Below are 122988 nucleotides of genomic sequence, written 5' to 3' on the forward strand. Positions count from 1 at the left end.
AGGCTTAAACATAAGTTGTGCCTCTTATAAGAGTGAAAACAAAGTCAGTGTAGCCAGTGATGCTGAGCTCATTAGGTGAAGCCAAGATGTAGGCGGAGGACTGTGCATCTTTACAAAGAGGTCAATAAAGGACAAAGATCTGAATATCATTAATCACCTCTTTGCCTCCACAAAGAACATCCATGCTGTGATGTAGCTCTTAAGTTCTATGGAAGGTGCTCTTGTTTTAATATAATATGAGAGAAGTGCTACTTATATTTACTGTGTTACATCCTAGAAAAGACTAACACAAAACACTATATTTAGTGTACAAGCAGCACTGATAAATGACCTGAAGGTTGTTGTGATGTGTCACCGTTCATTGGGACTCTCCTCTGAGGCTGCACATGTGGAGTGTCCCTCAGCTCCCAGACGCAATACCCATGCCAGACTGAAATGAGGGAGAGGTGAACTGAGGAGATCGTAGGGAACGAAAAAAAAAAAAGAAAAGGTAGAAAGTGAAGAAGAGGAGGGGGTGAAGGGAACAAGGGGACTGTCCTGCTGCTAAAGAGTCAGCTGGCTCAGTTGTAGAGCTCTTCATCATCCTTTCCCTAGTGGCAGCGACCTGTGAACCCTTCCATGGGAAGGCTAGAGAGAAGAGAGGAGAGAGGGTGGGAGTTACAAACAGAGACAGAGATAGATGGAATGAGATAGACAGAGAGGCAGTAAGATTAAAAAAAAAAAAATCAGGGAATGGTCCCTCCCTCCTGTGTAGTCCAGATGTCAGACTGTGTGCAGGCCTCCCAGTACAGGCCTTTGGGACAGGCTCAGCCTGGTGAAGCCCACTGACAGCATGGGGAGAACAGCTGTGCACAGGTCCTCAGCGTTGCCGCTCACAGCTCAGATGTGGGACAAACAGCTACCGCTCTTTGTTTACACATGGTCGTTGTGTACGTATTGTGCCTGTTTACTTGCTTTTTGTATACGTGTTGTTTTTTGATGGTCTCCCATGACAGCCATTGTTCTGCATGGTCATCATTTTTTTTAAAAGTTTAAGCGTCTGGCAGCTGATGGCTCTCCCGAGGTGTTGTGGGTACACGCCACAATGAGCATTTTTAAGAGACTGTTACATTCAGGCCTCTTATTGGGCAAGACTGCACCTGATGTCTGGGGCCTGTAATTCTTGTAACTGAGATGGACTATCATTTTACAATTTGCCATATATTCTCTTCTATTTCCTTTTCTTAGTTGCATTCAGTGTTACACTCAAACATGTAAACCATGGTTAAAAAGTAACCTGGCTTTCATAACCTTAGTTTCCTCATTTGTCATCTCTTATTCATGAACATAAGGCCAACAACAGGAATCGCCATTTCTTCTTCTTGACGAAACAAAAAGTTTGAGTTTTAAACTTAATCTGTCCTCATAATGAGCACGACAGCAATTTGATTTGATGTCTGTAAGTGACTACAGCTGTCTTTGAAATCCATCACTGGATTTTCAGCCATTGATAGACTCTTGGTGATAGTAACCCAAAAAGCTATCCATTATGAATGAAGCAGTGAGAAAGAAGACTGAATTGAGTGAAACTGAAGAAGGCCAGGCAGAGTGCCTGACATCACTGCACACTTGACTGAGACCAGAGACAGGATTGCTTCAGTAATGTCGTACAAAGAACAATGAATGTCTACACCTTCCCCTTATGTAGTGGATGGCGATGGGGTCAAACGTAACTGGTTCCTGTTGCTCCGCTGACTCCTGGGATTCCCTTTCATGTTTTAAATGAAACGGTGTTATATGAGTATTAAAACCAGAATGCTGTTTATGTAATTTTTGTTTTATTGGATAGTTTACAGTGAAGTGGGGATAGGTTGACCTGCAACTAATGCCCTAGTCTGAACGTGAACGGATGTCAAAGATATATAGTGTATGTACCAAAACAAAAGAGGACATTTTTTTGCATTACCATTATATTTTTACTCAGTGAATGGCTGTTTTCCAGTTTTTTAATTGATTTGATTTGTGCATGCATGTGTGTGTGTGTGTGTGTGTGTTTGTGTATGTTTTTGTGCGTTTGCGTGCATGTGTATATTTTAGCACACACATTACACAGTGTCCATGTACATACAGTATGCAGCCACATAACAGTATGCTTGAAGAGAGAGAAAGACCAAGAAGTGCATTGTTGCAGCTAAATACCCTCACTAACTATATTATCAGTATGTGTGCAGGAAACTAGCAGTTCCTGGCTTTCTCCTCTTCAAATGGTGATGACCTGTCCCAATCCCCCTCCCGTGATAACTCCAAGTTCCAAGGGGGTCTGCCAGCACTGCATCCCCGCAAGAGGAGGGGGAGCTGGGCCACAGGCATTCTGAAGACTTTATGGAGGGAAAAACACAAGCGAACAAACAAAGGGGTCTGCAGCCAGGAAGCCTTAATCACTGCCACTACCATTAGAGTAATGAGGCCTGATGGACGCACAGTCTAGTAAGAGACGAGGGAAGGGGGGGAGCTTTCCTCACAGATGAGGGCTGATAACCCCCCTCTTATTCTTCTGCTACTGCCACCGTACTCTCAGGGGCATATTAATGAAACAACAGTGCCCCTGTCTCTTTCTTTAAAGGGTTTCTTTTCTTCCTGAGATTAGCAGGGTATTGTTGAAGGAGCGCTGTGTTGTTTTAAAGGAGACCCTGGTTGGACGAGTTTGAGGGAGATGTACATGAGAGAAAAGGTAGCACCTGTAACTTCCATCAGAAACGTCGAGATCAGATGATTGTAGCCGTTAAAGATGTCACTATTAAAGAGTCAGACTTGGGTAAAAAAAATGGAAACCGATCCCTTTATAAAATTACATTAGATAGAATGCCATCACATAACTGTCAAACGTCTACAGATATGTTAAAGACACTATTGATTTTAACAGTAAGCTTCAGAAATGATGCTTGGCTGTGGTTAAATATGATCGCAGTGCTTTGTGAGCTGTGTTGTGACCATCACTATCCAGGGATTGCCTGTTGTGTACTCTCCTGTTTATGGATCTCATAGCTCTTTACAACACACTTCAAAAATTAATCACCCCAGAGGCCCATACAAGTCTCTCGCATGCATGTGGTGAACTGCTCTGGCCAAGCTCGCTCACACTGGAAGCAGCCACCAGCGAACAAACATTTCATTATATAAAAAGGGAAACAAACATAGATGTGGCTCTTTTATATGAAGATTGCAATTAAATCACCCTAGAGAAGAATTAATAACTCACTCCTGTGTGTCTGGTGTAACGTCACAAAGCAGAGTTGACACTGATGGCTTGTCACATCACAGTTTGCTAATGCTGCGTGTTGCTGGACCTCCTGTCTGCCTGTGTTGGCTAATATTTCTAGCAGGTTTTAGTTTTAAAGCTCTCAGGTGGGCCTTTAAACAGTTGCTCAGACGACGGCAGAGGCCTCCCTCCAATTTTCCATCTCTCTCTCCTCCTGTCCACTATCCTTTTCAATGGCTGATTTATGGCCCACATAAGTGTGCAAGAGACGCCGAGATTTCAGAGGAAGTCATAAATAGAACAAAACCAAGGAAGAGAGGAGGGAAGAGGAAACCAACTGAAGAGGTGACAGGGACATGCAGAGTGAAAGCGAGAGCGTGAGAGAGAGACAGAGAGGGACTGATTATTTCAGTCAGTTTGACAGTAGAGAGAAGGCTTTCTCTGCCGCGGTATTTACTGTACTTGATGTCTGTCTTGCTGCCTTTTTTCTTTCCTTCCCGTCAGCTGACCTTTGAACTCTGATCATGAGTATGCCTCCCTGTGGTTTGTTCTCCTAATTGGAGTCAGGATGCAGATGCTCTGGGAGCTCGAGAGCAGTTTATATACACACCTTCTTTTTGAGATTAAACCAACACAGAGGAGGGAGGATGAACTGAGGGAAGTCTGTGTAGGAGGGAAGGTAAAAGAAGATGTGAGGAGTGGGGGGTCTGTTGTTGTTTACATGAGCTGGGATTTTCCCCAGCATACAACGCAGGTAAACTCAACTTTTAGTAATTTTTTTTTTTAATGCTGGTGGCTTTCCAAGAAATTGTGCTAAAGATTTTTTTATCATAAAAAGATATAATAGGCACTGGCACAAATAAATCAGATGCAAATCAGTTAAATAAATGTGAGTTCCGATTTTTCATGTGGGTTCAAGAGGAAACCAGTTCACCTTGAACAACTCTTCAAAATGTGCTAAGCCCAGTAATCATCCTTTGTCTCCTTAACACCACACTTAAAAAGGGTTTCCCTATCAGATAACCTCTTCATCATACTAATGATGAGGAGGCTACTGTGTCCAGTAAAGCAATAACTAGCCTACCTATCATCTGTCAGCCACTCAGGCCCTAAACCAGAGTGGTGTTTACCAGAATAGCTAGGTAATCACTCTCTCTCACACACACACACACACACACACACACACACACACACACACACACACACACACACACACACACACACACACACACACACACACACACACACACACACACACACATTAGCCATTATTAAAGAAATAAACATAGTATTTCATTTCTAGATTATTCTAATTGTATACACTGCAAGTGCTGCATGTGCAGAATTAACTAGTATTAATCGGAAACAAGTATGTATGGCGTGCAAAACATGTTTTAAGTGTGCTCCTGTGATTTTCAGTGCAGTAACATTTTCACCACTTTTTAATACTGACTTATTTGTGCTTTGAAAGCAATACCACCTTGTGCAAATCAAGACAGAGAGAAATCTCTGCAACAACAACACATTGCTTATGAATGTGGGAGCCGGTAGGTCACAGTGACCTTTTTATTGACCTTTTTGTAATACTCAGCTCTATTCTACACTACAGGAAACTGCTCTTGTCTTCTTGTCTTGTTCATTTGCAGCTGTTAAGCCTTTGGCTTGGTCATAACTTTTACAGAGATCTGCTCCCTGTTTCTCTCATGCAGAGATTCTCACACTGAACTGCGTGCTGGAAGTGTGTATGGATTTGTGTGTGCATTGTGTGACTGTCTCTCTAGCATCTTGATTTATTGTTTTACACTCCAATCAACTGCTTTCCCCACAGAGAACTTTTCAAAGAGAAATATGAGTTACATGAGCAATGGTGTTTGTCACAGTGATTATTGTGAGATTAAGCAAAATGCATGGACAGCACCAATCTAATATATTTTACAGTATCAAACATCAGGTAATGTATTTCATTTATATTGGTAATTATAGGGGAACAAAGAAAAAAGCAGACTATTTCTGTAGGTTGTTCTTTTTTGTTTGTGTGTGTGTGTGTGTGTGTGTGTGTGTGTGTGTGTGTGTGTGTGTGTGTGTGTTTGTGGTGCACAGACGGCCCATACATCACATCCTCTTTACAGTGTTTCCCTGTGAGTCATTTGCATGTCATTACAGCTTTGTTTTATAAGTGAGTGGCTATTAAGGAAGCTGCTCCATAAAATGCCTGTTAAAATTGAGGAAGGCAGCAATACGGATCTTAAAAAGCCAAGAGCATTCTCCATTTTCTCACCTTACGTTGTTGATGAAAAGTGTGTGCGCGTGTGTGAGAGAGAGAGAGACAAAGAGGGAGAGAGAGAACCCAGATGTCTTTCCTTTGGGACTCACACATCTGTTGGGTATTTTAATGACAGCAAATTCATGCAATCCCATTTCTCTTCCCACTCTTCTCTACCCTCCCTTCTGCTGCAGCATCTCTGTTCTTCCTCTTTTCACACATCTGGATTTAGCTGTGTGAGCCCTGGTGTTTTCCCCATCTGTGAAGGACAACACAACTGTTGGCAGGATTATTATGTGCTGGGCCCAGGATTGTACAGGGCATCCAGGGAGTCTGTGCATTCAAACTGTTCCTCCTTGACTATTTAATTGTGTCTACATTAATCTGATTGTCTGTTCTACCGGTATCGAATATTCCTATAATTGTTGTGATTGAAACTGAAAAAATAAAAAAAATATATATATATATAAATGTATATGTATGTATATACACATATTCTAGTTCTTCTCTTTGTTAGGAGAAGAACAAGAATATGTGTGGGGTTTTCCATAAAAATACAGTGTATGTGTACAGACTGTTGTACATGTCAATTTAGAACTTAAGCGCACAATCAGTTACAGAACCGGTTCTTGGTCTTACATGATTTTAAATGTCAGGACCAAAATGAGTCCGGTCACAAAACTCAGTACAAGATGAGTACATACAATATTTGTATGTTTATTTTCTTGTAAAAAGTGAAACCATTTTGCCAATGAAACTCCACAGACTGAGTATGAGACCTGACTCCCAATTGTTAAGGGTTAGGTGGTTTGGGGTGTAGTAGGCAAGCCTCAATTTGGGATTGGAAGCACGTGGCTCACATCTGGATCTGCTTACGGTGTCAAGGAGGGCGCTTTCGTGACAGCCAGGCACGTGGCAACAAAGTAAACCCTTCACAGAGAAAATGTCCCTGTAACTCATTCGTGAAAGAAATGTTAGTGTGGCAAGCAATTTTGACAAGCTTAGCATTGTATTTATAAGAGACAAAGGAGGAGAGGTTGTGCAAAGTTTAACAACTTTTGGCATTCGGAGGAGGCTCTCCACTGCCAATACAGAGATTTGAGGTGTCACTTTTAATTTCCATAACAGATTCTACTTCCATCACTCTTCCATCCAGCCCACTAATTAAAATGGTCTTACTCCACATCTCCATATAAAACTTTGGGTATATATTTTGAAATGAATTGCAACAGCGTTGACAAATACATTGGAAGTCTATATATCTATGTGCAATTAGTTGTCTGCTGCCCTATTTATACGTGTTGTAAATACATAATCTTGTGGACTTAAAACTATACCTTCCATGTTAATGTGAAAGTCAAGTATAAATTGGTGTCATGTGAATGTTGTGAATGTTGTTTTTGCTTCAACAGGCCAGTAGACTTGCTAATTCCTGTCTTGTCAAGCAGTTAGTAGGAGAGCTGTGGTCAGAACAACTGGTTCTCATTTGTAGCACAAAGACTGGTCTGTTTGCGAGGGGTGTATTTGTGAGATTACATTCCTTTCCATCGTTACATGCATATGGTGTATTAAAAAGGTGAGAGTGCTTTTTTCCTTCCTCACTCGTGTGCAGAAAGTCTTATTTGGTACACTGCTGTATGTACTACATACTGTTCATACAGTATGTCTAGTTTACACTTTGTCCTTTCATGACTGTTCTTCACGAGCACTTTCTCCTTCCTCTCCTTCTAACTCCTCTGTCCTCTCAGTCCACTCTCTGAACACTGTTTCTCACAGCTATTTCTCTCCCTCCCCCTCTGCCCCACTCGCTCTCATGGACATGACAGTGCGGGGGGATAAGGGAAGAGTAATTATGGTTCAGTGAGGCTGCCAGGTGTGATAAATGACTAATAAGGGGAGCGGAGCCCTGGGTCCTCTAAGGAGGACTATTACAGTCTTATCAGCACAGGGCTGCAGCTCTCTGCCTGGCCTGGGACAGAGGCCCTTGTAGCTGTGCTCGCTCCTCTTCTAACCCCTTCACCTCAGTCATCTTCCACAGCCAGCATCAGACCAGCCCACCCCAGAGACAAGCTCCAGCTTTAACACCTTAGCTGCTGGTTCTGAAAGTGCTCATTCATTTCTTTTCAGTGAGTTTTCTTTCCATACACATTTTAGTACAAGCAAATTTAAAATGAGGAGACACTATCATTGTGGTTTTTATGCTGTTGATATACAAAATGTAATGCTGCAATGAGAATTAAGCTCATTGCATAGTATTAGTAGTACTTCTGATAAATAGTGAGACCACTTTTTGTGGCATAAACACCTCCAACGGAGCATCACTGACATTTTTATTGGCTGTTAAAAAGCTCAGTTTCCTTGCAAATATATAAAGGGTCATCTATAGTACTGACTGTTGCTTATAAGTGACCTATTGTTACCACTGGGTGGTTATCATGCATCTCTTGCAATTACTACATGGAATAGCATTCATTTACACTTACTTTGGTATATTATATTATGTGTCTATTTATAGCTTTTGAGAGCTTTGCAACTTCTCATAACGCTTAACCCTTGTGTTGTCTTCCCGTTGACCTTGAAAAAAACTTATTTGTTTTACGTTTTTCACGCCTTTTTTTCACAGTTTGTTTTTGCTTTTTCCAACGTTTTAAATTGTTAAATTTTTCTTCTACATATTTTCAGCGCTTATTTCTACGTCCCATATTTTCTGATATAAAACAAAAATTGAAAACGGGTCAATTTGACCCAAAGTCAACACAAGGGCTAAAAAGGATTCATAGGACTGCATTGAATAACAATTGAGTAGACAACACAACCAACTGAGGCGATGGAAAATGTCCTTACAATGACCATGCAGCCAACGCATGGAAGACCTTCACATTTGGCCTAATTGTATAAGCTGATACATGTAAATCACACGTTTCCTGTTCATGCCAGTCAAATTTTATGGTAAACAGCAGGAAGAAATTTTGTTTTCTCTATGTATTACAACAGAAAGATGGTGTTAAAACATGATAAGGCTTCAAAAAATTAAAATAAAACTTCAACCAGTATGCTTGTTTACCAACCGAAAACAGCAGTAGCATTCCTTAATTATGTTATTTGCTCCGTCATGTTATTATACTGTAAGCTGAGGCTCCGCTATATACATCTACATACGGCCTACATTTCCTGGCAGCAAGAAACCATAAACTCTTTTGAGTTCCTCCAGTTGAGCTTCTGTAGGAAGGAGCCCAGATGTAGGAACAAACATTTTGGCCACTCATATCTGCAGTCTGAGTTGTTCTGTCACGATGCAAAGCCTACACTCAAGACCCCAAGATCCTGCTCTCCACTTTAGGCAGCAACTCCCTCCCGAACCAGATAGGGAAGTCCACTGTTTTTCAGCAGTGGAAGAGTGCACTGTGCGAGAGTGCAAGAGTATCAGATTAGAAGTGTTGACACTCATCCTGACAGCTTCACACATGGCTACAAACTGTAGAGTTAAAAGCAAGCTTGAGGCTATCAGCCTGTACATTCCCTTGGTTAAACCTGGCATCCTTATATACAACAATTTGAACAAAGCACAACCTTTCCAATATCCAACACACACTAAGAACACGTTTGAATATTTTTTGAGGATGTAGATTCATGTCTTACTGCCATACCTCACAGGACACACCAAGGTAAACAGTAAGTCTTCCACCAAATCCACAAACACAGGTCGATTGGATGGGCAAAATTGTATGACCCCTCCAGTATTAAAAGAGTAACCGTGAAGAGCTGGTCCACCAACATTTGCTTTTTTTGACTCTGAGATTTCACAATCAGTCCGTGTCTTAAGCTTTCTAAAGAGGATGAGCAGTGTTTCATTACAACACACCTTCGCATTCTCATCTTTTAAAATGGGAGCCGCCACATTGCATGTACTGGTACTTGTCAAGCCAGGACACAAGGCATTCACCTATTTAGCTCTCGAGGCTGGCTCCAGGAGTAAGCCTTGTGTCCGCTGTTCTAGGCAAGGTAGCTCTGTTCTCATTCTGCTTCTTTTAAAATGGTGTTCAAATTGCTTATTTTCTAAACCCCTGCCTAGAATCAATTTACCATATAAGATCCTACCAGGAGCAGTTGCACTTGACAACACAAGAGAGAAAAAGATGTATTAGGAAATAAAGTCAGTAATATTGACTCTGGAAGACAGCATGCAAGGAATTTCCGAAAGCTGTGTAGTCTCTTCAAGCTACTGACCAAAGGAAAGGCACGGAGAAGCTGAACGTGTTCACACACACAGAAGGATGTTTAAAAACCTAGGCTGTGACAGAGGATCTCTAAAGAACCTACACTGAACCTTAGTAGTAATATAAATAATACATTTATATTACTCAATTTAATTATAGCCTTAGAAATCCCAAATATTGCAATGGTCTCTCTCACTCTCTGTTGTCTCTCTCTTCTTCATAACTTTGTTGTCTATAAGTGACCGCATTACCCTCAGCAGTTTACATGTTCTGCCTTAGTGCCTTGGCCTTGTTTATGTGACAGCGTGACATCGAACCACTGACAGTTTTACCTTTTGATTTTGAAAAGAAAAACAGAAGTAAAGCACATGCACACGATAATATCATTATTTACGTCTGTGGTGTCGAGGCATAAATGATCTTCTCACGTTTTATGTTAATGAGTCACACATGGCAGTGGTTATGGTTGTACAAAGAGGATTACTTGATTTTGGGTTGGTGTAAAGGTTGGTTACAAGCATGGCTGTAGTGGTAAGTAAAGGGCTTGATAGTCTATATCCACTACGTTCCAATTCCGGGATTGCGCCGTTGCCACCGGAAATTCCGCCAGATTTCACTCTTTTCGGCCAGATGTCAGTTACCTTACGCTTTCTTTGTGTTGTAATTTAACATCCCGGAATGCTGTGTGGACAAGCCTGACCCTCCTCCACAGTGCTGTGGAGGAAGGTCTTGCAAAGCGAGACTAAGGGCTTGATAAATCTGGTGCTGTGGCCCAGCCAGGATGAGACTGTTATGAATGTAAACTGTATGCATACACAACACATTATATCTATCTATAAAAGAGATCTAACACAGATGGGGGGAGTTTAGCTGCACATAAGGGTTGATAAGAACTTATCAAGTGTTTTTTTATTCAGTAGATCATTTGCATGTTTCAAATACTGTTGGCCGTTGGTCCTGCCTGACCATCTCAGGTTTGTCTGCCCCAAGAAAGGGAAACCAGTCACTGCTGACTTTAGCACAGGCAAAGGTAAATTTGTTTTACCCCAGCCTCAGGCTAGTAGATGGTGGGTTGATGGTTGCTCCATCATTCCATGGAAGCCATCATCCTGTGAACCATGATCCACAGGAGCAAACCAAATGACCCCAATATTTACCAAAAGGAAGAGTGAGCATGATAACATGTGCATTACACCCAGGGGAAGTGTAAAAAGGATTTTAGAAGAGAGTGAATGGCGTTTTTTAAGTGTCATCAAGTGCCAATGCCTTCTCCTTTAACCATGGGTTGGAGAGCATAAAGTTGCTTATAGCATCCTCTCTGGACTGATGTTTTCAGAAGGAATGAACAACAAATGAGTTAAACATGCAACCGACCCTGTAACCCCCCCATCTAAAACTCTTGGCTAATTCATAGCCCTGTTGATTACCCAGGGGAATTGTTTTATCTCCCCCATTTCATTCCTGAAGCCCTTGGCGGACATTTTAATGGCTGCACTTTCATCGTCTGTCAGATATTTAAATGGAGAAGTGCATGTGTGTGGTGAGGAGTGAGGCAGTGTGGGGGCCTTCTCAGATTCTGCATGTCAATCTTTAATGCCTAGAGATATGGGCGAGCTCTGACCTCTCACTTTGTCATTCTGCCTCTCCCTTGCATAAATTGACCTCCTGATAATCATTTCCTACTCCTGTATGCTGTAACGAGTGTTCCAGAGCACTTCGCAGTCACATGACCCAAAGAGAGCCATTAGGGTTGAGAGATTGACCCCATCTGCAATGGCTAGGCTATAGAGCCTTCCACTCACATATGCACTACAGTAAGACTGTTATGGCAAGTGAATTGCACTCCGCCTGTTTGGCCATGAACATCACAGAATCACATGTAATAAAAGCGGGAACCATTGGTATAATGGAACTGCCAGAGCGATTTATTCGCCATTGCTGCTATCTGTTGGTAGTTAGAGCTAAAGGAATGGCTAAAGTGAGAGGGAGAGTGAAGAGTCCGCCTGAAGAACGATAAATGTGAAGTTCATAAATATTAAGGGCACTTTCATGTTGTTTGTACTGCATTGCTAGGGCTGGGTACCGAACTTCGATACTTTTAGGCACCGACCGAATTGCCGCCATATTATCGAGTATCGGAAAATGCCTTGTCATTCACGTGTGTGTTGTATTTTGAGAGGCTTGACAGTGTGTGTTGAAAAGGTCAACAAATTGTACTTACTGTATGTTTAATGTTTTAATTTATTTTTGTTAAAAGGGATTTTATAAAATTGTTATTGAAAAAAAGTATCGTTCAGGAACTGGTATTGAAAACACTGCATCGGTATACATTTTTTTGAATGATGCAGCCCTATGTATTGCTCAGGCATTTTCCAATATTTTGGCTTGAAATTGTCCCCTGATGGTGCTGCCTTTTGAGCACTGCTGCTTACCTGGTTTAGCACCAGTTTAATGAGGCCCCAGTTTCCTGTCTTTCTCCATCCCAGGCCACACTGCATATGGCTACACACCTGCTCCACAGCAGTGGCTGTTTACAGATGACCAAACACTTCCAACAGGGGCTAAGGCCAATAGGGCCAGTATTAGCATAGTATATTATTTTCTTTCGTACCAACTAATAAGTCTTGTTATTTCCTCCATAATGCCCACTACAAATCGCACCACCTCATCCATAAGGTTTTTTTTCCATCCATAAAGACATTTTTATGTTTCAGCCATACTTCCTTTAATTTCATTTGATTTGTCACCATCTTTCTCATTACATAGGACCACAATTTAAAAGCACAGAATTTTAATCCATTTGAATGGTAAAAAAAGAAGGATAAAACAAAACCCTGACCTTCTGGATCTCTCCAATTCTCTAAATGTATACACCTAATTAGCTCCAGATGTAAATTCTTCTTAATTAGTTTACTTAATCCTTTCAAGAGTTATGGCCACACGCCAGTGGTCCTCGAATGAACATTTAATCCTTTTGGGGACACCTCTAATCTTTTCATATTAAAAGCTAAATAGTTAAATGTGAGTATTGATCTAATTACACATGGATTGCTCTGGAGAGTGTTACAAAATAAATAAATGTGTAGTATGTGATGATGTGTAGTACTGAGCCAGACCCCATGGTTAGTATTCATTTAGAATTTGGTGCTATTGGTTGCCTGTAAAAATACCTAAAAGAAAACCTACAGTATGAATTATTTTTAAGTTCCCAGATTGTTACCCCCTTATTCCCTAGCTTTACATATTGTACCTACATTTATATAGGTACTAACTAGTTAGCTGCTACTCAGTTTTTTTGTTTGTTTTATTCTTATATGTAGAAACCTTTTAGTTGGTACAGTCCCTGCTCTACTTTTTTTTTTTTTTTTTATTGATTAAATTTGATAAGACTTGAGACAATATTCTAAGGTGGTGTTGTATGTATATATTATACTGAGATATTTATAAAGGTTTTATTTACATATGTGAAAGAGCACAATATTAACATGAAAATCACAAAATGCATTCAAAAAATGAAACACTACAATAGTGTTTATTACACGACTGTTGATTTCATAACAATGTAAACAGGTTTTTGATTTTTCAATTACTTTGTGTGAATTAAGAGGTGGTCAGTTTTGTGTTCATTGTCATTGGAACAATGGTGAAACTTCTGCCAAATATTTGTCTTTTTGTGAAATGTGTGCATATACTGGTAAGCAAACCTGGATTCAAATGTCCTAGGACTTACTAATAACATAAGGGATTTCTTTCCCCCTGTAAAACATTTTGTGCATTGCTAAAGGACACGTATTGTGCCCTTGGTAGTAGGCGGTGCACTGGACTGGAAATGTAATTGGTTTTGTTTATTTAGAAATGCAGTTTTGTGCTTATGTAAGTGAATAATTTTTAGACAAATATGTACCTCAACTTGGCTGGCTCACAGGAATACCACAGCTGTGGTGTTGAAAAATAGATGGTTGGTATAATCACTGAGCAAGAATAATGCGTAGAGGTTTGTTCTGTGCAAGAGGACCAGAGACATCTATAGATCTCGTAAACGATAGCAGTATTTTGAAAAACTTTGAATTTAGTTTCAGATGATGTTTCCTTTCATGTGATCATGTATAGATATATTTTATATGGAGAACAGCTGTCCACAGAGGTATAAGAAGACTAAAAATGTCCCAAGTACAAAATCATAAGTAAAGTTTAGGTTTTTAGTGAAAAGGTAAATGACATTCTTACCACTTGAATCAACCCAACTGAAAGTAAAGAAACTAACATTAACTAACATCAGGTAATTAGTAACACAATCAAGATATTTTAACATATTGTTTTCCGGAAATACTTCTGTGTGTTTGACTATTCCTAGTACTATCAAAATATAGGGGGCAGTGTATTCAGTACGGAGAAGGTCAGTAGTTTCACCATCATAGGTTTTCCAATGCGTTATAAACAGTTTTAGATTTTGGGATGCTTTTATCCTTCTTTTCCAGGCAGCCATTGGCTTATTTTCATTTCTCTTTGGTGTAACGATCGATTAGCAAAGTCAAGCAAAGTAAAACTTGCTTTGGTTGTGTAATCGATCACAATAATCCTCAAGTCTAATTTTTCCCGTTGTTCATTTTTTTTTGGGTAGTAAATGCTAAAAAAGTACAAGTTTATTTGAAAAATCTGCAATGTGTAACCTAATAACAATATGACAACTTTGACAAAAACAAAAGCAGACCAGATTTTTCCTGTGACGGAACACACAACTCGAGAGACTGCTGATTCATTTTCATACAGTATAGAAATGAATGACAAGTAGAAAACAACATTCACATTTTAAAACACAGCAGAGTTGTTTTAAAAATATATATTTTTGTGATGTACAGCATATGTGAAATGTGGTGAATGGGCTAAGACATGCACAAGCACTGGTATGGTCCTTTTAAAGAGACCAACCGTGAGATGCTGATGAGGTCTGATGGGAGTTCTGAGAAGTCTGGAGCACTAAACTGTTGATTCCTCCAGTCTATGAGAGCTCCCGGCCTGTCGGTGTTATATCCTTCTCCCTGGTGGGAGGCTACATGCTCCAAGGGAAGGGCTATCACCATGGTCTGGTGTGGAATCAGATTCTCCTATCAAATCCCCTGACCTCACTGTTATATGATAGAAAGTGAAAGTTAACCTGTATCAGTGCCTGGGGACAGTGTCTGCCTTTGTCGAGGGAATATGATGTTTCACCGCGTTCTGAGACTTCTCTCTCCTCGCTCTCGCTATCGGACTTGCATGTGTGTGGCTGTACACATGCAGACACATACACACACACTATACCTTTCTAGCTTTCTAAAGCTAGACCAGCCTAGAGAGTAGGTTTCTGAGTCAGTGCAGGCCACATATGCTTTTTTGTGGACATTTGTTTATTTTTCAAGTCATATTTGCTATTTCGTCATCCCCCTGTTTACTCGCTAAAGGACATACCTCTTTTACAAAAAAAACTGTTATATGCAAGATAAAGAGTAAGGTATAGTAGAGGACAGTGTCCACAACCATTTTACTATTGACTATTATTACTTACTATAATAATAATAATAATAAATAATGTAATAAACTTCAGCTTTAAAAAATGAAACATTAGGTTCTCTAAACAACTACAGTACAAGTGGCACTTCTTAATGAGGAACACATCCTCTACAAATGAGGACCACAAAGAGTGATTGCAGCTCATTCTATAGTACTGTTGGGTTCGGCTGTTGTTTAGCAGTTGCAGTCTTCACGGAGTATCATTATTTATGTTGGGCAAGTGCCAACACTGAGTGCAAACCATGAAAGCAATGACGGGTATCACAAAAGCTGCACCTAAAATCTAGGAAAACAAGAATTTTCTAGATTATCCCCTTAAACATTTACACAGTGCAGCTGTAACTTTCAGTAGATCTGCTTATAATCCGCTGGGAAGGATCTGTACATGCACTGTTCTGTATAAAGGTTAATGAAATAACGCAGAGGGCTGGTACCATAGCTGCAGGTGTGCTCTCTCACACACAGGCACACTTAACAGAGACAGTGGAAAACAGGACAAGCTGAGTTCCTTTGTTGCAAAATGAACTCTGTACAATTGCATTTGCAGATTGCTAAATCTGCACAGCTGATGGTTTATACTCGCAGCACAAATGACCAGATTGAGAGATGTTAATACACATACGTAGTCTCATTATGACAGCATTGGTCATTTTCTCCTTTAACTTTCGTCTTCCCTTCCTATGTACCTCTTTTGTTCAGACCTTTTAAAGGAGAGTATGTGTTTCTATGTGTGTGTAGTTGTATACAGTGACATTGCTAAACATAGTTGTCTGATATGGCCACTTTACGTCATAAAGTTCCACTCACATTACGTTAGTGACTAACCTAATTAAGAATATATTTAAACCGCAAGCCGGACATGGTATTGAAAACGCAGCAAAGTATCTTTTCTTTTTACGATTGCAGGCCTTTTGTTTTGTGACGTTTTTCTTAATGTCTTGGTTTGCTGCAGCGGGTCACAGGGCACATAGTGATGACTACGTCTGTGCCCTAGTGAGCTAGAGTGAACCAAGGATTAGAAGGAGCAAAAATACGAAAATGACAGCAGGACAAAGATATTAAGTTTCACTGTCTTCAGTCTGTTCTCTATTCTTAAAGCTGTTTACAGCTATGTCTGATCCCAGGGAACAGATGGTAGGCTCCCCCTCACTGTTTTTTATTTCTCCATGTGTATCGCCCTTTGCTCATGCATGTTCAAACGCTCATATGTCTGTTTTTTTGTATGGGTTATATTTGTAATCTATATCTTATTCACTGTACAGCTTTTTTTTTTTTAGCTTTTACTTTTCTAAAACTAAAAACTTTGTAACTTTCTAATGTTATTCATATTGTCAGCCACTTTGCAACAAATGTGTTTTGTTGTTGTTTTTAGAGTTAATCCCATGTATAGTTTATTAGCAGATTTGGTTGTTTAGATTGTTTACTGTGTACAAAAAAATAAATAAAAAGGTTAGATGACAAGATTCTGACAGCATACAATGGCATGGCCAATGATGACATGATAGACAAAACTGATTGTCATGGCACAAAAAAAGAAAGGAGACTGCAATAAAAAGGAATAGATGGAAAGGGAGTGTGTTGATACTGAAAACAGATGAGATAGAGTTGCATAGAGAGATGGAGTTAGAGACAGGGAGGGCTAGAGGGATACAGGCAGTGTTCTAATGACTTCACACCCCATTAGCCACTTAGTCTGATGCGTCACACCTCATTATGCTGCTGGAGCAGCAGTGCATGAACGCGTGAAACCGTCCACTCAGCCAGACCTGTCCACCCGCTCCAAACGCTCACTCACTTACAGCAATTAGCGTGTGTGTGTGTGTGTGTTTGTGTTTGTGTTGCTTGCATGCGTGCGTGTGTGTGTGCGTAAAGGTAAAATCCAACTGGTCTGCCTGTTTCTGAAAACAAATGTTTAAAATTGATTGTTTAAAGTCCAATATAGAAGCTCCCACTATGTGGCATTTCAACACAAGTTCACCATGGCTACCCCGCAGCTCAAGGTGGAAATGCTGTGAGCAGGCCAGGGCAGCGCTTTCTTTGTCAGCCTACATAGGGGAGGAGGACCGAGTAGCGTGCTCCAGAAGCCTCTCCTTAATCACTCTCCCTTAAACACGCGAGTGCACATGCACACACTCTCGCACCACAATAAACACACACACACACACACACACACACACACACACACACACACACACACACACACACACACACACACACACAAGGATAAGTAGATGGGAGAAAAGAGAAGTCTCCCAATGCCATTCCCTGCACGGGCAGCCCCACTTGGCAGAGTGTGAAGTGTTCCTCTCCAGGACAAGGCCTGCTAACTCAAATCCCTGGCCAGCGGCCACACTCCTCTCCATTACAAACACTAGGCCCATTTATCCCAGTGCGGCGCCCCCACCCAGTCACACTGCCACCCTAGGGGGAATGCTACATAATGGCTCTGTAGCCACTGTAACTGACATCTCTATTCAGCTAATGTTTATTGTTTTGCTCTGCTTGGTTTGTTGATATTCAACAAAAAATGAACGGCACACAAGAAAAACCAAAATGAGTAGATAATTGTTTCATTGCGCCAAGCTTTGTATAATTCATGTATCCCAGACAAATATTTCATATTTAATCTGAGCAGTCTTCCGTTTCCAGCCAAGTTAGACTGTGTTAATACCAAGGAGAGGAAGGAGCTACTTTATTATGCAGTTTACCTCTGACTGGCATTTCACTATGAGGTTGAACACTTGAGCTGCTGACCTTAAATTATCTTATCTTTCCCCTTTTCATTGTCCACCCTGGATATATTTTGTCCCATGCCAAATCTGATCTGCACTCTTTGGACTTTACTTTTTGGACTTCATTCATGTGCCAATTTGATAACATTTAAGCATTGTTTGACTCATCTCAGCAGCATTTGCTTGCTTATAACATGCTGGGAACAGGATCTTTCTCTGCGAGGCTCCTCCCAAGGTCAGTTTCAGTTTACTTTTGCAAATGAGGTTGTTGTGTGAGTCTTTTCCACATGCATTCCTTTGTTCTAATTGAGGGTTAAGATTTGAGATGTCCTGGGGCGGCCTCTAGCTCACTTGGTAGAGCGCACGCCCCATGTAGGCTCAGTCCTTGCCAACGGCCCAGGTTCGAATCGGACCTGAGGCCCTTTGCTGCATGTCATCCCCCTTCTCTTTCGCCCATTTCCTGTCTCTCTTCAGCTGTTCTAAATAAAGGAAAAAGCCCTAAAATTAAAAGATTTGAGGTGCCCTATGCCTTTGTTTCCTAATGTACAGACACACTTAACTTGGTGTATCCTTTCATCAATTGCCCTAAAGAGCAGGTTGGAACACAGTGCAGGAATGCAATAGGGCACATGAACACATGCACATACAGTATATACCAACTCCAACTATCATGTTAGCTGTGACTGCATGCCTGCCATTACTGTGAAATGCATGCTAGTCTAGGAAAGATAAAAGCTGGCTAACTTTGGTAAATGTAATGAGATTAATGTTGTGTCCAGAGTGACACCACATTATGTCAGTTTTCTTTATAAAGTGTGGGTTAGGTTAACGTTTATTAGCATTACCATCTGCAGTGCATCACCATCATTACAGTACATAGTTAACATGTTAGCAGACTAGATGATTTGTGCATGCAAATTTCACATATTGATCATCATTCTTAAAAGTTCCTGTCTGTATCCACTAAAGGTAACATTTCTAAATAAGATACTCATGTAATGTAAGATAAATCAAAACTCCGAGCACTTTTAAAAAAACATTTAATTCAGTCTTTTGGCACCACTGTCTCACAAGTGTTTGATTTAGCTCGCTAGCTGGGGCTCTCCCCTGACCTTCAGCAGCACTCCGAGAGATAATGTAATCATGGTCAGGGAGTCGCTGCTGTCAAACACGTCTCCTCCCTGTGATGAACGCATGCTGTGTGAGCATGTCAACCATCACACACCTGAACACCTGTCTGTTTCTGTCTCCAGCTCCAGCTTGCCCCCCATCATACAGGACGAGTGAAGGAAAGGACAAAAAACTGTGGAGGGGTTGTTCAAAATTGCAACGAAAGAGAGGCAGTCCTCCGCTTAGAGCCAAAAGCATCTCGGCACATGTTAGATTACAACTCGCAATAATTGCATTGTTAATTTGCTAAAATGGAGGTTTAATTACAGAGCCCTTATCAGTGTGAAGTTCACATGGTGGGGTACATAAATAACATAATTTGTCAGTTATCAAACCGGGCTGACTGGCAGCTGTGACAGTGGGCACAGCTTGCAATGTGTTGGCCCCTGCAGTGTCCTGTTACTGGGTCACTGAGGCCTTGCTGTGACGCTGTGCACTGCAGACAGGGGGTGGCCTTTAGTGTCACATTCTTCTGTGACCTCCCTCTTGCATCCTGCCCTCTCTTCACCCTCCTCATCTTTGCCTTCTGTCCTCTGGGATAAAAATGGGGTAACCCGTATCAGCTGGGGGACCTGGCATGCAAAACATGGCTCGCATTTCATGCTGGGCTAAGAGTTTAGAGGGAGTGGATTGATTGCATAGCACACACATGGATGTGTCTATTGTTGTGTGTGTGTGTGTGTGTGTGTGTGTGTGTGTGTGTTTGTATTGAATTGTGAGTGTAAAAGGTGTGTGTTGAACTGTGAGTGTAAAAGGATAACAGGGTGAATAAGTGGTATCGCGCTCTGTCATCTTCAGAAATCCTTTACACAAGCAGGCTGTGGCTGCTCAGCCTTTGAACTTAACCCTTGCTGCTGGGAGGAACCAGCGTCAACAGACATGTGATGAACATGCCCTTGCCCCGTCCAGATGTACAAAGAATAAATATTACACTTTATTTTGAAGACACAGGCATGTGGGGGAGGGGTGATAAAACGTTCTATGGTCAAATATTCTCATTATCCCTCTCAGTTCATTATTCCCTCCACTGCTTCCATTCGCCGACCCCAAGCCCACTGTTTCTCTCTCCACCTCCCCTCCTCTCTCTCATTCACCCTCTCTTACTCTTTCTCTCTCACACTCCTTCTATTCTTTTGGACAGAGGTATGGGTGAGATCATAATTATGTTTTGACACATGGCGTTAGCCTCTAGAGCGCTTGGATTTTAACTCAAAGTGGGAGTTGTCAGTGCGACAGCCCTTACTGCTCTTAATTGGAGAGGAGGACCAGGAGGCCCGCCCACAGACCAGGGTGGCAGTTTTAATGAGGTTATGTTTGTACAGGAAGTCAGAGTTGTGACAGGAGGAAACTGTCATTGGCCTGTTAAAGAGTGCGGCTGACATCTCAAAGCCTACTGTGTTCGTCAGTGAGAGGGGAAAACCTCTCCACTCCTCTCTCTACAGGTGGAAGCAGGCAATTAAAACAGAAATAAGTAACTAAAAAACCACCCAGGGCAGCCACACCAACTTGAGTACATCGCCCATAAACACCAATCAGAAGAGGAAAAGCTGCTGATAGAATAATAATTGCTTAATGAAATACTTATTAACCCCCTTGGCCTCACTTCAACAGGACTCAGTTAAAACGTAGCAATGATTACCACAACTAAATGGCAATTAACACAAATCAGCAAGAGTGTGTGTGTTTCATTTTGTACCTGCTCGTGAACACATACATATGCAGTGTCCATTGTTGCACGTGCATGCATTCTGTATTTTATTACATTTCTATTGGTTTATGCATGTTGTGTGCAGTTTAGTGACTTTGCGCTAATGTTCTTTAGCCTTTGCTTCACTCTGAGAAAAGGGGGAGCAAGGTGTTGAAAGCAAAGCTGCAGACTTCTTTAGCCAAAACACTGCCCTTAGTGTTCTCCAGGTGCACCCTGTTGGGAAAGGGTGCTGTTGCCAGAGTTATGTGGCTGTTGGTAGTCTGCCCTGACAAACAGGCAGTGCATAACCTTTGATCTGCACCACCCTCCAAGTGAGATTCCCCTGAGCCCCCACTTCTACGAAAAGTCCATTTACAAAATGTTTTCCATTCTTTCTCCAGGTTATAACCAAAGCCAAAATATTGCTCCAACATTTCATTTCAAACAGACATTTATTTGGAATGGGAGCTGCGTTTATTTTCCTAAGTAGTTTTTGAACAGGTTTGAGTTTCACCGATGCTTTTAAGCACACACACGATGTGTGCCGGTGTCCAACCAAAATCATCACAGAGATGATAGCCATTTCCTCTCTGCGTGTCTCTCTACAGGGCTCTGCATGTTTTAGACAAACCAGTTTGTTTTGAAGACGAGACTAACTTTGCAGGCCAGGAATTTTGTGGGATGTTGAAAAGGCTTTTTACAAGAAAGAACAAGAAAAAAGAGGAGATGGTCCAAGTTTCACACTGTTGGTGCTTTGTTTGGCTTAGCTCAAGTCTTATAAGAGAGAGATGGTTTCCTTTGTGTTTCTTTCTTAGCTATATAAGAAAACAATAGTGTGTGTATCAGTGGAGAAATTTGAAGACACTGTTTATGTTACATTCATTTCTGTGGCACATGTGTCTGAGGCACACACACACACACACACACACACACACACAGCTGATGGCAGCCGGCTTGGTTTTGACACATGGCACAGTCTTTGGTTTGCTTCAGCTGAACCTTATATCATGAACGTAATAGACTCTCTTTGTCCACCATGACAATATGGGGCTTCACACAATTAGGGAGGACTCCTTCCTGCCATACCAGAGATAAGCATCACCTGCTGGCTCTATAGATTGAAACAGGCCCTCCAAGGTTGTCTGGAGGTCTTTCTGTGTTTAGCTCTGGCTTCACGTAAACACCACTGAGCTTGCTTCTCAGAGGAGATGGACAGGAACATGGGAGGATCTGTCATGACCTTGTGTGGCACTGGTCAGGAGGAGTACGATGGGGATGAGGTAGAGATCATGGTCCTAAGCAGAACGGGACAAGGTCACTGTGTATTTTGATGGGCAGGAGGAGGCTGTTTAGTTAGTGGACATGGACCACAGCAAATGAGCTTATCGGGAGATGTAGACACCGAGGTGAGAAGGGGCAAAGTCCCATTTAAATCCAATCTGAATTTAATGCTATGGTGAACATGGTTCTTTCCCATGTTGCACATCAAAGCATTCTGTGAGTGTTTTCCTGTGATCCAATCTGGAAAAAAAAAAGAAGTAAGAGATCAAGGTGCCTTTTAATAGCTACTCTGTCAGGACGCAGGATATGTAAGATCTAACAAGTATATTGAGTGGCTGCTACCCTCAGGCGTGCAGGCTCCAGTGATATTGTTTGGTTTCAGCTTGTGACCATTGTTCTGCTGTCGGACGAATCTGTGAGAACTGAGAAATGCGTAGATTTGACTTTTGAGGTGAAACTGCAACAGGAGCGGGATGTGTGCTATTCTTGAGCTGGATTGTGTGTGTGTGTGTGTGTGTCTGTAAAGTCAATGTATGTGTGTGCGTGCATTTGGCTCAGAGCTGAAGGCCTTCCACCTACACGGTATCTGTCAATGCGCTGTGATCAGGTTTGACTGTAATCTTACCACAACTCGTAGCTCAATCTGCTCACATTCATTTCCAAAACATTGTCATGAGTTTCGGTGGAGAGCACTATTACCTATCTGAGAGAAAATACTAATTCTCCTTGTGAGAGCGGTTGGATTGTGAGAACTGACATGCTAATGTCATCACACAGTACTTCTGTGGTGTCAACGACGGAAAAGTATGTGCTAGAAAAATGAACACGCTCAAATAGCTACAATATGCAATATTGTAATCACTTCTATTTTAAAATTGGATTTTTACGTATGTATTTCAATGTTGTTTGACATGATCAGGAAACATTTGAAAAGGTCATAACTCAGAAAGAAATAAGACAAATTGGACTAAATGTCAAGGTTTTTCTTTTTTTCACCTTAAGGTTGAATAACTGCAGATTCATTAGTCTGAAGGTTCCAGTAAATCCATCTGTCACACTGTTGTAGAATCATGTTGTACAGTATATACTTTGTGAGTCTACAGTGATCACCTCTGGTTAAACCAAGAATCCTTAATGCTCTAAGGTCCATGGCTTCACTAACATTAATAATGCAGAACATTTTCCTAATGAAGGAACATATTTTTTCTTTTCCATTTTTCTTTCAACATGTTGGATAACTGTGTTAATCAAGGCTTTACTTTTAGATTTCCTCTCTAATGGCATATCCAGTGGAGGGAAAAGGTCATGGTGGTAATAGACTGATGTGTAGTCCTCAGGGAGATTCTCTCTCTCTCTCTCTCTCTCTCTCTCTCTCTCTCTCTCTCTCTTTCTCTCTCTCTATCTCTCTCTTCTGCTCCGTCCCAGACAGACAGTCTCAGTCCCAGACATCCTCATCTGCCTCCCACTGCGTTCAGCCCAGCTCGCCAGGATTTCAATCACAGGGCCCAATGAAATTATTAAGAGGTGTTAAACTTATTAATCATTAAATTAGCTAAATGATCCTCCAAGTACGGCCCAGATGAATGACATGCCATTCTCTAATGCAATTTGCCTCTCCGGCAGGTGAAGATCAGGAGAGGGCCCACAGCATGGCAGTTGATGGCTTCTTCTTTTTTTTTTATTCTTTTTTTTATTATTCTCATTTAATCTCTTTCTTTCTTCATTTTCTTTCTTCATGTCCACTCCAAAGCTTTCTCTGAACATTAAAGGAAGAATATTTCCACTACACACTATGCTTTGAGAATACAATACATGCAGAATACTTGCGAAAACCGCAAAAGAAAACTAATTTGATGAAGAAAGAAATGAATTTGATGTATACCTGACACTTCCTGTCATCATTTCCCATTTGATAACAGACACATATACCAAACCAGCTCAAAGTTCCTTCTTATCTGGATTTGATCGGTAGGAAAGTAGGCGAGCGTATGTGAAACACACCTCCTACACAACACCTACAGTGTACGTTCTCTGTGTTTAGTATGCGGTGACATTCTCTTGATATCATTTATATAAACATCGCATGAGAACTAGAATACAGATACTACTAAGTTGATGTCAGCTACTCTCCTGATGGCTGATTCAACTTTCGTGTACGCCAAGTGTCATAGTGCACTGACGTAGGTTTAAAGGTCCCATGACATGGTGCTCTTTGGAAGCTTTTATATAGACCTTAGTGGTCCCCTAATACTGTATCTGAAGTCTTATTCCTGAAATTCAGCCTTGGTGCAGAATTACAGCCACTAGAGCCAGTCCCACAATGAGCTTTCCTTAGTAAAGTGAATTTTTCATGCCATGGGACCTTTAAGTGGTTTTGTTTTATGCAAAATGTTAAGACTCACCTGCCAAAACTTATTTTTACTCGTAGTTTGAGAACAACAGATTCAGCACTTATTTAATATAATTTCATTTAGTCATTTACGTAGTGATATTATAAGCCTTTTTTCTCCTCTTCCCTTTCTAATTCATCAACATCAGCAGAGCCATTGAAAATACGACATTGCCAGGCAATCAGTGGAGTTATTTAAGAATTAACAGAAGGCTAACAAAGCATTCCTCTGGTCCACCAATCACAACTGCAGTTAAGGTCAGTGCTGTGCATGAGCCGGCTGAGTGGATGGTGGGTTTGAGGAGGGACACACACGGTCAAATCAGCTCAACAATAAACAAAAGGCTTTGCACTGAAAACCTCTTCACAGTTAAACATTTTAATTCCAGCTTCAATTTCACTTCAACGTGTGATTCTCTCACTTTGTCTCTCACAATAGTATGGAAACGTGATCTCAGGTATCATAGATGTCCTTGCTTGTGCATACAGGTCACAAAAATGTTTCTGCTTACCTGCAAATTACACATCTTGTCCCCACCACCCATTCCTATGCAATGTTTGCTGCCATACCTGTGTGTGTGTGTGAGAGTGTGTGAGAGACATACACACCAGTAGTGCAGATTACAGTCCTGAGGGATTTAAATATCATTTTAATTAATCTGCTCACCCGAATTTAATGAGACATGTCCAAGGGGCTGTATGCATGTGTGAATATGTGCATGTGTGTGTCCATATATGAGAAGGAATGTGTGTGTGTGTGTGTGTGTGTGTGCTGCATGTGCATGTATATGTTCAAGTGTGCATGCCTGTGACTAATGAAGTTCATTGCTGGACTTCAAATCGCCTCCTTCATTTGGTCCTTTCAAAAATTTGGTATATATGACCTGTACAGTACTTTAGCCAGAGAGAGATGAGATGAAAGCAGGATCAATGACAGGACTTCCTGTGTGTTTACCTTTGCACTACTACACTACTTTTATATAACAAATGAGTATCTAGAAATCAATTCCATCTGTATTAATACTAGTATGATGATATAATTAGTCTGTGATCAATATGACATTGATTCCAATGAAAAAAAAGGGATTAGAGCTTTCTGTGTTCTCTGGACAGTTCAGCAGACATGATCTGGACATGTTCGACAGGCTGACCAGCTGGTCTGTACAACCTTGACCAAGTTTACATCAATACGTGATTGAACAGAACACAGAGGTTATGGGAAAATATAGAGTTAGAAGTTACCGAAAAGAAAACGTCTTTCAACATCATGTCAATACACATTCAGAGTTCGGCATAATCCAGTGATTTATTTTTACTGATTGGATGGTTCATGATAGTACAAACTTTGCTGAAATAGTCAAGGTAAGAGTAGAAAGTTGCAATGCCTGCATTGGCACATGCTTCCAGCTAACATTTAAAACCGTATTTTTGCAGATCAACAAACCAGCAATATTCTAGTGAAACCTGTATCTGGTATTACCACAATAAAGGTGATTTTAGCATCACTTTTTAGATAATTATTTTGGTTCTTCATTATTCTTGAATGTTGCAAAAGGAAGGAAGGAAGGAAGGGAGGAAAGGAGAAAAGAAAGATGTAGATAAACTTGTAAAAGACCTGAGATATCGTTCAAAATCAATCAATCATTCAAAAGCTGTATCTGGTATAAAATATAATGGTTATGTAAATATATACATTTTACCAATGTATATATTTGTAACATATTTATCCATGTATGTATATATTGTGTTTCTGTTTCATTTCCAGGCCTGTAACATTATTGTGTGTGCCTGTTTGTGTTGAGAGTGACTGTTGTCAGAACGTGGTTGTCAGTGTGAAAGACGACAACAAACATGCAAAAACGTTGCCAGACATTACACAATAGGCGCGCATAAAACCCTCCCTCCCTCTATCACAATTGCCTGTTTCCCTCTGTTGTGCTTTTGTTTTGTCCAGCCTCATTTGTGATGGTATTTATCTTGGTAAAGGATACAAAAACCTCGCTCTTGTCTGAAAGAAGAGTCATTTACAATCATTTACATTAACAAAAACTGTATTTTACCATTACAATAACCTCAGACAATAGCATATATCTGCCTTGTTCATTCTGAGCAACAAATGAACAGAGGTGCACACACGCTCCCATTGTTCTGGGTAAAATGTGCCACAGACGTAATCATCTCCCCCTGCACTTTGTGTATTAGATAATGAGAAGATGCGGATAAGTTCCTCAATACAATCTGCTCACCATTGGCTAATCCACATCATTCAGTATTGTGAGGATCACAATGATGGTTTATTATTGCTTATTCTGGGCTCAACAATGATTTAAACATTTGCAATATAGGAACAAACACACAGTCTCAGATCACTCATCCATTTAAGAGGATGCCAGTTCTGCTTAGTAGCAGCTGTGTGTCGCTTGGAGGGTGTAAATCATTGTTAGTCTCAAAGCTCTACAGTAGATACCTTCCTTTGAAAAAGCTGCATGATGGAGAGAATGTTTTGTATAAAAATAAAAAATAAATACACCGAGGATCCATGTGCCTGTGAGATGAGATGCAAGTGTGCTTAATTATACACTTGAATACATATAGGTTTACAGTGAAACGCAGAAAATGAATCGAGAGTGGAACTTTGACATGACGTGGCTGCAGTAAATGTTTCCATTTCCCCAGGATCTTATAAAGAGAGACGATCTTAGCTCATCCATCCCTCCTCTGTCAGGCACCTGGGGTATTGAATTTCACTGACACTCAGGCCCTTAATGAGAAGCAGAACGACACCTTCGTATTATAGCTTGTGCCCTACCTCTCTCCATTTCTATGACTTGCTTTAATAAATTACTGTCCAATAAGAACTTTTATGATCTTGGCATATGTTGCCTTTTATAGGTGAAAATAATTGCGTTCCCAGATCACCCTGCCCATTCTGAACATGAGAATGAGACTAGCAGAGCCTACAAAATGAGATAGTTTCACAGTGTCTGCACAAGTCCTTCTCATTTGGGTCGTTACGCTTCCCCCTCCTTCTTTCTCAGTTTCCTGGTATACCTTTACAAGCACCATCCCCCCTCTTTGCCACTCTCGACTCCACTCATGCCTAAAGAGGCCTGCGCTTGCATGCCAACCGGCACTCTGTAACCCACAACACCATCCCCCAATCGACTTCACACACACACACACACACACACACACACAGAGCCTTGTTTTTGAGTTCCCTCTGAAGTATGACAGAAGCCACTTGACAGGTGACACACACACTTGATGTTATCGGGTCAGGGCCAGAGATTCAGCCTCTTGAGTGATGAGAGACTGTCACTCGCATTGTTTATCTATGCTACAGGAGGGAAGAGAGGCGAATGACAGAGAGAAAGTGAATGCTTCTTTCCTTCTATATATCACTCAAGGGGAAAAGGAGGGGGGTGAGGGCGGGAGAGTCAAGAGAGAAGACTGAGTCTACCTGTGAAATTTCTGGGCCAAGACCAGTGACTAAATCAACTTTTGAACACTTAAAGGGATACTTCACTGATTTAGCATTAAGCTTTGTATCAGCAGAAACACAGTAGTATTTTTGAATGACCGTGCTTCCCTCCCTCATGTCCCCCTGAGACGAGAGATCTCTGTATTGTGGGTCTGGAAAAAATCTTCCGATGACGTAAAATGAAGATTTTTGCGTCATCGGAAGATTTTTTTTGCCCAGAGGCAATGGACTACAGCCATAAGTAGGAGCTACTTCCGCAAGTTTTCAACCCGCCCATAGGGGGTTGGACTGTCGTCTTTACCCGAAGGTTGCCGAAGCAAAACGAGTGTCAGCCATCTTGAAGCTTCGCTAAACTGGCTCCGTCTTTTCCTATGGTCTTTTCAGCAGAAAACTTTTACAACAATTATTTGCATTCAACCTACCGCACATGTGTACCACCGGGATACATTGGTACAGATTGGAGAATATGCCGGAAACTTTATTACAGACGGAATACTTGACACACTACGCGAGCTTCGCCATCTACTGAGACCAGCACCTCAGCCTCCGGTGTCGCCTGATGCCGGGGGAAAGGGATCTCCACAGCGGTGTGCAGAAGTTAGAGCTGGTGGCCACCTGTTCCATCAATCCTGCTTGCAAGTGTCCGCTCATTAGACAACAAACTGGACTACATCCAACGTCAACGAAACTCCCAACGCGAGTTTAGAGACTGCTGTGTTTTTGTTGTTGTGGAAACATGGCTGAACAACAGTGTACCGGACTATCCAGCTACCAGGCCGGCTAGCCCTGCTGTGTCGCCGGATAAAACTTGTGGAGATGTGTGATTTGTGTTAACACGGACTGGTGCTTGTATCCAACTAACTGCTCACCGCTGGTGGAGTTTGTGACTGTTAGATGCCGAACCATTCTAGCTACATTCCACGCAAATTTACGGCTGTGTTTATATTCGATGTTTACAGCCCACCAAGCGCTAATGCTAGTATGCGTTAGCAGAACTTTACAGAGCCTATGTGTGTGCACTAAATGTAGCCTGTTTTTCGTATGTTGTTTTTATATAATGTCGTTTTTATATATTTTAAATGTGTAACACCACTTGAGCCACGGTGAAACGTTGTTTCGTGTATATGGTTGAAATGACAATAAAACACACTTTTGACTTGACTCAGTTGACTGCCTCTCTGTAAGCGGTAGGCGTGGCTTGGGGGTGGGCTCGTAGTGAAGCGAAGCAAGTGCATTCTGGGATTTGGTGTCTTTCATCCACATGAGCCAAAAACACATTTTCTGGCTTTTCTTGGCCTAGAAGGCCCCAATAAAAAAAAAAAAAATTCACATTTCTACTACATAAGTGACCCAATTTAAAGATATATTCATCTTTCCAGTGGTGAAATATCCCTTTAAAGACAGAAAAGATTATCATGATGACACAGTTCATTGTATGGTTTGTTTTGCTTAAATGCCAGCAGGCAAAACTCATGAAGGCCTGAAATAGAAGTGCTCTTCAATCATTTAGAGAAATGTGCTGGAGTCAGCTCACAAATTGATGTGGCTTTGTTATTGGCATTGTCAATTGATTACACCTAGGGCGATAATGAAATAACTAATTGAATGTGTCCTCTTGTAAACAATTTGTTGAAACGTACAAAACACAAACGACCGCATCTTGTCTCGCTCTGTGCGAGTGCGAGCAGCGTCTAATTAATTAAAGACTGATTCTGATAACCTTCACAAAACTATTAGCCATGCCTTTTGTTGCATACAAGGAGTGATCTCATTGATGACACAGAAAATGCTTCTACTTATAATAATCGACAGCTTGGTGTGATATCTGGTGTTCGCCCAAGGCCAAGGTAAAGTGAAACTTAACCTCCCTGCTCCATCTTTCACAGCTGGGAGCCAGGGGTCAAAGGTCATTGTTTCTGAGACTGTTGTTTCTTTGTATTTCATCATTGATATGAGTAAAAAGAAGAGGGAGCACTTTACCACAACATAAATGTCCCTAAAGGCCCTTTATAACTAAACTCTTTCTCTTCAGTTTCTCTTTCTCTCACTTGTCTTCTTGTCTTTATTAATTGTATCCATCACATCTATACAATACCATCATGGGGAATATGCACAAGTTAAGAGGATAGTTCAGAACACGACACATGTTTTCTTGTTACAATAATTATTTATTAAATTTAAAATATCTTTAGCACAGGTTAAAAATTAGACACTTCCATCTACCATGAGCGCCTAGGAATTTAACATGGTTCTAACATGGTTGAAAATAAACACTCTTAGAAACCAAAAAGATTTCTCCCTACTTTCTCCATCACTATCTTCATAAAATGCCACATTAGAGTTGCTAGGGCAGAGGCAAATTTGGCATTAAGATAATCATCATTTTCACTTCACATAGTATTAGAAATGAGAAAACAAAACTGTCAAAGTTTTCAAAATGTCTTTCCCTTGCAAATCATCATTTGGGGATTTAGGAATGAGTCAAAATTGCTTGTTTTACCAGCTTCATAGTTTGTGTAATGGTTTTGAGTTCATTTATCAGAAAGAAATGTATGCCATTTCAAAATAACAGCACACTTTAAAGCTGGTGATACATATATTTGGTGAGATAACTCAAATGGAAGCCCATTTTCTACTGCTTTTAAGCAACGATTTTGCCATGGCATTATATTGGTTGTGTTAGACACTAAGGCTATGTAATTAATTATTAACTGTATGCATGTGAACGTGCAGTGGCAATGAAAAAACTACAAAGAGTATGGTCAGACATCCATCCTTCCCCTCACCTTCTTATCCCCCGACCCGACTAATCCACAAACCAGTGATTTATGGTCCTTTTTGCCTCAGCCCTACCTTTATGAAGCATAAAAAAGATAACAAGTAACATGAGCAGAGCACTGTAGTAAATGGCAGGCCAATGCATTAGTTATCAGTAAGAAAACATTAAGAGCAAAGACATATATTTTCCACTTTTGAAGTTGTTTACAAACCATATCCGTGTTCACAATTTATTATGTTTTCATGTTCAATTTTTTTCATCATTACATGCCATATGAGAAGTCTGGATTACAAAAGTACCTGAACAAATTGCTTGTATATTAGCATGCATAGCTGTTTGGTATTTACATCCTATTTACAGACTTGAACTAGAGAAGGTTCTACAATACATTTTCTTTCATGTGTTTCATTTACATTTCTAGGATGGAGAACAAAAAGCAGCCTCATACCGATTTGCCGAGTACACAGGACATGCACATGAAATAGAATGTCTGCTTGACTGAACAAAGTGTTTTGTTTTATTCCCTATCACTGAAAAAGGAATTGCTCAATTCTGTAACAGGCCATGTCTCTGACCAGTGCTACTGCATTGCATAACACATCTATTTTTTCCTTTGTCTGTATTGCACACCAGTCTCTGAGCACAGTGGGCTTGGAAAGGTTAATTTACGATGTTAACCATGCCGTGAAGGGAAAAGCAAATAGGAAAGAGCATGCACAGCACCAGAGAAGGACATTAAGCTGCGGCTACATCTCTCTCTTTCGTGCTCCCTCTATCTGTCCAGTGACAACAGTAGGGCCCCCTGATGTGTACAAAGACACAGGGCTATCACCATCCATCATTGCAGACATACTGAAAGGATCTTTCACCAGTGATCAGCCTGTAAGCAGGCACACACTACTGACACCTCAGTATATTTTTTTTAATCCTATAGCGTCGTTCATAGCCACAGGAAAATACCCATATTAACTTAACACAAAAAACCAAAACAAAAATACATCCATCGGACAACTTAGTTAACAGGATCAGTGTAACACAAAGAGGAAGACAGTAAAGGGAATTTGTGTAACCTACTGTATACAGTAAAGCTAACAGAATAAATTATTCCAAAATACAATGCTACATAATGTCTATATGGCCATTTTACATCTCTTACATTATAGTAGTGTCCGGTTTTGTAGAAAGAATGGAAGACATGGATATATTTAGACTGCAAACAGTATTTGTAATCCAGCTCATGGTGGGTTGCAGTCATTAAAGATATTGCTCATTTAGTGAAAATAAAATCAGTATTACATCCTTAATTCTCCCCACTACTACAGGTTCTTTGTCCACCTCCAGCTCATTGACACAACCTCTAAAATAGGCAATCAGCAGCACTGTACCCTCACTGGGGATCCATGAACACTTGATTCCACAGAACTGTCTTTGATAAAGAAGGGAGGTGACTGCAGGAGCATGTTAATATGATTTCCCATAAAGCTTATCTCTGACTGGGGTCACGGAGGCAAAGTGTCAAGGGGCTGATCGCCATAGCAATAAGACCCTAGAAGCCGTTACTGCAGCTTACGACCCCTTTGACAATAACGGAGTGAACCAAGGCCTACCTTTGGATAATCAAACCCCTCCACCAGGCCCATGTGGGAAATAATGTGAACATTTAATGCAGTACAATTGAAATGAGGGGTTAGCACAAATTAACCTCTGGTAACAGAGAAGGGGTTCATTGTGATAGGAATCGTATATGTTTAATTGTCCATTTTAAAAACCATGTAAATACAAAATCATGAGTGGATCACCACTGTTAGGACATGGCTAGTGTTTCAACGAAGTTTAAACAAAGTCATTCCAGGAAAAATGCCCCTTCGCAGTTCAAAGGCAACACATTTCACATATTTCAAAGGAATGTATTGTTTTTTTTCTGTTAGTGTGTTGAGCTGCATGATTATTTTTCTTCTATTTTGGTGGGTGAATTTTATGATAATGGTTTTATTTTGGTTAAAAAAAAAAAAGGGGAGGAAAAAAGAAAAAAAAAAGGGGGTGTGTTTGGGGGGGTTTTTTTTGTTTTGTGGGGGGGGGCCCCCCCCCCCCAAGGGATGTATGCGTAACTTTCTGGACTCTGCAAACTTTTCACTTCTCTGAAACTGAAGGATTACACCCTGTTCACAGCAGGGGGAACAGCATGCAGCCTAGCATCTCCCCTCGAGCCCCTTTAATCTCTATTTTACACCCTAAAGACAAACCCTAATGTCCCCCCAAAGCATTAACAGGCTCAGATGGCAGAGAGTAAGGGTAAATCAAATCAATGCAGTTGCCTTCCTTACTTCCCAGTGTACCTGACCCTGAATGAGTGCACATCGTCTTTGCACGATCACAATAAGCCTGGTACGGCTACCAGAAAGTCCATTCTGTGTTTTCCATATACATTAGCTTCATCAATAGTGTTTCAAAGCAGGCAGATCAGGAATCTAGTTAAGCTGTTATTCCTGCCGTTAATTTTCTCTCTTTTTTGGCGCAGGTGCAAGAGACTAAATCAAGCTGTCAGAAAGCAGACTGCACAGCTAAATGGTGCAGGCTGAAATGCCACCTGTCCACAGCTTCTGGCAATTTATTATTTCCCTATTTATTTATTTCTATAGTGGCATTGGGTATTTGTAAAAGTCCCTGCTGCTTATGGCAAACCCATTCTGTTTGTGTTTTGATACATTCTCGTACAACCCTTATGTGAAGGAATGGGCTATTTCACCACAGCTAATGGTTGCTTAAAGGATGTCTTTTCCTCCATTACCTAATCAGATGCTAAAGATTTGGTTTACAGCATTAATCAATGGTATAAAACTGAGGCCAAACTAAAGCATGTACTCCAATTGAGGCATTTTGGTTAATCCGATTTCTTCACTTCCAAAAAAAATCTTCTTGGGAGCCCATCTCATCTCAGTGAGGGGCTTGATGGCTAACTGCTCACCCAGAGAACAAGCTTATGCGCAGGCCAGAGTGAGGTGGGAGTAAAGGCTTTAAAGGCTGTATTATATATCCATTAGCTATGTGACATAAGGAGGTCTGCTCTGTCTTTGCTGCTGTCTGGCTATTAGAACAACCCTCATCCACTCTATCTCTAAATCCAAATCCATGCTGCTTTAAATGCTACAATTCAAGCGTTTTACAAATTATTTTTAAGTCAAAATAAGTCAGTGATTCTTTTAGTAATGTCAGGGTGTACACACATTATGTTGAGCTCATACATTTTTCACGAGTCTTGGGTCGGCTTGGAGGTCAGGATTAAAGCAGAGCAGTTGACATGGGTTGCCTCACTGTAATCCTTTCCCCTTTGACCCCACTCCCACTACCCCAACCATGTGTGTTTTGAGGTCACTGTTAATCATGGCACCCTATCAGACAGACACACACGTGTCACACGCACGCATGCGTGCACACGTGTATTTGTGTGTGTGCATTAAATAGAGAGAAGAAAAGAGCATGGATGTGTAGCCCTGCATGTTTCTATACTCTAGAGTTGGTAAGTGTGAGGAGCCACTGGTTGCTTTTTCCCCCCCCGTGATATATTCCCATTTAAAAATTTCCTTTTAACAATATCCTCAATAGAAACACAGGTTTGTGTTATGGCTGCCAGGTTTATTTATTTAAACTTCGTAAGTCACGTAACATTGTCCGTGGGACACAAATATTAAGACTTTCAAATGGCTCCTTCCACTAACCAACTCAATTACGTAATGTGAAGTGAATCTATTGTAGCTTTTTGACTATCCGAAAATGTTATGTTCTATACATATGCCATCGTACTTTTACATTCTTAATAGTCAAAATGAAATTGTTACTGGTAGGCCTGGTTGAAATAACTAAAATATTTAGACATTGTATCTCTATAGTCACCTTGATTCATCTCCATTACTGTATTGTATTTTATATTGGTTGTCCATACAAAAGCCTTAAAGGGGACGTATTATGCTTTTCCGTGTCATATCAACAATGTTATAATGTTGGATTTTCATTTTAAACATGGATTTCTACTCTCAGCTGTATGCAACTCTAAGCTGGCCTGCTATGATTGGCCATCTGCTCCAAGTTGGCAGGACTGGAGTTTTTTTTATTTAATTTTTTTTTTAAGCCACTGCGGTGTTAACATTGTCGCATGTAACTACATGCTAACGGCAGTTATCATCATGGCTGCCAGTGTCGTTAAATTCTCCCGAATTCCGGGTCACGTTACTCCTGAAACATTTTCTGTTTATGTAGTATTTGGTTTAAAAGCCTTTATTTTGACCGTAGAAATTGCTGCTATATTCTATTACGTGTCCACTGCTAACTATAGTAGCTACATGGCTAACAGCAGTAAACAGTGTCATCTTTCTCCCCAATTCCGGGTCACATTACTGCTGAAAAATGTCAGATTGGGTCATGTTTGGCTCAGAAGCCTTTATCTGTGATTTTTGACGGTAGAAAGTGCTTCGTTCCACTACAATCTAACGTAAGAATACTGCTAACTATTAAGCAGCTACATGCTAACACAACATAACTGTAATCTTGGCTAATGCTGGTCATTTCTCCCCAAATTCCGGTCACTTTACTGCTGGGACATGTCCGGTTGTGTAACATTTGGTTTAGAAGCCTTTATTGGAGATTTTTCACGGTACAAACTCCTGCTATACACTCCGTTGCAGTAGCTCCAGCTTCAACTAGTGAAACACAGAGTCAGAGAATTTCTAATAAGTGGAAAAGTTCCACTCTCGGGATACTTCTGAACTGGTTGCAGTTCCACTCTGGTTCCATATGAGGGTGCTCACAGGCGAGTGCAGAATGAATGGTGGTCTATGCTGGTCGAGCTATACCCCTCAAAATCCACTTTTCTCAGGATATACTTTTTTGTCTAGTAATTTGAATGTTGCATTCGAAAGGGGAGGCTAAGAAAATACACACTGCTGGGTGTTAGATTTTTTTTAAGTCGCTTTTTTGTTCTAAAAAGCCTTTTAAAATGTCAATGACGTCATATACATCATACAGCCAGAGATACTGCTTTACAGCAAGCTCTGAGTCACTTCCTTTTTTCTCTCGAGGCATCGACAACACATCTGACAGGTTAGGCTCTCCCTGTCAATACACGTGCTAGAAAGAGTTTTGCTAATGTTTTAAAGACCACGGTGAAATATTCACTCTAACATTCTGGTTCCGCTTCGGATGCCATCAAGCGGGATCTCTGGTCGTAATCAGTCCTTTACTGACCAATCAGCATTCATTAGCAGAATGCTACCGCGTTATGGGCAACAACGACTCAACCTGTAATAAATCGAAAGGACATAAGTACTCATTCATTCAACTTTCGACCTATAATCAATGTTTAACTTGCAAAAACTACAATCAAATCTGAGATTTCTCAACGGCAATCAGGCGAAAGAGACAAATTTAGCCGTCTAGCTCCATAGAGTCCCATTCATTTTGCACTCGCCTGCAATCACCCCCAGTGGAACTCTGGTGGAACTGCAACCAAATTCGGTACAATGGGGCTAAAACGGGCTCTCCGTAGACGGGCTCTGACGGAGTGGAGGCTCCAGAGTTTCCAGGAAGCATGCTGGCCAATCAGAGCAGACTAGGCTTTTTCGGGAGAAGGGCTTAAAGAGACAGGCACTCCTACAGAGCATCTCATACAGAGGGTGAATACAGGTGCAGCAGCCATGGGCAATGTGAGAAAATTGAAGTAAAGTTTTTTTTAACATTAAAGCATGTAAACATGTTCTAGTACAAACACAAAATGCAAGTATAATCCTGAAAATGTTGTATAATAGTTGCCCTTTAAACCACATTTTAACCAAATGTCAATGGGGCCAAGGGTCTTGACTGTTACTGTCATCATCAGACTGGCAACCTTTGCACCTATTGTCTGTCTTACAGGTTGTTTTTCTCCCCAGTGTTCTGCCTCTATGTTTACTCTGTCACTTCGCCCCAATGTGTATCTGCCCCAGTGGCCCACACACACACAAGGTAGCCAGTGATGACACTAATGGAGTGTTTAGTCAGGAGGACTTATACTTATTAACCAGTTGAGAGAATGGGCTAGATGGTAATCAAATAAAGCAGAGATAAGTTAATAAGCTGTATGTACAATGGAGTAAGCTACACAAGATTTAGCTTTACTGACATGGCACTAGTGTGCTGCTACTCATTGAGACACACAAGCATGGTGCTTTCAACATGGTTAAGTAGAGATAATAGGGCATGCGTGTGTATCTCCATCTCTAACTTGGTGCTACAAAAATGCTGTCTTTCTGTCTCATCCTTGCTCTTTTGCTCACCCACACCCTCTTTTGCTTAATCCAAAAACAAGATTGTGGAGCTGCTTTATCCGGCTCCCACACTGACCTCAGAGATGGATGGATCGCTTTAGTGAAACAGAGTATATCCATCCCGAAAAAGAGAGAAATGGTAGGAGGGAATGAAGATAGAAAAGGAAAGGGTTGAGATTTTAGAACAGAGAAATGGTAAAGAAAGATAGGGACCTAGTGTCTAAAAAGGAGGTGGGTGAATAGGGGAAGGAGCAAGAAGAGAATATGGAAGGCTGATTAAGTGGGGCCCATACGAGGGAGATGGAGGAGAGAGAAAGGCTGCGGACGGGGCCCAATAGGGGGTATATCTGAGTCGGTAGCGCTCTATATCTTTCGTATCCCTGCCCCCCTCCTCTCTCCCACATATCCATCATGTTAATATACCTCCAGCGTGGCCTTTTGGGTAATATATCTTTGACCTGTGATTACGCTAACAGCTTATTGTTTGCACACTGAACAATCCCATTATGTCGACGATCTGTTTACATACAGCCTTGCTGTTTATATTAGCATGGTTTGTGTGTGTGTGTGTGTGTGTGGGAGAAAAAGAGCAAGGATGTGCCTCTATGCATTTGTGTGCACTTTTACACATTCTGTCTATGAACATGTATATGCCTGCATGTTTACGTACATGTGCTGCTGACCCCGGTCAGGGTCATTGCCAGATAAAACAGACATGCTGCCTGACTATCAGGGCAGAACAACGCAGTACTTGCATTCAAAAGCAGAGAAAAACAAATCAACCTGTCACACACTGCCTGCAGCTGCGCAGGAATTGAGCTTTGTTTGACTTCTAAAAAAGTGGAAAGCCTTGAGGCTCAGAGAAGATCAGCACTTGCTCAATGTCTTGTTTCCTACCACATACAACGTCTCATGTTTGAGTGACGTCTTCATCCTTCCTGCATTATAAATCTTCTTTAACTCATCACTGCTAAGTCATAAGTCCTAATTTCAAGTTTGTTTACATGTTGACTGTAAATACCCTCATCTGATTCAGTGTGCCCTGACAGTATTTGAATTAAGAAGATTTCTTCATATAAATTGCCCGCACAAGGGGGCATACAAATTAAGTAATCTACAGCACCTGTATTCTGCTAAAATTAAAAATGCTCTTCATATATGGTGCATAGACTAGATTTTGATCAGTTCGATTATTTTCTGTAAAACAGGAAACACACCTGTTATACACAGTTTTAATCTAATTTCTCCCTACTTAACATGATCTTTCACATGTAAAGTTGTTAGTGGAGCTGCATCTGTGAAAGAGTACAGCTGTTGTGGGCAGGCATTGAAGGACCATTGGTATAGAAGGGTAACAGGTATTTAACCACAGGGCTGAACATCTGGTAGAGCTGAAGGCCATGCTCATTAACACAAAGTTAACCTCAGACAGGACGTGAGGTCACGACGGCCCAGAGAGCTGCATAACATTCTAACAGTTTGAGGTTATGGGGTTATTGGACTCTCCAAGGTGGCTGCCGGTCAGAAAAGAATATTATATAGGCCAGGTCTGTTCGTAGACAGACCAGGAGAATACTTGAATATAAGCTCAGTACAAGCTTAAATTTTGGTCAAAATAATCTCTTTTCCTTTCCTATCCTTTCTCCCGAGCCTTGCTGCCTTTCTCAGCTTTGCTCTCGGACTTCTCTGGCAGTGCGTAGACTCATTGAGATGTGCAAATCCCTTTGACATAGGATGAATAGACAGTTGCTGGCAGGATGCCCCATGCCACTTTGTGTGCTGCCACTTAATTGGAGCGCCCCAGTTTGCCTTCCCTCCTCTCTCTCCTACCCACGCTCACTGTGGCCAGGTTCTGTCTGACATCAAAGGCGAGGTTATGTGTCCCTTCAAAGAGTTTAAAATCTATCAGTGCTGCTGTTTGGCTGAAGAGGACCTTTCGCAATAGCAACAGGGGCTATGAAACAGTTTATGTCGTGTTACGATACATTTATTCAAATCAAAAATAAGGAGATGCAAAGCTGACAAAGAGCTTGCATTGGCTTAGAGAGTCAATCCAGTGACTAGGCCTACCTGCATAACCTCTTTTAAGAGTAATGGTCACGTGCCATCTACAAGTCAACATGCAAAGTACAGCATCTGAGACTATTCATAGGGGATACACTGTACATATATACAGCAACATATTTGAGCGCTGTTTAATGATTGTGCATCTATATGCATGCGCTCCTATGTGAGAGTTTGTTGGTGTCAAAGTGAACCAGTGTTTGTTTTGTTTTTCCCCATCACCATGTGCATCCATCAGAATGGACACTTTTCTCATGAGGCTCTGGGAACATGCAGTGTTGACGTGGGCTGTGGAGATAGTAGAGGGGGTCACAGATAAGTTATGGTTTCCTACTGTAGATGCACAGCACACACTGAGAGGTAGAGGATGCACGATAGTGGAGATGAGGTGTTCAACAAACTAGTGTTTTCCCTGTTGTCCATGCCAAGGTTTTCTGTCTTCACCAGTGACGGGGTAACCTGTGAGGTTGTCTCTTCATTGGCTTGGCATATTATCTGTCAGTCCATTTGGTTATCTTCGTAGTCCTTAGAAGACGGAGGTCAGAGTCCTCGTGTCTACATTGCAATCAATGAGGTGTTCTTTTCCCCCATGTGTAGGCTCAGGATCAGAGCACCGTATCAAACAATGCAAAGAAAAAAATGGCCCTCTCAGGCTGACAGCGGCTTCGCCACAGCAGTTACAACCCACACATGTGGATGGAGAGGGCTATTATTGCCATGGGAAAGATTAAATAGGTAGATACTGGGGGGGAAGTGTAAATAACAATATAAAACAATATAAAAAGTTAAAAAATAATATTTAGTAGTACCAAGGTAGACTGGCACTGGCTTTAGTGAATTGTCTTTTCCTCTTCATTTTGACCGTTTGTTTACAGATGGAACTGATTGATGATACCAAATGGTTTGCTTCCCTATAAGGTAGTCAAATAATATCATTACATATAGCTAATGCCTTTATGCATCTATTTAAATACATAGGAAAATTGTCCAGATACCTAGGACTATGTCTTTAACTATCAGAAAACAAGTTCAAGTATTTTAAACTTTTAAAATGGTTAACTGAAATATCCACATATTGAGATGTGTGATCTACTAGGGGAGTGGTAAATATACACTATAGTCTGTTCCATGCTGTTGTCCTCATTCGTCTCTATTTACATGTTCTAGTGTGGATATTGGAGAGGAAGACTAGGCTGTTATGTAAAGAGAATAAGAAGAATAGGAAGTACACTTTTTACAGTCCAAATAACTCCAAAGAGTAGAGAAATTATAATGGAAATGATAATTACATGGTCTCTGAGGAGGTAAGAAGAATACTGACTACATATGGAAAATATTGAACCATGAGTACTCAATCCACAGTCATGAAGATTTATGAAGTTGGTGAGAATGACTTTGTATGTTTCCTATATTAGGAATAAGAATAGGGTTTTATTATGATCTATTTACAGAGGCATGCATCAATGATCTTCCCACCGAAGAGAAAATAGTCCTTCCAATGTATCTATCTGACATTGTCAACCATCTCATGAGTATGAGTCTGTATGTTTTTTCTTTTTTTTTTTTTTTCTTTCGTGTTTTGTAGAAAAAAGCTGGAGGTAAAATATTAGGGAGGGAATCGGGAGTAGTAAGAGGCTTTCAAGAATTTCACTGTAGGGATTTCAGCGGGTCTTGTCTTTTGTTCTTCAGTGAAGTCATTTTTGAACGTTGTGCTTTGTAGGTGTCTTCGTGCAATTGGTCAGCCGCTCTGATGTCATCACTGCTCAGTCATTGGGTTATCTGTTAACAGAAAGAGAAAGTTGGAGGGAAGAGAAGAGAGGAGGGGTTGGACAAGAAAAGAAAAAGAAGGCATCAAAGTATGACCTAGACCACAGTTCTCTCACACATTTTATTGTAGTGATTCCACTCCTACACACACGCACACACACACACACACACACACACACACATACATAAAGTGCACCATGGGGCAATGAGTGAAGTCCACTTCTGAGCTATACAGAACCCTCTAAACTCCATCCCCCAGTCCAGGGTTTATGGTGACACAGTGAATCACAGTCACTGTATTTGCGGGGTGGAGTGGGCTCTGCTGTCACTGGTGCCAGTGTAAAAACAAAGGCAGAGTGACCACCCTGTGAGTGTACATGGCAAGCCCACTTGGCTGAGATTCAGAGTGACAGTGGCGTCAGCATAGGGGGTGACTCTTTAATCAGCTTCAATTAGGGCCAAGGAGAGATGAGCAAGTTCAGTGTGGTTGAATCTACTCCATGTCTAAATCCTTCTATTATTCAGTTTGTTTCACTCACAAAAACACTGCTTATTATTCTGTTTTTGTGTCTTGGAATGCACAAAGTTTGGTGGGACCCCTCAGCAGCTTGTGCACTGTGTAAGGATGATTCATGTAGCCAGAAGGAGCACTTTGTGGGTGGGCCATTAGACACAGAGACTATAGTGGAATTCAGCTACTATCTGCTGGAGATCCAATTACATGACCCTGCTGTAAAGGTGCCTAGCCTGGACCCATTATAAATCACCATAAACAAAGCATGTATTGACATTGCAGTGCATAGTGTTACAGCTCCACTCAGACCTGTAGAATCTGAAATTATTATCTTAGTAGTATACACTGATTTCTTTCAAAGACAGTGTTATTTATTAGCCATAAGATGTTTAACTTTTATATTCACTAATACAATGTTAGTATTCCAAAAGAGCTAGAGACAACTTGTGCAACTTACGTTGATAAAGGATAGAGTCAAGACTATAATTTAATTCCTACCAGTATTACAGTAGTATCAACAGTTATTTCCAATATTGCTATCATTTGTGGTATCATCACACACTCACTTTCTCAATGGCCTCTCTCCATGTGACATTATCCCAGAGGGCCTTTCACCACCACAGAACAAATAACTGCAAGTTATATGTCTCTGTTTTGTCCACCTTTTGCGCAGCAGTAAGCCATGTTCTATGAGCTAATATCCTCACAACTGAGATCACAGCCATTGCCCCCGGGGCATGCTACATCCACTCCCAGAGAACAGCAACAGTCAAGACTCCAACCCTTCAAGACTGAATGTGGTCCCAGGGTGTGTGATAACTGAGTATGTGATGGGAATGCAGGGCTATTTGGACCTCCAAAGCCAGGTGTTAGCACTTCAGCTCACTGCCTCATCAATAATTGACAGAGGCAAACCAATCAGAACAATTTGCTCCCCACAGCGAAGTGCTAGAGCCGCCTAACACCGGTGAATCATTAATGAGGCAATTAGCTGAAATGGTTAGACAGTTAGCCCTCACTGGCAGCGCTCCTGTGACGCTACTGCGACGGTTAATCTTATACAGGAGCTGCACTTGATGGAGTGATGTGCTGGCTAACACAGGCTGAGGGAGAGAGAGTGGAATCACACAACAGCGCTTGGAGACAGAGCTGAGGCTCTTTAAGGTTGGAGTGTAACTTGTATCAGTGATGGTAGCTCTCCATCTGTTGACCACGGATCAGAGGGCCAATAATGGGAACAAACCCAATTGGCCATTACCATGGGAGATTGACCTTTATTGGTTGTTGTTACCATTGCGCAGACCAACAGAAGCCGTCTCCCGGGTGATTCAAGTGTGGGAGAGCCTTTATGGACATGGATAAAATCGACCTCAGTGACATCACTCAAACATGGGGGAAGGAACAACAACAATAACAGCAAAGATGGAGTTTGCCTTTGAAGAGCAGAGATCCTGGATTGTTGTTTGAGAGGAAAATCAAAGCCCCAAGAGAGCTGCTCACAAAGCCTCATCGATTGGCCATATTGGAACCATTTCATAGTTTATCGATGCTCCTCTGCCTGCTCTCTCAGCCCTGGGTCCAGTACATGCTCAATTAAACCAGCAACCTTGATGTCAGGAACCAACCATACAAACACTACAAGCTGAATGGATTATTCTCAAACACACACTCCTGAACAATCCTATCTAAAGTAAATATTTCACACACGCCAGATGAGATTAAAATTGTGTTGTTTACTGTACCACATTTACAGCTTTTCCCTGCAAAAAATGCAGTATTTCCTTTTTCATTTTTCAGCTTCCCAATCATCCTAATGCATTCTCAGTTTCAATATATCTTTGTGATGGAAGGATTTGGAATGAGAGTGAAAAAGCTGGAGCAATAGAAAGGGTGGGAGCAAGGCTCAAGGAGAGGAGGGGGAGAAATGCCTACTAAACTCATAGGGTTCATTGCTGGAGTATAACCTTATAGCAGGCAACTGTGTGCAATGACGTTCCAAGTATCTGCAGGTTTTCATTCTAAACAAAGACTAGATTTAGATTCTAACAAAGTATACTGTATATTATGCTTTCACTGATAGTATACAAACATTCACAATACTTAGTTTCAATTTCAATCATGTTTGCTTATTTGTTGTATTTATTCCAAGCTATCATAATGTGAGCATATTAAAGGTGCCCTGCCACACAAAACCGTTTGTACTTGCATTTTTTGAAATATATTAGGTCCATATGTGTTTGTGTTATGTCGTGAATGTGAAAATGAACTGCTACCTCCTTCGTAAGCTCTAGCCACTGAAAAGAAATAAGCGGAGAAATCAGGCCAATTACAAAAGCTGGTCAGTCTGACATCATGTTGCCTGAGCTCATTACTATTCATGAGCTCGCCCAGTTGCGCTGGTGCAGTATGCTGATAGCCAGGCTCTCATTGGCTAGCTGTTAGCCAATCAGAGTCAAGCAGCATAGCTTGTTGAATATTAATGAGAACTGGCACAGATTCAACTGAGTCTTCCTGCTGGCTTCATATACCACGCTAGAATGGCTTAAAACAAGGTAACCAAGGCATTTTTTACTCAAACAATGTTACACAGTCCATGGTAGAACTTCAGACACCACAAATAATGAAATACGTGTGGCAGGGCACCTTTAAACACAGTTTGCATTAGTGTAAATTGAAGTATGCAATTGGGGAAAATGGTGATGTAGACAACTTCAAGCAAAGTGAAGGAAAATAAGTTGTTTCAATCTCCTCATGTAGTCCGCAAAATTTCCGGCCTCCATGATGGCCTGCTATGAAGAGATCACCTTAGTATCTGTTTACATCTGTACAACGGCTCAGGGATACGTCACATGATGTTTTGTTGCTCTGATTGATTGTAGGTCTATCCAATTGCGTCCAGAGGCATTTTGGTCTACGGATGTTGATAATGCTCCTTAAAAATCGGAAATAAACTGAGAGGTTCCAGACTAACTTGCATTTGCGATTTGGTCTGGCCATGTGTGACTAACGTAAATCCCCATGTGTGCTGAACAGAAAAGAAAAAATTCTCTCTCAGACAGTCAAAACAGTCACCTACTGTAGTTAATAACCACATTCAACAGTAAGTCCACGATCCTTCATTAATACACTGCTGTCAAATTACTTACTGTATGATGACATATTTTAATGCCAGTGGGAGATAAAGCAATTTGCAGAAGGAAGAAAATAGCTCCAGTTATCTGCTCCATTATTTGCCCCCATTTTAACAATCTTGGGTTCCCTCTGGTGTATTGGTAAGTTACGCTTCACAAAGCAATCAGTTTGGGAAATAATTAAGTATGGTCATAGCAAGCACTTCACAAGAGCTATAGAACATAGATAATGGTGGTTATCTAAATGTGTTTGATAATCATAAATTTAGATGTCTTTTATCCCAAAACCCATTGTGTCAATTGAGACTCCAATGGCGTTTTTCCATTACATGGTACCTGCTCGACTCGCCTTGACTCTACTTGCCTTTTTTGGTTTTCCATTACGAAAAAAAGTCCCTGGTACTTGCTAACAGGAACATTTTTAGTATCACCTCCATCGAGGTTCCAAGCGAGCTGAGGCAATGCCAAAAGGTGACGTGAAAACCTGCAGACTACTGATTGGTCAGAGAGAATCGTCACTAATCACTGCATCATCATTGCTAGCGACAGACGGTGGTGTCCTGAACAAACAAGCCATTTTTAAATAGTTTAGCCAGCAGTGTTTTTTTTTTTTTTTTTTTTTCTGACTCCAGCTTCTTTTGAAACACAATTTTTCTTGCCGAGAGTAAAAAACAACACACCTACGACGTTCTGTGTGTGTGTGTCACGTTAGGTCACGGCAGTTTCCTGCGGCATCGTTATGACAACCAGCCACGCTCCACTCAGGCATGAGGTGGTACTAAATCTGCAATGGAAAATGGAGAACACCTTATGTGTTCACCTCAACCTGAGATTGCAGTTTATGGAAGGCAGTCCTAACACTTTCACATAACCTGTTGGCCCCAACCGTCTGGAGAACAATTAAGGCTGCATTGAGACTCCAATTCTTAAAGCTCCAGAGTGAAAGAGTTGTAGATTAATAACCACTGTAACAGGTCTTTAGCCTGGTTATCTAACCTGTCAAAAATAACAAAGTATTAAAACACTATTTAAATAAAAACAGACCTGGTAAGTCTGCAGTATATATCAAACATTCTGTCAGGCTTTTCCCATTTAATCTTCTATTTAATAATTATTTGAGTCAAGAGTTGTACTACTAACTGTATAATTGTAGCTCTTTAACTATGTCTCTCTTTTAACCACCATTTTTCTCAAAACAAACTACATTCCTTAGTTTCTAAATGGTTAAATGGATTGGGATAAACCAGTCCATCTGGAAAGTGAAACATTGTGTCAAAACATTTTCAAATTTGATTTAGCTTTTTCAGGCAGTGAAACAGACATAAAGAATGGATGGAATGGATCCCCTTTTTCAATAAAACCTTTTATTGTTGATGCAAATGAAAGATTACAAGTAATTGATTAGTAGCTGGGCTGACCTGTGTTGCTGATATTGACACTTGTGCAGATATTGTAGACAGCTAGTCTCTGTTTAATGATTGCTATTCACTTTTATAGCCCTCTCAGGATGCCATCCTCAATAAATATTTGCAAACAGGAAATTTGCAGTATGACTTGAGAGAGTCATAACCCTGGCACCTATGTGTTTTGAGATTAACGTGTAATTACAATAGTAAATCAATATTTATAAAACAGTAGTGCAAAGCAATTGAGAAATGTAATTACTTCATATAATGAGTCAGTGGATGGGGCAGGGTCCTTTAAAGCAGCATTCTGCAATGCAAGGATATTTACGTACAGGGAACTTAGTATCTACAAAATGATTTAATAAAAATCAATCAGACATACTGTACACACATACAAACATTGTTAACACATATGCACATTCACAAATGCACATACAGAAACCTCACCCGGAGACCCCCTTCCTTTCCAAACCGCACTTTTTAAATGTGGAGTGTAGACTTTTTCACTTACTCACCACAGCTTTCCCACAGTTATCGTTTTAAGACTTTCATGCTTACAGCAGCTACAAGTGCAGAAAGAAAACACCTAGAAGCACCCCCCAAACATTACTGAGCACAAAGAGAGTGAAACTGGCCCCACGCACTGTCCATATTTTCCAGCCTTCTATTGGAGTATAGAAAAGAGATGTTAAAAGCTTAATGGGCCGCTCCTCTTATTGTTTAAAAATTGCTTGACATATAAATGGCTGAAGAAAACATTGGTTGACCTCAATTATGCATTGAAAATAAAGTTATGAGCTAGTGGCTGAATTATTGATGCTGGCACCGGGAACAAGAGCATGTTGGCAATGTGTCACTCCTTTTTTTTTTGCTGATGCTTCATCTTGTATTGATAATATTTTCATCTAAAAAGCCCATGAAGTCTTGATCTGTGAAAGATGGAAAAACATTCCATGAGTATTGGAAATCTAATGCGATATTACTGGAAGAGGAAAATGGATAACATAACATCGAGTAACATAATGGAAAAATAAAAAAATAAATATGTAGCTTTGAGACAGGACTTAGATACCGTCTGTTGTTTGAGCAACATACTGTGACATCCCTAAAACGTTAATATACTCTCCATTTAAAGAATTGAGACCACATTGATACATTTTCTAACCACTATGTTCCATGCCTTATAGAGGCGTTGCATTAATGTCAACATTTCATAACAGCATGTCCGTATCCCGCGTATGTGTATATAAAATAGGGCATAAAAGCATTAAGACTCTTAGTGTTGGGACTGTCCCATGTGGCTGACGCACTTCCTGAGATGCAAATGCTTGTGGTTCATCTGCCGATAGCCTCTCTCCTATTTGTCTTACTGACTCTATCTCAGAGAGTCACTATACTCACACACACACACACACACACACCATACACATGTGTACACAAGCATTGGCATGTGCAGAGCAAGACAGAAATGTTAATGCAAATGCTTGTTGTAATATTAACGATATTTGCGGAGTTGAAGGCATGATTTAGAAATAATTGTTAGTTACTGTGATTCCTATGATTGTTTTATTACAGTATTTTGGGACATTTTTGCATACATAAATTAGACAGCTGACACAGCTGATGAAGTAAAACATAGATAGAAAGCAGAGAAACAAAGTTATATATCAAAAGTAGTGTCTGAACTCTTTCGTTTTTGAACAAAACGCTGGTCTCCAGCAAGGTTAGTTGAGTGGATAATTTGATGTGTGGAAAATTCCAAATTACCTTCCACTGATCTTTTCACTGAATAAAAGACTGTTGAAGTTCAATATCTCATGCCAAATATATGGATCATATTAGTCCACATGGTTGTACGGTTTTCTTTTTCCATTTTTAAATTGCCATTTTTATAAACTTATAGTCTTTTATTGACAAACTAGATTCTTCTTTCTAGATCACCACTATTACTGTAGTTCAGAGTGCACACATATATAGCCATACGTTCACATACTGTTATGCAATTCATGTCCTCGGTGACTAAGAGAGGTGAAAAGTATCCTTATTTAGAGTCACATTGCAAATTGTTTAGTCCGTGGGGTCAGGTGAGACTGTAACACTGCAGGGAGTAGTGTACTGTACTGTAGCTCGCCTGACTGACTCTGTTAGTTATCATTCCTCTTTTCACCTCAATGTGAAGCGCATTGTGGCAGAAACTCAATCACACTCATACTCTATGCACGCATGACGCAAAAATGATCACCAATCAGTAGAGTTAATATTACTTATCATGATGGACTTTAGCGCTGCAGCTATACGACTGCTGTGGAAATTCTCTATTACTATTAGCAGTGAGTCAAGGAGTACTCATCCCTTATCTCTGTGGATGTTTTGAGAATTATTCTGGAAAGCTCTCTCCAGTTCACCGGGGTGCATTTACTGTTGAAGAGACCATAGTGGAGACGCCGATTACCCAATCAGGTCCTGTGTTTATAGACTAAGCCACAATGAGAGCGGCACCGCACTCATTTAGTGTTTCACAATCTGCGGCCGTTTAGCAGTCTCTGCAGAGCCAAACACACTGTGAAGTGAACGTCTTTCAGCAATTGTTGAAGAGCTCAAATGAGAGTTTTTCTCTCTTTGTCCTTTTTTTTTGGTTGTGCTTTATTTTTTTAGTTGAGTGCAAACTGAGCTCCTTTCTCTACTGACATTTGTTATGGAGCACCATAAAAGCGTGTTTAGTTAATTTTCACACATATAAATACTTACCAAGTTATCTCCTTCCTTTAGTTCCTTTAAAGTATTCAGCATGGTTATGGAGATGATTTGCTGTTAAAACATGTACATACAAAAAAAAGTTGAATCTAAAGGACATAGAATTGAATTTCCTTTTAAATTATAGTATGTACATTTTTTAGTTATTATTTATTTCAAAATGGCGATTCATTTTTCATGGTTTCCTAGTTACATTTTCTGAGTTGATGCTTTTTTTATTTAAAAGAAAATTAAATGCTATCTTTTTTATTAAAAATGGAAATAGTTTCTAATTAGTTTGTTCATTGTTTCATATATAATATAAACAATTCTAAATGTAGATGTATTTTCCAAAAACACTTTTCTGAAGATGCATAAATACATATAAATGGTTATCGTGAACAGAAGATTCAAATGTGTTTGTACATTGTAATATAAAGTACTCCAGCTATAAAGGAAAAGAGGCTGCTGTCTGTAGTCTTCGGCTTTTAGCATGCATTAAAAAAGCTCAATGAATCATCCGTCAACTCTTGAACACAGGAGAGGTTGAGAGAGGTTGACAAAGACATGGAGCTCAAGAGAAAAACAGAGAAGTAAAACTGAAGCTGAAAAACGAGTGGCTGTGATATTTCTCACGAAGCAGTATGACTGGCCTCAGCCCACGGCCGAGTTTAGGTCACTCACAATCAAACATCCAGAATACCTCGTTGCATGATTCACTGAGCAGCACTCACGGCTGATGCGTTGCTACAGGGAAGAGGATGTTGTAGTGGTTGTTTGAGTCAAACAGCCACAGGTTACGTCTACACCTCAGTTTTACATGCCCATGCCTCTCCAGCCTACTCATGTGTGCCTTTGGATGTGCAACACAGCCTTAAAAAAACAAAACGGCATGTGGATATATTTTCTGCTCTGTGTCGGTTTCGTGCCGCCCGTGACTCAACACCTGTCATGCTCCGGTCTTTCATCTCCGTGACGGTGACTGCTGAGATGCTCTTACTTTTATTTCCGATAAATGACTGATTTTATGTTCAACTGGCAGTCAGACACCACTGTTAACCTTTCCACACCTCCACAGCAGTGTGTTTTTCACCTCATTTGTGAGGTGTGAGATGTGTGCTATTAGAAAGCCGCCCACTCTCTTCCCTTCCAGGGTCCCATAAGTTAGCCTGTGGAGGAGCCGCTGAGGAGATCAATATCCATCAGACTGCTAAAATAAATACATTTATCACACCCTGATACTTGCTACACCACACCACTACAGCATGTTACATCTGATTGGAGGCTGAGATACTCAGGCTCACCCACCAGCTAAAGAAGCTGCTGCCAAACTCTCCTCTACCGTTTCTGTAAAAAAATAAAAATAAAGGTCGCATAATACAAGGATTGTCATTTTCAATGGTGTTGAGAAGGAAGATGACAAACCTATGGCTCTCTCCGGCTAAAAAAGAACAATACTTTTGACTGCGTGCTTCATCGTTTGCAAGCTCTCTGTGTTTTAAAATCTCATCTGAGGAAAATGTTCCGTCTGTCCTCCCTCTGCTGCAGATAAAGAACAGGCGTTTGAGTAATTATGGTGCATTATCGGCAAGGAACGTTTCATTGCTACATTTTAAGCTGTGTAGTGAGCGGTGACAAACGAACGACCATTTTAATTTCTGTCAGGAGGAAAAACACATGGCTGGAGCCAATGAAGTCAGCTCTCTCATTCTGCCACTGACTGAGACCATCTGGACCAAATAAAGTTTTTCCCTTTGAATCAACAGCTGTTGGAAATTACACGGGAACACTCCTTCTCTATATAGCAATCTTTTTTCTTTTTTTTTTCTTTTGCACTCCTTTCAAATCAACCATGTTTGTTTTATGGTTTTAGTTTAGTGCCAGATTTGATCAGTGCTCAAAGAACAAAAACAAAATAAAACATGACTTTCTAAATGCACCTGTTTTCCCTCATGTCTTTCACTCTGTATCGTTCTCCCTCTAACCCTCCCCTCGCTGTGGTGGTGATCGAAGGGTTGACCATGTCAGTCAATCTGTCAGCGGCTGACAGTTTTACAACACATGCACTACACTGATGGGTGCCATCGCTCATGTAACGATTTCCCTCCACACTGAAATCTAAAGACAAGACGGAGTGAGAGGATTGAAGAAACGGAAGTAAAGGCAGTTGAGTAAAAATAACGGTTGTGTGTCTAACAGCGACTTACAGTGAGAGGAAAAAAACCAATTTGAGCTTAGTTTCATCTATGAAACTGCAGTCTTTTTTTTTGTAAGATTTTCACAAGGTTTTGAACTTAGAGGTAGGTTTTCCTCTCTGTGCTTCAGAGATGGAATCACAGTGGTTTTCATTTTCCACTGGCCAGAGAAGAACTTGTTCCACTCTGCTGGCAGATAGGATTGTTAACACTTCATTTTGTCCTGAATTATTATTATAAGACATTTAAACACTTTTGACAATGATTATTTATTTTTTTTAAACCCTAAATGATGATGATGTGTTTAAAGTAGTATTATCTATGTTAAAAAACACAGAAATGAAGAAAAGGAAATGTAATGGACAATGAGCATGCAAACATGAACTGAGAAGCTTGACACTTCCTACGTGCAGCTCTTTTAGTTGTATGTGCCACTAAAATTGCACCTACTACTGAATTTCATTTCCATGGAATTTTTTTCCAGCTGCTAGTTGACAGCAGACACAGACAGTGACAGGAAACTGTCGGACCTGACGGCACATGTCCTAGACGGCTGGGTCAGCAGGAAGCCACAAGTATGCACATTTGACCCTGGAGTTTTACTTTATATTTTAGCCAGTTTGAGGATATAAATGACTTGATGGTTTTTGGAAAATGTAGTTTGAATTGCCAAAACCTTTTTTTTTTTCTTCTTAATTAATTTTATTATTTTTTTTTTTAATCAACATTTAGTGTATGCTCCACGGAGAGATAGACCAACGTTTTTCCCTTGCAAAACAGGAAAATGTCTAATATGTAGTTCATGCTCACTTAATGACATTTAAGAAACAGTTTGGCAGTTGACTCAACTGTTAAATGTTTTTTGCACACGGACACTGACTTATCTATCTCACAGGCTACACAAAGTGCTGCATAGCTTGCTCCTTTGAGGGAAGTGAGGGAAAGGAGAGCAGACTGTTTAGGAAGCAATCCGGTTCGTTGACTAAAACATCTTTTAATTATTTAGAACATTTTGATCTGTGAATGTTTTAATTAAACCAGTAACATTTTGAATCACAGCTACTTATAGACTAAATGGGTTGAGATCTGCTTTCAAAATTAGTTTGACACTTGACAGTGCTCTAGATTAATTAAAAGGAGCCATGCTACAAATTGAAATTACAGCACAAGCAGTAGTCTCTTCGGAGACCCACGGGGGGAAAGTCCTAAGTGTTCCTCAGAAAGCTGCCCAGAGGAGAGAGGCAAACGAGCCAATCTGTTTGTCTGTTTACGGGGAAACGGCAGCAGAAGCATCCTGCCACCCCGCACCGTCATATGGGAGCCAGGCTCCCACAAACGCATGCTTAATGACTCGATTTATTCACCCCGTCACTATAACTTCATCTTTGCCTCTCTGTTTTCTCTAATGGTTTTGCCCATATGCACTTCCAGTTTTCCATCCCCATTGGTATGTTCAAGTTATGGGCACAATGTTTAATAGCTTACCTACTCTAGCTTCTGTGAAGTGCGGAGGAGCATGCATGTGGATGGCGATATATAAGATGGAACTGTGTCCTTTGAAAATTGTTGCGTGTCCCATTACAAACTCAGGGCAGGGGTCGCTGGTAGTTCCCAGTCATGCGGTCATGGTGGGGTTTTGTTTTCAGTAGCCGTGTGATGCACGTCAGTGACATCTGGGCCAACGTTGCCAGAGCATCGATCAGAATGTAGCTCTGGAAGGTCTCTCAGAGGCTTTATTCTTAAATCTATGCTGACAGGTGATGACATGATGGAGACGGGCCTGCCGAATTGATTGTGTCCTCTCTCTCCTTTCACTTTCCTACTCACACTCCCACTTCCCTCGCCCTCTCTCTTCTCCTTCGCTTCTTTGTCCCATCACTCTCTTCCTTTCTACCCCCATCCCGCCTCCTTCTCTACTCATCGTCTGGATGTGTCGAGCACAAGATGTCAGATTATTTCCCAGCAGACACTGCGCTGTGTGACAGAGGACTGGAGCTGTATATCACTGGATGACACTTCCTCTGCCTCCCCCCATCTCTCCTCAGACAACATCAAATATCGCCAGGCCTTTTTGATCACTTAAAAGGCTTGTATTAGGAGAAGAGCCGGTGCTTAAACAAAAGCAAACAAAGTGTTTCATCTGTCATGTTTGTCAGTGGGCCATATGTGCGGCGTAACAGCTTTTCTATCGGAGAGGTGGTAGACCACACAATATCACACGTTATGGGACTCCAAAAACAACTCAGACTCTGTGAGAGTCGAAAGAGGCAACATGACCATTCTTAACTTATATTTTTATGTGTTAATCTCTATGTTTTTTTTTTTTTTTTTAAACATATACATGTTATATAAAAAACTAAATTAAAACTTCACTCGTAATGATGAAACATAAAATCCCTTCAGCTTTCAGAATTTTTATGTTCTCTAATACTGGGCTTCAGTCCATTCCGTCTAATTGTAATTGAATGCACTAAGGGGTTTGGCACGGGTGGGGTCGGCCCAGTATCCAGGCCGACCGCTCAGCATATTGTTTCTATGGCACCTGTCCCCCCCCAGATTAATAACTCTGTAGTCTGCGCTGGCAAAGCATGCATGGATACCAGAAATTACAATACTAATTGGTATAACAGGACTAGGGATTTATACACAGCCTCTCCCAGGATTTATGACGAAGTGAGCAAGGGAGCAAGAAAAGAGAGAGAGAGAGAGAGAGAGAGGAAGAGAGACTAATAATACTAGCAAAAGTGATTAGCTCAATGGGAGAAATTGTGCGTTTGTAGTCCTGCGATTATTATTGTGTTTCTCATCACATAATGAGTTTGAACAATGCAGTTAATGGTATTATTGGCGGGCCACCAGAAACGGGGTGTATATAAGCTTGATAGCACTTTTTCATCAATAAATCACTCCAGTGCACATGGCAATATTTAAATCTATGTTATTAAAATTGTTGGAACAACACTATCAGATTTATGTTGTGTTATTTTATTATGGATTGATTATCATCATCACAGGCATATCTGATTTGCGTGGAGGCAGCTGGAGCGTGATTGGTTTAATCCATTTTGATTGCTCTGCAGAGGAATGCCACTGCTCTGGTTGAATGGACAGCCGTGTACCTCTGATGATTGGCTTAGAGAGAAAATAAACCAGTGTTTTTCTTTTGTTCCCCCGTATTTGTTAGTATTTGTTTCTACCAGTATTTGTATCTTTTAATTATCGATGTCCTCCTTCCTTGTCTCAAAAGAAAATGCATTACAATAAAAAAATCACGAAAAACAAAATTCTATCATTACTTCTTTTACTATACTGTAGGTAATTTATCTTGGTAAGAGATAAGGCATGATTAACATTATCAGTTTGATGAAAGCATTATGAAAGAAAGAAGAAGAAGAAGACAATGAAAAGAGTTCCATAACAGGCATACTGGATTATCTAAGTAATTTCAGTTGCATTAAAACAGTGGGAAGAAAATGTGTTAAACCAGAGAAACACAACAATGAAATAGGAGCAGGAGTGGGACCACCATGTCGACACATAGTCGGCTCTCTGTTTACAAAGTAGTCTGATGTGAATCTAATTATAATCAGTTTGTTTATTCTGTTTTGTGATGAATGTATACATTTTATCTAGTCTGGACAATGAGGGAAGAGATCAGTCTCGGCACGGAGAGGCATCCAAGTACGTCCGTTCACCGATACGGCAGCAGAATTACCGGCTCTCAGAACTGTGACAGCCCTGAAATTACAATTGAGTTTCACTCTTTCCCTCTTTCAACCCTAACTCCTTCTCCCTTCCGTGTTCTCCCTCCCTCTCCAGCACTCTCTTTCTTATTTTCTCTCTCTGTCTCTCTCTCTCTCTCTCGGTCTCTCTCTCTTTCTTTCTCTCTCTCTCTCTCTCTCTCTCTCTGTCTCTGTCTCTCTCTCTGATGGCTCAATAACAGGTGCCATGCTAAGAGAGCTGTTACAGCCGTCCCTGAGTGGTTGTGTCAGCAGCAATGTTAGGGTTGAGCTTTCCAACCTGCTCACCATGCAGGAAAAAGGAAAGAGAGAAGTAAGAAAAAAATCACTCTGGTCCCCAAATGATGCCCGCTGGGAGCCATCGTGCGCTAAATTTCGGGTTGGTTCTCCCCTGTTTTCTGTCTTGTGGCCCCTGGACTCCGATTTACAGACAGAGCCATATTGGGCCTTTCTGCATGGTGGGGCCTAAGCAGCTGTGTTCAGCAGAAAAAAAATGACAACAACAAAATAAATAAACAAATCAACAAACACATAAGAAAGGCTTATTTATTTGCAAATGCTTGAATAAGGACTTTTTGTGTGCCATCTGCAGAAAATGAACCGTGTAGTCGGACCTTGATTGCAGTTACACAGGTTTGGCCTGACTATTCAAAAAAGCCCTAACTCAAAAAACCACTCAAGGGTTAGAAATCCTCCCATCTGCATCAAAACAAATTGATAAAAGTTTTTGTGTGCCGTCGTTGACTTGAAGAGCCAATTTACTGCTGATACTGATATTGCCCGCCTTTAACACAAACGAGGCGATCTGTTGTCATGATTGCTCATCTTTATCTCGTCTTTAAGCACACTCCTTAAGATTTGAGAGGTTCTTGGCAAAATCTATGCAAATGAAGCTGCTTTGTGAAAAGACGCATCACTGTGCATGAAGCCTGGAGCGGGCAATAATCACAGACGGATTGTGTGCAAACAAGAGATGCTAAGCACCTCAAACCTCTGCAAGCGACAGAAACACACAGAGAGAAACACACCACATGGTGAAGGAGATAAGTCAAACAGTCAGGTGATTGCTACATTTTTTTGTTTGCTGATCAGCAACAAAACAACATTATGTTTACCTTTTAAAACTTTCTGCTTCTGTGTGCTGACTCTTGTAGAAATGTGCATACATTTAAAGGACAAAATTTACACTGCTACAAACACCATGACTGGGGACAAATAAAGAAGACAAAGTCAAATGACCAAGATCAGGCTTTTGATTTTACATGTCACAAGCACCCTAGCATATGGACTCGGCGTCTCAGCATAATTCATAAACCTTTTTTTTTTCCTTGTCTTTTGAGGGGAGGAGGGGTAGAGATATGTTAGCATATAGGTAATCTAAATTTAGCCTCCATACCATCATGGGGCGTTTCATTTTACGCGCACAAAAAAAATGATAAATTTCAAAGGTGACCTGATGGGTTTCATTACAGCTGATTGATCGGCTTATATGAGGGTGTCACGAAATGGACACAGCAGACATAGTACACCTTCAGGATCCAACATAGGACATATAGGCCATCTAACCACGGCGCCTGTATACAGTAGGTCAGTGACGTATATCTGAATATGTCTGCAGGTTTCTGAAATATTTAATATTGAAGAGTTAGAATTCATTAAAATGCTTGTGCTTTGCTGCCTACAAAATCTGAATGATAGTTCAGTCAGAATTAGAAAAACTTAATTGCTAATCACAAGGCAATGGTGGTTTGTCATTAAGATGGCCCACAAGTAAAAACACACAGTACACACAGAGTAAAAACATTCATACAACTATTAAAAAAACATGACTCAATTGCTAGTATGCTTTACTTTCATGCTCACAATTATTATTCTTTCAGTCTTTAAAAAAACAGACAACTCGCCAAACTATTTTAACAAAACCATGATGTACCAGCTTTAGACATCATTATTTCCAAATGTTATATACAGTGTATAATTTAGAAAAGTGGGATACACTTATGAATTCCAAAAATTATAAAACAAATTATTTATACTGTAATGTATTGGGTAGTTAAACAATCTGAGGTTATTTAGAGTAGATGTAGCATTTGGGACTATCCCAGTTGATGGAATAAATTAACAAAAAGAAAATCCTACTTTTACAATTAGGAATGATGGTAAAAGTTCTAGAGCAGTTATTTTTTTTACTATGAATGTATTCTGCATTATTTGCGAGTGTTTGGGAACAAAATAGGGATCTGTGAATCCCTCTATGAACTAGTAAATAACCCCTGCAATTCATCATAAAAACAAGAAGGAAATGTCAAGGGCACAGGAGTCCCTTTTTTGTCGAGGTCACACACAATACATAAACAGTAACACACATGCAAAAACACACACACACACACACACACACACATACACATTTACATGCTGCATTGTGACCACACTGCGCTACATAGAAGTTGAGGCATTGACAAATCACTGAGACCTGAAAGTGGGGCTGAGGTGGGACTAATTGAAATGAACTTTAGAAAAGGGGGGACACCTAATTAAACATGAACTTTCTATCCTGTTTGTGTTGACATCATGGGGCCTAAATTTAAGCTCATCTTTGTTTGGCCAAACCTGGCGATGCAGCTAAAAGAATACTATGTATGAACACGGAGAAGGAATAAGGTCATTGCTTTTCCTCAGTGAAAACATATTTTTCCTTGTCTCAAGTCACTCGCGACACTTTTCTGGAGTGTGTGAGGGGCCCATTCATTATCTACCACTTTCCCTTAGAGAGACCGTAGCGCATATGGTTTCTTGTGTTGTGTGTGTTTCCGTGTTTATCTGTTCTGGTTTGAGACCGCTATCATGAGCGGTGCGCTTATTGGCATACGTACAGCATGTCCTTATGCACCCGTGTACGTGTGACTGAGTGTGGGTGGAGGATACATGGGTGTGCACATACGTGCATTTGTTTGTTGCTGTTTATTGCCTGTTCTATTTTCTGTATTACTTAGTCGGGGACACAGCCCTGTGCAGGAGCTGTGAAGTTTCCCAGTAACAGGCTAATTCCTCAGTGGCTTTTTAGAGTGTCTCCAGCAGTGCTAAGTGTTCTCCTCCCTGTGCCTGATCAGAAAACAGGACCACTTTAGTCAGTTTGTTTAAGGTCCCCCGAGAAGGCTCTCATATCCTCCCTCTACTCACCCATTCCTTTTCTCTACTCTGTCTCTCTCTCACACTCTCACACACACTCACAGTGCCACCTTCACACTGCATATCCTACATGGCATTTTAAATAGATGAACTTGACGTGTGGATGACTCAATTTCATTCTTAGATCATTTTCTAAAGTTTGTGCATATTTTATCATCGTTATTTGTTTTAATTATTTTTATATTGTGTTAAGCTTTTATTTTAAATAGATAGGGTAGTGATGAAGATGAGTCCATGATTTTTCTATTTGGAATTAATGGTTCAATGACTAAAGCTTGCTTTCCTTCAATAGGAAGCATACAGTACAGTGTATATAAGGAGCTTTACAGATTGTGCTGCACCAACAGAGGAAGATTCAGATGTGTAATGTGCCTCCTCAAAAACGACTCTTTGACACTTCATTCGATGCAAAGCTTTGAGTAAGCACTATGCGTTGGTGAATATAAGACATGTAAGGCTGAGGTTAGCTTTTGAACAGACTGCAGCTAAATATTTATGCTGTGGATAAATGTTTATGTGGGGTATATTAAACAATACAACAATACATAAAATGATGCATACACTATTTTTAATCACTGCATCATACTCCACAGGTGTTCTTTTCCATAAATGCACAATTAATTGTCTTTTTTCCTGCATTTGCTACAAATTGTAGCTGCAAAACTTCATAAAGAAACCGTGACATTTAGCTGGAGGAAACCAGATGTATTCTCCTGGCAGCTGTAGTATCATTCATTTATGACACTTTTAATGCATACTGTATATGAATCAAAGTATCTTTAAGGATTGGCAACTAAAACTGCACTCAATTTCACACTCTTTTAGTAGAATAGAGAATAGGATATATTTGCAAGGGAAATTCTTTGCATAGAGAATTTATCCCACAACATCAAGACATATTCACTCTGTTTTCTATAGCCTGTTCTGCTATCCTTGTGTAAAGGTGAAGTTTCCTCACAAGAGCTGACAAGTGTGAAATTACGATAGGAAGTGCTTCATACCCTGCCATTTACCTTCATTCATTACCAAGCCCTACACACACACACACACACACACACACACACTCTCTCTCTCTCTCTCTCTCTCTCTCTCTCTCTCTCTCTCTCTCTCTCTCTCTCTCTCTCTCTCTCTCTCTCTCTACAGGCTAAAGATATGGCACTCATTTCTTTAACCAGGAGTCTAGGGAAATATTACACATAATATGCATGACAGTTTTGCCTTCCGAATCTCTCAGACTTCTCTCTCAAAGGCATCAGCTTGCCTTTGGAATGGTATTGAATATAGAGGTACAAAGGTATTAGAAAAGTAGAGATAGACCTACATGGATTATAGCTCATCTATACCACTAGTCTCCAGCACAGGAACTAGATCCATATGATGTTCAAAGGAGCGCTGGACCACAGAGATTTTCTAGCAAGAGGTGAGGCAGGTCACAGGACACCGAGGGAACTCTCTCTCTGTTGTTCTCTCTCTTTCAATTCAAATTATTTCTATTGCGAAAGAAAGAAAATGAGGTACACAAAGCATTACTACGGAGTATAATATGAAACTGAATCAAAAAATAAATCACACATTGCATACGGTATAATTAGTGCTCACAAGTCTTGAATTGTGATATATCTAGACAGAGAGTACAGAGGAAAAAATACAAAATTGTCATTCTGTGTCTTCCTCCTCTCTAGTTAGTGTGTGTTGTCTGAAGGTTATCCAGCTGACTCTGTGGCCAAAGGAACTGAGGAGACGCTGGGCGGTCATAAGTCTTTGTCTTTGAAGACTGCACGCTGTGTTCGTATCGCTGTTGCAGCGTAATTGATACAGGCTCACGCTGTTGAGCTTAACGGAGCCCCATCATGGCCTTACACTCAGATCTCTCACAGCTGTAGGGCTCAGAGCACTGAGCTCTCACAAAATCACACAAACATGTGCAGGCATATATATACACACACACACACACACACACACACACACACACACACACACACACACACACACACACAACACCCAGCTGGCTTCTGGCGAGATCACAGCTAAAGAGATCCAGAGCGGAGCTGGTTAGACTAACACTAATGGAGATGAGCTGCCTGGTTAGCTCAATGGAAAATTGAGCAGAGTTGATGCTTATTTCATCACAGCAGTAGTCCTTACCTTCGGAAATAAAGAGTCAACTTACACTGATTTTAAATCTTTCTGAAACGAAGAAATAAGTATATTGTGGCATTTTGTGAAGGAGCTTGTTGACTCACTACAGAGAATGCTTTATAATCTGAAGTGTTATAGTGTATGAAACCGAATGTGATGGATGATTTTTCTTTAAGTAGCATGCAGAAAGGATACATTTGTAAGGGCATGCTGTGCTCAATCTGAGCTCTTTCACTGACAACAAGCTCTTCTCACTTGGCTCCTTAGAGGCAAGTGCATTAAATCATGTCACCACTCGGTCCGGTGAAATCTGGGCCACACCTGAGTGCATATGTCCTGCCCGGCAGCACTGTAGCGTAGTAAAAACTACAGAGGATCACTGGCAAGCAGGAGGAGGTCCTATGCTTTTATTCCTGCGCCTGACATTCTGTGACATTTAAGAAGTCGTTAAAGGTGTGAGCATGTGAAGTGGGAGAGCGTAGCTCCTCAGGCAGAGAAAGACCCTCAGCGCTGTCACAAAATAAAACCTTGTTGGATGAACTGATTATGTTGTCAGAAAAACCATAGCATTACATTACACTTTCCTGGAAAGATGTATTTACTGTGTTTACAAATCATGTACGGTGGTGTGCGCTATAAAGACGCCTGTGGCATTGTAGTATTATAATTCATCCTTGTGGCCCATGTAGATGGGAGAATGCACTGCAACTGGAGTGCAGTCCATGTCTGGCCTGGACTGGTCATGTTTCCTTGTGGTCAGTGTTGGCTGTGACACAAACACACAGGGTCCACAGAAGATAAGAGACTCCTCTTTTATGAGCCTCTTCCTCTCCACCAACAAACTATTAAGTGTGGCCAGATCTGGCTCCTGATGGTGCTGCTGACAGTTAATGTCCTGCTATTTGTCCATCTCTGGCATCCGTCTCCATAAAGGCCTTGCTGTGAAATACCCCGCTGACCTACATCGTTAGGGGCCGACCCTGTCTTTAAAGCTGTAAATGTTTGTTTAGGGGCAGTCCCCTGTTCTGAAGTAGCTATTAGCCTTTGGTACAGAGAGAGGAGCCCTCAGGTTCAAAGCCCTTCCTCCACTGACAGGATGTCAGCTCTAATACTAACAGAAAACACAGACTGAGAAATGCAGAGGCAGGACAGTGATTACAAAGCCTCTCTGCTCTGGGCCCTGTACTGCTTCTCTGGAAGGGGGAAAAAAAAACACTATACCCTTCTCAACCCAATGACTTGACGACTAGATGTGTACCTGTAGTGGGGAAGTGGAAAGTATTCCTACACTAGTAAATGTAGGTTTACATAGTTTACCCAGGCAGTACACCAGAAGACACAAACCCTTAGCAGGTCTTGTGTGTGTGATGGGTGAGCTGTTACATATTTATAATAATCTCTACAGTCCACACATGTGACATGTGTTCTCCCAACAATACCACAATTGTTGTGTCCCTGTGTGAATCCATGGCCAACTCTTAACATTGTGTTAAATAAAAGCAAACTATAATGCTGATAAATTGTTGTGGATGTCAATTATGTGAGCATGCCATCAAACAAGGTTTACTTTTTGTCGTTAGTTATAAAAGGTTAACTACTACCAATTTAAGGGTAATTAGTTGAGTAGTAGGCAACTAAAAGCTGGGGGAATTTGGACAATGTAGAATCAACCACAATAAAACCATGTTGAATATATTGTTTATATTGATCTAGTGGTGTTTTTGCACTTACTGCACGCTGTAACCACATTTCAAAAGTGGATACTGAGTTGAAACTTTAGATTAGAAGTCATCAGTGCAACAATGCAGTTCTGCCGTAAAAGATTGAGGCTCAATCATGTTGAGGCATGTGTATACAATCACCTACAACCCTTTAACTTTCCATCGCACTATTTTATGTCAAAATACACAGTTTTGCATCTTTTGTTCTTTACGTATCACAAGTATCTAATGGTGAGACATTTCCTTTTTTTCTCATCTTTTGAGCGCCGATGTGAGTTTTAAGACATGACATTTTTGGTGCCCAGGCTCGTAAATCAGTCATCTAAGCCTTCCCCTTTTTACAACTTGTATCCAGGGACATCACAATCCTCTCCCATGATGCACAAAAGCCTAATGCCTGTACAATGTAAATCTGTCTGTAAGAGTAAGAGTGGAAGTCAGCCAGGTCACAGTTAGACCTCTGCCCATCAATCTGAGGCACACGCGCTCCACACATGGAGGTCCTGACATTCCCACAATACACGCAGGTGTAATGGAGTCCCAAGGATGCCTGAGGGGACATGAGTCACAGAGAAAAGAGATGGTGACAGGGTGACACAAGTTTGCCACAGTTGGGTGCCTCCAGCCTCAGGTACAGGCCTCGAAGAAGTAGTTCCAGTCCCCAATCCTTTGTGGTAACCAGCTCAGGTCTGTCCTCAGCCACATCCTTCATCACATGGAGAGGACAGGAGGGCTTTATGATGGATGTTACAAAGTTGACGACTGGGGGTTTGGGGGTTTAAATAGCAAGCACATCTGTAATATCCTGTGTGACCTCTCATCTGCTACAGTCTACATTTAAAATTTCTCTCTCTGTCTCCCCCGAGTATGACAGCCACAGGCCTACATGCTGATCTGTGAGCAGGTACAGATCAATCTTAGCTGCTCCTCCCCACAAGACACATGCGTAAGAGGAAACCCGAGGAGGTTCTTCATCTGCACACAAACATCCTCCACCAGCCGTACCCATAACTGATCACGTACAGATTCTACATAATAGCATTTTTCTACATCATGGGCAGCTTTACACTACTGTACACTATGCAGTCACAGCATGTAGACACAGTGGCAACACTATGAGCCCTTATTATACATTCACATTATGTATTTAGGCAGGCATCAACAAACCAAAGCAGTGATGTCTTTTACAATAAATACATTTAGTCACTACAATAAAGAACATCAAAAGATGGAATATGGCCATATTGAGAGCTCCCTTGGCTTTATAGCCACTTTTGATGAATAATTCAAGTAGCACTTTAAATTATTTACATAAAGGTTATGGTGTAATGTTATGCAAAAAAAAGAAAACTAGCTTTCCTGTTAGTGTAGCACTCTCTTAAAGTTATGGGGTGATTTTTCTAACCCTGTTGTTATGATATAGTTTTCATTATTGGAACTATCAGCACCTGGGAACACTGCAGCTTCTAATAGAACGGATGGAACATTTACAGGAACATAAATGCTGTTTGTGTTGTTTTATCTAACTCGTCCCGGCCGGTCTGACCTGAACCTGTCTGGGCTAAAGCCAAAACTAAACACACAGACATCTGGTCCCTGTAATCCTTTTACAACACCCTGTGGTATCTGTGACATTGTGACATGGCAATTAACTTTAACTTACGTCCATTGATTATCCAAAAGCAGCTTAGCCTAGCAAGGGTCAAGGAACAGACTTAAACTCTAAGCATTGAACAAGACAAGCGAAGACAGGTCAAGGGGCCGTCAAACCCATTTGACAATGAGTGTGTGAGTCTGTGTTGTGTTTACAGTAGATACATGACTCCACACATGCACTGACAGAATGTGTGTGTTTTCCACTCAAATGACTGTCCTAAAATAATGTTCCAGGGTGAAGAGCATGAGTGTGTCAGAGTGACATGATAGAATATATACGGTATGAATATAATATTTTCATATTTGTATGAATTCTAAACAAAGAAATAAGCTTTACATGTGTAACTCCCAGTGATGAAAAAACATAAGCATTTAATCTATGTTTGGTCTGATGGACAAAAAGTTAAAGGTCTTGGCTAATCATCCAATCTTATTGATCTAAATCTAATCTGTTGATATAATTGATTTAATGGAACATTTTATGGGTATTTGGGAGCTTCTCTGTAATAGTTATTATACTGATTTGTTGGTTTACACTTTTTTAAAGGTTTATCTTTTTTGATAAAAATCTCGATTGGACTTAATGGCCCAATTTTAAAGAATATATTTGTTTAAATGTGTTTGATGATCATGTACATTTTCTTCATTGTTTTATAGCAGGCTCTTTTTATAGTAGTAGTGTATGGCAAATAGTCTTACTGGGCTGTGGGACACTATGCCAAATAATTTCTGGGGTTTTGGCAAGTTATTTGTAGCACTAAGTCAAGTCAATGAATTTATTTAATATTTTGTTCAGAGATGATGTTACTGGGAGATAATGTTCAGAGATGAACACCCCCCTGTATCTATAAAGTAAAAGCACAGATGTTTCCAAGAGAAGAAAAGAGAAGGGAGAAGTTTGAGAGCAACAGGAAAGCCCGAGTGAGGGCCCTGAGATAACAAAGAGGAAACTGCAGTGTCCCTGCTACGGTACACGACCCTGCTGTCATCACTCACAGGAACATCCTTCATCATCCAAGTTTGCATCTTGTTGTTCTTAATTTATTACATGTTCCACATGTTAAGTGTGCGAACCTCCAGGGTGCAATTTTAGCAGCGCAAACTATCAACAAATCTTTGCTTCTCCCCTGGCAGAGCGCTTAGTAGAAGCGATAAAAGCATTTTGAGAGAAACAGACTGGAACAATGGTGGGGACTATACTCTAAACGGCTTCCTGTTGCGCTGCAGCGCAAGATTGAGCACTGCTTCAGAAGAGCAGAGAGAGAGAGAGAAAGGCGTTTCATATCATGGGTACAGAGAGCTAAGCAAGGGATACACAGTGAATGAAAGTGAGAGAGACACTTAAAAGAAACAGTTTATTGACTCTGCCGGGGTAGAGCTTGTGTGTGAAGTAAGAGCAGTGCAAAGATGCATGCGTGTTTACAGAGGCATGTCTTTAGTCTTCTACACGAGTCTCTCCCAGTCCTTTCAGCCACTTAGCACTCTGCTCGAGGGAGCTCAAATGGCTGTTGTGGCAACGTCTCAGGGGTTAAAATACTAAAGAGCCAGACACTTTAAAAAAATAAAGAACAGAACTGTGTTTTAGATGTATCTGTATCCTTAAATTGTAAAGGACAATAGATATGTTTTTGCAATAGTTCTTCATCTATGAAACACTAATCAGTGCAGAGTCATTTTACATATTCATAGAGGCTAACACTTGCTGAGACCCTGTTCTAAGATGAAAAGAAGAGAGGCAGAATCAGCTGTAAAGAATGACTTTGAAGATTTGCAAACACTGCTTAACACTGTTAAGACCAAGCAACTTTCTGCTCTTTGCATCTTTTTCAGTCAGGCTTTAGAGTTTTGAAATCATAAAAGTAACTTAGGATTCACATTAGACCACAGAGATTACACATCCATGCGCTTTATATGCAGATTCAACACATTTTCACTCCCATTGCGTAAAATACGGACGCTTGGCTATGTGCCTTTGTCTCCTTTAGCTTCATATCTAAACACACTTTATCTAAACACGCTTGGTCGGGACTATTCGCATCACTTTCGATGCTCTGGGTCAGGACGTTTAACTGACACGCGGGACAAGAACGGGACAGTTGGGTTTAGGAAAAGAAGACAACCATACTGTACAGTTACAATCCTTTGTAATAACTCCCACGCCAAGAATAAGGTTACTTACAAGGTCATCTCGATGGTCTCACATCACCCCTGTACTCAAGTCACTGCACTGGCTACCAGTCAAATATAGGATTCAGTTTAAAATTCTCACGTTAATATACAGATCATTGCACGGTCAGTTACCTGCGAGTCTATATCCACAATGTTCCACTTCCAGGATTGGTCCGATGCCGCCGAAAATTCCGCCGGATGTCACTCTATTCGCCCGGATGTCCGTTACCTTCTGTACCTTCCAGACAGCTAGCTAGACGATCTGTCCATTACTTTATGATTTTAAATTGTGCACTTTGTTTTAATATATATCATATTGTATGTTTATGTTAAGAACTTTGTGATTTTTATCTTTATAAAGCGCTAAAAAAATACATTTTACTTACTTACTTTTATTCCAATAAGTTAATATACAGCTTATTATGATATAAATAACAACAATATCAACACATAATGCTGTAAATAAAAATGTGAAAAGAAAGAAGCTTTTAATACATCTTTTTAAAGCTGGAGTGCATAACTTTTTGATATTAACAAACGTCCGTTACATTCAAGCCATTGCCAAGTGAGTTGATACAAAGCTAATTAAGACTATCGCCTCCACAAAACTCTCTCTGTATTTGTCGGTATGTTCAGAAACTATTGTCGTCCGGCGACTTTCTCGCGAAGAAAATTGTGCTAAAATAATTACCTCTTCTGAAGAGTCCATCATGTTTTTTTAATCTACCGTGTCCTCCTTGGTTACTAGCAACTGTGTGGAGGAGGGGTGGGGGTGTGTGCGATCACGGAAGGCTTGTATCGTGTGGATACTTAGAATTCCTCGTGGGGGAGACAGAAACCACACACTATAGCTTTACAGTGCGCAAATAGATCCAATTGCCCCATGCCAGATTTAAGTTTCACTTTCCATGATCAGTGAACGAGCGGCAGGGATTTCAATCTTTAACCAGTGCTGGAACTCACCGGTACTGATTATCGGCACTTCTGATTTTTGTCCACATGAGTACCCTCACTTTTTACTGCGTGCCGCCACCTCCTACGGTGAGTAGGTACGCACCGTTGAACACCTGTGTAACTGTGTCTCTCACATAGCAGCTTAATGCTGAGAAAACAGAGCTGAAAATGTGCTTGTTAAAGGAACACACCACTGTTTTTTGAAATAGGGTTATCACTGTCTCCCCTAGATTTAGATAGGTGGGCAAACGCATTTTTGCGCCCAAGTAGCAGTGCTTCGCCTTTGCTTTGCCCCAGTATAGTCCCAAGTCAATATCTGCCTAGGAAATTGCCTAGTCTTAATCTGCATTGCTATTTGTACTCGTTGTAAATATGCAGGCCACAAGAAGTAATTTGTTTTTGTTTTTTGTTTTTTTTGGCTCACTTTTACTCACAACGTGCTATCCGGCAACAAAGGATTCCATTCACTACGCTAAGCTAAACTAGTGCAGGCGCTGCCAGACTAAGACAATGCATGCACTGAGACAAAAATGAGTTTGCCCACCTATCTAAATCTAGGGGAGACGGTGAATAACCCCTATTTAAAAAAACGGTGGCGTGTTCCTTTAACATGGATAATTGTAGTGGATAAACATATAATTGCAACCCTGATCGCTGGAGTAGACTACTGTGTCACTGTGCCACCACCCGATACAGGAGTACAGCCGTGATCCAGTGCACAGCCCACGGCATTATCCGTTCGCCCCTGTGATCATCCTGCACACCAGACCAGCTAGCCGAGGCAACGGTTGCGTTTGTGCCAGACAAACATTATGACAAGAGGATTGTAAAAGAAGTAGAGAGCGCGCGCAGCAGGACAACAGACTTTTGGTCTGTGCGCTCCGCTTCTCGTCACTGGGGGCCAGCTGCTGACTGCTTGAGTGACACGCGAGCGTGCAGTCAAAACCACTTTTAATTAATCTTCTACACCCCTGCACCACTTATGCAATAAGAAGCTACTCTTTTAATGTCTGTGTCTCAATCGTTTGCATGTTTTCATACAAAAGGAGCTTTACACACAACCTTATCACAGCTGAATATTTCATCACTGTAGCCACAGTGGCTGGTGAGCAAAAAAGTTAATGTCAAGCCCTGAATGTATGTAATGAAATGCATACAAAAACACATTTTAAGGGATATATTACCAAGACATGCGTAGAACTATAAATATATCCAAGACACATGATCATCTCATGCAACTGCTGAATTAGAGTACCGGCACCTTTTTTGGTCCAATTCAAAGTTATATATTAGTCCCCCCCTCCCCACATGATAGGCATGACATAGGCAAGACTTAACAATTCTGATTGGACTATGTCAATTCTTAGTCGGGGACACCCCTAGTCTAAATTTCGCAGAAGTTGTTGTATCGATAAAAACACAGTTCCTGAATAGGAAACAAAATGCCAGTGAAACAAGCAGAAATAATGTTTTTTTTCCTGAATGCATTTGGTAAAGCAAATAACAGTATACAAATACAGTAGGAGACTGGGTTGAGATTTTACATGTATAGTATGAAGATATTCCACTAAGCTCTGACTGCCCTAGCAATCTAAACCCATGTATAGAACTCTACCTAATTATAGGTACCTACAGTTCGACTGAAAGAGTGATATATTCTAACCCCCATCTCTCATCGCAAACTGGCAGAGTGTCCCCATGTAGGCACCCATAGCCTTGAACCAGAATGCTTGACAGGGCCTCACCCAGCTTAAATACAGGGTGTTCCTTATTAGCACAGTGCCCAATATAGGACCGTGAAGGCTGGATAGGTGAGAACTCCCTCAGGGGAAATAGGAAGGATAGATGACATTTTGGCTTTGACTCAGACCTATTTGGATTTAGTAGCACTTTGTCACTGTCTTGACTTGCAGACATAAAAATGGAGCTGCTACGAAGGCTCTGCAGCACACATCTGGTTAAGGAGAAAAGAGCATGAATACACAGAATCAAAAAGAGAAGAAAAGAAAATATCAATGTAACTTTAATCACATCCAGACCTATAAATGTAACTCTGAGCTGTAGTAATGGTGATCAGAAACAGAGTGGTCCCGTCAGGAGCCAATCCGCTCTCTGTTTTTCATTAAAATGCTGGCCACTACTTCTCACATCTCTGTGTGCATTTAAATAGTTAATGGACTGCCCATCCGCTTGGCTACTGTAAGCTGGGGGGGGGGCTCTTCAAAAGTTTCTTTTTCAGATTAGAAAGAGTGACTTTACGTTTTTGCAATATTCATGATGTGTTTAGGAACTCTATACCCTTTCCTGACTTTGAAGTTAAAGCAGTAACAGATTTCATCCATCTTGACTGGTCAGTAATTTGGCACCAACATAAATACATACAGTAGATATGTATATATTCTTTCATTACTTCTTGTTGGACCTTCATTTGCTAATGCCAGTCTGAGGAGCTATGAGTTGTAAAAAAAACCTGCTTGTCGGTAGACTCATAATTCCAATTTAACTAAAAATGTTCAATATGCTGACAAATCCTTTATTTCGTTTGCCTTCATCTTACGCAGCTAAAAACATGTCTGGTCATACGTCCACTGACTGTGTTTAGAAGTAATACTGTTCATGGGTTCAGGTGAAGTGTGTAGTCACTGTTCTGTGGCGATAACACGTGCGAGGAAGGAGATCAGTAAAAGAGAGAAGGGTAACTCTAGACTACTCTACTCTCTACTCTAGAGGTCCAGGATACCAGGTAGGAAGTCTGAATTCTTGCACTATATCCATACAGCAGCTTTTGTACGAGCAGCGGGACCTCTTTGAAGGAAACTATAAAATATTAAGGGGAAGCGGATACCTCACTTGGCTTAATGCAGACACGAGTCAGGCCACACATAGATACATTCTCATTTTCTCTCTTTTTCCTCTCTCTTTATCTTGCTCACTCCTCCTCCTCTCTCTTTCTCTTTTTCTGGGTCTCGCACTCAGTCTGTGCGGTAAGAAAAGGGTTATGGGGCTCTGAGCTACACAGACTTCAAGTGTGTCTGTCTGCTGTTGGCAGTCTTCCCACAGGCAGGGGGTCAAGTTCCTCAGCTACTCCACCCTACAAACAGCTCCACCTCTAGTTTTTTCTTTTCATCTTATTCTTCATTTTAGAGTACCCAAATTAAGCTTTGTTCTGTTTACTTAAGTACAGTTACTGATTGAGTAGCCACAAAAAAGCCAACAAAAATTTTCAATGCTAGGAAAACTGTTTATTATTCAAAAGATATTGCTAATGCTACACTATTAATTGAAAACCTAAATGCTTAGACCTCAAACATTTATTAATCAATCAATACAAAATGAATCTAATTTTTTTTCATCTTCAATTTTTTTTAACTGGCAATGGTCAAAACAATATGAAGATGTCTTTCACTGTTTTCTGACATTTAATAGATCAAGGATTAATCAAGAAAGTAATCAGAAGATTAATTGATAATAAAAAAAATCCTGAGTTGCAGCCCTATTAACGTATACAGCACCCATAGAGATTTATTTCATTTGCGGAAACGGGACTGGGTTTACTTTCTCAACATAGAGAGCAAAAGATAAAGATGAGAGAGAGAGAGAGAGAGAGCGCTACATGAATACATCAATCAAATTGGTGCCACTAAACTCTGGCTGCTTTTAACCCTACAGCTATCTACCCCTCTGTCTCCATCCATCCATCTCCCCTCCTCCTCTCTCTTACAGGACTGCTCAAAGTTACTGGTACACAGTATGCCAAGCCAGATGGTCAGCCACACGGTCGAAGCATGTACCACTCGGTTTCAACACCCCTCTAACAAACCCTCCTCCCAACTCCAGATGGCATGCTGTGCCCGGTTCTAGTGCCACAGGGGGACTGCGATGGTATCAGTATGACTCAAGCCCTTTGGGGCATGGTCCATGTGCATGTGGGTGCTTGCACGTGTGTTTGGGTATGCGTGTGTGTGCAATGTGAGCGTATGTGCTTGTCCCTTAAGTGCTCTTGTTTGATTGTGTGTTTTAGAGAGTCCCCCAACAATCAAATGTCCGTTTCTCGTGGTCTGCTGATTTCTCCCCTTTGGCCACATTTGGCTGCTGTGGTTCAATATGGAGATCCTTCACTAATAATCATCCCCACTGAGCCTTCCTCTTTAAGTATGTGATTTCAAAGGGGAAAAGACAGCCTGTGAAAACTTCACTGCTGGAGGTACCGTATACAGAACAGAATTTAAAGAACGTTTTGCTTTACTCTCTCATATTAGTCTGTCTAACAAAGCAATAAGCAGACTGGCAACTTTTGAAATTGCATTGATGACTGAAGAGGTTTGTTTTCATTGTTATGGCTCTGGAACTGCTGTAAACTTAAAAGAATCGGCTTCTATCAACAACGCTACAGGAAACTACATTGCAAGAAGAAGCATAACTAAACTAGTTATCACACCGTATTACAATAGTATGCTTTAAAGAACTGGTCTGTCTACAACTATGGCTGTAGTACATTTTTATACTGTACAAGCATGGATGGATATGGCAGAATTACTGCCCAAACTCCCCAGAGGGTCTGAGACCCTAAAGGGCCCCTATAGTCATGTGTTCACTGTGCATCAGTGGTGTATTGTGTTTATCCAGGCAGAACACTGTTCACACCAGTTTCAATCAGCTGTTTATGCTTTACCATCGGAGGCTCATTGGCACATTAGCTGTTCTGGTATCAGTTGAATAGTGACGTCCAGTCCTATTTATACCATTGTACTCTACAGGTTTGCCTTTATATGTATATGCCTTCCATGTCGACACCACTTTGCAGGTGCAGCTCTTTCCACCACCCCAACCTGCTCCTTATTGTGTGTTAAAGCTTTTTTTTTTCTACTGTTGACTTATAATCTAAGGTATTTGTGGCTACCTGATTTCTTTATGCTATTATTAGTGTGTAATACACTCAGTGATTACTTTACTGAGTAGAAATTCTCATTGCTGCTCAAATTCTGTGAAATCTAAATGAATGGTCAGTTTATAATCACAAGTGTTTCTGTTTGAGGAAATTTGGATAATGCACGTATATTCGGGAAGATGCACCATGCAACTAAAAAAGATATTATGTTGGGCCTTATGGGGCCCTACATTATTATCACATATGTGAGGCTCAGCAAAGTGACCGTGTTTGCAAAATCTACTGATGAGGCCCATACCTTTCTTCTTGATAGTTATGTGGAAAATTTGTCAAAAAGAATTACATTCATTCAAAATATCACAAACTATTTCACAAAAGGTGATAGCAGAGTAAAGTTCAGCATAGGCTACAGGCTGATTCTGTGGCCCTGGATGAAACATAATTTCTCAGGCATAATAGATTTTTCTCCCATGTCACCCTTGTGTGTAATTTGCACACAAAGGTAACTTGTGCAGCACACATAGTGTGCAGAAACATTACATTACACAATAAGGAAACACACCAGAGGAGCTGCACTGTAGTGTTTGTGTTTATTGTTGAAATAACAGGGATGACTCTCTTCTGCTGTGTGTATTCTCCTTCTTCACCCTGCAAATGTCAAGGGGCTTTGAAAAGCTGTGAAAGGGGAAACCAGAGGAGGGACTTTGCCTATGATCTGGGGAATATTTCTGCTGATCACCCTTCTAAATTAAAAAGCAGTTATGAATAATCCTCACTGGAGACTCTAATTAAATTAATGCCTCAATTAGATTGGGAACATTAAAGGTAGTAATGATTCCACTCCTCTGTATTGTAATTTAAGGCCTGCTTGCTCTTCCCCGGCAAAGCAGCTCTTTGCAGTGAATGTATTAGAGTAGATTAATGAGGGGAGGATATGGAGGTGGCTAGCAGTGAGCGCCAGGCCACTCTGCATCCTCTTTTCTCACACACCCTTAATGGCGTGGAAAGAGAAGGTGTATCAATCATGCAGTCTTTGTCAATCAGAGATTGCAGGATACTTTTGCCAACAGTATTGTACTTGACTCTTAAATGTAACTTTACATAAACAGCCCCCAATGCCAACTGGGCCAAAGAACAGTGTATAATAAAAATGTTTTCAGCAATCTGGGCAAGGGCACAATTCAGTCAGGAACATCACCTCTCTGTGCTGTTGTGAGTCACTTCGTGGCTCCACCTGAGCACAGGGGTGGGGTTGTAACGATCGCTGCGTGTAAGTGATCCATCCCTAATCGATCCAGACTGTCAGCATGGACTAGACATTCACCTCTGCCTGTTATCTCTATCTGTAAGGAAGCCTGCCTCAGTCACGCCAGTGACCACAGCCTAACCTAGCTGGTCGGCTCCAATCACAACCTAATGTAGCGGTGAGGAGTCACTTTTGACTTCCAGCCAGGTTCTTGGGGGTTCGGATCTGGGTCTGAAGTCAGGTTTAACTTAGGTGAAATTAACAGCAGAGGGATGTAGGCTGGCTTATATTATGTTAATAGGTTAAATCTATGGTGACCTTATTTTTGGTGAAGCAGCATGATAATTGGAAGTCCTGCACAACATTGGGGATTACCATGTTTATCCTTGCATAATCCCCATAAACATTAAGACACAACAAGCTACATGCTGATTAGCTTCAGGCAGGAGCAATCAATCAGCGAGAGATAAATAGCTCCCTCGCTTTCTATCCACATGAAAGAAGGGTAAGTAAATAGCTAATATCTCGCTGCACAGGACTTTCTGTTGCTTTACCACCTCTACAGGCACCATGTGAAATGAATGAATACCTCCTCGCTAGTAAATGTTTCCAACAGAGCCAAATCACACTTATGACAATAAATCTTTATAATACTGCATTTTTCAGTAATATTTTGGATGAAGTCTGTAACTTTAAATTAAAGTCTTTTTTTGCGAGCATTTCAAATAAATAGTCAATTATTTCCAAAACTCCTAGTTGACAATCAAAAGTGTAAACATTTATCACATGCTCCAGGCCTGTGGGTAGGGAGGGCCATTTTGCCATGCTGCATATTTGCCTATTCAGACGGGGAATGGGCAGAACCCCTCAAGCAGAACATATTCAGGGGGTGCGTTTTGAGGACTTCATGTTTGCAAATGACTTGCAGGTACACACATAAAACCCCCCACCTGCTCTCGATAAAGAGACTTGTTGAAACCCAGACAAGCGCGGCTGCTCAGCGACTCTCACCAGATGCAGGATGAAGGAGACAGGTTGTGTGGTGAGATGGAAGGAGGACGGGAGTGGGGGGGCAGGCATACGCTCTTTCCTTGTCCGTGCGACGCCATGATAAGGAGACACTAGAGCTTGTTTACATGCGGCAATGGAAAAACAAATTGAAAATTCCTGCCGGGACGCAGATGCATATCAAAACAGGATTATTTTAGAAATAATCGCCCATGCCACAAACTGTCACCAGCTAATCTCCACTTTGTTAGAATTCAAATTACTTTCCCATGTTTACATTGCCATTACTGCAAGGGCAGGGACTAGGGACTCTATGGGGGCCTATTTGCACAAGAGTAGCAATAAAAAACAGATAAAATAAACTTTCCATAAATATTCCAGACCAGAGAAAATGCTCAGGTCCTGTTGGTGCAATAGGGATATTGAATAGGAGAAGCTTTTGGAATAATGGAGACTGAAAGACCCTGCTATAAAGGAGAGGCAGCAGACAGATTGCAATTGTGATGGTCTGTCAGACTGGGGATGAGATAGACTGGCAAAGGGAAGAGCCAATCATACATGGTCATAAAACTGCTGGAAAAGCCTCCGCTGACCTCCACCTGGCCAGGCCATGTCAGGCTCAGCACGGTAGGCAAATCTGGACTTGGCTAAGAAGAATAGAAGTGCATTAAGTTTGAACTCTGTCGGAGGCAGAGGCGTCTCTTGTCTCTGGATCAGGTTGCCAGTGTTTATCACTTCTAGCTGTGCTGGCACTGAGGGCAGACACACTATCCCTTCTCCAGGGCTGTCAGTCAGCGGACTGAGCCGTCTCACACATATAGCATCCCAGAGCATCAGCCTGCTTCAGCACTGGAGGGAGCCATGGAAAAACACACAAGGCTTATTACCCCATATCCAACTGATCAATGGGGCTTGTCCTTAAGTGAGAATGGAAGTGCAAACCTGTGCAAAACAGTTCTCATGTATCAGAAACCCTGCCAAGTCATTACGATGTTAATACTTAATATCCAGGTAAAAAATAAATAAAAATTTAAACTCAAACTTATTTCAATTTTAAAAAGCCTGCTAAGACTCAAACTGTGCGAATGTGTGAATGGCAATCTGAGTCAAAGAGGCAAGCTTCTGCGCATGCAGAGACAACTACAGTAGTCCCTCCTTAAGCACCATAAGAGATACAATCAGTCGGCATGCTTCTCTAAAACTCCTTTCTCGCGGTCACAGTCTCTGCGCTAGTCTATTTGTTGCTTTGCCGTGCTGTCATAGAGGTTGGCCTTATGGTTCCCAGAAGGATAGGGGATGTGTCTTGTGGTGAAAACCACACTGTGTGACAGACACAGAGGAGACATGAGGAAAGCACTTCTCATCCATGTTCATTGCAGCAGTGGTCACATCAAAGACTATTAACTTGTTTTCCTTTGGTTCCCCAAAGGCTCCAACATTCTTATTCTAAATTCACGACAAATTCCCAAACAAATTCATTTACAAATTGCGCATTCGCAATGTGCTTGGAAAAGAAAGATGGTGTCGTTTTTGAGACCTAAATATTGCGACGGGTGACCAAACACATATTGATAGAGTTAACCCCAAGTGTTTGGTTCACATTGTGGGCCTTTTTTCTGTGAAGCAAAGCAGTCTGTGAAGAGACACTGTGGTGGCGACTTGAATCTACAGCTCTGCTGTGACTTTGCTCTTATGTTCCCAGCCCTTGCCTGAGGCGGGAAACAGCTTTGCTCACTAAGGGAGAGAGAAGAGGGGGTGCGGTGTGGGATGGGAGGGGAGAGCAGACAGAGGTAGGTTAGATTAGGTTTGACAGCGTAATGCTTTGAAAAGGGGCCTGTTAGATGATTTATTCTCAAACACCTCTCCATAATGGGCTGGTGCGTGTTTCTATTAAGGCTGATGGAGACTATGCTACGCTCACTTTCTTAGACACTCAGTGGTCTGCTGTGCTGTCTGTCCTTCCTTCATATCTTCAGTCTCTTCATCTTTTTTTTTTCACATCTCAACTACTCTCTCTTATGCACTCCCACAGAGATGCACACACGCAAGTTCTTGCCACTCCTCCTCCTCCTCCTCCTCTTTTACTTTCTTCAACATTACTCACTCATCAAAGATTCCCAACAGATATTTTGTCAGTTCGTTCAACTTTGGATCTGTAACAGCAGAACAGACATGCAACATCATAACTCAGGAGACTGAGCTTTATCTGGTTCTCACGTCTTCTGTCTCCTGTCCTCAGACTCAGCGTGAGACTTAGCACCTACTAGCCATGTGTGACTGATGCTCTAACCAAGCCAAAAGAGGCCTGTCTTTTTAAATTTTTAACTTGCCATCTCACCCTTCAGCTGTTGGGCTTCAGCGCTCTGTGTGGGAGTGTAGCGGTTTAGAGTACACCAGAAATGGAGGAGGATGGAGAAGACAGTCAAATAGAAAACATTTCTGAAAGGGTGAATGAAAGATGATGGTTATACCGCAGATAGACTCCAGAAACGATCGAAACCTTAAGATGTTTGTTTATTCTAAATGGGAAGAGGACTACAATACAATGCATACACACCCATACAGCACATCAATTATATATAGCCCGGTGAAACCAACATCAATTTGTCCTCTATTATCACTTATTTTTATTGTTCTGTTTTATTTGTACTTTAGTATGTAAGCCTTCTCCATTGAACGCATTTACAAAGTGACTGTGTTACAGTATGTGTTCCTGCTCAGTGTAGTTTTGCTTATCACTCTTTTTACCTGTTTTTGTAGCCATCGCTGAGGCCATGAGTTCAGAGCATGACTTCCTGTGCCTGGGGTGAACCAGGGTGATAGCAGTAGTTTCAGTTAAGTAGGGTCAAAGTTGACATAGGAACATTAGAGCAGCCAGTAAGAGGCATTGGTTGGACAAACCAAACAGGAAGCAGCAGTTTCACTCTGTGAGGCTGACAGAGATATGAGGCTAAAGAGAACTATGATGGGGTTAAGGTAAGATATGGATGCCTGCTCTAAGCCATGGCAGGAAGGAACAGAAATAGATACCATTCTTTCCGCGATGCTGGGAAGGTGCAGCTCATATCGGACAATCACATTACCAAAAAAAAACAAACACAACTGTAAGCCAAGAAATTAGAGATTTGAGAGTACATTCTAGACTCACAGTGAGTAAGTAATACTAATACTTCCTTAAATAAAAACTGGATATAAATACACTTCAGTTAAAGGTGATCACAGATTTACTTTTCTCTTCAACTTGTGATCAAGTCCACCAGCAGAGACTGCAGTCAATATTGACCATTGCTGTAATCTGAGGTTTAGAAAAAAAAAATAGATTAGAGCTAATCCTAAATTTATTTTAGTAATAAAAATGGTGATTATTCTTTTTTTCTGGTTGAGTGTTATTTGTGTTATTTTGCAGCCTCTTGGTCAGCCTTCACTGTATTCATTACTTTTCCCCCACTTTAAGTTACACACACTTGTGCATCCCTTAGTCTTGTACACACACACACACTTACAAAATGAACAGGATGTTTTGTTTTCATTTGTACACAGGCAGGAGGAGTGGTTTGTTCCAAAACAGCCTGCAATGTTTAGCCCTCAAATACTACACTCCATCCTAATTCTCATGTATCAACATTTGTTTGTGGACCTGAAAACAGTACCAATGGAATTCAACACACTTTCAGAAATGTCAAACAATATAACTATAAATAAAACACGTTCCCACAACACACACGACAACAAAGGCAGCGCACCTACATAACTGGATGCATTAGTGTTTTGTCTCTAACAGCAGAAAGCCTGGGTCACTATGTACTATTGCAATAAATCCAGTCAATTCATTGTCAACACAGTTTGCTGAAAACCAGCATTCATTATGTAAGCTCGCTCAGCGGAACATGTCAGCGGGCATTTTAGATGTTCGGAGTCTGTCAGTGTTTTCGTTTGCACAGTAGCAGCAGTAGCTGCAGTCTCGCGTTCGGTGACTTTTCAGGTGGTGAGAAATGATACGGTATCTGTGGCAACAGAAACTTCACTACCTACCTCTCTCTCCCTTTTTTTTTGCCCCCCCACGGATGTAGGTTTGCGCCTGCAGGTGCGCATACAAACACAATCCATAATTCAGCACTCGCACACATCTTTGAACCTCAGTGTGACCACCTTCACCACAGGTTTTCTTTGGAACCTCCCCCACCCCCGCCTGGGCCTCAGGAGCTGTTAGAAGCAGGTAGGGGAGCTGAGGTTGCTCATATGTGTAATGTTAGTGTAATATATAGATGAACATGTCAAACCACACACATCACTGCTCCACATGGCTATTTCATTCATTAAAATCAAGTGCTGTTTGAGGGGACACCTTCTTTTTCTAAAGAAGAGACCTGTTCATAATATGTATGAATTCTAATCTGCAGAAGCCCGCTGTAAATTGAAATTCAACTTGGAAAATGTGTAACAATGCAAACTAATTTTTAACTGCACTTTAAGATGAAGCACAACAGAGGCAGAGAAGTGGGGGTGGTTTGAGAAAAGGAGGGTAAAGTGTGTGTCTTGGTTAGCTCACACATTACTAGAAAACAAGGCTGGAATGGTCACAACCCCCATACTGTGTTCCTGAGGGAGGCAGAGCGTGATGATGATGAAACAACGGATGATTCACACTTTACTGTCAGAGGATGTAAAGGGAACGCTCGCTCACACGCCTTGAAAAACAGCGTGCGATTGCACCATCGTGGCTGGCATTGACTCACATCACCTCCACCATGTCGCTCAGCCAGTTGCATTTAGTCATGACAACAGAGATACACAGCATTGTTGTTTTTATATTAACAATGCTGCATGATGTCCCTAAAACAAAATGTATTTCAACACGCGTTCCTCTTGATTTGTATATATGCATTTGTGTGTGTGTCTCTCTGTGCACCTGTGTGTGTGTGTGTGTGTGTCTGTGTGTGTCTGTGCACCTGTGTGTGTCCTGGTGTGTGTGTGTATCTTAGTGCCTTGGAGTTGCAGATGGTGAAGTCTCTGTTCTCCATCTCAGTAGAAACAGATGCCCATGCAGGCCTGCGTGTGTGTTCCCATTGTGTCTAAACCTGTCTGTGCTCCTTGCCTTGTCTCTGTCTCCTCCTCAACCTGGTCCCATTAACTCCTTACCATGAGGAGGTTGGGACAATGAGGATTACTCTATAAAACACTGTTAAACTTCCTGCCAAGTGGGCCAACTCCAGTCACAATGAAAGCTTGGAAAACAAGGGCAAACACACACAGTAAAAAAATCACTGGCCATGTTAAAACAGTCCTCTGCCTAATGGTATTTGTTAGCGATTAAATGGATAGGGTTTACCACCGGCCCATGCAATGAGTCTTAATAAGCTGCATAGGAAATTACAGACTTATTTAAAAGCAAAATTTGGTACTTAGACTAACTGAAATGGTCATGACACAGTAAAACTACCCATCTGGTATATTGAGCCAAAAATATAAATATTCCCAAATTTTTGCCAGTACTCATTCACTATGGTACGTTTAAGCACAACATCCGATATTTTTATGGACTTTGCTCGCTCTATGCGCAGTGTCCTAAAGGCCTGAGGATAGTGTGTGTCTTTCAGGCCCAGTAGTATCTGTCTAAACACTGATACAGCTCGCCCAGAGCTTCCTCCTGTCATCAAAGACCTAGCTGCTAAAACAAACACTGACCCATCCATCTGTCAGTGACATGCCACAGGTATGTGAAAAGAAGGAAATAATCTTTTCTTCATGTTTGTCCCTGCATATGACCACTTGTTTGTATTACATTGTAGTTGCCTATTTATGCGACTGTACAGGTACAGTTTCAATTTAGTCTGTTAAAGAGGGACGTTTGTGGTAATATTTGTATATGGCTGTCATTTCATGAATTGAATGATAGTAGTGTTAGTTGGTTATAGAAGTAACCCACTTTCACTCTTGCTACTGTGGATGGGAAGACATTTCTCAGATAAGACTGAACTCTGACCAAACAGGCATCCTGTCCCTGTCCCCCATGCTTTTTTAACCCTAACACAGGGAGCAGCTGGGGGCCTGCAAGCTTGTGTCCTTATGGTTCCCACTGGGCTCATAAAGCTGCCAGGCCCAGGACACAGTGTACTCTCACACCACCAACCATGTCACTGCCAGCTCTCTCCACATCAGCGGAGTCTGCTCATGTCAAGTGAGGAGCCGGATGTTTGATGATTGTCCCTTGCATGCCTCTGGGTGTTAAAATAACAAAAGCAAGTAGTTTCTCACCCCCTCACTCTGCAGCACCCCTAGAAAGCCATTTACTATTAGTCATTTCTTTGACAGAGAGGGAGGAGTGGAAAGGATGAGGAGGCAGAGTAAACAGGATCATAAAAAGTATTAAAAGTAGACAGAAAACAAAAGTGTAATGTCCTTCTTAAATGTATTTTACTTTCTTATATGCGAGTCCTCCAGTGCACACCGTCTACTACTTGTAATGACTCCCATTTCATTTAGGCCTGTCCTGGTGACCTGACGCTTGATTATCTCTGTTTTAACTTTCTCAAGGGAGGAACAGGAGAAGCTTTGGCCTTCTTAGAGAAGTATCACAGTTAGAAAGGAGTGTGTTTGCCATGCGAAGCACTCAAAAAAACCTCACAAACTCCTCCTCAGATGAAGTGCTTAATGCTTGATGGCCATGAGAGTAGAGCCAAGAGCCAGGAACAGACTCCCATGGACCAGGTTAAGTTACTGCACAACTGGGGATGGGCCTATTCGCTTTCATCACCCACACACACACACACACATACACACACACACACACACGCTGAATCGCACGCAAGCCTCGCGACCGCAAACCAAATACTTGGGTTTGGTTTTAATGAGTGTACCAGGTTAAAGCTTATGCTGGAATGCTGTTGACTGACCAACTGAGTGGATGATCCTATTGATAGAAACCTGGGTTAGGTTGCTCTCTAATTAGCAAGCAGGTGGAAATTATCTTACACAGGTACAGTGTGTGTCCTGACTCTTCCCAGGTTATCTAATATACACATCCATAATTTTGTGTCCAAGGTATTTGCTCTTTTATAAATTAAAGTTGAGTAAAATTAACCAACATATTTCACCAGTGTGTATTTATCTGGGTATCTGTTTGAGTCACCTGAGAGACAGAATGAGAACACATAGCACACACTTTGTCACAGCACAGTCAGTGATTTGTATTTATATATCATCTCTATATCATATTGGTGTGAATGTAGTCTATATCCTTGAAGATTGACTTCTGGGATTGCTCCGGTGCTGCAGGAAATTCCGCCGGATGCATATATTTTCGCCGATTCCCGTTTCCTTCCGCTTTCTTTTTTGTTGGAATTTTAAACTCTGGTGGATTTATGAGGAATATGTTTAACTGCTCCTTAGATCGCTAAATGGTAAATTGACACAGCCAGCCAGACTATCTGTCCAATCTGACTTTTCGCTCCCACGACTATTTTGCAGCGGCTCCGTGCAGAGCTTAGCGCCGCCCATGACGATTGTGATTGGTTTAAAGAAATCCCAATAAACCAGAGCATGTTTTTTTCCCATCCCGGAATGCTGTGTGGAGTAGCCAGACCCTCCTCCGCTCCGCAGCGTGTGTATGGTCTAGCAAAGCGAGACTAGTGTGAGTGTAACAAGGCACAAGTTCGCCACATGGGGAACATGTGCGCACTGAAAACACAATATAGGACACTGTAATAGCCTGTTTGCTCAGCTTGCACACCCATAACTACTTGATATATACGGTATCACATAATCTTCCTAAGCAACAAGTAACCACACATCTCGGTGAAAGGGATTCTGTATCAATGTAAAAAATGTGAAGAAGGTCAAGCTGTTGAAAGGAATGCAGATTAAAGCAATTCAGAAAAAGCCTGTATTCTGAGCCTGTGCTTGGCAGCCTGTGTGATCAATATAAATAGCATCAAATGGGCTGTTATAAAATTGTCGAGAGTTGTAAATGATCCCCAAAGACAAAACTGGAACATAAAAGAGCACAAAGTTGTTGGCACAAGCACAGACATGCAGCCAAACATATATTTTCAATATGTGCATGTATCCAGTATGTACCCTCTCCCACCACCACCACCACTTCCACACTCTATCACTCAGAGACAGCTGATTTCTGATTGGCTGAGCAATTAAAAAAACTATTACTGTGTGGATAAAAGAGAGCCAACTCAACAAAATATGCTTTTCTTAAGCAAATAACTTTTCTTTTTTTCAAGCAAAAAATACTTGGCAAGCACACACTCAAGTGAACATGTTTTTTTAAGGATGCATGCATCCACGCACACAACACTGCTTAAAGCTGACCCAAGGCAATACTTTTCCTTCAATAATGCAAACAAACATCTTTATTGCTTTGTTTGGTGGATGGCATGATTTATGAGAAAAACTTCCGATCAGCAGTATTTCACCTGCCGTATACCAGGGGACAGTGAAAGGGCTGACTGTAGGGGAGAGGAGAAGGAGACACTGCAGCCTGGTCCTGGAGACTGACATCCTGTACACACTGCCCCTTGTGGTCATAAGTAGCATATTCAATTGTAAAACTCATTAAACAATGATATTTTACCATTGTCTATTTTATAAACAATGGTAAAATATTTTTACCTTTTTCCTCTACCTTCCCTGTTTAAACCCATTCATTTATCCCAGGTAAGTCAAGAGAAGCAGATCCAATGATTATAGGAACTTATTGTATTATAACTCAGCCAAAGATTAAAGGGAGAAACGGGGGTGGAAGGATGAGGGAAGGCTAAAGTGCTGTGCTTGCATTTTATACACACAAAGACTTTTTAATGCATATGCATCCCCCAATTCCTCTTCACAAATGGGTGCACCTTGAGCGAATATATTCCAAGATATCTTTCCGACTAACTTTTTAGGTAAAACAAAAAAGGAAAGAAAGAAATATTGAGTTGGATTCCAACTGACAACAGAGGAGCATGTGCGTAACCACTGGATGTACTCACTTTGCCAGAGTGCTCCCGGTGACAGTCTCTAACAGTAGCCATGATTCGGCGGATATCACACAGACTGGCTAATGAGCATTAGCATTATAGCTAAGAGATGCACAGGTAAAAACACAGAGGAAGGAACCTCCTGAGGATATGTCTAACTTTTTAAATCCCCCTTTTTTCCCTCTCCTTTATTTCCCCCCTACGGACCATTAGCCAGTAGATCCCTCCCATCTCCCACCTCCCCACTTCGCCTTCCCCCCCTTTTTTTTTTCTTTCAGCACGGTGCAATTAGCGCTCTCATTGAATATTGAAGGTATGAAGAAGAATGGGGCTTTTTAGCCGTTTCTCTTCCGTTAAGACCATAGCTCTGCTGAGGGATGGCTGAAGGCTTCAACTAAATCAGGATGCTGAGCTACGGCAACAGCACTTAGAGCCAAACAATCACTGATCATTTATTTAGTCAGCCTTATTTATTCATCCCTGTTTGCTGTTGCTCAGAGCTGTGATTATTTCACTTAGGATTATTCTCATGTGATTTTCTCTCATTGAAGCAGACAACTGGTATGAGTTCCTCAAATTAATGAGAAACCTTAAGATTAGTTTTGCCAATTCAGATGATTTTGTCACTTCTGATTGTTTGGGTGGTAAAAATCAGGATCTTCAATTAAAGAAAATTGTGTTGCAATCATAACCTTTTTATCTCCTTTGTATTTGCACCATATCACTATAATCTTATTTTCTAAAGTGTGTCTTGTGTAACAGAGTGCTGGATGTATAAAATCCCATGTGTAATTCAGAACAGAGAGAATAGCCCTAGTGTACTCAGTTGTGTTGCATGGAAGTTTGCCTGAGGGCTGTATGGCATGTTACTAGCAGCGAGGCCGGTCCAGATCTGCCAGTATACTTTCTCAGGACCCAACACACCAGTCTACCAGCAAAAAACAGAAGCATTGTCTATACAACCCTCCATGCCCTATAGCCACATAATCAGACATGATTCTGATTAGGGCAAGCCTGCTCCAGCCATGTATAAACATCCACACATGCAAACACACTGCATGAACACACACACACACACACACACAACCACACACATGAAAACGCATGCATGCTTTCTCCTAGATCTCGCACATTCACATGCACTAACACCAGACATTGATTCTCACAAATGCTAGATTACAACGTCTCACTCTCTCACAGTCTAATACCCATACCCGGCTCACATTGCACTCTATAAATACATTTACAGTCTTAACAGGACTCAGTATTAGGTCTGGTATGCTGCTGAACTCCACCACTTGTTGGTTGTGGGGCAGATCTTCTAGGGCAAGGCTCTGTGGGGTAAAGATGGGTGAGGGAGGGTGGAGGCAAGGCAACTAAATCCTTCGTAGCTCTGTAAGTGTTTGGACTTGTCACTATGAGCTGTTCTGCTGGCCCTTTGGATTTTTGTGGCATCAACAGAACTAATTAACCATATTATTAATACTAATATTTGGTACTCACTGCATGTATGCTTATTTTGATTCTAGTTTTAAACCAATTATTCATCGATATGAAGGTGTTATTTAAGCCAACAGGTCTAAGAAAATGAAGTGATAGCAAGGTGCTAAGATCATGCTCTGATGTTATGCAGCAGTACTGGAACACACACACACACACACACACACACACACACACTGATAAGGAAGGAAAGTATTGCCTTCTTGTGTCTCCTACCACTTCCTTTCATATAGCCGTGTTCTGTGGTAAGAGTCATAATGCATAACATAAATGCACCACACATAGACAGAGATGCAAATACAGGAATCAAATACACACACAGAGTCATTTCCAGGAAGTCACGTCTCACTGCTGTGCATTTGGCCACAGGCAGCAGCAGACACTTATCACTCTCATTTCTTGAGATTTGATGTGTCTCTTATACTGAGCAGCACTTGCTGCAGACGGCTTCATTTGACCACATTCAAATAACCACAGCAGTAGCAAAGATATAAATTGCAAAGGGAGGGAAAGAAATTGAAAGAAGACAGGTTGCAGCCAGAGAATAGACCTGCTATAGGCAAGGGCCAGACCAGAGTAGGAGACAGGCTCCAGCCTTCTCTTACAGCTCCATCAATGTTTAATGCAGTGGGGCAGAGAAGGGGCCGAGCCTGGGCTGCCCTAATAGAGGAGGTGAGCACTGGAGTCATCAGGCTGGAGGGAGACTACAGCGATGTTAGAGGGGTGTGACAGGAGACAAGGGTCTGCCACACAAGGCATCTGTTGGGAGACACTCCATCTCAGAGGCCCCACTCTTTTGTAAAGCTTTGTTACAGCAGGTCAATCCATCCATTTTCATCTGCTTATCCGGGCCTGGGTTGCAGGGGCAGCAGGCTTAGCAAAGTATTCCAGACATCCCTTTCCCCAGCAACGTTTTCCACCTCTCTTCCAGACAAGATATATAATCTCTCCTTGGTCTACCCTGGGGCTTCTTACCAGTTGGCCGTGCCTCTAACTGGAAGAGCCCCGTAGGCATTCTGATCAGATGCCTGAACCACCTCAACTGGCCCCTTTCGAGGCAAAGGAGCAGCGGCTCCACTCCGAGCTCCCTCCGGATGTCAGAGCTCCTCGCCCTATCGCCAAGGCTGAGCCCAACCACCCTAGGCAGGAAACTCATTTTGGCCGCTTGTATCCTCGATCTCATCCTTTCGTTCACTACCCAAAGCTTATGACCATAAGTAATGGGTCAGAACATAGATGGACTGGCACCAAAGAGAGAACCATGGACTCAAACTTAAAGGTACTGACTCTGACCAGACACTCTTTTCCCCCTGGCTCTGCTTTGAGATCCTGTCCATGAAAATCCCAAACAGAATTTTGACAAGCGACAACCCTGGCAGAGGCCAACACCCACTGAAAATTTGCTTGACTTTGTGCCAAGTATACAGACACAGCTCTTACTTTGGTTACACAAGGGCCAGATGGCTGGTAGCAGCGTCCTGGTACCCCATATTCCCCCAGTAACCCCAACAAGACTACCTAGGCCTACTCCAAGTCTACAAAACACATGTAGACTGGATGGGCAAACTCCCCTAAAAATTATGATTATAACTAATTTGCATTAAGGAAACTTTATTTTGTAAGATAGTTAATGCCACCAGGAATCATTTATATGGAACATATCTGCAAAATGTTCACTGCCAATGAAAAATGTTTATAGTGAATGTATCTGCTAAACATTCACTGTCAAAGTATTTTATTCACGTTTTCACTAGCTGACACAAGGGATGTTTTTATGGGCAACTCAAACTACTTAGTTAAAAGATAGGTTCACATTTTTTCAAGTCTATTGTAATACAATACTCACATCCTCATATGTAGATTGTAAACATTACTGATCACTGTAGTTGTTCCTCCAGTCCGTACACCGCAAAGAAATCTCTCTCTGAAGGGTTTTAAAAATATATATACGTATATAAAATAAAGATATTATTTGTTCAGGTAATATTATAATAATATGAGGATTCACAACTGAGTGAATTTAATTGATATGTGAAAATATATATATGTAAAACAAAAACAAAAAAACAATAATAATGGTGATCATGCAACCTAAATGAACATTTCTTATTTGAAAAGTAGTAGGAAAAACCATCATGCTTATCTGGTCCTACTCCTGTTCTACATCAATCAAATCTAGCAATATTCAATTAATTACATAAACCAACTCTCCACTAATATGTCCATTACTACAACTAAACCACCATGTTCATTCTCTTCATAAATAATCAAAACTACCCAATCAAGAATATGAAAAAGGAAAAAAAAGAAAACCAGTAACAACAATAGTACCATTAGCATGCTTTACTTTCCCCTTCCTTATTTCTGTACCTTGCAAAAATATGTATACGTATATATATTTTTTACTATTACATCTTTTTGAACTATCTGATATTTTTACTTAGTTTGATTCCTTCCCCCATTCCATTCCACAAAATCACCCCACAAAATGATATGCACATGATCTTGTTTCATATAAAATTGTCCTCTTAAGTTATAACCCCTCTCTCTGTCCAAGATTTTAGGAAGTCAAAACATGTTAAATTCCACCAGATCCCTGAATTTTATTCCATGCCTTTAAAAACAGATTATTGGGTTCCCGATATCCAACATTGTTTACTATCCTTATGGCTCTTTTTTGAAGTAAGCATAATGCAATGCTGAGTGAGACAAATCAAGTAGTTATCTTCCAAAGGTTTGTTTTTCCCATCTCTGTGCCACCACGCACCACTTTGTTTGCTTGCTGAGCCACAGCAAAGGGCCAGTAACACAAAGTGGTGACCAATAATGCTTTTTAATGTGGCGTGTGTGTACCCTTTAAGGCTAGGACATATCATGGTCTTGGTTAAATATTTCTAAAGTCTTTGCTGACTTGAAGTATGAGACGAGACTTGCTGACATTTTAATGTTGACGTTTTTCTCCATAAACATAACCAACAACACCTGAGATGCAAATTGACACTTGTGTCAAAGTTCAACCATCCACCCTGACCTTAATGGGTCCATGTCCTCGATTAAAATAAACAGGGACAGTGAACGTTATCCATAGCATTGACACTAAATAATCGGGTCAAATCAAATGATGATCATTCAAAACTGACTCAAAATCATATGTGACTGCAGGTGTTTATATGAACATGTTTCCCGTCAACCTAAACTGCCAAGAAATACAGCACAGAGGTACAGTATTTACCCTTTGGCAGGAACATGAGAATGTAAAGGATAATACCTTAAGAGTGAGAGTTAACGCAAAGCTCACAAAGTTTGTGCCCTTTGTGAGAGGACATCCTGCAATGATAAACACACAGCACCAGGCTGTGGCCGACCAGACACATACTCTGTGATCAGAGCAGAAAATGGCCTGCTTTCTTCAGGTCCACTTCAACTCAGTGGGATACACTTCATAGTCATCTCGTCACGCAGTATGAAAAGCCACACACACAGAGGAAGCATCCCTGCACACTTTTTAGAGCACAGGCACCTACAAGCTGTGATTACCTGGACTAGTGTCTACCAATTCTTTGTCATTGGGGCCATCAGCCGAAAGGAGGGTCTGTGTGTATTTGAGGGGGGGAGGGGCGACATAAACACAGTTACATAGTGACCTTCATCCGCTCTGCCCATTGAATGGACTGTGGGTTGGGACAGAGACAAAGGACAGAAGAAGACAATGACAGACAAGATTACAGGTATAGATGGATAGATAAGCAGCAAAGAATAGACAGTGAAACACACTGGGGGCAAAGAGGTAATGCTAATTTAGCTAATTCCCCTGCTTCTTAGAAACATGATTTTTAATTTTTAGTACATTTTTAAAATATTTTTTTTTGCAGCAGTTTGAATTTATTTGTCAAACTGGCAGTGGTAGCGACACACCCAAATCCTCTGTCAACACACAAACATTCTGCAATGTACATATTAGCTCAGGCGTGTGTCCTGAAGGGATGTCAAACCTGCGGCATCTGTGGTTGGCAGGCAGGGAGGGATGGAGAAAGGGAAAAGGAAAGGGAACGTGGGAAGAGGGAGGGAAAGTGCTGACTCTGACACCGTCTCTGTGTGCCGCTAACACAGGAACCAATTAGCTAGGAGCCAGCTTCCGTTGCCTGAGCTGTTATAGGACCTCCTCTCTGAGTCCCCAGGGCTGACTGCAGCTTCAGGGCTATGGTGGCACATATACTGTATACAGTAGACAAGCTATAGGAGAGACACAGATACTCTGCAGACATGCTATGGACAGGGATGTGGTGTGGCCTCCCAGACATAAATGGACAAACATGAGAGCAGACAGATGCAGCAGGTCAAAGAGGTAAAGGGCAATGTGTAAAATAACAGGTCTGGAGTTGTAACAAATGCAGGCTGTAGTTAAGTTAAACAACACACTTTGATTGACCCATATCACCCCACCCCACGTATAGAATCCTGTAACACATCAAAAAAAAACATCTCACATACCATACTGTCTGCAACTCATTTCCTTTCACGTGAGAAACATATTTCACATTTTCCACAGACGCTGACGTTGTTAAAATAAACCACTAGCAAAAAAACAAAATAAACCACTAGCACTTCTTCTAGCACGCCAACTCACACCTCATCTTACCTTCATAATCCACACAAACCCCTAAATATTCACTCTACATGCTCACACATCTAAATGCAGACAAACACTTGCATATGTACACACACGCACGCATGCACGCACACGTGCACGCTCAAACACACACATACACACACACACACACATATACACACACTCACATACACACACATGCCTCCCTAACCTACACACAGCACCTCACTGTCCTGCTCAAAGAGGGCACCGAGTGACGAAGTCTTTTTATGACAATTATTGATCCTCTGGAGCGCAGTAAAAACTATCCCCAGACAGACAACAAAAATAACTGTAACCATATAACATCTTCCTGCCAGGGGAACAGATCCCACAGAGCGGCCACGTGACTGGACTATTCCTGGAGCATACTGTAGACCCCTAGCAGGGCCCAGGGCACTGACCAGGCATACACTCACATACAGGCCAAGCAGAGGAGAAGGTTATAGAAAAGTGTATGTTTAGACTTTGTCAGTTCTTCTGGCTGAAAAAATGAGTATTTCATGTATTTCCGTTCGCTGAGAGGCTTTCAATTTGATTGTTTTTGTGCAGCTCTTTTCCCTCACCATATGGGGCTGCTCACTTTTAATTATGATAATATAAAAGTCTTTGTCTTGCATAGTCCATTTATGTAATAACATTTTCTCAGTGCAGTACTTAAGAAGACATACACCCCCCTTCATACCCACACGCACACACTGCACATTTCTTCCAGTAGAGACGTAACTTATCAAATCTATCCTCTTCGAAAACCTAAATAACTTTGGAATATTACACTGACAACACACAAAAGGAGAGAAAGCTGAATACCAGCCTTATTTCAAGTGTAACAATGTGCTATTGTATTCATGGCTCTGTTGTTGAATTTGTACCGCAGGGACAATGGACAAGATAAGTCAATATTTCTTCCTTGGTTGTCGGTAGGGAGGAATTACTGTTATAAAGCTGTCTTTCATTCTGCCACACTGTCATTAATAGAGCCAGCTACAACACAGCTGCTGGACGGCGACTACCTGAGATGAATAAGGCAACGACAGAGGTAGGCAGTTAGAGAAAGTGGGAGCCCAAAACTGGAATGTTAGACTAAGTTCTTTACATTATAGGCTATGAAAACTTTTTCTCTTTGACGTATTCGAGTACCCCTTCATACTAAGCCTTCCGTAGATGGGATGGCTTCATGTAGTCGTTCAAAAGTACGTCACAGTGGAGAAAACGCTGTTGCTGTGGTGAATATGTGGCTGCACATGTGATTCCATACAAGACATAGTGAGCCAGTGTTCTGGCTTCTTGTATCTTCTTTTCTTCAGGTATTATGACTCACTCAGGTTGATGGGAAACTGAGGCATTTGCTGTGCACTCAGCCTGTCGTAGCTGGACAATAAATCTACTAGAGATCAGCAGCACACCAATTTGTAATTTATATAAATATAATTGTTTAATAGCAGAGCTACTACTATATGTAAGGGAGAGGTAGCGTTAAAGAGAGAGACAAGAAAAAGTAATCGAGGACAGATCTAAGGGAACAATATGGAAGTGAACTTCCTTTTAAGACCAAATGCATTTAAAAAAAGAGAAAAAAGACGTGGAAGCAGAAGGGGTCTGGTTATGATCTAGTCTCAGATACAGAGCAGTAAGCTGGCTGTCAGACAAACAGCGGTCAGTCTTGTCAAACTCTAACACTCCACAGTCCACATTAGGTTCTGGCTCCCAGCCGGCTCAGCGATAGAAACCTCTCATCAATGCCAGTCATCGTCTGTCCTCAGAGTCCCATTGTCTGCTGTGTTTGGACCACTTCAGCTCTGATCTAAGTTCAGACTAACATATAATATAGCCACTGAAGTACTTAAATCATATTTTCTTTTCCCTATTTGATGTAGAATTTATCATGAAAGTGCCATTAAGTACTTTACAGCGGCACACAGAGTAACACACAGAGAGAGCAAAGAAAAGTGACATAACTGATCTTTTTTTTCTCCTCCTAATAACTTATCGTCTGTCCATCTCATCACCTCGTTAGCGGTTGCCTCCATCGAAATGAGACGTACACTGAGCCGTGCTTTGCAGCCCTCCTGCCCCTCTAGGGGAGCTTTTGACTGGGGAAGGTCTGTTTGATCTCAACACTTATCTGCTTCATTTCTCTTCTCTTATGTGGTACTCACCAGCCATCACTTTGATTTGTGGTCAGGCTCAAGTCAAGTGCATTTACCACAGATGTGCACATTTAGCTGCGTAAACACACAAACACAAATACACACACCATCAAAAAGAAATGGTCCCTTTGCAAACCTCAGGGGGAGTGAGATGAATGTGCTTGCTCGCAGGGTGTTTGATATTCTAGAAACTGTTTGTTTAGACTGTATTCATGTACTGCTGAAGAAAATACCAGCATGCTGCTGGCAATGTGGTACGTATTTCAACAGGTCCAGAGCCTTTTTTTTTTTTCTTTTCGGCCAGAGTGACTCATTTGTTCAGTATTCACTCTGAGACAAATCTGTTAATTGCTCCCTTCCTTACATCCAAATGGCCAATCCCATAATTACTCCAAATTAGAGCAACGTTTTATACTAAAGCAAAGTGTTTCACAAGTATTTTAATTACTTTTGAAGATTTTAAAACAAATCACTTTTACCCAAACCAAGAACAGAAGCTGTAATCTCTGCATCAAAAGCAGTGGTTAAAGTAAGCGTAGCTCCTTTAACAAATTTACTGGATACAGACTTTATTTGTGTCACACTGTCCACTGTTTATTCTTTCATGTTCAAATTAGCTTTGTGCTTAAAAATTGCATTCATAGCTTTGCAAATTTACGATAATTACAGACCATGTTACTATTTGTCCAGCTATGATATGAGAAGGATACCGTCTTATATGGTTCAGGGAATAGGATTCTGACTCGGGAGCGTTCACACATATTTCCAGGATGGTTAACCTCACTGCTAGCCTTGTAGCTACAACATGTAAACAACCTACAGTAGTAGCTTTTGAAGTCATGTGTTTGTGGTGGTTCGTTACTGTAATTAGGAAACCCAGATCGAATAAACGTAAAGAGCTACACTTCTTTTTGAATTAGCTGAATTGATTGTATTAGTTTTATTTTGGATTTCATTTAGATGTACGGTAGTCTGGGTCTGGTCTGTCTGGCTAGTCCCAGCCCACTCTCACTCAAAAGCGTAAAAATAACACGGGTTTACACCTGTGAAAATACTTGCAATGTGTACGCTAAAGTAAAATTGTGCGTACAGTAGATACGTGGAGCGCTCCAATTACAGAAATGGAAACTTTAGTATAAGGGGACGTAGGACCGCGTAAGGAGGTTGGTTGGGGTGGTGGATGGGTGAAACACAGGACTTTCACCCAGGAGACCGGGGTTCGCGTCCGTGTTTGGCGATTTTCAGCCAACCATGTGTTTTGTTTTTTTGTTAGGCCGTTTATTAGCGTGTTTATGTGGCGCGTTTTTGCGACTTTGTTGTGTTTTTTTGTTAAGCCTTCCCCAGTGTTTCTTCCCTAAACCCAACCGTTTATTAGCGTGTTTTTGTGACTTTCTTGTGTTATTAAAGCCTTTCCCTGCATTATTTTTCTAAACCCAACCATATTTATCTTTTTGTGAGTGACGCTGTTCTCGCGATAACACACAACGTGGCGACGGGAGCTGCGTGCATATAAAACGCACCGGTCTCCCTTACTTCGATTGGAGCACTCCGCGTATGTAATGCACAAAGAATTTTACTTTGGCGTACACATTGCACGGTTGTAAAGCCGTGTTATTTGTACGCTTTCGAGTGAGACCGGGTTACTAGTCCACACGGCTTTCTGGGATGGGAGAAAAACGTGCTCTGGTTTATTGGCATTTCATTAAACCAATCACAATTGTCGGGCGGTGTTAAGCTCCGCACGTAGCCGCTGCAAAATAGCCTCAGGAAGGAACTTGAATTTACCCTGTAGAGATCTGAGGAGCATTTTACCATAGTCCTCATAAATCCACTGGAGTTTAAAATTCGAACACAAAGAAAGCAGAAGGAAACGGACATCGGCGAAAATACATGCTTCCAGCGAAATTTCCTGCAGCACCGGAGCAATCCCGGAAGTGGAACTTTTGAGGATATAGACTAGATCTTGCACATGCACAGACTTCACAGTCTAACCCCCCAACCCCCGGACTTTCTTCTACCCACCTACTGTGCAATAATTAATATTTAATACTATTGATAATACTGTGCTATATTGGTTTACTGTGCAATATCATTACTCTCATTGTCCAATATCTATTACTCATTGAATATGATCACCACTATTGGGCAGTATTCAAATAATTTGCAATAACCCACACTGCATATCACACTGTGTATAAAACCATATATATTTTTTTATATGTATATAGCGTCTCAGAACTGTGCACCCGTGTTTTACATTTGGCTTCTTGTAATTATGGTATGGACTACAGTATATGACATGAATGTGGCATTAGTACTAGTTTTAGAAAAAAAAGTTGATCTTTGTTATGAATCAAAATTGAGAAAGCAAGACAACCTATCCTTTTTAGTTAAAGAAAGAAAAAGAAACAAAGACAGATTTCTTCAAAACTGTGTATTTTCTTTTCTCTTTAAACTTGCTGTTTATTCTGCCTGATGAAGCAACACAGGCAAAGTCATCAAAAGTAATACAAAATAAAAGCATTTATCTACCTTCAAGCTTTTAAAAACAATGTGTTTTAACACTGGTCCCTGAACAGGCAGTGACAAAAGACTCAAATAAATAGAATTAGACAGCGGATAACCATGGTGCAATACAAAAGAGGGTCAGTGAAATTGAAAACACACTATTCCCTGCTCTATATCCTATTCCTGCACGCTAGCCCTGTGCATCTATATGTGAAATAGATTCCTATGCCATCCAGAGTCCTTCACGCTGCTTGGTAGCGTCATCCCTAAATATAAAGAAGGTAAGTATGCATGTAGATTAGGTCGAGAACGGGAGACGCACTCCTAGACGGAGTTGGCCTGTTTTAGTGGAGAAAAGTATTTTTTGTTGGAGAAGGAAAAGCACTGCAGGGTAGGCTTTTCTGCAGTGTCTGCAATAAGAGTGTTCATTTCTGGAGGTGTCTCCTTTCTATGGGGTTTGTTGTGAAAGACTGGGAGGCAAAACGGAGAGTTAGGAGGTTTTGGGGAGGCTGGGGGCTTCTAGTAGCAGGTTATCTGTTTAAATAAAGCCCTGCAAAGCTGTGTGATAGAGGAGAAAAAACACACACATGCATAATTCTTTTTTTTCCTCATGAAGACACATTCTCACGCATGTGCATAAAAGCAAAACATTTCAGAAGTCAACATGCAAACAAACACAAACAGTTTGCCTCTTTTTTTTCCCCCTCTAAAGCATTATGACTTATTGTTTCCACCCTTTTTCAGAGGCTGTGTTCTGTTTGTCTGTTGTGTGTGTAAAACATGTTTAATCGAGAGTTGAACAATAGTGAAGGACAGATTTCGTTTTGTGGTTTTGCTTCTGGATTTCTTTTTTTACAGTTAAATAAGGGCAATAAGCATGAGTTTACCATCACAAATGAGGCACAGTCATACAAGACACATATGCTCATTTCATAGGTTGCAAAACAAATCCCGAGAGCTTCTGCTGCTTTTTAGATTTTTGTGTGTGAGGCTATGGAATAAATGTGTTTGTGTTTGTCTCTGCTCGCTTATTAACAACTAACTTATCTTTATGTCTGCAAAAAAACCAGCAAGAGGAAGAAATAAAGATAGCGAGAGGGAGAAAGAGAGGAAGAGATGCTGACAGACACAGAGAATGAGAGTGAAAGTACTGTAGATAAAGAGTGGAGATTTCAGATATAGCCGTTAGCAGTTCAACCATGATGGTGGCTGAACACAGCTGTCAGACCCAGATGGTGAGGTGCTAATAACATTCAGAGTTTTGCATCGCACCGTTTATTTTCTAATAATAAAACTGTTAGCGCTTGCTAATAGCATAGCTGCTGCCTTGCCAAGCACATGTTCCGGCTGACCACTCACAGCACTCTGCTGCCATTTCGTGCCATACTGCTGAGCCGAATGGGTCTACTAGGCCCTAACACAGCAAGACAGACAGACCCACACACATACACACACATACACACACTGACCAGCGAGCTGTTATGTGTAATCAAGCAGAGCAGAATGACGTAAGGTAATAAACAAGTGGATGTGAGTGTTAAAAACATGAAGAAATAGATATACATTTGGAGGTGAATGTAAACACACACTCATACACCCATAGCCTAATGAACACATCTGAGAAAACCTGTCTAGAATGTGTTGTTTCAAAGTAAATTCTTTTGCTCATTTTAAGACAATTAGGCCTGTTTTTTTCTGTAAAAGGTTTACTTCACAAACCTTTCACAGCTGCTCCTGAGGAAACCTTGTGCACATCAACAAATTCCACAGCAACAGATATTGTATCAGTCACCAAAACTGACTATATGTAGTACATCCTACACTAAAGATTATGTTTTGAAAGCTGTTCAACATGTGCATTTAAGATACCAATTTGCTTTGAAGTTTAGTCATTACAAATGTCCAGAAAATGGAATCTCAGTAATTTCAGTAGATGTAAACTGAACGAGAACTTTTAGCATATTCAGAATACCACGGTAAAAAAAAGAAGAAGAAATCTTAAATATGAAAATCAAATTCATGAATGGGTTGTGTCTGGACAGTGGATCTGGGCAGAACACCCATACTCCCAGGGACAAAAACAAAAGGTGCTATTCTGCAAAAGTGCTGACCCATCAGAGTGCGTCCTACAATAGAGAGCTACTGTGGCGTGACACAGTATGTCACTGGCCCTAAAAGACTCCTGTTTCCTTTTATAGACTTTCCCATTTTAGGTTAGATCGGCAGTGTGCATCCATACCTAATTTTATCTTCCTATTTTTTTTCATACCAATTTCAGTTTTTAGAAAATTATATCTTCCTCCATTTTTTATTTTATTCAATAGCTGACAGCACACAGTGACAGGAATTATGGGGAGAGAAAGACAGGAGTGACGTGCTAAAAAAGTCTACAGCTGGAATTCAACTTGTGTCATCATGGTTACATGCAATGTAACCGTGTGTGTGTGTGTGTGTGTGTGTGTGTGTGTGTGTGTGTGTGTGTGTGTGTGTGTGTGTGTGTAAAATACAGAAAGTACAAGCTACATTTGTCAGTGTCATATACAGTTGTTTTACCTCACAACTTATTTATTAAATATTTCAACAGGAGCCAATTTCCTGTTAAGTGTCATTACAGTGTTTCTGCACACACGTACGCCTCCGAAGTGCCACAATTAATTGGACTTCATTTCCAGGAGATAATTTCCGACTGTTAGGCAGGCTGTAAAAGCACATCACCATGCACATAATTACATAGGAAGGCAGGAGCAGCCTGAAGAATTTATCTTCCACCCCAAATATGAGAGGCTGGTGAGTAGGACTCTGATATAGCCTTTGAAAAGGCGTTTATGTTGGTGTGCAAACGGTCTCTAAATAAGTTAGTGCTATCATGACACTGAGATGCAGCTTCATTTAGGTATAATCTCACTGAGTACCTCAAAAATATTTAGTGAGTGAATAAAAGAAAAAGATGTTGAATTAAATTAAATCAACCTGATGGACAAAGGAATTAAACATTTTTTTTTAAATACGCGGTCCAGAAACAATAAACCAGAATAACAAAAAAAAAAAAATTACTTAATTAACTCTAAATTAACTCTAAAGCTAAACTATGCCAGGTCTCCAGCTGTCTCATGTAGCTGAAAGCAGAAACCTGTTTTGGGTAATTGAGCTCCCCTCTGCCAGAGTTATCATTTGCTTATTATGCAGGGATAACACAGAGAAACAGCTAGATTCTCTCTAGTTGCCTCAGAAGTGAAATATGCACTGCAAGGTTTGAAATGTACAATACTAAAGACAAGAAGAGGGACATGGTACAGGGGGCTGCCAAGTGACACAGCAGGGTGCTTTTGTTAAAGGTCTTTCCAGTCAGTTTGTGGAAAACGGGAATAGAACAGAGGGATGAGAGGAGTGGTGACTTAAAAAGGAAATGAAATGATTCGTGGAAGTCTATGAGGTGGATGAAGCACTGGTAGGTTGTTAACATGGAAAAATCTTGTCTGTCTGTGTGTATGCCTGATTACGTTTTTTGTGTGTGTGTGTGTGTGTGTGTGTGTGTGTGTGTGTGTGTGTGTGTGTGTGTGTGTGTGTGTGTGTGTGTGTGTGTGTGTCTGTGTGTGTGTCTGTGTGACAGAAGGTTCCGGGGCTGCTGTGTGCAGTACCGGCTGGCAGGGTGGCTGTCAGAATGGCCCTGTTTCCTGTGTCAGCTCTAAAATAGGTCCAAACACAGCAGAGATGCACGACACACTCTGGCTATTTACAGCACTCACACAGTGTGTGCGCAGGATGCTGCCAAATGTATGGAACCAGACGCACTCAGTGTCGTACTGTATCTGCTCACAGACTGAAAAAAATATGTATTCACTTTGAAAAACATACAATATGACAGGCAAATAATAGAAAAAATAGTCTAAAAATGAAAGGCACATATATTATGCTTTTTTGGAATGTTTTTGCATCACAATAACTGTGTGTGTGTGTGTGTGTGTGCGCGCATGTCCTTGACCCCTCCATATGTAGGGATTGTGAGAGTCTTGTCTATGGTAAGGGCACTGCGCCCTGCTTATGTCACTGCACCCACCTCCTGTTCACTGGAACGTCGCCCTCTGTGTGTCCGTGACAACTAGCAAACCTCCCAAGTGACGCAGACATACTGCCACCTTGCCATTTCTCTCTGGGCATGCTCAGTAAAGCCTTACATGTGCAAACACACACACAGGTAAACAGATTCACAAGTCTTACACCACAGTACATAAGAGCAGGTCATTTCATAAATTTGTCATTTCTTTATCATTTGGTCACACCTCTACATTGGTTTTTAACAACACACACCTATCATCGTATTTAAGTCTTGAAAAGCGCAAGTTCCATTATATGATTGTCTCTCTTTATTTGTATCCTTGTTTCATTTCATCAACAGGCACACATGCTGATTGTGACATTTTGGAGCCATGTGTGAAAAACATTGGTTCACCACTAGTTCACACTTTATCCAACGCTCTGAAAGGCTACCTGATGAGGCCACACACACACACACACACACACACACACACACACACACACACACACACACACACACACACAAAAAAACCACACACACACACACACTTATCCATAACTGCCTCTGACCATTTCCTGCCACAATTGTTTATGTTGAGCAGCAGAAAGTCTGTCAGTTGTCACATCACATCAGCTACCAAGAAGATTATCAACAGTTTGACCTCAACTCTACCACGGACTGTACAATAGGAACTGAGCAATTATCTTGTGGGAGATTTTTGAATCGCAATAGGGATCCTCAGTTTATCAGTGTCTGCAAAACAATCTCTATAATGTCCTTACTTGCTGGCTCCCCAAAGACCTGCATTGTAAAGCAAGGCGCCCATTTACAAACAAGACTGACTCAAGTCAGGTTTGACATAGTCAAATAGTGTGAAGAACACATATTTGATTCTCTTTGCCGCTCTGTTTTGAGAAGGTCCGCCCCCGCTGTTCCCGAGCAGCACACCCATAACTTAAACAAGTCTCATTCATATCAGACAGGTTTAAATATCTGCAAGATGCCTCACCTATCGTCTCACTCGGACCAATGAAATGTTAGCAGTTACTGTTATTGCGTGCATGCCCACTACCTGAGTGTTGTTTTTATCTGCTGTAGTTTTTAGTTTAGCAAGTAACCCCCATAAATAGAGACAACATATCATTAAGTTTCAGTCCTTGTTAAGTTTTGCTTTGTTGCTCGCCCACACTTTCTCTAGTGTGCACTCCCTCTCCTCTCCCTCTCTTTCTCTTTGTGTTTTTTTTTAATCAAACTTTCCATCTCTGGTTTCAATTAGGAAGCCAAACGCTTAACGTTTATTTCTCGGCTGAGGTGAAAAATAAAGATAGAAGACGCCTAAAAAACCAACACATACATAATTTTTGAAAAAGCATGTTGTGCTATATGGTAAAAACCACATGCACACACAGACATGCACAAATAGCATGTACATTTCCCAAAATACATTAGGAAAACATACAAGAAAGATGACAAGTTGAGCCGGTGCTCACTTTTGGATGGGGCTACTGCCCCTTCAGAATCTTGGTATTGCCTGTCGGCTAACTTGTGCATGTTTATTTGTGTGTATGCGTGTAAGCACATGCAACTGTAAGTGTTTGTGCAGTAGCAAATGGATGGGATTTAGTGGAGAGGAGGGAGCAATATGGTAGCAGATATCAGTGTCATATGTCATATGTCAGTTTTCAGTCATGAAGAGCCCTCATACATTCTGGTTGAGGAAGAAGAAGAGAAGGAGGAGGAGACTTATCTGGAAACTGATAAGACAGCTCAGGCCTTTCTGAAATTATACAAAAAAATATTTTAATTGTTAGTGAGAGCAACAGAGCTTTGAATTGCATCTCCCCGTTTCTCTATGCCTGCATCAATTTCTCTCACTCTCACGATCCCGCCCCATATGGCTCCCCTCCTATTCCCTCCTGACTCGCTTCACCTCACTGTCTATCAAGTTTTCCCCAAAATATCTTTTTATACACATGCAACTGTTAGCCTCCATCTGGGGCTGCTGGTAAGTGAGTGTGAGTGCTTATTTCTGCCAGTGTGCTATGTATGTGTACCGGTGTGTGCTTGGAGCCTGTTAATATACAAAGGTCATAGGGTCGATGTTTAACACCCAGGCACTGTATGACCGCATGTATGATGCATTGAACCAGAAAAGTGAACCAAGAACTCTTGTCTTGGTTGATTGGTGTGTGTGTGTGTGTGTGTGTGTGTGTGTGTGTGTGTGTGTGTGTGTGTGTGTGTGCGCGTGCGAGAGAGCGCATTTCTATGTGTGTTCACGCGTGTCTTGTGTGCTCCATGAACCAGAGAGCTCAGGTCAGATGCCTCCAGTGTTGGGCTTAAAGCTGCTTTGAATGGGCCAGGCTGTGCTCGTCTTCTGTCTAATCTTCCTGCTCTTGTGAGTGTAGGGAGGAGGAGAAAAAAATCCATAGTCTTTTCATCCTCCTGTGACCACTGTGCCTGTGAGACAGCAGCCGTGGGAATGGAGATGGATACAGGCAGCCCTGCCTCCGACCTCCCTCTACTCCAACACAAGGGTGGAGATAAACAGGGCCACAAGGATCGCTAACATCTTTCTTTCTCAGGCACACACAGACACATGCACACACACTCATACCGACACATACACACAACGGTGCAGACATCTCATTAAAGCAATAGTAGGTGAATGTTGCAACAGCAGTGTGCCACTGGGAGAGAGGTCTATTAGGGATACTATCAAGAGACGGGGGAAGGAAATTTGAGTGGAGGTGCTGGTCCTGTGTGCATCTAATTCTGGTATGGCATATGTGTTTGACGTATGTCTAATTTTGACCCAGGGATCCGGCCAAGGAGCAAGCATTAATACTTATTGGCTGAATCATTATGGTAATGTAGTGACTAGAGTTAATAAAATAAATATCTATTACCCTAAGTGTGAGTGTGTGTCGGATAGAAAGAGACTTGTTCACATTGATTCTGGGTGTATGTCCAAAAGTGAGAGAGACAGCAGAAACAGGCAGCCTGGGAGAGGCTACGGCAGGCGCTTCATCCTCGTCCTAAATTACTCTTCCCTCCTCTCTGTTTCCTGGGGATTTTGGAGTGATACTCCCCTCTTGCTCCCTCACTCCCTCAGCTGTCACAACCCGTCACCACAACTATTCCACTTCCGCCGCAGGGATAAAGGGAAAGCTTTGTCCCTCTCCATCACCCTTCCTTCACATCTCTCTCGCTCTCTCTCTCTCTCTCTCTCAAGGTAGCCATACTGGGTTGTATATTGAATACACATGAACTTGTGTCATTTTGTTCTACCATGACCTATTGGCTTAAAGAAACAACAGAAAACTAATGATGTTTTAGTTGTTGCTAACAAGAGTCTCATACTGCAGAATGTGAAATTGGAAAGTGAACTCAGAGCCATTCCATTGGTCATGGCTAGTATCCATAGAGATGCATGTGTCTTATTATGGTATGTCAGGGGTCATTAGTGTAATCCAAGCAGACATAAGTTTATACTGAGAGAAGTGCGCCATAGTATTCTCTTTCTGTTTGTGTCTTCTTTTTTTTGTATCTATATGCAGCCACTTCCGATAATGTCATCCTACACTGCTCTCCGCTCTTCGCAACCAGAGACTATCAGCTGTGAACTCATCGCTCTCCTTTAATGGCCAGGTCGCAGAGAGGGACAAAAAAAACAACCTAAGAGCATTGCAAAGCAGTGAATATGTTGTGTATGTTCAATAGAGAGGCTGTGTGTGAGAGAGAAACGATGATTTCCTTAGTTCTGAGAGAGAGTGAGCAGTGGCTCTCTTGATTTCTGTTTTTGTCTCTGCCACAACATTCTTTCCCAGGGGTCACACACCATTCCAAGGCAACAAAAAGAGGACAGCGAGGTGACCAGCTGAGTTAGCAGCGTGCCTGGCCTGGCATGCCTGTGTTACACTTGAAAGAGTAATCTCACAGCACATGGGCCTTGACTGCAGTTAATGGCCATGTGTCGTGAGGTTACTCTCTGAATGTGCCTCCTCAGTACAGTAGTGACATGAAGAAGTGTGCTGCTCCTCAGCCTCACTTTAAGCCCCAGTCACTATATTGTGTCTACGGAAAGTCCTGCTCTGCCAGGTCTCTGAGGCCATGTACTCTCCAAGGGTGACACTACTCAAACTCTGTAATTATAAAACGCAAAAAGCATTCCTTAGCCTGGTTAGCCAGAACTATGAGAGAGAGGGACAAATATGTACCCCCTCCACCCGTTCCCTCTGTTCCTTCTCCTTTAACGCACCCCCACCCCAATAATTTAACAGTAAGAGCAACTCAGCCTTGTAAACACAATAGTTATGTCTGCGCTCACAGAGCCATGAAGCAGACATACAGGCTCCACTACCCCTGCAGCTACTACTAATGCAGGCTCCTCTCCTCTCCTCTCTCCTCTCTCCTCTCTCCTCTCCTCTCCTCTCCTCTCCTCTCCTCTCTCTCTCCTCTCCTCTCCTCTCCTCTCCTCTCCTCTCCTCTACATCATCCTCTATATTTATACCACTTTATAAAGCCAAAGTTTGGGTGTCTTGACATTCACCTTCAGAATATTTTATTCATTTATAGATTAAATGAGAAACTCAACGGGATATTAACAGCTGTGTACATTTTGTACCAGTGTTGGATTTAATTTTTTCTTTGTCACTGGACACAATATCTTTCACAAAGTCTTGAAAAGCAAAAAACTTTATGGTCTTCCCTATCAATATGTATTCACACATGCTGTATATTCAGTCTACTAAGGCTGAAGCAGACCCTTAGGGAATGCATTACCTGCCAATGTTGTCAAATCAAAACACTTGGCAAAAATAACACTTGGGATACTGAAATAAAGTACAGTGCAGTTTAATTAAACAATCTACCTCTTCCTACACACTTCTCTCTGTGAAGTTATGCTTTCTTAAAGGTAGGAAACTTAAAGGTCAACCAGCAGTGCTTTTATTTTCTACTACACCTTGTGCAAATAACCTACGATTCATTTCTTATATCATAACTGTTTTACAGAAACATATTTGTGTTGTCCACTGATTCAGTAGGATAGTCCTAGGGACCTGAAATCAATAAATTAGTGAGCTGTCAGGGACACACCAGCAATTTAAGGAAGTGTTGGCCTTAATAAAATCTGTATGTTTATTAATGTGATACCAAATATTGTTTTAATTGTCTGAGCCAACGGAAACATAAGCCTTGTCGCTGCAGAGCACAGACCACACAACTGTGTATGTGTCTCAGACATGTATTAATAGGATACTCAACCAGACTGTTTGTCTTGACACTTTGTAAACAGCGTATCTTAGGCTTTAATTCCTGTGTCTGTGCATGCATTATGGTGATCCTGCTTTGATTAGACACCCCAACTAATTTTAATTAAATACATTAAATAGAGAATAACAACTTTTGGTGCAAGCAAAAAAGTAAGAGAATCGTATCATCTTGGATGCTATTTGTGTTTGATGTTAATGGGCAAGCACAATGCATTAAGCCTGGAATGTAAGTAATGTGCACTTAGACATAGAGCGCCAGTCACACTGTGTGAACAGCATCGTTTAATGTTCACCAATAACTCTGTTAGGCTGCAACATCTCATTGCCTCTCTTTAATCCTGCATCTTCTCTATATCTCTTTCCATTGTCACTCTCTGTATACACTTCTTAAATGGTGCACTGGTGTGAAAGATGAAAGATGAGAGGGGACACTGCAGGTCTCTTTGGAGCTATTTACTTTGTAGCTTTCCATCTCCCTCTGGTCCTGTTTGTCTGAGTGAAGCAAGATACTGAAAATACTCCAGAAACATTTGATATGATGCACTGGTACCAACCGACTTTTATTCTCGCTGTAAAAAATACTGAAACATGTTGTGATTCAAGAGTGGAGCTGAACTCTATCAGTATAAATGCAGGCCTGGCCTCCACAGAGGACCTGCATCCTGGGTGAATGACTGTGAGAGCTGCTGTATGGCAGGATGAAGTGTGTTCATTTCCTTATTTATTGACTCACTTGCTTTTCTCTGAGTGTTTGAAATTAATAACAGCCAGCAGAAATCAGACAGAGGGATGAAAATCAGCACTTTCCCTGCAGTGAAGCCATTCATCAAGCTAACGAGGGGGAGAATGGGAGTGGAAGAGAGGAGGGGAAAAGTGACGTTTGGAGAGGGAGCAGAGAGCGGGAAGGAAGCAGGTGCAGTGTGAGGCAGAGGGGGGAGGGAAAGTGACGTTGGGTACAGAGGCGAGGGGAAGGAAGCTAAGTTTGTTTGGGAGGAGGAGGAGAGTCATTTGGAGGATAGCAGGGCAGACAGAACAGGAGGAGCCGTGTGTCACTCTAAAAAGAGGGGTAGAGATAGAAAGAAAGACAAGTTTGACATTGGAATATAAATAGAGAGGGAGGAGAGAAACAGAGCATGCAGACAGTTTCTTCTGGACTGAATGACTGAGGGATTGGCACTGAGATCACAGCAGTATAGAAACTGATGTTGATGTCTTTATATGTTTAAAGTCCATGCCTTTGCTAATGGCTAATGAGTGGATCCTGCAGCTTTAGAGACTTGTATAACAGCTATGTCCACAATGACTTTGTGGACTTTGTTTTTTTTTTAGGACTCTGCAAGTGGCATCCATCTCCACAAACAATCAGCAAACTACCAGCTCTAACAGCGATATTTCCACATGATGATGAGGATTGAGGCAGATACAATACAGAGCTCTTGTTCACTGCTGTCTCCAACAGTAGTATTTTACTCCCCTTTCTTTAATTGATGGGTGATGATGGGCCTGCCCTCTCCTCAAAGCCTTCGCCCTTGCGATGGCTCGGTCCCATGCTGCTCCGCCCCACCCCTCCCAACAGTCCACCAGAGACCCAACAGTATCTCACACCCAGAGCAGGGCTGACTAAGCACTTACTGCTGAGCCTCTCTTTTCAGAGCGAGAGAGGAGCGCCATGCTGAGAACTCCTGCCACAGGAAAATAATTAGCAAAGTGGAGCTCTGCCCAAACACACTGGGCTAAATCTAGTACTACTTCACATACAAATGTAGCCATAAATCTTCCCCTGTCTTCCTTTCTTTGCTAGAAAATCATTCTCACAATCAGAAGTAGAATGTTAGTTTATTGTTTAAGTTTTATGTGTATGCTTAATCATTTCGGTGGTAACTCCAATGAATGTGGCTACCTACAGTCTGCAGCTACAATCTACTTTGCAGTCTTTCTTTGAGTCGGTTCAAGCTGAGAAACTTGTGCTTGGTGCCATGTAGTGACGTAAACTGTGCCAATCTCACTGTACATGGATATCTGTATTTTTAACTTTAAAGTTAGACCACAGTGTCTTTGGTCACTAAGGCTGAATATAGTCAGCTTCCCCTGAGCAGTCTCCAGTTTCTCACTCCTTTCCGAGAGGCAGGTGGACCAGAGAGGAGGAGGGGGGAAGGAGGGAGAACACCCAGTCTTGAATAAATCATTCCTCGACTTTTGACCCATATGGAGCAGGAGGTTGTTTTCGTACTTCTGCACTGCTCCCCTTCTCTCTATGGCCTCTGCACCCCTCCTCTATCTCATTCATTTTCTCCTCCACATGACAGGTCAATCTGGATCGATTTCATCTGCCCTCGACGACTGAGACCAACATCCTGGCACCCAGAAATAGAGCTCTCTGTGATAGAAGAGCCTCCGACCAAGCGTTACCGTTAGCACGCAGCTCTGAGAACGGCTGAGTGAGAGAAGATGGGGGAACTAAACCATTTAGAAAACATTTACAGGATGTAATTTACTGCACTGATGAACTACACTGATATAGGGAAGCAAAATGCATGAGAAATGGATTGTGACTAGATGTGGTTTGTTTAGGTGACACTGTTTCAGCAAGTTTCACCTAAACCATCCTGCCATACACTGGCCACACGGTTGGTGGCATTGCCTACCTGTTACAGCATGCTTATGTGATCACACGCACATGCACACACACACACATACAGACACAATCACACACAAGCCTGCTTCCTCCAATCTATATTTGCACACAGCTCTCTTTCTCACAGCCTATTTCACACACTTACTGTGCATATACACACACCTGGTGTTTTATCTTTGTCAGCATATTCTGGGTCCTTCAACCCTCTGCTGGGCTCTGAACTCCAGTATCTCTTTGCATGGCGAACCCCTGAGGTGTGCCTGCCTTCATAACACACACACACACACACACACACACACACACACACACACACACACACACACACACACACACACACACACACACACACACACACACACACACACACACACACCAGTTGCAGGTGAGACACACTGGCAGCCTCATACCAACGTTAACCTCTCTTTATCTCCTTGCCATCCCAACATCTCACAGTGTAAATACATTTCTGCCTGGAAAATTCTTTTTCCCTTGCATTGGTGGGCTAGAGGCGCAGTGACACAGTGTCCTGGTGGTGTCTATAGGCAGTCCAGGCTGGAGTCAGGACACTCTTTCCCCAGGCAAGGACACAGAGACCTGGCTCTCCATCTCCATCACTCAGCCTGTCCTCCTGGAGCTACGTGGCCAGACTGCTCATCGCCCTCCCCCACCTCCTCATATGCATGGATTTGCATAAAACAAAGACATGGCTCTGCCTGCAACGTCTGCCTTGGTTGAAACTGCTAAGAGCAGGATCGACCAGACCACACCGCACACAGCCCCTCTAAGCTCGGCTGGCAGGTTGTCAGAGCGCTACATCAGTATAGCGCAGCGGCGTGGCAAGGGAACTGAGATTTACGAGGCTGACTAAGATAGACACCCTCATGGTTTTCCACTTTCATTCGTTTAACATCCGTTCCCTTGGCATTGTTTATATTCTACACCCCTTAGCAGTGAGCAGAGGGCACCTAATTCACAGTGATGACGTGGGAGGAGAATCAGAGCACTTAAAACACTTCATCTAAAGATGATTTGTCCTTGTCTTCCCTGATGGCTTTTGTCCTGCTTCCCCTCCTGAAGTTAAGTGAAGCTGGAGAAAGGCCAGCTTCTGATCCCACACCCCACTTAGACACAATCAAGTAAATAACACTGCATACAAGTACATGTACAGTAACACACATACATACATTCTACTTCACCAAGGTACAAAGTCATGAATACAAGCTTAAACCTTCTCTCATCCTCATGTGTCATGACCAAGCACATCACAGCGTTTGCTATGGAACAATCAGTGAAGCCATTACAGGAACAATTAGGTTTGCAATATACATTTACCCAGTTTCCTCTCTGTCTCTGTAAATTGATTTCAGGACTAGAAGCTTATTCTTTACTCTGCCTCTCTCCTGCTGTCCGACACTCTGCTTTTTCTCTCTGCCTTTTTCACCCAAAATCTCAACATACGATTTACATTTAAATGAGTGGCTATAATGTGCTGGTTTTGCTGTTGATCCAGGATGACTGATATTGTCATATCTCTTCTGTGTGTGTGTGTGTGTGTGTGTGTGTGTGTGTGTGTCTTGGATTTAAATAAGTTGGGAAAATGCATATAGTACTCTGCAAAGTTAAGAAACTGTGGTGATAGAGAGAGATGGGATGGAGAGAGATACTGTATTGGCAACATAAAGAAGGTGTGTGCTCTTTAGCGTATGAATAGGAATTGACAAACTATAGTACATTATGTATCTATTATGCCTTACAGACATTTGTAATATGCTATAAAACACTCAATATTATACTGTATGTGGTGACTGTGTCCTCTCTCTATTTAATATGAGAGTCTAATATTAATGAATAATTAATATGGATTTCATTGTGTAGGTGTATAATAGGAAACAACGTGACCAGTAATAATTCTGTATATTATTATTTGTACAGCTGTGATCATTTTTTTTAAAGCTTGTTTTACAAATCTGACGTCACTCACTATTATGAAGTTGAAATTAAAGGGGAAAGAAAAAACAAAAAAGCTGAGAGAGATCAAGTGAAAAGTGTTTTACCTCAGAGAGCCAAGGGCACGGACGATTGGGGCTTGAAATCACAGATGGAGGAATTTTCTGGATGACCTAAAGGAGCAGATAAGATTGGACAAAACCTATGAGAATAGAGAAATGAATATCAAGGCAAATACACATGCTGTCTTCTTCTGTGCTTCCTCTGTTTCTTCTACTGTGTGTGTCACTCTCTGCTACCCTGTCAGACACAGACATACTGAAACGCACAAACAATCACAGAAAAACAAGTAGATCCATTCCGAGCGAGATTCACTCTCACCTTGTCTGTCTGGTGAAACACAGTACATGTATCATAGTAAGCGTTTGATGCGGAGGGAAATGTAAAAATTTGCATGCAAATAGATTCTACAGGCAGAACCCATGCATCAAAACACTGTAACCACGAGAGAGAAAGCTAAAATATCTAAGCATAAAGTGTGCCGTCACACAGAAAAAGCAAAAGAGTTCTATGCCAAGGCTGTTACTCCTGTTCATCTCATTAAATTACATAATTAATTGTTCTAAAAGGGAGGGAGTTTATCATGCAGACAAATAAACACTGGAGGGTGTTAATGTCTGACTCCCCTACTACCTCGTGACGGACACTTTCACAAGCACCCTCCTCAGAACACACACAAGTAAGCATGTTGCTCCAGGCAGGTCCGAATACAGTTATTCATATTTCCTATAAATGTTTCTACACAAGTAAAAACACTAGCTTAGCTCTTAGCTCTTAGGGGCCTGATGCCAAGTAGGGTCCCTTTTAAAATGCTGTGGAAAATGACAGTTGTGGAAATACTTTGCCCATGCACTGCAGTAGAGGAAATTTTAAATCATTGGATTTTCAAATAAATGCCACATAACTCAGTGCTACATAGTTTATAGAACCTGCAGGAAAACAGCAGTAATGCAGCATGATGATATTAGTACTGCAGCAGAAAAACAAGTCATTGCATCTAAATCACAAAGTGTAAACTTTCATTAGAGTGACAGATTTTTCTAAAACACTGTGAAAAGGCAACAACTTATGTTTGAAAAAAGACAGAAAGTCGTCCGCATGAACAAATAGCTGATTGAAGAATACTCTCCATGTAAAAACAAATGGCTTAATATTGATCATTCTTCTTCTTCTCTGTAAAAGACTAAACCCTCATTTGAGGTGTTTCTCATGTGCATTGCTCTGTTGCAGTAAAATCACACTTTAGAAATAATAATAACTTAAAATGCCAATAAAACATTTATGGATTGAAACTGTGATTTTGGTCATCACGCTGCATGGCCTGCTCCTCATTCCCCACACCAGACTCTGTACCTCTGGAGACAGAGTCTTTAGTGTTGCAGCCCCATCCCTCTGGAACACCCTCCCTGCAGATATTCGAAATCCTACATCCCTGGAAATTTTAAAAAAACTCCTGAAACACCACCTGTTTACCACAGCCTACAACCTGCCTAGTGTCCTTGAGTTTCAGGAAAGGTGCTATATAAATAAAAGTTATTATTATTATTATTATTATTATATATCTCAGTTTTATTTGTAGACATTTGAAAAAATGTATGCTACTTGGAAAGACTAAATCCCTTACATTTTTTGTCACCTTTTGTGCAATGGGACTGCTGAGAGATGGTGTTGCATTTATTTAAGTCCCAGCCTCTTGGTTTGGGTCCATTTACAGACATATAAAATTACCCCAGCAAGTCCCGACCACCTCATTACCAACATAACCTGCAGCCAGTCTTTCAAGGACAACTCTCTAATGACACCGCGCATATCCGCTTAATGTCTATTTGATGCACACTGAGACTTTCTGCCACAAAGAAAGAAAGACATGTATAGAAAGAGCAAAGCTTACTCTGATCAACTAAGCAGCTTAATTGATCCCTGATGTGTGTTTAATTCTAAAGAAGTGAGTGTTTCTGTACTATACCTCTCATATCATCTGTAAAGTGAGAGAAATTTTGGTTGTCTCTGTATCTGCGATGAATCTGGTCACATTTGCAGATGTGGCTGCCACCTGGTTGTGCTGAGACACCTGACTACTGTTACTGTAATCTACCTGCACAACCGCTATATCCTCTATCTGCATTGCTGTTTTTCAGTTTTGTAATTTCTCAAAAAAAATTAAAATATCTTAACTTTATGAAATACATACACTAAAATTCAATTATATGATTATTTGAATATGTATTTAATTATTTATTTTTTTAAAGAGGCAGCATGGCCTTAAGAATATGAGCAGTACATGTATGTTTTTGTATTGCCTTTTTTAGAGCAGCAAAGAATGACAGGAAAGGGGGAGAGAAAGAGAGAGAGGATGACCGCAGGTCGAATTCGAACCCGGGCTACTGCCAAGGACTCTACACCGCATGGGGCGCACGCTCCACCGGGTGGGCTAGAGGTCGCCCCAGTGTATGTATGTGAGGAAAGGTTCAACCCGAGCAAACACTAAAAGGATAAAACTGAAATAAGACAGAAAGAATGGGGATAACATCAAGCAAAAGTTAACTTCTTATCAAAAATGCACACTGACCTTACGGTTACAAACTGAACAATAACTTAAATCTTTTCAGATCTTTAAAATGACATTGTGATATTCGTTTTTACACTTTCCACACATCTTTTTTAAGTAAAAAACAAGCTAACTAAAAACAAAATATTACAAAAATTCAATTATTTTGGATAAGGAATAATACATATTTTCTTTAAAAAGCACAATTGGAATCGATGGTATTTCTCAGATTTGATATGTTCTTTTTACCATAATTAAACTGTAAACTTGAGACTGACACTGAAAATCCCAATGTAGCACACCCAGTCTGACTCACTGGATTTAGAAGATAGAATGAGTTTTGCTTCAGCACCACTGCTTGTTTTGTTGTGTCTTTGCAACACCCAAAATGGAATCCTTGAATGATGTGGGTGTAAGAATATAATGAACTGCTGTTAGTGATCATCGTGGCTGCCACGAACACTACCAAACAATTCCCATTAAACTCCAGTAATTAGTTAAACCCACTACAAAGGCTGTTTTACTTTTATCATCCCTATTTCCACTTGACAGTGACTCAGTGGCTTTTTCTGTTCAGCTGGGATGAAAAAAGAAAAATGTTTGGCAGCACGAAACTACACCTACCAGGCTTCGGCTGGTGCCCTGTTCTACATATTTTTAGGAAACACTTGTGCTGCATACATGTAAGGACATAAACACGTTTTGTGTATTTAAACCTACTGTATATGAGTCATCAAGTGGGAGCTGAGTCATTTTAACACATTACCTAATGACAAGGAACACTTCTACTAAAAGTTTTTTTGTGTTAAAGTAATTTGACTTTGTTCCAATCCTCAAAAACATACTTGTGTAAATAAAACAAAGTATGCTGCAATAGTAACCCTCTTAGGCAGTGGTGACATACAGGAAATGGGTTGAAAAAAAAAAATGGCAGTGACTAGTCTTGAATTGACTGTGTACTGTACCATGTCGGATGTGCATGTACATCTTATTCAGTGGGTTCTGGGCAGAGGAAATGAGCTTGAGCTCCCCAGGGCAGGGATTACTCTAATGACTTTGAGAGCAGCCTTGTGCACTGTAACTTTTGACCTCTGCTCATCCTCTTCTCAAAAAGACGACATGAGACACACACACACACACACGCATTCACAGACACATAGGCCTACACGTACATGTACACATACAAGCACACATATTATGCACACAGGCATTAATCGACCTAGCACACCGGCCGGCGTAAGTTAAGAGATGCAGAATCACACAAACAGCAACACAACAGATCCTCTCCAGCCCTTCCTGTGGCACCATCTTAAGCCTGGGAGAATTCAGACCCCCAACTAGCTCTTATTTTCGGGTCTGTCAACTGGCGTAATGCTACTTGAGAGAACGTCGTGCTGCATCTTATGCTATCAGCCCGCATAGAGCCAATGTTCCATATGAGTGCATCACTGGAAAATCGATAGATTTATCACTTGCATAACCACTGCGCACTGGTGCCACAGATATAACGGGAAACATATTTTGCAAATCAGATCTGTCTTCATGCAGATGTCATTTAGCTGGGAGACTGAAGTATTTGAATCATATAAGTACTAGAATACAGAGAAACACAAGGAACATCATGCCGTGAAACAAAAGAGGGCAAATCTATGCAGGGCCATTTATTGTTTGTCTGGTGCGTGTAGGCTTGTGAGTGTGTTTTCATTTCTAGTCTCTGTGTGGTGAGTGTGCTTTCAGTTCTAGTTCATGGACATTAGATGTCTAACTGCTCTATCCCAATAAGGAAACAATCAAAATAAACAAGCTAAAGAGTCAAACAGGGCAGCCTTAAACAGAAACCAAATTTTCATTTTTTACATGCCACTCTAAACACATAAAAAAACACCACAAAAAATGCACAGCCTTAAGAGAAGCAAAGCCTAACTCCTAAATAAAGAAAAAAACATTCTCTTTTTGAAATGTCAAGTAAAGACATTTTCTTTAAAGGGGAAAAAGGCAAACAATTATCCTCCCTGTAGTCATTCAATACATTCTTGTGGTTAATAGGAAATATTAAAATATAGCAGCGCTACTGCTTAGATCAAATAGATGTAATTATATAAATTGAGGAAGAAGGAGAACGGCTTGGCTGTAAATTGCATGGTGTGTGCATGCTAAGACCCAACACTGGCACAGCTGCATGGAGCTGCACTCACGATTTATCATCTCTACATCGCAGGAGCCAGTGGCCCACACCACTATTAATCATCAGCAAAATCATTTAATTCAGCCCAAGCCCGACTATTGTCTCAGTCTCTCCCCTCACTCTGGGCAAATCAGCCACCACAGCAGCAGCACGCACCTCAGAGGAAATCACACAAAACAGAGTGGGATACAAGTGTTGGGTTAAAACTGGCATTATTATTATTTTTTATTTTTTTTGACAAGCTGTGCAGCACATCATTCCTGGCAGATGGCTTTTTTGGGGGTAAATTTAACATATATGAAATTTATAACTGTTTTTAACTACTGTTCATAGTATAGAATAACAGTTGATCACTCAGTGCTTTGATAACACACTGATAATGTGGTTCATTTTCATGAAAGGTGCCCTTTGTGTATATCATTTGCTCACAGCCGTGCACACACAAACTGTGGCTAAGTTGCAAAAAGCTGACAAATCCAGACTAAATCTGTCCGCAGAAACCTTAGTGTTTCTTCAAAGTGGATTTTGGCACGTGGGTCTTCTTATTTCAACAAACAAATTGTTCTGGAACAGTGAAACAAGATGCCCACAAGGCTATTCTTTGTCCCAGAACTTACAAAAGAACTTTTCCTCTTGTGTTTCAGAAAAGTGGCCTTTTCAGTTAGTGCACCAGTGTCCAAACACCAACTGTAATGCACGATTGGGTACAGCAGCGCTGAGCCTCTTTCTGCCCACCGCAGCGGCTGACTTACATTGGCACCTTCTCCAGCACCCCCACACATGCCTGACATGCCCTCACTGCACCCCCCTCTCCGAGAGCATGTCTGCTCCATGCCCACTGACAAACAGGATAAAGCGGGGTGAAATTGGGAAAGCCAAACAGTGACAGGCTAATGACAGTAAGCACACAGTGTCCAAAAAACACAGACACAACACACATACACAGATCAGGAAGCAAGCAATGTGAAAAAGGGCAAATGGACGGATCAAATATACAGAACATGCAGAGCCACGAGAGATTCACAGAGATATGCCATCCCCATATACTGTCCTTCAGGGAAAACACACATTCACACCTATTTAAGTTCACAGACATGAATGCACACCCATACACACACAATCACAGAGACAGAGAGACTCACATACATCACTTATCACAGGTCACATTCTACAATAAAATGAACATGATGTAATTATATTATACAAACCATACTGGGCTTCCATAATCACAAATGAGGGTGTAATTCATTAACCAAAATAATTTAAATAAGGCTATTTCATTCTACATAATGTGATTGTATATATGATTTAGAATGGAAATGGAGTGGAAAACAAAAAATGACAACAAATAGGAGTTCAGTCTAAGTCTACATTTTGGGATCATTATAGTGTAAAAAAAATATGAAACCTGTAGGCCTATCAGACAATTTGGGTAGTCTAAATGTATAAATAACTAAAAATGATGTTTCTAATTTGTTTAGGGTGGCCTGTTTAAATTAGGAAAACACATTCAAAAGGGCGACAGCTAACAAATGAGCAAATAAACAGTGTTAATAGTGCAGTAATCTCAATCACGTTGTGATTCTAGTTTCACTATGTTTCAATCACAAAACCGTTCTCAGGACAAGTCAAAAGAAAAGTGAGAAACTTATTGAAGACAATTACATACCTTTATTGCATATCATTTAATTGTATGAAATGAAAAAACGAGCACATATGAACATCACATATGGTTAGTGAGTGAAATAATTTTGCACAGCAAAATATATATATATATACTATATAAGATGAAAGATTAATTAACATATTTTCAAGATTTATTGGCGAATGGTACTCCCTCATTTTGTACATGCAGGGTGTCAATCCCTGACAATCTAAACAATGTCCAGACATTATTGATTATAATAATTGTTATTGCTTTGCAAATATTGAGTTCGTTTAAGACAAAACAACAGTCTCTCCTGAACTGATAATAAAATATTAAAATGTTACGATTGAGTCATAACAGAATGTCAAACGTATCTTCTTGAGATGTAGAGAATCCGAACTTTTTCCTGAATTTCCGAGAATATTTAGTGCATTTCAGTCCAAAATACGTCAATTTGTTGAAGACACAAAAGCATTGCAATTTATTTTCACTTCTCCAACAATACTTTTTGAAATACAATAGGGAAATGTGTGGCGGAGCTCTCACACTTCTGTTTGACGCACATGCTGCAAAAGCGCTGTTTATGCACTGCACAATACTGCTCATTGTAGCCTATAAATTGGAACCGAGCCAATTTTTTTTAAACCACTGTTAAAAAATACTGTTGTGCAGCAATAACCTTTTTAATTATCGAATAATATGCTTCAACCTGTAGCACGCTATCTTTTGCAACTTATAAAACTTTGTACTTAAATTACGCTTTAAAATGTATTTAAAGGTTGTCAAATGCAGAGTGGAATATCTTTAAATAACAATATAGGCTTTAAGCAACAGACTAAACTTCCAAGAAAGGGATCGGTGATTTCCTTAATAGTGAAGTCTTTTCTTTTTTCCCCTCCGCCGATCAACTTCCATCAGGAATGCATAGCGCATTCACTGCAGCCTAATGACAGCCGGTGGTGGTGCACTTCAACACAGCTGAAATGCACTTCGATAAGAGGGGTGGGAAGTCCTGTCACTTTTTTGTTGCTGTCCCAAAAAAGTGAGGAGGCCATAAATGAAGTATGAATGCCATGCTGGAGTCATCCGACAAGAAGGATCTTCAAGCACAGAAAGAAAAAAAAAAAAACCATACATGTCCAGCATGCAGGGGAAGTTCAATAAGACATCTCTTTAAAAACAATGAATAGTTTGTAATGAATATTGTCTTTTGTTGCTCAACACAAAAGCAAGCACACGCATGAGATGAGGTGGCGTCAAACGGCAGGCTCGCAATCCTCCAAGTTTGGCAAAAAAGAAAAGAAAAAAAAGGTTTAAAAAAAAAAAAGACCAAAAACATATTGTCGATGGATGCAGTTTTGACAAGAATCTGTACACTGAATTCAAAGTAAAATGATGAAAAAGGACAAGTTGATGAACTTCAAAAGGAGTATACTTAGTGCTTGCATGCACACTTCGTATAGCCTACTGCAGCATTAAGTTGGATCAACTTTCAAAAATCATATTTTACTCAAACACTGCAAATCTAATGAACAACGACGAAAGAAATCTTGACAAACAGGCTATGCATAATATAGACTGAGTATGATAGCAAAACGTAGATGTTCTTAATATGCCTCTCAAAAATAAAAAACACGGATGACTAAGCCCTCCAAATCTAAAAACAGTCGCAGACGTTTAGAAAAAAAAAAGTATAAAATTAAAAAAAGAAGAAAAGTTGACAAGTTAGTTCTTGGTCTATAGGCATTTGCGCCAAATGAAAAAAGTTTCATAATGAAAACTTTTGTTAAGTGGGGGTGAGTAACCCTATTCTTTTTTTTTTTTTTTTTTCACGATAATGTCGAGACTCACATGAAAAACTCCGGGGATGAAGGGTTGTTGTCACTGCTGGATCCATTTTCTCTGAAGCCGTTGCTGATGAGCTTCTCATACTTTTCTTTGTACGCGTCCCTCTCCCGGACCAGCCTGGAGATCTCCTGCTTTAGGTGATCGACCTGCTGGACGAGTTGCGTCTTCTCTCCCTCCAGGACGTGCCGCTGCTGGACCCGCTTGAACCGGCAGGACTGCGCGTAGCCTCTGTTCTTTAGGGTCCTCCTCTTCTGTTTCAATCTGATCACTTCTTCCTTGCTGACCCCCCGTAGCTGCCGGTTGAGCTCCCGCACTGACATGCTGACCAGCTGGTCGTCTGAAAAACGGTCATCCAAGCGCATGTGTGGGTGAATTGTCCCAGAAGTGCCGTTGGACTGGACGCCAGGTGCTTGGTGGTGGCTGTTGCTGTGGTGGTGATGGTGGTGGTGGTGGTGCTGCCCTCCGTTCTGAGCGGCTGCCGCAGCGATAACGGCCGACACCACCGCCGCTGCGGACCCCATCTCTTCCCCGGCCATGGTGCCTCCTGCTCCGGCTGCGCCAGCAAACTGCTGGCCCCTTGCATAGCCATCGAATGACTGGAGCTGGTGACTGCTGTTGATCAGCGCCTCGACTGCGTCTTCGGGGCTGAAGCCCAGCGCCTCTGGATTCAACTGCTGTTGATAACCGGACATCCAGTAGAAATCCTCTATGTGTGTCTTCTGCTCGCTCCCCGAGCCCGGACTGGGCGCCGAGAAGCTTGGGGAAGGGGGCACCGAGCTGCACGGCGTGCTCATCGGGGTGGAAGACAAGGATCCCCCGGCGATAAGGCGACTGCACTGGCTGATGTTGCGATCGGGCTCCACCGGCTCCTTTTTCACTTCAAACTTCATCAGATCGAAGTCATTAACATATTCCATGGCCAGGGGACTGGTGGGCAGGTCGGAGTTGCTCATTGCCAGCTCTGATGCCATCCTCTTGCTGCTGACAGTCCTCCAAGTGGGGTGAAGAGCAGCTGTCAAACTGGGTTGGCTGGAAAGAACGTGAGCCAGTTTGATTTTTAAGCGTTTGTCTTGAAACTGAAAAATGAGGTTTTCAGCGTCCTTTTTGCAGCCGCGGACTTGCAGGCGTGTGAGAGTAGTTTTTCTTTGCAGAGTCTATTGCACAGACACACCAGTGCCGCGCGCACGAGTAGCGGAGTCCTTTTTCAGCATGTGGAATTCGGCGGTTTTGTATTTCAAACATTTAACACTTTACGGGTTCTTCATTAATACATTGCGCAAGCGGAGAGGGAGAAACGCCGAAAGTAGGGGAGTGAATGCAGCCTCGCACGTTACAAGGTGCTGACTGGAGGGGCGATTTTTTAGAGGGATCACACAGCAGATGAGTTTAAGAGCATTGTAGCTGCCCTGACGTCAGTCTGGAAATAGGAAATTGACTCGGACGAAGAGCCAATAGGGTCGCACACTCCGAGAGCTAATTAACATATTAGCAGCAGAAACAAAACTTTTCGCAACTGTCAAAGGCCATCAGCTGACTGTCAGCTGGGACACTGACTTTTAACTCTTTGACTACTATTGTTTAAATCAGTGAAATTAAGTGAAGTTTGCATGATGTAAACTCATTAACATGTGAGTCCTAATGTAAAGCATAGAGAGGCGAGAACACAAAGAAAGAAAGAAAGAAAATAAGAAAAAAACAAAGAAAGAAACAAAGAAACGGATAGATAGATAGATTTTTACATGTACAGTGTATCATAACTGTAGACGTATTAATCAATAGTTAGAGTATTTAACTGTTTGCTTATGTAGGCTACTTCATTTATATGTTTTTAATGCAGTATATTATATTTTTACAGTTTGTCTCTCCTATAAAAATCACTTAAACGTATCAATGACAACCTCTACAATTGTTGTTATTTTATAGCACAAATAACTAGGCTATATAAAACACAAGTGCCATTTCAGAGACAACTGACCAAAAATATGAAAGGTGAATTGAAGTGATTTGTCAAGCCTCTGCGCACCATAATAAAACTCAACACTGCCACCTTTTGGACATACCAGGGCATTGGATTCCCCTTTCTATCCGAAAAATAGTCCACACAAATGTCAAACAAAGCATAAAATATGCTATAAAAAGATGAAAAACACATACAAACACACATACATACATACACATTATATTTATGTTCTTTATTTCATCCAGAAAACACTTGTGAATTGTAAAGGAGTTATGTAAGCAAGGCAAACCTGTGTAAGAAGTCATGTCATTGGAAGTGAATGCAAGTGAACCCAGTGTTCCATCCAAACTGATATTATGTCCCACAGCCATAAAAAAATCACTTTATCTATGCCCTGGCCAAGGCGTTTTAGGTGGAGTCATATAAACCTCTCTTGTACATTGCATGTTATCTCAGTTCAGAGGTCTCCTACTTTTAATTGACTCATGTACAACAGTAACATAAGGCAGTCAGGGTATTCCTAGTTTCCATATCACTGTGTCCTGTATAGTTAGGGGATCATGATGGGCTTAACCATGTGAATCATTTTTTTGTATTTTAGCTGGAGGTTACATATAGACCTTTGTGATGCTTTTTATATATTCTTATTTCATACATTTATAGAACAGACAACTTGGTTCACTGCTGGTGTGAAGTGATTCAGACACATACAGTTTCAGCAGACTGGCTCGTGAATGAGAATTATGATGACGTTCCTGATATAGAACCACCTAATGCTAATTTTTTTCAGCTTGATTGTTATGCATTAGCCTGGATTCATCAACAAGGATGACATTACTTTTGGATTTATACTCTTAAGTCTGAGTTCCCTATTGTATTTTCTGATCAACTGATGACACATGGCAGTTTACTCATTCAATAATAATGCAATTTGTTTAGGTAAAGAGTGATGTAAGCTATAAGGCTTGGTCTCGCTGGCCACTCAGTGTTTCTTTTGTGGCCTCTTTTGACATGGTGCTGACAAATAACCATTTCTTTCCTGTGACAAAAGCCTATAATCATGGTCTCTCTCTCTCTCTCTCTCTCTCTCTCTCTCTCTCTCTCTCTCTCTCTCTCTCTCTCTCCAAGTGTATGATCTCATCGTTGCGACTATATTATTTTTAGATTCCTGGGAGCACAACATTTAATGATAGGCCAAATCAGTCACGTCCCTGCTGCCAAAAGCTGTGGAAGATGATACTGCCAATCAGGCGGATATTTTCATAAGCTTAAGGAGTTCAACACTTTCACAATGGTTGTCCAAAACTGTAGCTGACATTTTGTTTTTTAGCTTCCTCTGTTTTAAAATGTAGTGGAAACACTCTCTTTTTCAATCTGTCTCTCTTTTTTATGTGGATATGTGATGTCATAACTGCTATAGTAAGTGCACAAACATACGACAGATGCTGTATGTACTGTAAGTATCTTAACAAAATTTAGATTTACAATTGTGAAATACGGAATTAAATATTCTCCTGCTACTACTGCTAAAGGTTAGCAGACTGTTTATGAAAGAAACAAAAATAAAGCCAACCAAAAACACGTATCATTGCCAGTTGCTAAATGTTCCAGTAAAGGGGTAAATGGATGCAAGTTATTATAACACTGTGCGTGTGGCTCAAACAAAACTCAAATAGAACCCTATTGTTTCTATTCCCATTCTGTTGCCTTGTCATCTGTTTGGGCTTACCTGTTCATGGGAAGGCACAGCAGTGGCCCGTTCCCTGGGGTACGGCCACAGCAGAGCGAGACTAATACACAAACGAATGGAGAGCTCATTAGTCATGACAGAAGAAAGTGGCGGACTTAATTTAGCGGCTTTTGTGCCTCTGAAGTTATTGATGATGCAGAGCTGAGATCTACATGGAGAGGAATCGGGCCACTGTTAAAAGAAGACAGGTTGTTTGAGATGTAAAAAATTACAATATCATTAAAAGGGTCCATCCCATTTTATTATACTTTTAAATTATTCTTAAAACTAGAGGATTTCTGAAAGTAAAGCAACCACGTGAAACAGAAGAGTGTGTTTGTTAGAGCACTGTAGCAAATATGACATTCTCATCATTAGCGTTGATCAGGTTTGGTGGCCTCACTGTTGCAAAGTTCAGAATTAAAAGTCAGATTTAATGCAAGCTTTTTACAACGTTATACACATACATTTCCAGTGTGTTTAAAATCCCTTTGTCAACTTTTGGACTGATTAATGACATATTATCATCTGGCGTTAACTGAAAATGTGTTTAGAGACATTTATGAGGCATTTACTGTATTTAGATTTGCAAATACTAAATCTTAAGGACTTCCTTAGGAGTTTCCTTGGAACATCTTATTGCTATTAAGGCTTCTTTTGAATAAGTTGAAACAACAACAAAAATGTTATAAAGATTACATAACGCTTTATATACATTTTTTTGCAGTGTGATGTGGCTTTGATAATACAAGATGACTTCTGGTTTTGTCTTGGAGTGGTCTAGGGTCAGCCAACAGTGTTGCCGGTCCCAGATTCAAACCCCTTTTTTACCAGCCTCTTGTCAGTTTATTGGCATAAACAGTATACTGTTAGGATTGCACATCTTTTTTTTTTTTTTTTTTTAAGTGATCAGGGCCAAGTTGTAATGTCCCCGTTTACACACTTACAAACTTTGACACACACTCCTGATAAGTCCATGAGGGCTCAGAGCTGTCCCACTGTGAAATTGGCAAGTGTTTAAGGGCTCTCTGATTGACTTTTCTTTTTACTCTTTATACACACTTTCCATGAGTCTGCAGACTTTGCTTCGGTGACAAACCTGCAATACATATAATTTAGATATGTTCTCCTGTGTTTTAATGCACCTATTGTAAGTTGCTGAATAATGTATTTTTTTTTACATTACATTGCTAAATGTGATGTAATATAAAATGGGAAAGACAGTGGAAATGTGCATCATGAAAGAAAGAAAGCGGAAAGTTAATATTTCCTTTTAACTATAAACACACACATATTGTTAACCAGCACTATGTATGCATACTTGTTTGTCATATGATGGCAAGATGGTGACTTCCAAATACTTGGATTGGTTCAACAGAAGTGTTTAGCTTATAAACAGGGAGCAAACAACAAAACCCAACGTGGAGCCATAACACGCTCCTGCGCTTAGGATGATGTCACGGGTGAGGGTTTAGTGGGTTATCTGATTTTCCAATACTCAGACAGTGGTGAGAATTGTCTTTGAGCAACAGACCAGACAATGAGTTTAAAAAAGAAATCAGAATCACTGAAGTTTAAAATCAACCTTGTTAGAAGTAAACATCAGGGAATGGTCCCATAAATGTCCTCTCTGTCCTGGGTGAAAGACATGAACATACAACTTGCATTGACTCTTGTCTATAGGGACACTTCTTAAGTTTGTTGAGATACTGTATGCAAGACATCTGCCAAAAGCTTGCAGTAATCTTCTAAAAAAAGTTGAAATTTAAACAAATTCAATCCTTTAACCTAAACTCTGCAATAACATGAAGAATATAATTAAGATTAGACTATTAGTGGGGGTATCAGTCTGAACTCGTCTCATTCTGGTGAGAGACAGAGGCGACTGAGTGGAAAGAGCAGAGGTCAGTGAATTGTTTGCTGTATGTCTGTTAGACTGTGTGTGTATGTGTATGTGTGTGTGTGTGTGTGTGTGTGTGTGTGTGTGGTTGTGGGGGTTGCTTAGTTCCAGTCAGGGCTTGATAAGGCCATCTAATCAGCCTCTTTACATTCCAACACTTTGTAGCCACCCCTAACCTGAGCCTATTACTGTATCCATGTCTGCATTGGTGAATACCTGAAAGCTGATAGCCCCTACAAACACACATGCAACACAGGTGAAATAATAGAGCCATACACTTTTAATATGAATTATTCTTTTTTGTTTGAGCACCGCTTTAACTTTAAGATGAAGAAGACAGAAACACTACCTGTGCTTTACGTCTCCGTTAACATGAAGGGCTGGTAATGCTCTGGGGCAATGCAATTTAATCAACAGTTTAGTGAGAACAACAAAGCTGGAATATCAATTGCCACCCCACCAACAGAATGTGGGCACAGCCATGGCATAATTACCTTAATCCATTAGTCAGAAGAAGGGTGAGGCTGCAAAGGGTGGGACAGAGGACAGAGCAGACAAAACAAGGTCAGGAAGAGAGCAAATCTGTAGTCTGAGTTGGATTTTGGATGGCCTCTCTGACAATGGTGGAAAGTATTTGGTAGGCTACAGCTAGTGGGCTTTGTGTGACTGGAGAACTCCAGTGTACGACCCCGAGTCTGTATCGGTTCTGTGGCTTGAGGGCGAGGGACCGGCAGTAAACCAGTGAATGTGTTACAGTGCTGTGAACAGCAGAGTCACACGTGTTTTCTAGACTGTCTCAGTTTCACATGACCAGGGATGACAGAGTTTTGAGGTTTAATATCTCATATTTATTCCACTTCCCCTTCCAACTGAATATTTGTCAAGTTAAATAACATGGTTGCTAATTAATACTGTGTGGCCTGTAAATGTAGGCTACTCTGTTCACCACATATAGAGTAATCGAAGGAGACTGGTCAATATTGCACAAGAGTTGGCAGAGTGGCTTGCATATTAGCCATAATTGCATTCACATGAACATAATGTATTGGTTTGCTGTCATGTGTAAGGTTAATGTGTATAGCAATTTAATGGCATATTAACTGTTGGATAGCTTTCAGGGGTTATCTCCTTTGGACATCCTCAATGCTTTAACGCAACTTAGACTTTCATCTCCAACTGTGTGTGTGTTGTGTGTGTGTGTGTGTGTGTGTGTGTGTGTGTGTGTGTGTGTGTGATGCTTGAGCGTGCCTGTTAACCTGTGTATCTATATGTGTGTGTGTGTGCCACAATTACTTACAGTACAACAAAACAGTTTTCTACTAGACCAAACAAAGTTATACTTTACATGATAACAAATTTAGGCTCTGAGAGTCTGAGAGCAGTTATTTTGTAACAGAGAAAACATTTTTAATCACGTCATTCTTTTTGTACTGGTTTAAAATTGAGTAGTATAGGAGCAAATAATGCAAATCAACATAAATACTTAATATGACCACAAACATTATCATAAAGTTACCAACACTTCTCTTACTGGCTAAACAACAAAATCCAAAAGGTCGAGATTGTGTTAGGGATATAGTATTGGCTTGCATTAGATTGTATGTAAATGCATACAATATTTTCGTGTCCACCTCTTTAAAGTTAGGGCCAATAGGAATTACATCAATGTATTCGGCCAGTCTCTTGCCTCCACCCCCCAGCTGCTACTGTAGCCTAGAACTGACACTAATATTAAAGTATCATTTTCACAATTACAGAGAGTTAGCAAGCTTATTACAGCAGAGATCCAATAGAAATATAAGAGACTTTTTAGCCCCCTAGCTGAAATGCTTTGCCCT

The 122988-nt window shown here is 41.0% G+C and overlaps 1 protein-coding gene across 6 annotated transcripts; it reads right to left on the bottom strand.

Annotated features, from left to right (window-relative positions):
• Positions 1-39998: 39998 nt before the first annotated feature.
• Positions 39999-116963, bottom strand: mafa (v-maf avian musculoaponeurotic fibrosarcoma oncogene homolog a (paralog a)). 6 transcript variants are annotated; one of them, XR_005638770.1, is made up of 4 exons: positions 115565-116963; positions 107380-107445; positions 105488-105585; positions 39999-40926 (listed from the first exon to the last, which is right to left on the bottom strand). XR_005638770.1 is itself a non-coding variant. In XM_039795058.1 (3 exons), the coding sequence occupies exons 1-2, from the start codon at positions 116530-116532 to the stop codon at positions 107418-107420; spliced, it is 996 nt and encodes a 331-aa protein (XP_039650992.1). In that variant the 5' UTR covers positions 116533-116963; the 3' UTR covers positions 39999-40926; positions 107380-107417. The 6 variants fall into 6 exon arrangements, 3 of the variants coding, with proteins under 3 accessions (XP_039650992.1, XP_039650993.1, XP_039650994.1); XR_005638769.1 differs by having other exon boundaries at positions 105488-105589; XR_005638771.1 differs by lacking the exons at positions 39999-40926; positions 105488-105585 and adding exons at positions 45973-46894; positions 48714-48773.
• Between the last annotated feature and the right edge of the window lie 6025 nt (positions 116964-122988).

Source organism: Perca fluviatilis, chromosome 3 (genome assembly GCF_010015445.1).
Source record: "Perca fluviatilis chromosome 3, GENO_Pfluv_1.0, whole genome shotgun sequence".
NCBI classification, from domain to species: Eukaryota; Metazoa; Chordata; class Actinopteri; order Perciformes; family Percidae; genus Perca; species Perca fluviatilis.

What these genes read in the sequence shown, in the direction of transcription:
- mafa (XM_039795058.1), bottom strand. Translation starts at nt 116,532, where the DNA reads ATGGCATCAGAGCTGGCAATGAGCAACTCCGACCTGCCCACCAGTCCC. An exon ending in TCATCCCCGGAGTTTTTCAT is followed by an intron (nt 107,446 to 115,564) that starts GTGAGTCTCGAC and finishes CTGCTCCTTTAG; the next exon opens with GTCATCCAGAAAATTCCTCC.